This window comes from Ambystoma mexicanum, chromosome 5p (assembly GCF_040938575.1).
Source record: "Ambystoma mexicanum isolate Mex_15411 chromosome 5p, UKY_AmexF1_1, whole genome shotgun sequence".
In the NCBI taxonomy this organism is placed as follows: Eukaryota; Metazoa; Chordata; class Amphibia; order Caudata; family Ambystomatidae; genus Ambystoma; species Ambystoma mexicanum.
The window spans coordinates 1,320,269,961-1,320,414,139 of record NC_090930.1 but is presented as its reverse complement, the minus strand read 5'-3'; the positions used below and the strand labels follow the sequence as shown (position 1 = coordinate 1,320,414,139).

The window sequence follows — 144,179 nt, the reverse complement described above, 5'->3', positions numbered from 1 at the left end:
GATAAGGCAGGACGTTCCCAAATACATGTTACTTCACAACACTAGAATTCCGGCCTGGAGCACAGTGGATTTTGCAGACTGCATTAAGCACAGATTCAATGGAAATTTCTAATGTTATGTGAGTAAATAATCAGGCGTTTTTATACCGGGATGAGGGAATGATGTATGGATGCATGGACAGATGATTTTATAGAGAGTCTGCCATGTACATGGCTTTTTGGAATCTATCAACTTCCTCTGCGCTATGTGATGCAGGGCTGCCATAGTGGGACCATCGTCTATCTGCCCTTGTTGAACCCTCCCTGTCTCGACGCGCCTTCAAACACTTGTGTCTATGCACGTTACTAATCCCATCTAATGGATTCTGTTTTAACAGACGCATGCACACAAACACTCGTTTGTAATAGTGTTTTCACCTCGATTTATATAGTTATGATTCGCAAGTGATTATTGGGTGCGAATAATCCTTTTGAGTGGGCTAGCATGCATATGGCTGTGGATTTAGTGTGATCTTTGAAGTGAGTAATTCAAATGGAGTTCAGATGCCCATACTATTCTTTTTCGTTTCATTTGGGTGACAGGTATCTCCTCCCCTTTTGCCGCTGCCATCTGTATGCCACTCCTGCAGATGGCTTTTACTCCCGACACCTGCTGCTTCGTGTTAATCAGTGGAGCACCATTACGATCTTATGGGACGATCGCCAATGGCCCACATGCCCTTACGCAGTACTAGTGGCTAGGAGCAACATTTCGAGCTTTCAGCTGGACTAGTGCCTACCTAATGGGATGGCCCTGCGGTTCTAGGCGCTTCCATGTTGCCTTTTTGAACGTGAATGTAGCCCCTGTGTACCATGGAGGAACAGGGCGTCACACAAGAAGAAGCTGGTCATTTATTGCGGATGCAGCCCACAATTATGAGATATGATTTGGAGTTCATGACCTAATAGCTGTATGGCCCGGGTGATTTTGTTGTGCATTAAATTTTGATTATGATACTGACCGTGTAGCGTTATTCTTTGCAAGTAATGTAGCATATTCCTATTTGTGGAGCGATGTATTGTGAGGAGATCTGCTTTGGGTTCGGCCTTCTGAGTATAGTTGCGTGGTACTGTACTGGGCGCGTTTGCCTACGAAGGCCAGTAAGGTCAGGGATAGGGGCTGCAATTATGTCTGTTTTGATGATGTCATGCTCATGGGAGGGGGATTGGCTTTTGTGTAACAGATGCCGGTCAGCCAGGTGGATTGGTGGAATGATGTGATTTTCAGAATATGGCTGGTCACAGGTGCCTGTGTTTGCGTGCGTTTCTTGGAGGGAGACTGAGGTCATGTCCATTGGAATAGCTTCTGTATTCGTGCCATCTGTGCCCTGCTGCTCCCATTGGCCCCTCTTGAGATGTGCCTGGCTGCTCAGTCACTCTGCCAACTTGTGTGGTACATGCTTATGCTGCTGGTTGGTTTGTTTACTGGCAGGAGTACAGGGCTGGTGCAGTCTCACTCAGGATACTGCTTTGTATGTTGCCTTGCACTGGTGTCAAGCGATGGGGGGCCTGTTTTTGTTTGTCTCAGTTTTCAGTTCATGTTGCTGTACTTGGAGCTTCACATGCCTGTGCTGCATCAGTACGGCAATGGTGCCATGGCTAATATGGATGGCCACTCACAAGGCACTTGGAGCCCCTACATTCATTTGTTCGTTGGCATGCATGGGTGACTTGTACATTTCACTGGTTGCATTGTGTGACTTCATTGCACCTACGAGGAGTTGTGCAATGTGGCCAGAGAGTGGTGTACAGGCACTCAGTAGGGCCTTTTACGGTTGGTTTGCGATGCCGTACTTCTCACCATGGCGGAATGGTACTTTCCGCCATGCTTGATGGCGTTAGGTACATGTCCGCTAGGGTCAGAATTCCCGTACCGTTGCGTCATGGTGGTAATTACGGTTTCGCAGTGCGCGCGTGCGCGTACTTGGTGCAGTTAGCGTTGGCGTTCACTACGGTGTCGCTAATGGCATCGTACTTTACGGTGACGGGTCATAATCGCAACGGGCGGTATTCGATGGCGGTATTGCATTTCCGCCATCGTTTTTCGATTTCCGCCAGGGTCGTAATGAGGGCCAGTGTCTGCAATATCAATAAATAGCAGGGTTCTGCCTCAGAACATGGTACAGAGTCCTAACGCCTTTTAAAATGTGCACGGAAAAATCCCAAGAATAATGATATTATTTATATAATTTTGACCAGTCCGCACTATGAGTTATCTATCTTTTAAAAATTATGCCCTGGTCAAAAAGGGGTGTGGCTTCCCACATCACATGGTGGAATAACTGGTTTGTCCACTTCCCCCAAGCTCAGCTGGCTCTCACAGGCACTGCCCCTCCCAGTTTCTCCCAAGAGGAAGCCATTTTACGACCCCCCCAATATAACATTTGCCTGAGCCCAGGACAGGGCTTTGTTCAACTTCCTGCAGTCTGCAGGTACCCCTCCCTTAATTCAATCAGAGAGGTGTGATCTCCTTTTGGTGGGGGCAGCAGGATGCAGCCAGGCCTGGGAAGAGTTGTTGAGCCAGTTCAACTCCTGTCAGGGTTAGTTGTCAGGCAGAATTCAATTTCTTTAAGTCAAGCTTCAGCTAAATGTCCTGTTTGTTCCCAGTTTAAATCAAACTTACAATTTTTACACATGCAGCTAGAATGCTGATTCTAAGTTCAAAACCATGACATTTAACAGTTGCAAACTATGTGACACTCAAAAGTAGGTCACTCATTTAATTTAAACATTTCGATTTTAGTGGTTTTAAATCCAATTTCAATTAAACTGCTGACATCCACAGCTCGGCCAGTTTTGTTATAAACATTGTTTTGGGCTCTTCATCTTCCCAGATTTTGTATGCACACAACACTTCATTCTGCCAGATGTCTGCTGGTGTTCAGTAAGATTTTTGAATATCTTGTGATGTTTAAAATAGGCATTTTGAGCTTGCATTCAGGGAAACAAAGGTGATTTTAAAGCGCTTTTAAGCTAACAGGCCTGTTATTTTTCCTTTGACACCACCTTTCACCCCTGGCGCTTCCGGTCCATCATGCTGGCACTGGTGGGTGGCAGGTTACACAACCATTTTGGTGTGCGCACAACCGCACGGTTTTCCTGGTTCTGGGATGGAATGATGGGCGGCGACAGCTCATCCCCACATCCACCCAGTCTATTGATTTAGTTTTGTTCTGGGATAGAATGATGGGCGGCGACAGCTCATCCCCACATCTACCCCGTCTAATAATTCAACATGGGTCAAAACCCTTGACAGCTCACACCATTAGCAACGGTGCCGGTGCTTCCGTGTCCCCACTCCCATAGAGTCCGATGGGAACTTACAATTTGCTGGCACCTGACTTCCTGGGCCACCAGACCTGTAATGAGCCGGTGGCACCGAGAAGTCAGGCATCATTAAATTATTACAGGTCCGGCGGCAACCCGCCAGTAGCATCGGCAGAGGTACCGCCAGACCCGTAATGAGGCCCCATGTCTTCCTTACAGGTGGTTGCTTAGAAAATCAGAGTTTGGGGTATGAGTGTACATGCTCCACTCTTACTGCCCCCTCCCCCAATAGGGATTGGGTGCAAAGTTAACTTCCTAAACACAACAATTACCCGGCTGTGATTGGTGGAATTTTAGACTAGGATTCTCATCTGGGTAACCCTTAGTATGTTGTAACTGGGAGCATACCTATAATTTGGTCCTACACCTTTCTACTCGAAAGTGTGCTTTTAAACTATGCTTTTTACTTACATTTTAACTGTAGCTAAAACCTGTACAGGAGAACTTTGAGACTTTGTAACCCCCCAACCCATTCACTTATTTACTTGCATCTTGAACTCTTGAGACTCAGGAACACTTACCAGATATAGAAAACTGCTTAATGTTGGTGCCTGCCTTATAACAATAAGGCAGCTTGTACGATACATGTTTTCTATATCATTCTGTCTCACTTTACTTGTTACCGTTTTTGTATTCCTTCATTTGAATTGCATTTGTGTTGCAGTGTACAGTGATGTATAATAATCTCACTTTAAGATTACAAACTATATGTGTTAGTGGAGAAAAACAATTAAAAAATACAGTTACAAAAACAAAAACGTAAAGTCAACATTCGAAATAACAGTATTAAGGTTACAACAAAAGGGTTACAACAAAATGTACTCTTTGTGCCAAATTTAAAGTATATTAAGCATAAGGAAAACATCATGGAAACCCTTAAATGGCCCTTATTTTGTTTTTTATGCTGTGATACATGTTTTTTGTTTTTGTTTACAAATGTTGCTTTAGTGAAAGAGATGCATTATTCTTTAAGCTGTACATATATTATGAAAACAGTTATTCATTATTTTGTATTTGTATGTATTTCTATGTGTATTGTATTAGTGTTTGTTATTTTGAAAACATTATTGTTACTTTTTTGTTTTGTTTTATGTAATCTTATGCACACACTATGTATGTCTGTTAATAGGCATTCATTTACTTTTTGTGATTGCAAGTATGTAATGCATTGTGTGCACTATGTTTTAGTTGATATTTATTAATTGTAGTGTTTATTTTAAAATTGTGTTCAATATTGTTTCAATTGTGTGTGAACATTATTATTAAATGTATGCTCATACATTTTTTATTGTAACTTAAATGTACACGTGTTTATTTTTTGATTGTATTGTAATTGAAGAGGCAATTGTTTAATTTTGTCCTTTACACTTCGCATGTGTTTTCTTGTAATTAAATTGATATGAGTGAGTTAGGATTACCATGATTTAAGCTTAACGTTTAAAAAAAAAATGTCCACTAATTGTGATTGTTTCTTAAGGTTAAAACCTGAAATTAATTGCAATAATATTATTTTTGTGTTAAAGTTATATTTTTTCTGTATGTATACTTGTTTTATTAATATTAAATTGCAAGTTACACAAACAAGTGTATGCAATTAGAAATGTAGCAACATTTGTGAGTGATGTACTTTGTATGTGTATATCTGTTAATGTGTAAATGTGTGTTAACTGTTTTATATGTGTGTGCGAAGTGTGTGCAATATGGGTGTGAATGTGTGTGGTGTTTTACTCTGAATGGGTTTGCGTGTGTTGTTGTGTAAATGATTGTATTAATGTGTCATGCATGTACATTCTCAGTATTTACTTTTGGGTGTACTTTAAATGTGCATCTAGATATGAGCTATGACTATTGCTCTGTGTGCATGTGTATCTATGTATGTATGTGATTGTAGCAGGAGTGACTGTCCTTCTGTGTGTTCATGTGTATGTGTCTGGATCTATGCTGTGTGAATGTGTGTGCAGTGTTTTGTAAATAATTGCATTTGTGTGTATGAATATTTAATCTGTGTACATTGGTGGTGTGCAGTGGGCTTGTAACGGTATACCGGTATTAATACCGTGATCACTGTAATTTTTATTTTATTACCGTTACTTTGTTCAGAACGGTTTACCGAATTACCTTCCTTTTAACACATGTGCGGCATGCGCACAGTGTGCTGTGAAGTTTCTGTGCAAAAAGAGTGGCGTGCAGCACTGTGGGCACAGGCAGGCACTGGATTCTGTGCTCATCTCCCGAGGTTGAGCCTGGGAATGGAGGCAGCGTCTACCGGGGCTGTGATGCCCTTCCCCCACCCTCAACGCACGTTGGAAACAGAGAGACACAGACAGTTGCACGTATAGCAGGCACCAGCGCTCCGTGTAGTAATGCCCACTCTAACGTCTCATTTATATTAATGAGAACTGCCCAGCACAGTGCCCAACAGTGTGGAGGAGCCTGAGCCATCATGGCCCACTAAAGTCTCAGAGAAGATTAAAATCACTCGAAGTGACATCTGACGGCAGGTGCGCCACACCAGCATTGAAGCAGGAGCCCTGCTGAAACCTTATCCACAGCTAGCTGCTCTTAGTTCAGGTGCGTTTCTTTGTATTTTGTAGTCGCTGATTGTTATGTGAAAAGTGTATGTTCAGCAGTGGCATAACACCATTGAGCTGATCAGGGCTTTAGCCCTGCCCCCACCCCCATGAAATTGTGGGGGATGTTGACTAGACCTGGCTGACCTACAGCCATGGCTGGACAGACATGACACATACATGAAACGGCGCCTGGGCTTCCCCGTAAACAGAGGCGCTGCAATTACTAACATAACACAATTTACTGCTGGCACCTTCATTCGTATGTACTATGCAGTGTAAATCACAGGGTTGAACTTTATTTTACCATGCCTCTAAACAGTGGCGCTCTCTTATTGAGGATATGTGCAAGATGGCTAAGCTTCTTAGTGAGCCAGTGTGACTGTCTGTATGTGTGTGAGCCTAGTGAGGTTCTTCATGCTTCATAGCTAGAATTCATTTCAAGATGCAAAAGACGTCCACTTTCTAGGACTAGCCCTCCGACCTGTCTTAAGAGATGACCGCTCAGAGTAGTCCGCAGTGCTTTTTGTGTTAGGTTTTAAAAGAGGAGTATATTTCATTGATACACAGTGACTCATTTTGCATTGCTCTGTAAACATAATCTAGACTATGTTTATATTCTATGGAGCGGTTTTTGTGAAACATATTTGCTTCACAACAAACATACCAATCACTCAATCTGGGGTAAAGAGTAGTCAGTAAATCTACACGCAGATGTGATGTAGAATAATTTCTATAAATTGTTTTTCAGAAGGTCCAAACAAAATGAAGCAGAGGAAGTGGGGGTATAGCCAAATGAGGTCTTTATGGGGCTGTGTCGCATTTTTGCTTCGGTTTTGCAATAATTCCTTGGTACCCCCAGATGCTAAATGTATTGTATGATGTGGGGATGGGTTCGTAAACAAAGCACATTTCTGGCACTCTTTTTGGTATGTATTTCTGCTGACTCATGAAAGATAAGACAGCATATTCATCTTTTGATGTTGGCTGTCTGGAGAGCAATGTGTAGCATTTCTTTTCTTTTCATGTTTGGGGGCAGGCAGGGTCACGCTGTGTGCTGCAAGATGGCTTCCCACAGTGGCCATGGTGGACTCTTTACCAATGCGCAACCAGGTATGGGGGAAAAGGTTGCAGTCAAAAAGTGACAACACTGCTGCCATCTTCCTGCCTTTGGGTGGCCAGTATCCCTGTCCATGAAATCAATTCGACAATTAAAAAGAGGAGAAATGTCAGGCTGCAGATTAAGGCGAGTGGTGCCTGCAGGCAATGGGTAGTGAAGAAATAAATTGTAAAAGCAATGGTAAAAGAAATGCTGGCAGCTATTGGAAAATGTTTGTTTTGGTAAAGCGCAACCGATGTTTGCTTTTACTATGGGAAGATTTTGAATTTGGTAAAAGAAAAACTTGCAGAAACACCTAGTACATATTAGATGTAGAACCACCACAAAAGAACCTATCGCTACAGTGACCCATTATAGTGGGCTATTTCCCATTAAGGCATTGTAGTGTTTCCAGTTACACCACTAAAACCACTACATTTAATGACGGTAACACACCGAACAATGAAAAAAGACACATTGTCGTTTGAGGATTGTTATACTTGCTCTAATGTCCATGTCAAATGATCTACAGAGGCAAATTACGAAACTAGTTATGCATATATTTTTAGGCAATTGAAATCGTGATGGGGGATTAGCACTTGCATGCCAGGGGAGTGATTGGAAGGGTAGACGAGCACAGGAGACTGTTCATTCTCACAGCAATCCTTAAGTGGATGCTTTCAGAGGTAAAGGACAGAGTTTAACGGCTTTTAACATTGAAGCTTCTCCAGAATATTCTCATTGGAATATGTAAAGAAGTTGGATGCCCCCACACAAGTACGTTTGCCCATCGCCCAGATTCTCTGAAATTAGTGCCTCCACCAACATTTGAAGGGTTAGCTCCTCCAACCCCCCAAAACTTTAGCCTAGGCGCATATGCACCCCTCAAACGGGCTGATGTGCTCACTTCCTATAGGCAGACAGGTGAGGTGGGAAGACTGCTGAAACTGGCGGCATTTGGGTTTTACTGTATTTGTGCAGATGCAGAAAAAATGTACTTGCACTAACACATTAAAACTTTAAAGCTGCTACTTTCAAAGACTCCCATCGCCCATCTGCCTCAGCATAATCAAATGCTCACATCAGCCCCTCCCCACAGATGAGAGCCAACATATGACATTGTGTGTACTTTCACATCCGAGGTTAGGGGCTTATGTGCAGTTGTGCACACTTGGTTTTTCTTCAGCAAATGTGTACTGTAACTAGAATAGCGTTTTGGTACAGTCAGTCTAGTCACTTAATACTGTGGCATAAGAGTGACCTACCTTATTTCTTTGTTTTACTTTTTTTTAAAGTAAGCATGACATCTGTTATTACATGGCTTCACTGGCATTTTGGTGCAGCCAGTCTAGTCATGTACTACTGTGGCATGGCCTTCTAGGTACAAGTGTTATTGCGTACAATCTGCTTTTGTTTCTCAAGAATATTTTTCAAAACTGATGTCTATGGCATATAACAATTATCAAAGCAACTAAATGTGTAGATCCCCCTCTGTTGAGTTAAACTAAAATAAAATGTAAGAAAAACTAAAGCAGTGGTGGCGATTCTTGTTTGTGTTTTGTGTCTTGGTGAAAATGTGTGACTTTTCCTGACAAAATATTATTTAAGGATCCACCAGGGGGCGCCGAGATGTTCTGAAGCATCTCCGCTCGTCTCCCCAACTGGGTGCTAATCGAGGGACCTGAGCCCCCCCCGACACCCCCGGAGCGAGACATACACCCCCCCCCCCCAGTACGAAGGTGCAGGGCACCCCTGGCTCAAGCCCGAGCCTCAGGGGTGCAAAGGAGCCGGAGTTACAGCCCCGCGAGTCCGGAGGGCGCGAAGTACCTCCCCCCTGCGGCTCGAGAGGCTCCGCGGCACGCAGCGCCGAGCCCGGGCCCAGGGAAGGCCCACAGAGACCCAGGCGACCGAGGCCACAGACTTTCGCCTCGGCGGCGGAGCAACAGCCCGAGAGGGGATCCCGGAAGCCCGAGAATAGGACGCGGCGGCAGGCCGCGAAGCACTCCCAACGGGGAGGCGTGATCGTGCACCCCAGAAGCGCGCGGAGCCCCCCGATCGGCGCAGGAGAGACCCCCCGAGGTAAGGAGGCCCAACCCGGAACTGGGCACCCGCCGGGGGTAACAAGGCCCGTCGGGGGGGGAAGGAGAAGAACCCTGTGTAGCCCACACAAGCACCCGGAGACGGCTTGGGGCGCCGGGCCCACCTGGGGGCATCTACCCCCCGCAAGTGCAACATAAAGTCGCCCCGGGGGGTCCGGGGCTCCCCTCCCCGCCCCCTCCTAGCTCCACCACCCCAGGCCACGGCCCCAACAGCAGTGAACTACAAGGCGAAAACACGAGAGGGGGAGGCCCCCATCCACTACGGTCTCCCGGAGGTGGAGCAGGCGGGCCCGAAGTAGGCCTATGACCTGGAGGGAATTGCTACAGAGATTCCGGCGTCCGCATCTAGAACCCCCCACAGCCCCTGGAATGGCGGCCCAAACGCAGCAAGAAGCAACAGATGCAAACGTTGTCTCCAGGGGAATGGCGGCCCTTCTCGAGGAAATTAGAGGATTCCGCGCAGACATTACCCATAGGCTGGACTCCCTAGACAAAAAGGTGGACAATCTAGACGACAGGGTGCAGGCATTGGAAAATAACACTACCTCGAATGGCATCTTCGAGACGCAATTTGACATGCGCCTATCGGAACTGGAGAGAAGAGAGGAGAAATGTTCTCTAAAAATGGACGACTTGGAAAATAGGGAACGGCGCTGCAACTTACGCTTCTTGGGGTTCCCGGAGCACGATGGCGAAACCCAGGCAGACATCGTCAAGGCCGTAAACGCGGTGGTGCGAGTGCTCTTTGATGGGGTCAACACCAACGAGCCCACTGTTGACAGAGCTCACAGAGCGGGGGCAGCCTCCAGAGGCCCCAGGTCCGTCTTAGTCCGCTTCCACTATTTCTCAGAGAAAAGCAGGATCCTCGAGCTCGCTCGCAAGAAAGGCCCGGTGGACTGGGAGGGGGCCCAGATCTCCGTTTATCAAGACTTATCGGCTTTCACTCTGGCGAGACGCCGCCTTTGTTCCCCTCTGACAAAAATGCTCCAGGCCAAGGGGGTCCGATACAGGTGGGGGTATCCTTTTTCTCTTTCGTTTGAATTCGAGGGTTATAAATATGCCCTGGTCACCGAGGACGACATCCATAGGGTGACGGGGGAGCTCCTAGAGGGCTCGGGATTGGAACCAGGCGACCACGATCGGGAGCGAACCCCAAAGGGCCCAAAAGGGAACAATGCTCCGAAGGAAAGGCGCAGAGTACGAGGCCAAAGGAAATTCAGGAGAGTGGCCCCAACGTCTCCGGACATCCAGAATGGCTGAAACGAACCATCGGAGGCCGACGGTCGACTCTTGCAAAAAAACGTTTCAAGGGGGGTGGTTGATATGATTTTTCGATGTGTATGGACCCCGATGAAGGGGGGGGGGCTCATAAGGGTGCTTATGAAGAGGTAATGAGCCCGGAGGAGGGAGACATGGTTGGCCGTTTGTGTGACTTTGGGACGATGCCTCAACACAACCAGGCGATCTGGGGGGAGGTGGGTGGGGGGAGAGAGGGGGGGAAGTTGGGTTGTTGGGGGAATAGTTATATTACGCCAAGGCTCGGAGACTTGACCACACAATTTGTTATCTACGGCACTTGCATCCTCGAAATTGGAGCTACGAGCATCAAACTGCGCCCCAATGGATGACTCGCTCCAATCCTTGTCAGTGGGGACTTTAAATGTGCGTGGGCTCAACTCACCCACCAAGAGGTCGCTCTTTTTGCGTGAGTTTAAGAGGATGAATCTACAATTCCTCTTTGTGCAGGAGACCCACTGGGTCCGGGGGAAGGAGCCCAAACTCAGGGCCAAAAGCATAGAACGGGTGCTCTTTGCCTCTGCCCAGACTAAGAAGAGGGGTGTGGCTTTACTGGTTTCTCCCGGGGCTCATTTTGGGTTCAAAGCGTCTAAAGCTGACCCTGAAGGCCGGTACCTCATGGTAAAGGGGGATGTACGGGGACGTCTGTTTACCTTGGTCTGCATATATGCCCCAAACGAGTCACAGGACACTTTCTGGGAAAACATGAAGGCGACAATAGTCGCATTTACGGAAGGCTCTCTCCTGGTGGGTGGGGACTTTAATATGGTGCTGTGCCCCGAAAGGGATAGGAAATCCGTGAACCCTTGCCCTAACCTCCGTCTTTACAAAAAAATGGCATCAACCTTTCAGAAAGTGAATGAGGAATTGGGGTTGTGCGACTCGAGTACACCCAAGGAAGGCCTAAACCCCGGCTTTACTTTTTACTCAAAACCCCACGATGTTTTCTCACGAATAGACTACATTTTAGTGGACTCGCCCATGCAGAGGGAGGTCGCCGGCGCAGGGGTGGAAACCGTCCCCTGGACGGACCACGACATGGTTAAGATTAGGATTGGCCTCCCCCCTGCCCCGGCGGTCTGTTCCCGTTGGAGTTGTAACGACCTCCTTCTGCATGACAAGGAGACTCGCCAAACCCTCCTGAAGGCCATAGAAGACTACTTCTCCCTCAATGACAACGGAGAGGTGGGCACCATGGGAGTGTGGGAGGCGTTTAAAGCAACTATCAGAGGTACCCTGATTGGCATTGGGGCGGGAAAGAAAAGGGAGAGGGAACGGGAAGAGAAAGATCTGAAATCCAAGATAGAGGCCATACAACCGGGTGGAAAACTGAAAACACAGATGTTCCCGGGGCAGTGGGAGGAGCTGCAGAGGCTGCGCGCTAGGCTAGCCGACCTGCAAATAGGGCAGATGGAAAGGAAACTTTCATTTTTGAAACAAAAATACATGGAAAAAGGGGAAAAAGCCGATAAGATTCTGGCCTGGAGACTCCGCGAACTTAGGAATAGCAGGAGAGTGAACTCAGTCCGCACCGCGGACGGCACCTCGACTGCAAGGGACTCCAAGATAGCGGAGCAATTTAGGCTTTATTATGAAAAACTATACAGTTCAGAATACAAGGGAAAGGGGGTGGACATTGACAGGTTTCTGGATTCCCTCCCTGTCCCGGGCCTGCTACCCGACACAGCCGACACCCTGGAGGCCCCCATCTCCCCTGAAGAAGTAATCGATACAATCACCTCTCTAAAGAGCGGCACTGCCCCGGGGGACGACGGCTTCTCAGTCAAATTTTATAAGACCTATAGATCCACGCTAGCCCCCTTTCTGGCCAAGATGTTCAACATCGCACTTAGTCACGGGTCCCTCCCGCCCACGATGATGTCGGCCCTCATAGTGGTCTTACCTAAAGAAGGCAAGGACCCCGCTCTATGCCAATCATATCGCCCCATTTCGCTCCTAAACACCGATGTTAAAATTCTGGCCAAGCTACTGGCGAATAGATTGGCCAAACTCCTCCCTACCCTGGTACATGGAGATCAAGTGGGCTTCATCCCGGGGCGCCAAGGGTCAGACAACATAAGAAAAACCCTCAACCTTATGCATCAGGCGTCCGAGCAGGGAGTGGAGGGATACCTCCTCTCACTCGACTCAGAAAAGGCCTTCGACCGCGTCGAATGGCCTTACATGATCAAGGTTCTCCGTAAGATGGGATTGGGAGTTAATTTTTGCGGGTGGGTCGCAGCACTGTACAACTCGCCCTCGGCGAGAGTACTGGTTAATGGGGGTACATCTGAGCCCTTTTCCCTCTCCAGGGGCACCCGGCAAGGATGTCCCTTATCTCCCCTCCTATATGCCCTAGCCATGGAGCCCCTCGCCATAGCAGTCAGGAACGACCCGGTTATCATGGGAATACGGTGTGAGGAGTGTGAATTTAAGCTCTCCCTATTCGCAGACGACATACTAGGTTACCTGACCAACATCCAACAGTCCCTCCCGAGACTGTTCGATCTCATACACTCTTTTGGCTCCTTTTCGGGGCTTAGAATAAATACATCCAAATCAAGCATCATGCCCATGGGCCCGGGGGAACAAGACATCGGGAACAATTCCGACATTCTGGGGGTTAGAATCGAGCGAGAATCCACAAGATATTTGGGCACTACCATACCCAGAGACCTGACAAAACTATACCAGTGTAATTTCCCTGGAATTCTCGCCCAGGTCAGCAGCGATCTTAAAAGATGGGCTCCCCTCACTCTCTCCTGGCTCGGACGCATGGTAACGGTTAAAATGAATATTCTACCTCGCCTCCTTTACCTCTTTTCTGCTCTCCCCACTGTGGTTCCCGAGACTTTCTTCGAGGTGCTTCAGTCCCGTATTTCCCACTTCATCTGGAATGGCAAAAGACCCAGGATCAAAACATCCACCCTTACTCTCCCGAAATCCCATGGAGGCTTTGGACTCCCGATTTCAGGCTTTACTATAAAGCAGCCCAGCTCAGGGTATTACTGGAGCACATGCGGGACGACATGCGTACGTATTGGGCGTATATCGAAGATACCCACGCTCACCCAAAAAAAGTCAGAGACTACCTCTGGGCCTCCCCCAGGTCCCTCCCCCCACAGCTCAGGACACATCCCACCTTAGCTGCTCTCTGGGCGCTGTGGAGACACAATAGGGCCAACAAAACGCTTACCACATGGCCTTCTCCGCTGTCATCGCTCTGGGGCCCGCCCATCAACTTAGACATGAGGGGCTTCCCGGTTACCCAGGCCTGGTCTGACATGGGCCTGGAAAGAGTCTCCCAGCTTTTACAAGAAGAGGGCTTCATTGAACACGCCGACTTGGCAAAGGCTCTGGTGGATAGGCCCCCCACGGTCTTCGAATTCCTGCGATTGAAGGGGATACTGACTCAACCAAGGTGGTCCGAGCAGCTCAGCCGCCCCCTCACCCCATTCGAACTCATTTTGGCCAAAAGTACATCACGAAAAGGCTCTCTGTCCAGGTTCTATAAAGTACTGGTTACATCGGACCTGGAGGGCAGACAACCCTTCAAACACATATGGGAAGAGAGGACGGGAATGTCACTGGATGATCACACTTGGAGGGCAGTCTTTAAGTGCATCTTCTCGGGCTCCTTATACACAGCAGCTATGGAACATAACTTTAAAATCCTTCACTCATGGCATCGCCCCCCGGCCCTGTTGTCCAAAATGTTCCGGGACGTCTCCCCTTTCTGCCCTAGAGCGTGTCACCAACGGGGGACTTGGTTTCACATGTGGTGGGACTGCCCGCTCATACAAGTTTATTGGGCGGAACTACTTAGCTGGATCAAAGACATAGAGGGTTACGCTCCAGCGCTGCACCCGTTGGAAATTCTATTGGGCTCCCCCTTGCCCGAGTCCGAGGTGAATGCCTTCCCCAAGGTCATTGGCGCAATGTTGCGGGCAGGGAGGGTGGCGCTCGCGCAAAAATGGAAGAGTGCCCTGACTCCCTCTAAAGAGGAATGGCTCTGCAAACTTAGGGTGATTTTCAACTACGATAAACTCACCGCAATAGCAAACGATGCTATGTCAGACTTTACCCAAGAATGGACAGCAGTGCTGCTGCACGACGATTGTATCTCAATGCGATTATAATGGGGCAACGGTACAAAGGTTTGCAAGACATGGGCCCACTCATTCCTCAGAGGTTTGGTCCTACCTCGGCCCAACCGCTTAGGGGTCTATCCCCACTGTTTCAAGGATCATTCATTACTAATGTAAGCTAAGCAAGTGTACTCCGTTAAGCTCATAGTATTAGCACTTTCTCCGAACTTGGCAGGTTAATTGTTGGGGGGGAGGGGCCGGGAGGGGGGAAGAGGGGATGGGAGTTTGGGCAGCGGGAGGGGGGGGGAAAACCAATCGGAAAATGTTACTGACAATATGCTCTTCTTCTTGTTTAACTTCTTTATTGCTAATTGGACAGGCCACACGGCCCTCCCTGTTATGTATGTTGTCAATAAACAAATATTTTAAAAAAAATATATATTATTTAAAATAAGGGTTAAACACGCGTATGCGCTATACTGCGATAACCACGGTATACCGTCATGTCACATGAAGGTTATCATACCGTCAAAAAATCAATACCGTGATATCCCTAGTGTGCAGATTCACCTGTACTTTAAATGTACCTGTAGGTATGAGGCGTGACCATTGTGTGCATGAGTGCATGTGGTCTAAGAGTGTGCAGTGCGTAACGTATGAGTGCATGAGATGTGGTTTAAGAGTGCATTACATAAGAATGCATGGTGCAAGAGTGTGTGGCATAAGAGTGCATGGTAGAAGAGCATATGGTTTAAGACTGCTTGTGCATGGTGTAAGAGTGCGTGGATAACAGTGCATGGTGTAAGGTATGTGCTTATTGGGTATGTAAGTGTCTAGTAGATGAGGGTATGGCATGTGAGCATAATGGTTCACGAGTGTATGGCATATCAGTGTTTGGTGTATGAGTTTCTGGAATCTGAGTGTGTGTGACTGTGTATGTGTACGTAGGCATGACAGTGCTGCTGTGTGCATGCACATGCAGCAATTATGGGTGATTGTGCATCCAGTTTTCAATATGTTGGCTGTTTCAGTCTGTAGGTGTTTTTGTACAGTGTTGTGTAAATATTTGTAGTTTGTGTGTTAATGTGTAATTCGTGTGCATGGGGAGTGTACTTTTGTGTGTATTTTCAATGTGTGTGTATGTATGAGGAATGACCATTCTTGTCTGTGTGTGTCTGCATGTAGCTAGGTGGGACCATTGATTTCTGTGAATGTATGTCTCGTGTGTATATATGTGTTCAGCTGTGATATTTGAATGTGTGTGTGTGGGTGTTAGATGTTTTCATGTATGGCTTTTGACTGGCATATGAGTGTTTACTATGTGACTGTGAGGAATTGCCATCTGGCAAGGATGAAAAGCCCTGTTTTTTAAAAATGTTTATTAGTACATAAAATGATGCAGGTGATTCCTTCTCCAAAGGAGTAATCTGCTTACCAGATCGCAACTCCATGCCAAAAGCATAGTGCACTTGTTTCCTGCTGCATCAGTTGCCTGACCAGCAGCACCTGCTCTGCTCATTGCGCAGAGCAGGTTCCATGGTTACACGATGCCCACTCAACCGCCGCTGCAACAGCAAAGTCACTGCAGCACAGGGTCGACATTTAAGATATGTACTCTGTACCCAAACTACAATGTTCATGAGTACCCCATTCTGGTGGCAGGGTAATCTCTAAGAATAAGATATGCCTGAGTTTAGATACATTTATCACCACATCCCAAATGACATTGCACATGTGTCAGCTCTTGTGAGTCAGCTGTACTGTGGAAGGGGATGTGTGTTTGGGTCAGATGTGCCGATACTGCCACACGGCAGGACAGAAACCCAGAGGACCTAGCCTCTCTTTGTGAGGGCCGTTAACCCCCCATAGAACCAGCCGCACAACAGGCAGCTGTCCTGGGCCCAGGTATCAAAGGAGCACACCCATTCACGAGGAGTAGCCTCACAGCAGTGTGCTGTACATCCAAAGGTCTTTGTTGTCACTCGGAGGGGAGGAAGTGGGAGTAGGATAGCCAGGAGTGCTTTAGACATTGGAAGAAGCCTTCCACCATCTTGTTTCTCACTGTCTCTCTTTCCCGTCCACTTACTCTGGAGCAAAGCACTTAGGGTGCAAGATCAACAAGGTCAATTCCACTCCAGCCAGGAGCAGGGATTGGTCCCCTATAGCAGGCTAGTTTTAGACCAATCACCCAAGGACATGTGCCTTTAAAATAAGGAGTCGCGATTCCAAGATGGCCACCAGGGGAGAGCAATGTGATTCGATGCTCTCCTGAACCTTGGGGCCTTCAAACACACGTCTGCATGCTTAGCGGAACACAGAATGCAAGTGTGAAGGGGGCGATCCACTGCAAAACTTTTCACAGATATAACAGGCTACCCCAGAGGGAGAGAAGTCGGCGCGCTGCCCAGGGCGCTGCCTTGCACAACATTGGAGAGAAAGCACTCCACCATAAGGATTCCCGCGGTGGTGGACGAACCGGGCGCTTTCAAGCAGGGAGGATACCGAGCCTAGCAGAGGACCACCTGGGAGCTTTGAAGCAGGGAGAAGACCGTGCCTAGCAGCGGACCACCCATGACATAGACTGCGCACCCAAGCGCTCAGAGTGGAGAGGAGCCATAGCAGTTTTCGGAGACGGTCCAGTGCACTTAGAACCTCCAGCGGCGCGGGATAATCAAAGACCGGTAAGGAGACTCCAGTGGAGGAGCCACAGAGGTTTCGCCTGTTACCCTCCACCTATCCAACATAAAAACGGTAAGACGCTCTGGGGGAGGAGGAGCTTCCACCCAATCAGATCCCTCGGAGGGGATCAAAGTCTGTACAAAGAGCGAGAGACACAGGGAGTTCCCCCGAGGCCGTTGAGTGAGGGGTACATGATATCCCACAGTGATCCAGGGACTTAACCCCGGGTCTCAGATTGAGGGCAGGTGAGCCCCGAGCACGAAGGAGAGAGGTGCAGTGGACATCAAGGTGGTACCTGTGGGGGACGGAGATGACGCCCAGGCCCACAGTAGGGTAAAAACAACAATAAGCTCAGAGGGAGCTTGGGGAGCCTGAACTCGGCCCAGAGGGGTAAAAAGAAGAGAACCGAAAGTACGCCCCAGGTCCACTCTGGGGTATTTAATCCCTCTCTAGGGATCATCTTGAGGGGAAAGGCAACGCGAGCCCCCATGCCCTGGGTGCTAGAAACAGCACACTTCAAGAGAGTGGTGTACACCACCAGAGGAGTGCAAAGAGACGTTTATATATCCAAATAACAATCAAGGACAGGACGAGCACTCTTCCCAATCAGAGCAAAGGGTCCCTGGTTTATTGAAAACATCTGGGAATCACAGGGGTCCTCCACTCCCGAATTGATGATCTACCATCTAACCTATAGGAGGACTCAAAACCAGTTAATCTATTTCTCCATTCGCATAGAAAACGAGGAGGACAGTGAACGGCCAAAACTATACTCCCCACACATTGAGAGGGACTCAGTATAGACCTGTCATCAGCTAGGCCATAGGCCAATACAGAGAGATGATGCCCCCAGTGAGAAGTCAAACAACAATGTCCAAAACTAGGGGCAAAGACCTGCCAGCAACCTCGAAGAGTCCCAAGAAACCTTCTGAGGGCCACCTCCAGAGAATGTGGAGCAAAGAAGTGCTCTCCCCCCAGGGTGCCAAAGAGGGACGTGACCACACGGACCCGGGTGAGCCCCAAACGGAGGAGGGCCAGGACCAAAATGTGACGCAGTCACTCCTCAAACAATATTTCATGTACTTTGGTGATAAAATATTGGAAACTGTTCAGAAACAAATTACCATCATGAGAGAGGACTTGGCAGCAGCCCTAGAGGAGATAAAACCAGATGTTAACAAAATGGAGAAAAGGCTGGATACAAATGAGAAAGCAATACAGGAACTTACAGAGGACTTACGAAAAACAGTGACCTGGGTGGAACAACTGGTGACTGCAATTTTTAAAGTTGCAGACAGATGATTTGGAGAACAGGTTGAGAAGAACTAATATACAGATCAAAAACATGCCCGAGGAGGTTCCAGATAAAGATCTCGAAGCTGTGGTGAGAGGTATCTTTGAAGATCTTCTGGAGTATAAGGGAAAGTTAGAGGTGAAAATTGACAGGATTCATAGAGTCGGCCCCTGTATATTGGAACCAGGGGCTCGACCTAGAGATGTTCTTGCGACACTCCAAGACTACAAGATCAAGGAAAGTTACTGCTTCAATCGAGGAAGGCCAAACATAACATACAATGGAGCCGATCTGATGCTTTTTCAAGACTTGTCTCAGATTACCCTGGCCAAAAGGAAGATGGCCCAGTCATTCAGGCACTTAGAGACAAAGGGCCTCATTACACGGACGGCGGTAACCATGGCGCTATTAGCGCCATGGTTGCCGCTGGTATTTAACCGAGTCCGCCATGGTGAATGGCGGAATTACCGCCCTATTCCAAGGTGTGTGGGGGCGGTAATTCCCCATTCACCATGGCCCTTCCCCATTCCCATTTTTGCCCCCATAGGGCTCAATGGGAATGGGGAAGGCGGTAATAACGGTACCGCAAATTGCGGTACCGTAATTACCTCCTAGGTCCCTTTGCAGGTCCCATCCTTAACGGCTGGTACAACCAGCCGTTAAGGTAGGGTCCCACAAAGGGACCTCGTAGTAAGGCGGTAAGGGTTTACCGGCACTGGTACCCTTACCGGTACCCGTAAACCCTTACCGCCGTCCGTGTAATGAGGCCCAAAGACATTAGATACAAGTGGATGTTCCCATTTGGCTTAGTATTTGAGTGGAAGGGAAAGCAATTTCAGATAACCTCCTATGACGAAGGACTGAGGATTTTGGGGATTGAGGAAGACGACCAGGACACAAGGCCCTCCCAAAAGAAGGGGCAAAAAGGGCTCAAGAGCTGGGAATGGTTCACTGTGGTAAAACCGAAGTGAAACAGGAATGGGGGTATCTACCCCAACTGAAAGGCCCTCCATCTGGAAAGGAATGAGCGAGCTGGCTATCTCCAGAAGGGTATTCAACATTGTGCTATGATCAGTGAGTTTCAAAGGGCAAAGCAAAAAAGCTAACCTGGGGAAGTTAGACATTGGGAAGACCACAAGGGGCTCTAAGAGAAGGGAGGGTGGGGTTGGAATCTGGAATGGGTTGGGGAGAGCCCACAGATGCTCAGGCTGAGGGGTAGAAGGGGCTCAATTCCCGAGGAGGAAATTCGGGGGGCTGGATGCCAATTGAGCCCGCTCAGCCAGGGGGAAGGGAGGATGGAGGGGCGAGGCAGGGGAGGGAAGGGAAGGGAAGGAGGAGAGGGGGTGTTGGAGGCCGACCATGCTAGGGTGTCAAGGCGCAGAAATGCCACACACTTCTTTGGAAATGGATAGTCTCAAAAACATAGATATCATTTCCCAAAATATTAAGGGGCTAAACTCCCCATTGAAGAGGAAAAAAAAAATTTGAAAGGTAGTTAAGGAGGGAGGGGCCTGATATATTAACATTGCAGGAAACCCAAATGCAGACCGAAGACAGGGAGCGAATGAGACTACAAGGCTTGCCCCAAATATATCAGTCCACGGAAAACAACAAGAAGGCGGGAGTGTTGATAGCAATACGAAAAACTTAGATCTTACAGTGACAGAGATTGATAGAGATGCCCTGGGGAGATACCTAGCACTAAACTTAAAAGGAAGAGGGGAGGGGTATACTATAGCGACTCTGTATGCCCCCAACACGGGACAGGATACTTTCATTCAACGTACCTTCAACAGGATAGAGACATTTGCAAAGGGCCCTATAATTTTAACCGGAGACTTCAATTTGGCCTGGGGTCCAGAAAAGGATAGATCAATGAAAACCAGGGGGGGCACAAGGGAAACCATCGAAAGAATTAATAGAGAAGGTGGATTGCCTAGCCCTAGTTGACATATGGAGGGAAAAGGAGGGGGGATAGGGAAGGCTTCAGATTCTTCTCCCACGTCCATAGATCTTCATTGCACATAGACTATGGGGGTCATTCCGAGTTTGGAGGCAGCCATGGTGCTATTAGCACCATGGCTGCCTCCAAACTCGGGTCCGGGTAGTCGGAATGGGGACTTACCAGGACATTCCGACCTATGCGGAGCAGGTAAGTCCCCATTTTGCAAACCATTCCCCATTCCCATTTGAGCCCCCATAGGTCTCAATGGGAATGGGGAAGGAGCTAATAACGGGCCCGCAAATTGCGGGCCCGTTATTAGCTCCATGGTCCCTTAGCGGGACCCGCTAAGGGAACTCGGAATGCAGCGCTAGGGGGTTTACGGCACCGGCGTCCTTACCGGTGCCGTTAACCCCCTACCGTCATACTCGGAATGACCCCCTATGTCTGAAGCTTTTGGGATGGGTGAGAGCAATAGAGGCGGGGCATATAATTCTCTTTGACCATGCACCACTCTCATTGAAACTATGGAGAAAACACCCAGGTCTCTGGAAATAAAGGTATCCAGGATTCCTGTTTAGGGATGAGGTTCTGAGGAATGAGTTGGGGGATGGGATCAAAGCCTTCTTTGAAGAAAATAGCACTGAGGACACAACAGAGCAAACAAGATGGGATGCCCTTAAGGCCACAACTAGGGTGAGAATCATCGCAATAAAAGCCAGTAGAAACAGAGAACTAAGATTGGTAGAAAAAGACCTGGAGGAAAAATCAAAGAGCGTAATGTCCAAGATGGGTACGGGAGAGAGTGGGAAAATCCGAAAAGAGTATACAGCCATAAAAGGCCAACTGGAACTTATACAGACGAAAGCAGCAGAGAAATCACTAATGTTCCTAAAACAGAAACATTACATCAAGGCCAACAAATCGGATAGAATCCTTGCCGGAATATTGAGAATGGAAGAAAAGGCTAAAATCATTACAGAAATGAAGATGGAAAGGGGGGAACCAGCTTGGATACTAAGGCCATTACCCAGTATTTCTCTAAATTCTACACAGAACTATATAGCTCAGCCCACTCTAACGAAAAATCTCAACAAGCCTACATAGACGTGTGAGAAACGCTACAAATTACTGACCGAGAGAAACAGAAGAAGAAATCACATTGGAAGAGGTGCAAAGGGCGATTATGACGCTTCTCACCAATAAATCCCCAGGTACAGATGGGTTTAGTTCAGAATTTTATAGGTCCTTGAGGCAAACATTGATTCCACATTTGGTCCCTCTCCTCAACGATATGGGGAAAAAGGGAAAAGTAACATCATCTATGGAAGAGGCCAAAGTGGTCCTAATCCCAAATGTCGATGCAAAGTTTTATACAAAGGTTGTGGTGAACCGCCTGGACCAGATCATACCAAACATCATCGGGCAGGACCAGTCGGGGTTCATAAGGACCCGGCAGATGAGTAATAATAAAAGGAAAATAGCTCACCTTATAGAAAAGGCCAACAAAAAGAAAACTCCAGCGATTTTGGTGGGTTAAGAAGTGGTAAAGACCTTTGATAGGGTGGAATGGGAGTTCTTCTTTACGGCACTGAAGTATATGGGCTTTGGGGATAAATCTATACAGATGCTCAAAGCTAACTTATGAAATCCATCCTTGAGACTGGCAATAAACGGACAATTATCTGAGCCCATCAGTGTGCAGAGGGGTACAAAGCAGGGATGCCTCCTCTCCCCACTGCTCTACGCTATTTACTTGGAACCACTTCTGGTGGGAATAAGAGCAAATGAGAAGATAGAAGGGATACTATTTGGGGGAATGGTCCACAAAGTAGTGGCTTTAGCAAATGACATACTTTTGACATTGATGAACCCACAGGGCTCTCTTAGGGCAATGGGGAGTGTGATCCTTTGATTCGGGAGGGTGGCCGGCTTGAAAATAAATCCCCAAAAGAAAGAAATTCTGAATATCACAATCCCAAGAGGGATAGAGGAAGGACTCAAGGCCACATTCTCGTATAAATGGGTGGGCAAATCCATAACTAACTTACTTAGGTATAAAGTTAAACAGAATCCTGAATGAGTTCTACGGGGCTAACTATCTCCCCTGGCTTGAAATACTGAAGAACAAAATGGTCAATTGGGGCCCACTAACAAAACTCTGGTTGGGTAGGATCAACGTCATAAAGATGGTTATTTTACCACAACTGTTATTTCGCGACCCTCCCTCTTCAGATTCCTGTCTCTTTGTTTAGGATGGTCCAAAAATACACTGGGAGGTTTATCTGGAATAATAAAAGACCAAGGATAGCTAAAAGGGTTATGATGATGCCTAGAAACAGAGGGGGTCTGGGGGAACCAGACCTTAGAGTGTACTTTATGGCAACACAGATTAGGATAGTGAGAGACTGGATGAAAGATGACCGGTGTAAACTATGGAGGGATATGGACGAAGCTGTAATGGGGTCCAAGCTGGAGGAGGTACTCTGGAAACCAAGGGGGGATAGACACAAAGGATGTACCTCAGCACTATACTGACGGTGGGAGGGGAAGCCTGGGATGTGGCAGTGAGACAGGCTCAACTCACCACGTTTCCGTCCCCATTCACAACCAATCTTTGGGAATCCATGTTTCACCCCTGGCTGCGGAGATAGGGGATTCAGGGTGTGGTTGGAAGCAGGCTGCCGAAAGATCAGGGATATGTTTCATGGCCCGGACATCAAGTCATTTCCCCAATGCAAGGCAGACTTTGGAGTGGAAGAGACACAGAGGTACAGATACTTCCAAATGCGACACTGGCTTCTACAGTCTCCCATGAGGGAGGCAGCGACTCGTCCCTTACCGCCTTTTGAGTAGTACTTAGTGTCAGAATCTGGAGACAAACATCTTGTGGGGGCACTATATAAGGGGAACAGAGATATATGACCTCTGGAAAGTTGGTACAGGCCAAGAGATCTAGGAGACGGAATGGATGCAGCTGTTGGTCAATATTCCCAAATTAGCAAGATCGGTGCAGATCCACGAAATATGGATTCAATTCATGCTTCAATGGAACCTAACCCCAGAAAAACTACACAAATGTTACCCCCCAGCGTCTAACTTGTGCTGGAGACAATGTGGAACGGTAGGGACATGGAAACATATTTGGTGGGACTGCCCTTTAAGCCAAGACTACTGGAAGGTAATATGGAAAGCCCTGGGAGGGGCACTAGCTCTGAAGGAAAGTGGTAACAGAGGACTCTCCATCCTGGGACTGGGGGGGGCATCTGGTGGGGCTGTCTTCCAGAGCAAAACATAAAATATACGTGATTCTGATGATGCCAGGGGCACTGGGGGTGCCGCAACAATGGAAAGCAAAAGACCCTCCATCTGAGCATGACTGGGTGGGGAAAGTCTGGACCTTTGCAGGACGGGAATGGGTCACGTACTCGTTGCAGGGTGACCACCAAGGATTTTTAGAGGACTGGTCTCGGACCCTGGAGCATCTCCAGAAAGCTGCTAGAGCGAGCTGGTGCCCAAGAAGGATGAGACTGTTGGGCTTGATGGAATACAAACTGGGTGATTTTGGTGAATGAGGCTAGGAGGCGAAAGGAAAGCCCATGGAACGCAAATAATGGGGTCGGGACTCTTCAGGGAGGGAAAAGTTGTATTGAAAAACATTGGAAATGCAAATAAAAAGTTATATGGAAAAAAAAAATAAGAAGTCTCGCACCCCTATAACAGAATTCCCTCTGTTCGTCAAGGATCCTTTAAGGCAGAGGAGACGTTCTGAACATTCTCACCTGGACTTTCTTTGGATCAGATGCACTGTCCAAAGCCTTCCGCTGGAGGTGAAGAAGGAGCCGTCCAAGACAGAAGAAAGATCTGTCCCCTAAGCACTCCCAGGGAAGATTGCGACTGACCAGTGCTGTGAAACAGGCCCAACCATTCTGCAACTGATCTTCTGTGCCAGAAGAGCAGACCCTGGACTGGAGCATTCTGTCCTTGAGTCCTTTGCGAAGGCCTCACAGCAACCAGAGGGTCAGACCAGCCAAAGCTCCCTATTCTATTGCACCGAACTGGTCGTCCTGTGTTCCCTGCATCCTGAACAATGGGAAAGGCGCTGGTGCTGGTGTATGCGTTCCTCCGACCAGCCGAGCTATGGAACTGCATCTAAACCAGCTCGACACTGTATCGTGTACTAGCGAAGCATGTCACTACTAGGCCTGAGGTGTCTGCTCAATGCCGGAACCTGAACTGAATCTCTGGAGGGCCACTCACCGACTTTAACCAAGGATTACAACCATGGCTCGGTCCAACTAGCCTTAGATCTGTTGCTTCATTGACTGCACATCAATGCACCTACGATCACCACTTCCATGACCATCGCATGCCGTCTCGAATCTCTGGAGCTTCACTGGCCGACCTCTCTCATGATCCTACCTGTCCGAAGGAGCCAGATCAGCTCGCATCAACGTCCGAAGTCACATCTGATGCGTTAGCCCACCAAGAACTGAATCCAGGTACTGTGACACTGAACTGCCCCCACGGTCCACTTGGACCCTAGAGCCTGGCTAGGTAATGATTGCTCCTCTTTTCGACTCAATATCCCTTTTATGTTAGTACATTACCTACAATCCCTGGAACCATGCTCAGAGTGCTACTTTCTTCAGTCTGTTGCATCTTCTCTGTTCTTTGGGGTGGGTTTCTGTATTGTAATCTCTTGTCATTCTACTTGCAGATGATGTGTTTTATTAAAGTGTTTATATTTTTATGGAAACCTTGATTGCACATTCCCTTTATTTTGGACTGTGATACTGTGTTATTTGGGTCGCTACTGGTTCACCTTCACACCCCTCTTGAGAGTGTAGTGTGAGAAACGTGAGGGTTTCCTCACATTTTCTCCCCTTAGATACTTTGCTCAGGTATTGGGCATTCTGCTCAACCTATTTACTCTACAGGATATCTGAAATCAGGTATGTTTGGCGGATGATCCCATGGAATTCAAAGGGAAACAAATGTGGTTTTCACCATTGGCAAAGGTGTTCTTGGGTGAGTGCTTCCATTGAAGCCCATCCAATGTAAGTGGTGTTTTGGAATGGTGAAAATGTGTCCCGCGGGAGTCACCCTCCAAATGCGTTTGCTCCACTGGGTGATGCTAGGTACCCAGGAGATGCTTTTAGCTCCTGTCCAGCAAATCAGCACCTCTCGACTCACAGGCTTTTGGCGGGTGTCATCCGCCTTGCAATCAGGGGACTCACCCGCCAAGCCCCCTGCATGCCCATACACTTCAATGGGCCCTCACCTGCCAAAAACGGAATTGGGTGTTTTCACCCACCGTGGAGACACTAAAGATTGAGAGCTACGGAAATCCTTTCTTTCATTCTTCTGAGAAAGTAGCCTTTTAAATCTCTAAACACTGCATGCTTAGCTCATCAGTAATAATTACCACAAGACTTACAATTTCTCATTTACACATGAGCGAGGCAGCAATAAGCAATATTAATTATTATGCAGTTTACTCATCTGGGCGGTTGCCCATAACTCTTTTGGGCTCAACTACCACAGGACCACAAATCGCAAATATAAGCCAGAGTCGCTGAAGATGTTTCAGAGCTTGTGTGATCAACATGATATGATATAAGGCATTTATAACCCGCCTATACACAAGTGTTTTAAGGCGCGACGAGGCAAGGGAGGGGGAACAGAGGGAAGACGACAACGATCTTACTAGGCCAGGTGAAATTGAGATTGCGCAAGTGTAGGGGAGGGGGAAAGGGAAAGTGCGGGGGCAAGGGGGAGGGCAGTGCAATACAAAGGATCAACAGTAAAGAATAAATATAATAAATCAAAACAATAGGTAAAGGTGCGGCCAGCTTGTGGCAAGTGCAGGGGCAAGTGCAGACATCAAGTGTCAAGAGCTTGGGTGACTGTGGGGATACAGAAACAGCCAAGTGCAGGGGTTGCCTGGGAGGCAGCGCAGGTGTGCAGCTGGCAGGGGAGGGGACCTGGGCCCAAGATCAGAGGGTAGCCAGGTGACCAGTGCAGTATCACTCAGGAGCTCAGCAGGGGAGAGGAGGAGAGAAAGCAGAAGCAAAGAGGAAGGTCTTGAGGTACTTCCGGAACCAGAGATGGTTCTCCTCAAGTTTCAGGGAGGCAGTTCCAGAGGGAGGCCCCAGCCAAAGAAAGAGATCTACCACCAACTTGTTACTTGGAGAAGTGACTGACCCTGAGGGAGTTGGAGGCGGATGAGCGAAGAGCTCGAGAAGGAAGGTATTTAGGAAGAGAGAGTTGGAGGTATTGAGGCCCCTGGCTCCAGAAGTCCTTGTGGACAATGCAAAGGGTTTTGAACTTAATCCTTGCAGCCACTGGGAGCCAGTGCAGAGATTTCAGTCCTGGAGAGGTACGATCCCTGGGCTTGAGGCAGACAAGTCTTGCAGTCCTGTTCTAGATGAGTTGCAGGGGGCGGAGGGTAGAAGCAGGCAGATTTAGAAAGAGGCTGTTGCAGTAGTGCAGCCTAGAGAGAACCAGAGCTCTGGAGACAGTGAGCTTCTGGGGGAAGGAGAGGAAAGGAAGAATACCTCTGAGGAGGTAGTGTGACCTCTTAGAGACGTCAGAGATGTGAGGAGAGAAGGACAGAGTGGAGTCGAAGATGAGCCCGAGGTGTTTAGCCTCACAGGTGGGAGAAGGAAGAGGGCCAAGAGAGGCCGGCCAGAGAGCGACAAGAAAGGAGGGAGCAGGTGTGCCGATGAGGAGAATCTCCGTCTTACTGGCCTTAAGGCAGAGATCGTTGGTGGCCCACCACTCCTGGATAGCAGACAGACAGTCAGAGATGAGAGAAGAAGAGGTGGCGGAAGGGAGCCTGAAAATCAGCTGAGTGTTGTCCGCATAGCACTGAATGTTGGGGCAGAGAGCGGCAATGCAGTGGGCAAGAAAAGCCAGGTATTGGTTGAACAGCCAGGGAGAGAGAGGCTAGATCGATGGGGAACATCACAGGTAGAGATAGAGATAGAGGAGAGGAAGGACCCAAGTTGGTCTCGATCAGAGAGGAAAGCGGTCAGCCAAGCCAGGGCCTGATCGATGATACCCAGGTTATCACAGAGACCATTGTTTATGTTTATGTATATGTTTAATCATTTATAATGCGCACCACGATACCCGAAGGCTTAGGGGCGCAGAACAACCACAAACAACAATCAATACAAACAGAGTTGTACAAATAACAAAAACAAACACCACGATATATGGAACATGCAAAGGAGCAGTAAGAACATCAGAGAATTAGATTACAACTGGAGGATCCTCTGGGAATGCATTTACACTTTCTTAAAAATGCACGTAATGCACTACACCCACAACCCACTAAGATGCAGACATTATTGGAGTGCGAGCACCACTCTTTTAGATCCAATCTACGGAGGATCTTAAGGTCAGATAATCTGACCACACCTGGCCCAGTTCTCTGTTTTAGCCAGGCAAGGACCTTGTAGCGCAAGGCTTCTCTGGGCTCCGGACCATCGATTTTGCAGATATCGGTAAATACAAAATTTCTCTTGTCCATAATAAAATCTGCATGCTCATGTCATCTATTTTAGGCATTTGACCCTTTCTTGAGCTTAGATTCTGTGAAGATCCAACCTTGGGAGTGGCATTTGTCAGTAAAAGTTGTCTAGTCCCTTTTTGACCCAATTTCTGAGCGAATGCCAGGGTGGAAAAAGATGGTTCCGGTGCCGGTCCTGTAATGTCGGTATTGGAGAGCTCAATCCTTTTGTTGGTAACCAACAATGGGCCCACTGGGCACGACAGCTGATTGAGGAGGATGGCATGGTTGACCGTGTCAAAGGCAGAAGAATGATCAGGTAAAATAAGGACACAGGGGCTATTGGAGTCAAAGTTGGAGAGCAGGTCTTCACAGATGTTCAGGAGAGCAGTTTCCGTGCTTCTGGCAGCTCTGAAGCCAGACTAATGGTCATGGAGACAACCAACAAATTCAGTGTGGAGATTAAGCTGGGAGATGGCCAGCTTTTCCAGGAGTTTGTACAGGAAAGGAGTGATGGGGATTGGGCGGTAGTTAGCAGGGCATGAGGGGTCGCCTGAGGGTTTCTTAAGAAGAGGGTGCACAAGGGAGTGCTTCAGGGGGGAAGGGAAGACTCCAGTGGTGAAGGAGTGGTTGCAGAAGTTAGCCAAAGCAGCAGCCAGGGTGTCAATGGGGTCCTTGAAGGTTTTAGAGAAAAAGGGGAGAACCTGTTTAGACAAGACTTTCATAGATCGGACTTGTCTAGAAACTTTGTCTGGGGAGAACAGGGGAAAGGCAGAGAAGGGGGAGGAGAGGTGGCCACAGAAGGGCCATAGGAGGAGGAGGAGGAGGAGAGGAAGAGAGAGAGGAAAGAGCCGTAGTGAGGGTAGGGTCTGAGGAGCAAGGCCCACCCAAAATCTGTAAATGCCCACTCAACATTGCTGAGTGGGCATTTACAACTGCCACTGTGCAGCTTGAGCAGCAAGGTTCGCTCTCTGGGAAATCTGTGCATTGCGCAGATGAGCCGGAGAACGGGCCCTGTTGCATGCATGTCAGGAACCACAAAGCTATTTCTGCTTCCTGGTTTCTATCTGTGCAGGAGTCAGGGCCTACGGAGCAGCTGAGGAGGCGGCAGCATGCCGAGTCTGGAGGGAAAAAGGTAATGGGAGAAAAGGTGTTTTTGTTTGTGTGTATTGTTTGTGTGTATGCAGATTGGATGTAGGAATGAATGTATGTGTGCATGTTTGCAAGGGTGTTTTTAAGTGCACATGTGTGTGTATGTACGTTGCTGCATTGTATGAATTAATGTAGTGTTAATGGTGTACATTGCTGCGAGAACGGGTGTGAATGAGAATGCAGTATGAATGTTCTGGGTGCTTGTGTGACTGACAGAAACTGTATGGGTATCTGACTGGTGGATGAATGTGTATAAATGTGCATGAGTTTGTTTGTATGTGTCTATGTGTATGTGTGTGCGTGCGTGTGTTTGTCTGTGTGTGTATTTGTGTGTGTGTGTTTGTGTATGCGAGGCTGCGGCCCTGGGAGGGTCATTGGACCATGAACAAACAGGGAAATGGCATGTTTAACTGACGTTTATGGGTGCAACAAAGACACATTGAGTTATTATTTTATTATTTGAAGGAGAGGTTGGTGTAGGGGGAAGGTACTACACTATGAAAATGCATTGGAAACATCTTGTGTAATTTGTTGGTGATTTGGATCGTCTAATGACTCCCCCTTGAATGGTTAGGGCTCCCTATCTATGCTTTGTCGCTCCTGTGCATTTAGAACAAATGGACATCCCTCTGCAAGCTCCCCTTAGGTTGGGCCCTACTGGACTGGCTCCAGGCCCCACTTGTTACACAATCCTGGCTACGCCTCTAAGAGAGGACAGGATGTCCTGAATTTTAGAGATGAAATGAGCAGCCAGGGCCGTGCAGAGGGCCTGAGAGGGGACAGGAGAGGTAGAGACTACAGCAGGATTGGCCAGCTCCTTGCACATTTGAAAGAGTTCGGCCGAGTTATTGGATGCCGCAGAGACACAGGCTTGGATGAGGGCTCTCTTCTTGGTGTGGACAAAGAGCCGGTATTGCCTTTGGAGCAGGCGGCAGGCCAGTTTGTCAGAGGATGTCCATGGTGTTTGGGGGCACCCCTGGGTGGTTACATTATAATGGAGACAGAGGAAATTAGCAAGATATTAAAATCTGCTGATCATCACGGGACAGGCCTCTGTGGGGAGCTGAAACTCTAAATATCCACTGAAAAGCTGTCATACTTGCCAACCCTACCGATTCAGGCGGTAGGCTATGGCTTTTTAAGCACTCCTATCGCCTACACATTTGGGTGTTGGATCCTACCACTATTTAGTGTGTCTGTCAAGTTGCTTTATGGCTCCCCAGGCACAGATGCCTCGGAGCAAGATCCGGCACAGAGCAAGTAGCTGCAGAGCTCCGAGTTGCCTAATAAGAAAGTTAAACCTGATCGGCTGGTGGGTGGGTGTGAGGGCGTCATTTATTTGATTGACAACTCTGACTGAGGTCGTCACTGGGGCATTTGTTTTACACGTTTGCGCAGACTGGGACGTACTCGAAGTTGAACTCAAGATTTAGCGCCTTTTGTCGGGTGTGCGAAGGAGGAAACAAAAAAAAAACAGGACTGTTGCCTCAAGAGAAGGTAAAGCGATGGTGTTACTGCTGATAATGAGTTGTGACGCAAACGAAGGGGCAGAGTGTGCAAACAGATTCTTGGATCTCCTGATTTCTTTGTTTTTTTGGATGCCCAAATGTGCCTGCGCCTTTTGCTCCAACAACGCTTTTGACGGCCCAGAATGCTCACTGGACGTGTATATTGTTTACATGCATTATTTATAAAGTGCATCAATAGCATTAGTACAGCTTCAAGCACAAACATCAAACAAAACAGTAATGTTAATCCATACAGTTCAAATATGCAGATGCATATAACGTGTAGACAGCTCCAGAGCAACATGAGTGGGCATAGTTGATAAATTTCACGTTCGTGCAATTGGGCAGTTCAATAACCTGAGCACTGCACAGTTTCTCATTTTATCAATATCATCCAACATCTGACTCTTAAAATACACAGTGAGTGTTTTTTCTGCATTCACCTCAAGCCTTTCCCCAGTTTGTCATTCTCTCTCCACAAGTAGTTTTCTATGTTTACTTGTAGTGGATAGATACTTGGTCCCGTGCGCTATTCACCCGGCCTGAATTATTATAATTAGCAAATGTAAAGCATCTAGCTGCGGGAGTCTCACAACCTGAGAATCCTCCACAAAAGATTAATCCTATAATGACAATGGTTTTTTGTATGTTGCAAAGCTATCACTGCGCTTGGAACTAATAGTCCACATCCATAGTATTCTGTTTGGTAACAATTAAAGTCCACATATTGGAATCAAAATGTTGTTTTCTTTATATTCTTGTCGTGCAGAACAACAACAGTATAGCCGACACGTGTTTCGACCTCTGGGGTCATTCTCAAGGCTATTTGTATCCATAAAAACCATATTAAACCATAAGCACATTGATGATCATTATCATTGCAAAAAATATCAACATGGAAGTTACAATCAAAACAAATCATAATTAGCATCAAATAGAGAGTAAGCAACATTTTCAAAACATACCACACAGGTTGTTGAAGGTTGGGAAGTGTAAGCATCCACGGCAATTACGGAGCCGGGCAAGAGAAAAAGCATTTCCAATTAACTATGCATATGGAATTGGCATATATTCTCACACAGTTCTTGCAACTCTTTATCTTATTCTATACGTTATTGGGATTAATTGTTAAATAACATGTTCCATAAATCATCATTGGGGTACATGCGTTTGGTTCTAATTCCTAAATCACCATAACCTTTTGGTGTTGGTTTGGTAAAGAAAAAGGCATGCTAGAATCCAAATTGTGCGAGGCACCCAAAATGTGCTCCCCTGTATATTGTCCACAACATTGTTGTTTTTCTTACCCTTATCCTATGTCTTAATCTTCAATATCTGTATTCAAGAATGTTTTATTATAATTATAGTGTTAAGTGTGTGCTTTGCTATATATGAGATCGTGTCAATAGTAGTGAATTTTCACCCACCTCAACTTCTGCACATTATTTCAGTCATGGCACGACATCTCTTCTATTACAGTGTTTTAAGGGTTAAATCCCAGTGTCCTAAACGTATCGAAAATATATATTCACTGCCATTGTCTATTGACAGGCTACAAAAAGTATAATATAGAGATTAATTCAACTCACCCATTAAGTAAGGGTCAATCCCTAGAGTAGCCTCACATCAGCATCGAGTAAACCGTCCACTCCATTTCCTCTCTGTTTTGATACTAGAGGCGAAACAAAATGGTAGCCGCCCGTTGCGTGATGACGTTGTGCGCAAAACAGAGCTTGACGTCATACTGCAAACAATAAACGTCATAAAAGTTCAGGAGTGCAGAAGCATTAACAAGCAGCACATAGGAAGTACGCTAACTCTGAAGGTGGTAAATAGGACATGTACAGAGTTTAGATGTGTGCAGAACAGAGAACACAAAGGAAGTCAAGGAATGCATACTATGACGGTGGGTCGGTGTGCTGGGCTGGTAGCCGTCGAGCGACGTAGTGAACCCTGCATCCCGTGATGTTACAGTTGGTGTGTATTTCCGGGGGTTGGTGACTGGTGTTAATAGTGGTTGTGCTTGGACAGGCACGGCTGAAGATGTGTGGGGCCCCATTTCAACATGATGGTTGGGGTTTGGGAGGCTTGTTTGGAGCAGAATACAGTCTGAGGCAGCCATGGGGTGCATACATTTTAATGGAGATAAAGACATACAGGGGGGGAGGGGTCTTTTGCCACAGATTATCATGAGACTGCCATCCAGCAAGGAGCTGAAACAAATACCCACTGAAAAGCTACACATCCTTCTTTATAGCTGATGCAGAGGAACTGGTGTTAAAGGCAACAAGGTGATAACACTTCCACGGCAGAAAGGGCTCCAGCAAATGCAGTTTGTAAGGTGAGCGCTGCAAAGCGCACATTTTGAACTAATACCTATGCTACTTATTTCAAACTGTTATGCTTAGAACCTTGTGGTTCAGGGCCATATGACATGTGATGTTATTTCCTGAGATGTTATCAGGTCAAGTGATGTAATTTTGCATGAAGTTATCATTATGCCAATTACCATTTTTGGAACTTAAAAAATCCTAAAGCTTTTTGGCAGGGTCGGTCTCAGGATTTGCGGGGCCCTGGGTGGCATAAGGTGTGCGGGGGGGTTATTTGCATAAATGGTGACCCGTGATATTACAGAAAACTATTTCACAGAATGAGTCTTTAATATACAATATATCATGGGCAGTTACATTAAAACCACATTGCCAATAGAAAGGCAGGAGACAACTACAATGTGATGTCCAGTATATGATTTGTCGCTGTTAACATTGGATCAGGGTTGAAAGACCGAGGTAGAAATGTTCGAGGGAGAAAAGACCGAAGATTATTTTTCTGAAATAACCTTTGGTCTTTTCTCCCGTGAACATTTCCGACTTGGCCCCCACCCCTCTATTTACCTTGCTGCCGACTCGGTGCTGCAGGGTCCTTTTTTTTATGGCGGCTGTAGAGACTCCCCCACTCACAATAAAGTGCGCAAGGGTATCCCCCGCAGCCCCCAGTACAGAATGCGTGATTTGGTTGAACTTTTCGACGGTTCAGAATTTTCGAACGGCCGGAATTCAGCCAAATCACGCATTCAGGCTTTTCAACTCAGTCATTTTGGCCGATTCCGTTAACATTTACCTATGTGGAAATATCAGTAGAGCAGCTTTATTTTGTAGTAGCAGACAAAATGAGATGGGAGCCTCATCAATGTAGCCCCTGGGCCTTCATTGGAGGCGGTGAGCAGGCCAAAACTGTTTGGTGGGTTGCAGGAATTGAAAAGGGAAGCAGGGAATCCCATAACTGAATTTTGCAATGGCAACTGAGCAGGTTAAGTGACTATTGCTGAGATGTTATGTTTATATCTTTCTGTAAATCATATGGCTATTTTCCCATTCCTGCAGCAAAATGTGCTGCCAAATGTGTTTTTGTACAATGGTATGGTACGGCTCCCTCCCATCAATAGGTGTGGGAACCTTTGGCCCCATAGCAAAAATCAAAAGCTGGCACCTATGAATATATGTACAGCAAGTGAACATATCTTAACGTGAAATATACAAGTTTGATTCAATTGACCTTTCCTGTAAGAAGAAAGTGCACCAGACAAAAGAGCATTGGCATTTAAAAAACATTAATCAACACCAGAAAAATGACATGAGAGGGGAGATTTTCCAATAACTTTGCTGGCAAAGAGTAAAAGGTGCCCAACTTTTAATCCCAACAATCTATTGTGAAATATTCCCAGGAAAACAAAATCCCAGTAAGAGGCATGTGTTTTGATGACACTTGTATGTGGTCTTGTGGGTAAGCGTCTGCACTTGGACAACCTGGTTGAAATTCTTGTAGCCGAACACTTGAGCAAGTTTGCTGGACTCAAAAATATCCAAGTGGGGTAGTGACTCCATCTGAAAAAGCTGTGCTCACCCATATGTACCCACTACTTATGCCCTAAAAAACAACACAAGGCCACAATGAGGGAAAATAACATCTCCAGGATTTCAACCTCTTACCACATCCAGGGCATATATAAAGGACTTGCTTGCCTGCTCATCGTTTCCCCTCACCCCTATGTTTGGCTTTGAACAGTACTCTGTTTTTATAAATATGACTTAAAAAGTACACAAACCATAATAAGGTATTCACACAAATATATACAATATGTTACGCTCACCTGGTCTCTGTGGAGGCGTTGGGGCACGGTTGCAGCCCTCCCTGAACTTGAATCACCCCCTTCAGGCCTCTCCCTCAGTAGAAAAGCTGTGAGCGGCGGTATGTGGTGATACTGCTCCTGCATGGAGATAAGAGTGTGTGAGTGCGCCAATCTGTGATTGTTGTACCTCTCGAACCCTTCACCCCAAAGTACGGTTTCTGTGAGCATACGCCGGCCCATAAAGTTCACCTGTGAATTATGGAAGATAAGCTCTCCGTCCTGCTACTTCTGGCAGGGGCATGTCGAATGGGATCTAGTTCCTTCACTGATCCCTGATAAGGATTAGTCTAGTACAGCTGCGACTATACTTCTCCTTGTGATTGTTAAGTCTTTCTTGTGCTCTTGTGATGCTGTTTGTTCTGTTTAATGTATTTATATGTTGCTCCTATTTATGCCCGCAATAATATCTCTGTTCTGTTTTCTTCCCTTAGATGGAAATGCAGCTTCAATGCAACTGTGAGACGCGAGACTCGGCCAGATGGAAGATGGATGTTACCGCAATGTTCGACAGCAGGTAAGTGATGGTTTGAGGAAAAACGCGAAGTATGGATAAACGCAACCTTAAACTGACTGTTTTTTCGATGTCTAACCTTGTCTTCTGTTTTTCTTTGCAGGCGCTGCTGTCGACGATGGAGCGTGTCGTGCTGCAGTGCCAAGATGAAGATTTCGCCGTTCCGGAAAGTGTAAAGATGAATACTTGGTTCGCCGAAGAGATGTACAGGTAAGAACAGCTTCCCCCAGTTGGTAAGTATGCTGGCAGGAAGCAGGATATCCAGGAAGCAGGATCTTCAAAGGTAAGTCTGACCTCAGGCGACGGTGAGCGTTACGCTGCTTGCAAGTGCAGAATAACGCAAAGCGTCTGTCTTGAGGATCGGGGCAGTTTATATAGCTGAGATTGTGGGCACGCCCATTAGGGCCGGCTTACCCACCACACCCTGCCGCTCCTAGAGAGTGAGCACGTGCGAAGGCAATCCATTAGCAGCCACACCCAAGAATACACTTGGGGCTGCTTAATAGATGGAATGTTCAAGGTTAATGCATCCTGCTTAATGGATGGAATGTTCAAGGTTAATGCATCTGAAGTGCTATTTCCACAATAAAAGCTTTTTGGTGTTAAATGGATGTTCTTGTTTACTTTTGTTCATGAGCCTGGCCCCAAAGGCGCCAGGACAGTGTCCACCCAGGTCTCCTGTGCATGCGACCCCTGCAAGCCTAGGCCTCTGACTTCATGACCATGACACATTATTATACAAACATGTTAGGATTTTTGTTCAATTGTGGCATTATTCGCCTCATCTTGAATGGGAAACTACAAATACCACAATGCAATTCAACAGAAGGCAAAACATGCCCTTTGAGTTTTGAAAATGTACTTTCAAGACTTAGACTATTGTGAGAAAAGCTTGACACAGAAACTGTTCTTCTGAACACCTGTGAAGACCTGCTCTCAAATCTTGACTCCAACTCTCCCTCTGTCCTCATTCTTCTTGACCTTTCTTCTGCTTTTGATACAGTAAACAACAACATCCTGATCACCCGTCTCCATGATACCCTTAGCATCACAGATCAGGCCGTGGCATGGCTTGCCTTCTTTCTCTCTGACCGGCCCTCCCAGGTGGAACTCAGGTCCTTTCTCTCCTCTACCACTTTCTCCACTTGTGGTGTCCCCCAGGGATCTAACCTTTGCCCCTGGTTCTTCGATATCTACATGGCCCCCTTGGCCCACAAGATCTCTACCTTTACCTATAACTTTCAGTGTTATGCAGATGACACACAGCTCTCTTTCAGGCTACCCTCGGCCTCCTCCTCGTCTTCGCTCATCCCTGACTGTCTATCTGCAATTCAGGGTTGGTGTGCTGCTAATGATCTATGCTTGAATGCCATTAAGACAGAGATCATCCTCATTGGGACCCCTGCTCCCGCTTTCCCACTTTCTCACTGGCTTGCCTCCTTTGGCCCTGTGCCCTCACCTACCAATGAGGCAAAAAATCTTGGGGTCATCTTTGACTCCACTCTCTCCTTCTCTTCCTCACATCTCAGACATCTCCAAAAAGTCAAACTACCAACTGCACCTCCTGAGAGGTATTCTACCTTTTCTCCCTTTCCCCCAGAGGGTTAATCACCTCAAGAGCCCTGGTTCTCTTTACGCTGGACTCTTGCAACAGCCTCTTTCTCAATCTTCCTACTTCTACTCTCCCTCCTCTACAACTCATCCAGAACAGAATTGCAAGACTTATCCTTGGCCTCAAGCCCTGGGACCACATCTTTTCATCGCTGAAATACCTCCACCGGCTCCCCGTGGCTGCAAGGATCAAGTTTGTTTGAGACCCTGTGCATAATCCATAAGGCTCTCTGGGGCCAGGGCTCTCTGGGGCCAGGGCTCTCTGGGGCCAGGGCCCTGCCTATCTACAACGCTCTCTTCGTTAATACTATCCTTCTAGAGTCCTCTGCTCGTCCAAGCAAAAGACTAAAATCCTCCAAAGAAGCAGCATAGCCCCTCTTTAAAATAATGTGACTTGCGATAGTCGAGGCAGGCACTGGTGCCCGAGGGTCCCTGTGCCATTGCACACACTGCACATGTCTCAGGCCGGCTCTGCTTTTTGGTCTCAGAATGTTGGCAAGTATAAGCTGTTTAGCACCTTGCTGACAAAAATCGATTATGCAAATGAAACCGGAGTGATAAGACATACATGCCAACATTTCCTTGCACCTAGGAGGGAGTTTTGAGAGAGAAAATCGGGAGATGTAGTTTTCCCCATAGGAATGTATTGGCGCTGGAATCATCCTAGGCAGAGAACGTGAAAAAAAGCAATATTTCCCACTGAAAAGTCAGGAGTCTCCACCCTTAAATCGGGAGGGTTGGCATGCATGATAAGGCAATGAAGTGATGCAAACGTTGATGGATATTGAGAGAGGTCAAGGTGCCTTAAGGCACCAGAATATCAGCCTGTAATTCGTGTGCTGCAAATCGTACATTAACTGCCCTAATATAAAAAAAGATATTGTTGTGCAGTAACACTGACAACACGGGACAGCTGGGGTGGTGGTGGGAGGCAGAGGCTCAAGATTGAAAGGCCTTAGCGCCATTCTTAGATGGTTTAGTTCAAATCTACCTGTTTAGTTCGCAGAGAACTAGCTTTGTTCCTATCAAAGCAATGCTCGAGCGTGCTAACATCATCACACGCACTATGGCTAGTCTGGTTTCTTCCCTGTCGTTAAATACTCTCAAAAACAGAAAAGGACGCATCCTAACGTGACGTAGGTAAACACAAAATGGTATAGGACGTAAATTGCGGTAATCGTAAAGTGTTAGTCAGGTGATGAAAACGCGTCGCTGGGTCCTTTCCTCTAATTACAATGAAAACTCGTCTCTTGGTCCTTTACTCTAATTACAATTTGTCACTACAGAAACAGAAGGAGATGGTTTTTTGGGATTCCTCCTCTCGTTTCTCGTCTAGTTAGAAATTATTCTTTAGTAGTGTAAACGATGTTTGTTTAGGTTGCTTTAAAGGCAGTAGAAGGTGGGATTGGTTGAGTGTGCCGCCAGCACAGAGACCGGCCGCGGACATGGCGGAAAAATTCGACAATCTGGAAGAGCAGCTTGAGAAGTTTGTGGAGAATATTCGTCAGTTAGGAATCATTGTGAGCGACTTCCAGCCCAGCAGTCAAGCCGGTCTCAACCAGAAGCTGTGAGTTGCCCGTTGGGGGTGGAGATGATGAATATTCATGCTTGTTAAATCCACAAGCGGTGGAAAGACCGCCATTGAAATGTAGGGGACGTTGGGCTAAACGTTGTAACCGTGGGTTTGTCTTTTCAGCTGCTTATTGGCCGTGTCGAAACCAAAGAGTAACACGTGCACCACCGCAAGCGCATGCACGTGCGGTGACTGGATTGCAGAAAAGTGTTACTGTGGAACAGCGGTCTTTGTTCGTGCATTTCAAGCACAGGACACAACCATTCACCATTCCAAAAAGCAAGGATGTGTTTGAGATGGCATACTGGACCATAGTATTGTATGTTCAATATACGGCATGTTCCTCTGCAATGTACAAAACTTACACGTGTGGTTTTCTTTTCAATCTGTGTATTATACTTTGTAGCTGCAAAATGGCAAACAACATGTAGGGGTCAAATCGTCTCTTTGGTCTCGAGCAATCCCTGGTAAGCAGTGAGCTACTTCTGTCAAACGCGGAGCTAGTATATAACATGCTGCACATCTAGCTTCCCTTTTTGATGATCTTAGTTTTAAAAGCAGCTGTAAAATCATTTCTAGAAGTTTTATTTTAAGCTTTGAAAATCAGCAAATCCTTAGAATATCTCAGTGGGTTAAGATGCAGCAGAGATCTAGCTGCATGTTTCACAGACATCACGGCAGCTGGCACGTTAACCAACCAAGCCAAAATTCAAAAATAAATTCATAGCATGAAAAGGTGAGAGTGATTCTGCAACCATCCTATAAAGCGCACACAAATACCAGAATGGTCTGTTGCCAGTTTTCAAGCGGATTACTCCCAACCCAACCAACGTTTTAGAGGCACAGGCGGTGCCTAAAAACATGCCAGATAATATTTTCCATCAGAATTCTATTTATTTTTTGAGATGAGATAGGGGCTGAGCCGGTACACTGACTCTCCCTGTTCCTCCTGAACCTTTATAGAAGCCTGCCTGTTATTGCATTTCCCCAATGTATCTTTGTTGTTGTACTTAGTAAGCATATCACACAGCAGTATTCTAAACGTCTTGCTCCTTTACACACTAGTGAAGTGTAATGTTCCCTATTGGAATGTAGAGCTACAAGAAGCATGCTTTAAGGTTGATGTGGGCCGGGAATCCATGACTGGGGTAACTATCACTAGAACCTGCCTTGCTTATCTTAATAGGTCTACAAAAAAGTGACTACATTCCAATAAAGCTTTAAGCATTGATAAGTGGTCCCATAATATTGACACCTCGCATTCAGACCTAGTTGTCAATAAACAGTGGTTTGCATTCTGGGACTTGTAGTTCAGCTTTTCCCAAATGTGGTAACTGCAAAGCAAATGCAGATTGACACTGGCTAAAAAGCAAACACTGTCCACTAGTCAGCTTCTTTCCCACCACTGCCTCCATGCTCTATATGGTGGTTGTGAAGCAGAGATGCATATTCTGTTGCACCATGTAGGCCAGGTGTAAGTAGTGCATCCTGTGCGGAGTGTTTTTCTGCATGCTGGTATTCGTAGTTTTGCTTCTCATGTATCTGTATTGTTGCAGAGCTGTAAGTGACAGAAAGCAAAACAGGTTGCCCTAGTCATGCATGACACTGCAACAAGGAAGTGTCAGAAGTCGTCTGTGGGTGGTTGCATTATTAAAAAAGGTTGCTTGCTTATTTCATTTTTGAAAACGGGCATCCAGCATATAGTTTGTAAATAAAGAAAAATGTTTTGCACTTTTAAACAAGCAGGCAGGCATATACATTTATTTATAAATGTACAATTTACCTATTCTTTCACAAATGGCTTGGGAGACATATTGTATGGACTTACCTTGAAAATGCATATGAGCCATCGAAGTGAACAGCCCCAACATTAGCACTTTCTATGCAGAGTTGGTACTTTGCATGTGAAAGGGTCCCTGGAGGCGTACTTGTCCCCATGACCCAGTTTTTTTTCTGCCTGCTGGGCAGCGCTTTTCTGACAACACTGCTGTAAATCACAGCTCTGTGGAGTACTACACACATTCAAAGGCCCTAGGCTGATCTTGCTGCAACTTCCAGGCTTCTGAGACTTGAAACTCAGACTGCTGCTGTTCCAGGAGACACATAAAATCCAGATTTATTGCATCTCAACCTGACAGTCGGGTTGAAATCCGGGCAGGTGGCAACCCTAGTCAAAAGTAGCTCTTGCATGGACGCACTGCAATTGGGCTCCAGCCCCATTAACCCTCCCCTCGAAATTTTGGACCATTCCTATGGGAACTGCTGACCTTCAGAGCTGTCCTGAGTAGGATGAAAAGCAGATGATCAACGGAGTCATGTTGTGTGCGCAAACACTTTCCTTTTGTTCTCAGCAGTGCTGTTTTTGGGCGTGAATTGTTATGCAAAAGGCACTGCAAGGGGCCTTTCTAATTGAAAGACTCCAATTAACTAGCGATTCTGTGGGTGCTTCCAAGACAAAGGGCCTGATATAAAAAAGCAATGTTTCAGTGGGGGAAATGCTTTTGTAAATTGGACCCAATGTGTGTAAAACAGAAAAGCTACCTTTTTAAGATTAGTTTATACCCAGTAAGGGGCACAGCATTGTCACTTGCTGCTAGCCATTGGCTAGAGATCATTGACTCTTGGCGAGTACGAAATGGCGTGCTATCTGTATGTATAGATTGAGGTGGCAAGTGCCTTTTTATGGCTAGGTAGAAGCTTGCAACTCGTATCCTTAACGTCAGGAATTGCAGTTACCTGGAGGTTTGGGGAGCATGTTCATTATGGCAGAGCACAAAAAGCATGTATGAAATGTATGTGTAAAAAATGTTGTGTATGTTTTATTCCTGTGCCATCATTTCATTTATTTGTATGGGGGACAGGGGGCATGGAACAAAATTGGCTTCTTTGCAACCTCCATCCTCTCAGTCATACAAAGGCCCAGAAATTTACACCTGCATGAGATTTTCGAGCTAGCGCATATGCTTTGGATTCTTGTGGAATCTGATTGCTTTTTACTCGAGATGAAACAGGCTGATTCCAAAGGAATCCATTGCAAACAGAAAGTGGCATTTACTCACAAAGTGAACACATGTATGCATGCAGGCGATTATGCCTGCATTTGCACCTTTTTGTTTTGCACATAATAGTGCAAATTACTACAATTGCATGCAGAGGGCCTGTTTGCAGGTAAAGACAAATGTTACAGGTCCCCTCCATGCAATTCACATTTTGAAATAAAATGACCCCTGAATTACTATTATTATTATTTTTATTTTTATAAAGCGCTGAAAGCACGTACTTGGGCAGTAAATATTACCAGATATCACTATTTTGCATTCTAGGACTTGTAGTCTTCCTTTCCGACGGATGTAGAAAATAAAGGGCCAATGAATTCTTTTAGCTTCACATACGTTTCTATAAAAGTATTTGTATATGCTTTACTATAGGATTTTTTGTGTATTTTAAAAAAAAAAAATATTTATTTTTTTCACTGACTCCAATGCAGAAAATTGAACCTTTAGAAATGATTACGTTCACACTATAAAAAAAAGTCTCCTTACAGAGGAGAAGATATAATGCGTTTAGGAACAAAATGGTGTTGTCTTGTTCTCCATTAGTGGTCCCTGAAACTTCACAACTAGCATTGTTATTGTTGCAGTGACCATCCCTCGGTTCCCATATAACTTTGACAGGCAGAAAAATAGTCTCACCTGCCCTCCACTAAACCAAAGATTATAGAATAGCCGACTGACATTATTTCCTGCCCTCTTGCTGCCAGTTTCCAAAGTTGCCTGGGCTGTTCAGCATACTACCGCACGAGAATCAGTGAAGCGCTTTGCTGTTCCTGGTTATGCTATTTTATTGAAGCTTGCATAACATATCTTCTCCCCCTTTCACGATTTCTTGGCGCTTCAGTATCTTTTAGTTCTAGGTTCGCAGATTAATGGGCAGGGCAAGGTTTCTTTGCAGCAATGTTGATTTTTGCAGACCTGATTAGATGTGGCTGTCTGTAAGTGTACATTTAAGCTATTTTGTGACTTGTCTAGAGTAGCGGGTAATTTGTGCTGCAAGTTGCTTATGTAAATTGTGGTGTTTGGGGAAATTTGGTGTAGTCGTTTGTCTTCAGTTAACATACGTTCCATTGTGTAACCTGTGTTGTATTGTTGATGGAGTTGTGTGTTGAGGTTAGGCTCTAGGATGCTTTGTCAGATGACACTATGCCATGGCAAACATTCAGGGACCACTTTAAGTAGTCAATTTACTGAGACTCCATTCTGATTGACACTTCAAAAACACTCTGTCTGATATGTGGTTATGGTACACTGCAGCTAGGTAGCTATGCACCATGAACTGACAACGGACTAATCCACCCGTGCACCACAGTAATACCATGCTGGCAGTTGCCATTAAAATGTGCACTTTGTATTTAAAACATTGGGCAATGTCACTGGCAATTCCACCATGGGTTGCTAATTTGACACTAGTTCCTAAAAGCATTCCTTTGGGAAACGGGAATAGGGCACCATACAAGTAAATTTGGCCCACCCACACAGTCCCTGACGGTTGCCCCTCCCCAACCATGTTTTGCGTTGACCTCCCTCCGAAGTTAGTTTTGTTGTGCTACTGGTTATGTATTGTGTCAAGGCTATCCAAGCTCTTTAATGCTACAACAGCAGCTAACTGACAGTAAGCAATTTCGATTCCTGAAATTATGTTGTAGGTACAAATCCAATCCATTATTAACAATTTTAAAGTGGCAAGCAACTAGTCTGGCATCAAGTCACTTGCCCCTTCACTTCTCTACATGCACACAGCGCACAACTGTTTGCTCCCCATCAGTCCATTAAATCTCGCCAATGGCTAGTGGGGAGTGCACGTTTTGGGGCCTGTAAATTGTAATTTGCTGCAACTGTTAAAAGTAATGCACTTCCGAAAAGTGATATTAAACAAAACGTAGCCGTTGGTGTTGCTGTAGGCAACACATGAAACCATTGATTTTGTACTATTATACCATTACACAGGTGCAATACCATATGTAAATAAATCTGCCTTGGTACGCCCCAAAAAGGGTCAGCCCAGAATGAATTTTTAGGCCTCATCCCTTGTGCACAAAAAATCCCTTTATGGGTGGATCTAAGCCTGATTTGCATATGGCCTTTGCTTTTCTGTCATGAAATTCTGAAAAACTATAGTTTGAAGTGTGTCGAAAACTTTCAAGTCTTTTTCCCAATACTCCCACAGTGAAACTTTCTGAATCCTCCATAAGAACAAGACTGTTGAAGGGCACCTGCACTTCAGTACTGCAAATGAAGAATAGCATGGGGTGAGAAAATAAAAGCAGAAATGCAGTTCTGCACCCCACCTGAATCCCCCTTTTTACCTAGTATATGACGCACTGATGAACGAGAGGGCAAGGAGGAGGAGGAACTTCCCCTAGCCGAAGGCAAAAAACCCAGGCGAGGACTGAACAGTCCAAAAGAAGGAGCAACTACAGAATGAGCTGTACCTGGACGGTTCGAGTAACTCCTCAAGAAGAGGTGGCGGGAGGGGGAAGATGGGGTCCCACAGAAACACAGACCTCTAGGTCGCAGAACACCACAAGGTAGCAGGAACATCCCAAATTCAATTTTAAGTTCTCAGTACAGTACAAGTGAAATCCAGTAAAAAACTAAGTAGATATCCAAGCCAAGCCACAGTCTATAAGTCACCGATTTGCCACAAGTAGAATCGCTCTGCAGGAGGGGAGGTCGGGAAACGCCAAGGTCTGTATATATCTGGTTCAGCGTAGTGTTACCAGGTCACCAAAAGCAAAGCCAAATCCAATGGATAGGTCAAAATTCAGAAGCAAAGGCAAATTTGCGCCATGGCAGGACAGAAGAACAGCTGTTGCAGGCGCTAGGGCTTACCTGGTGGCACATCCTGATTTCTGCAGCATTTCGTTCCCGTCTCCTTCTGGATTCCATGAGCGCCAACGGTAGAGGGACATGATGATGTCATTGTGGACGCCGCAATGGGGCACTTGGGCAATGAGCCACCGTTGCTTGTTCGATATTGCACTTGATGCCACAGAAGCCTCCATGTGCCACACACGCAGTGTATTGTGCTGGCCTTCGCAGCATGACACAGGGTTGTCCAGAGTATTGTCAGTGGATATGATTCATCCAAAACCTTACATACATCACCCTTAAGTTGTTTTCCAAAACTAATGCCCGAACTTCCAAACAAATTGTTGCAGGCTCCTAGTTGAGCAGATTTCTCATTTTTGCAGACTGCGAAGACAATTGCTTTTTTGCCAGAATGAGCTGAGACTTGTTGCAGTGCATGGGGATGAGAAGCCCAGCAAGAAAGCTGGTAGGAGAGATGGGCAGCAGAAACATGATGGAGGCCATGAGAGACCATTTTGAGGATTCAGACCAGTAAGCGAAACTGACTGAAATGATCAAAATAACTATCCTGTCTTATACGTTGTCCATAGCCTCTACAGTGATACATCAAGTTTAACATACGGTACTCGAGCCAAAGGGCTAATGGAGCATTTTTCTGACGATCAGCCATTTATTTACACGATATGTGGCCTATTTGGCTTGTTCTTCACCATCATTAAAGGCAGAAGTGGATTGGGCTGGTCTACTTGGGCCTTTAAGAGTCCTGTTGCACTGGCTGGACGCTGCACTGCTGATCTCTTTGAGCATTACAAGCATTTCTGCAGTGTTGGGCAGAAAGCCCATTTTGTACCGTATGTGGTAGCCCCAGTACTTTCTGCTGGCTTTTCAGGGTTTTGGACTTCTCCCAGCCATTATGGCTCTGTTTTTATGTCCTTTGTTTGAAGAGTCCCAGTGACTCCTAATGCAGGATTTCCCAGAAAATACCACATAGTGTCCAAGAGTGGGTAGCCTCGCTCTTAGTCATGTGGTTAGGCTGGTGGTGGCTTTTTTGCCTATGCACTGTGTGGAATTAATGTCATCTAGCCGGATCCTTTTTTGACCAACTCCGACATTCACCAGTGTAGAGGCTGTTTGCTCCCCTTGAAGACTTGAGGGGGTCACCTGACTATCCTTTGTGTGCAAGTGGTCATCTTGGTCCAATGTGTGCCTGTATTCTAGTATTGGGGCTGTAGTCTGCCTGAAACCAGTTCTGAGTGGCCGACTCCAGGCAGGCCTTGCAAATTATAAAAAATCCCACCATGCCTGCATGGTGATGGGGGTGCTGTTGAGCACCCAGCAAGGCTGGCGCATTGCTCGTCAGCTTTGCACAGTTTGTGGGCTTCTCCTGATATAACACTATCCCACCACCATTGGATCAGCTGTTTGCTGACCTTCTGCTGCAGTAAAGAGCTGGGTATGACCCGATCCTACAGTGGGTCTCTGCAGTGTGGGGGGGGGGAGCCGAGTTACAGCAAATATGGCCAGAGTGCTGCACGGTGCACCGGGGAACGCTGAGCAACTGAAGAGTGACAGAATCCCTGGTTGGAAGGACGGGCCGGTAACTCCTCTATATAGCACTGGGCGTGCATTGTCTGTGTGAGGGGTTACTGGCAGTGCAGACCACTGTCCCGATCCCCCACGACTACCGGGTGCTTTGCCGGTTCCTCTGACACAAGTGCAGGCAGTAGAAGGTGCCTGCGAGGCCAGTGCTGCAGTGGGTGGGACAGCTGCTTGGCCCCAGCTTGGACATACTGGTCTGTGTCGCAGAGTGGTCCTGCTGAGGGTGCGTGCCATCCTCCCTAGCAATGTCTGAAGTGTAACTGAATCTTTCCTGCACTGGTCCTCTGTTGTGCTGCACACCAGGCGGTCGTCCACGTATTGGATGACTGTGCCGTGCATTTGCAAATTGTTTAGGTCCATCTGGGTCTACCTATTGAACACACTAGGTGACTCTCAATACCCTTGTGTTAAAGTTAAACGAGTATGGTGAACCTCATCCCGTGATAAGTGAACATGGTGAGATACTATGCCTCTGGATGCAATGGGATGGAGAATAATGCATTCCTCAAATCAATGACTGTGATGCATGTCACCTCTGTAGGTATATTACTTCGTGTTGTGGCTGAGTTTGGTACGAGTGGAAACTCTACTTCCGCCATGTTGTTCAAGGTTCAGAGATCTTGAATGAATTTCCACGCCCCAACTTTTTGTTTTCTTAACAGGGTAGATGATCGTGTTAAATGGTGATTCTGATGTTTTTATTATGCTCTGGAGTGTGTGATAATCTCGTCTGTCTCGCATAATAGTGGGTACTGTTTAAGCTGGGGCAACAGAGCCACTGGTCCATAGTACCTCTGCTACCTTTTTCAAATCTTCCCTCAAGTGAGTTGATACCTTGCTCACTATCTGCATCCTGTGTGGGACCTGTCCCTCTTCCGTGTCCTCTTGAGAATAGCTATTCATCAGTCAAGTATGTTAGTCTTAATGTAGGGTCATCTTCATCTGTCCCACAAAAAATTACCATCTCCTTCCTTTTAAGTGCTGTTTCTAAGTGTATGGTGAGTGTTGTTCCTGGTGCTATTTCGTTGTGTACTGCTGGTCTGAACAACCATTCTGTGTCCAATTGAAATACCTTGTCTTTCATTCTGGGTACCGATCCTAACAATACGTACCCAGGCTTGCAGACAAGGTTTGTGCCAGGCCTTTTTACGCATGAAAATCTTGTAAATACGACAGCTTTGTTATTTTCCTGTGTACATTTGCACACCGGTTTAGAGCAGAGGGCAGTGCAAAAGTCAGGTTAGTTGACAGAAAACCGAATGCTTCTTTTGATTTGTATGTACATGGATGCAATTAAAAGCCTCTGAAACAATGTATTTCTCTGAAGCATTAAAAATAAAAAAGAAACTGCACACTGATTAAAAGGAATGTTTTCTTTCCGTTCAGTTTCTGCTATGTTGTGTGTAGATGCTCATGTAGCAAACGAAGCACTGTGCATGTAAATTTTCCTAGAATGTTAGGATTGTGTGATTAATCGGATGGAAAACTAAGTTGCAATTATTAATCTTTTGTAACAAATGATGCTCTTTTCCAGTGAAAGCCAACCAGTATTGTACAATTGTATCTGTGCCGTGTGCATAACCATGCAGAGGTAGATCATTTTTACACTTATAATTGAATTGACACTCTAACTATAAAAACAGTGTGTAAAACATTATGCACAGGCTAGTTTACATCTGTTCAACCTTGCAGTCAATTGGGTACAAATGGTCAGTGGCAGCAGAGTAATTGATCATGGGTGAGTGATAATCACATGTGTTGTAGCCTCTCTTCAAGACTACAAAAACATCCTGAACCTGACTCCCCAGGAAGTGCAAGCGCTGTTAAAAAAAACAAACAAATGAAAGTTACAATTGAAATTGAACTGCAAAACCTGTCCCTGTACTAATCCAGATAGGTATTTAACTTCATGTAGCGCTTCATACATGGTTCGTCCAACATCTAGGCATTGTGGTTAGTATACCTCAGTCGATACTATGTTTACCGAAAGCTGAAGGATGTTAGCCAATAAGATAGCTCAGCCAGTTGAGTGCTCGTTGCTGTGATCTGTGTGTGAGCTGTTGGTTGCAGGTTCGAATCCCAGCAAGGCCAACTCAGCCTTTCATCCTTTCGAGGTTGATAAAGGACTACCAACTTCGGTTTGGTGATAAATATGTTTTATGTTCTGCTATTGAACCTCAAAAACGCACAATACAATCACTTTTGCTTTACTATGTAACTGACTAGGTTTTTGTGTTCAACATTTTAAATATATACAGGAGAGATCAAATGGGCAGACCGTGGAGAAATATTGAAAGCTCTATTCTGTCACAGTGCAGAAAGCTGCTGCATGGTAATGATTTCCATACAGTTTTTACTCCCATCTTATCTGGCGCACCGCTTGTACCCCGTAAAGGAATACCTCTGGGTGGCGTGGTGACCCAGGTAAAATGCTGTGTGCGCAGAATGCTTGTACGGTGGCTGTAACCCGCTAATAAAAGATTCCGGGTGTTGAGCATCCTATGCCATTTTCTGAAAATGAGATCATATTTAACTTCCTCATTGTGTATTGTGAAACCAACAAGGGCACTACTATTTGCTGTGTGCCTATCGTGAGTGGTTAATGTTCTGCGATCAGAACCGTCATATTGGCCCCAGAAAATCCCTGTGTCCATTACTTTGTCCAACGGGAAAGCTATATCCTCCTTAATCCAGGATTTGGTGGCTCCCTTGGGCGACCAAAAATGGGACTCTTTTTGTCCAATCCTATGGGCTGGCATATTGTGCATTTGGGCCTTGCATTGAAATGGACATGGGTTACCTCCAAGAACTGTCATTCCCACATAACGTGGTACTGTATTTTGTGCTAGAAGTGTGTTCTCTCTGCATGTATATTTGTGCTTGAGCCTGTAAGGTGTTCTTTGGTACTGTCATCTGTTGCTGTGTATTTACCTGTGGTGTCAAGGTTACTGGTGGCCCTACAGGTTGCATTGTCTGTGTGAAGGCCGCGGTGATGGCATTTGTGCTTGGAGTGGCTGCACCTGTGATTGTGTATGTTGCCCCTGTGGCTGCATGGGTGGAACATATATCTTTGCCCCCCACCCCCGGCCATACTGCTTTGTGCATAGTGTCCCCTCTGCCCACATATAAACCATTGTCCTCAAACTCTGGGCCCGGCTCCACCAAATCCAAACCCCCTTCCCCCTGCGAGTATCATTTGCCCTGTTGGTAATATCCTGGAACTGAACTGAATGAAATGAGCTGTCAACGCTGCCCCTGCGGCTGAACATTTAATACGTAATTTGTCAAATTACCATACAAAACATTTTTGTGTTTTTTTTTTAAATTTTTTTTTTTTTTTTTAGGCAGGTCTCAGGAGCTGATTGGTGGGACTATGTCAGTCCCCTATAATCCAGATATATGTTAAGTGACCCTGATTGGGAAGAATGTTTCTTTAGCAAAAAATGATATTAACACCCCTTGTGACATCACAAATCTTCCCACACCACCCCTCAATTACGTGATTGTGCTGAAAGGTGAATGTCCAATATACAAAATGGCAGGAGCTGGCAAGGGTCAAGACATTCTGATCAATAATGGATCCCACAGACATCCGCGAAGACACTGTACAATTGCATCCTAGGACACAGAAACCTCTCTCCATTGATTGCCCCCCCTCTCCTGCTCCCTTCTCGCGCGTCGCTTCCAAGTGTAATCTTAAAAAGCTAAACCCCACTGTGTCGTGGCTGGAGTTTAATTAACAGCATTTAATTTCTATTTCTCTGCCAATTCCCCTCATGCACTCGGGTGCCTAGCGGATTGGCCTCAATCTCTTAGGGTTACTTCGCTGCGGCTGCATTCTCTTGGTGTACTTCAGACGTGCAACATTTCAGCACACTGCTTCTGCTCGTCACACAGGGCCTGCAGCTCTTTTCTTACTAACGGTCTGCGAGAAATGTTTTCTTAACGTGACCCTACAAACAAAATTCCTTCACTACTGTTCATATATTGCTCAGAAAGCCCCCCTAAAACATTCTACACCCCCGCTGCCCGCTTTATACAACTACCCCTTACTGCGCCCAAAGCACCCACCCCTCATTGTGTTCCACCATGGGGCTTCTCACGCTGCTCCTGTGTCACTTTATGCAAACAGCGCCGCGTTCATTGACGTCCCTATCCCCGATTTCACCACCCACGTCACTTTTCACCACGACTTGCACAACTGGTACATGCCCCCCCCCCCCCAAGGCATCGTTGAGTCTGGACCTTTACAACAAAGGAAAACTCACCTTGGCTTGCATGTCAGACGGCATGGAGAATGTCTGTGCACCACGCTCTCAACCACATCCTAGCTGGGACCACCACCACTGGAACTTCAACTGAACAAGCATAAGCCTCCACACCTTCGTACACATGTGTGTCATCCACAGAAAAGATAAGCTCTGGCGAAAATCCAGGCAACTAAACCTCATTACCTTGAGAACCCTTTGATCAGCATGCAGGCCAAACAGCCAAAGCAGAAGTACTGCACAACGGTACTCATGGAAGCATCGAACAAGATTGGAGCTTTTTTTTTTCTTTCGTTTTTTTTCTCTTTCCTCCCCAAGCCACGAAGCACTGCATCAACCGCTGCCAGAGCCTGCAATACTGTAATCCACTGACTGCAACACCAGTAACTGCTTCACTAGCATGATGGTCAGGCAACAGAATGAAAGCTCCAAATGCACCACAAACATCACACACGTACAAGCCTGCAACATACCAAGATGGACCAAATTCAGGACAGTTACTCCAGACCACCTCACCAACACTCTTGCAGCCCTCAAACCAGCCAACTACAAAGTGTGAGAAACCGGAGGGCGTCCTCACATCTACTCCCCTTGGGTCCTTGGCGTAGATGGCCAGGGAAAGGCCATTGCTTTTGGATCCTGACATTTGGATTGGAGAAGCGAGGGAGGATCACCCGGGTAGAGGGTCCTTGGGGATTGGGAATGAAATGTTCTCAGATGAGATCAGTCCTCCATTACAGAGGCAGTTACGGGATATTATTACCCTTGTCCCATTGGCCTAGAAAATGATTGAAGATATTACCAGTCCAGACGTACAGAAAGAGGGTGAAAAGGATTAAGGGCAAGATGGGTGAGACCTGTTTTCTCCCTTTTCCTATTTAATAATACATTTTGTTTTTTACATTTATAAAGTGCACAAAGCGGCCCTGGGTCATCGTGGTGCTGTGACAGCGGTGCTCACCTAGTTACAAGGACAATGGGCACGAGCACCCATTTTAAAATAAAATGTGGATCATAGTGTGAATCGGGGCACTATTGTGTGCTACTGCTTCACTGGGCTACTGCTTGAGTGGCAGAGGACATGCCTTCTGAGGCATGGAGTAAATGTTTTGCAGGTGATGGGTCAAAAGAACACCAGTTCTTTTGAGCAGGCTTAAGACAGGTCTGGGTAATAACACCTCATATGACGCAGAAAAAGTGTTCAAGCCTCCAGTAGTCTTGGTAGGCATGATAGCTGCCATCTCAGTCGTGCTGGTGTGCAGTTTGTTGACAGACTCTACTATTGTGTGGGAGGACCCATACAAATACTGCCTGTTGCCGCGGAGCGGCCGCAGAGTCAAAGGCAGTCTCTGCAGCCTATGGCAGCGACGGCCGCAGGGCAAGGTTCCGCCACGCAAGAGGACGGCAGGCTCCTGCGTAGCTCGCGAACTTGCCTTCAAGAGAAGGACAGGGGTCCCAAGGAGTCGGATGCCTCGATGGACATTATGCAGAATGACGCTCCCCGCCTTGAGACTCCTTCAGGTAAGAGTCCATTAGGCAAGAGAGGTTGTCCTGCTCTTAAAGGAATGTCGACAATCTCCCCTCCCTGACTCAGAGCTACCATTCCAACACATTCGACCCCCAGTAGATTTGAGGGCAGTTCAGCACCAACAGCCGGGAAACTATTCCGGTAAAGCAATCGCTCCAGCTTTAGGACTTTCAACAGCATTCAACCCTTTAGCTCCCCAAGTCATCATTGCTGATTCAAACCCACAAACTGCACTGGAAGGGGCTGCATTGGATCTTCATTTGTCGGCCAAATACAGCAGGAGCACAATGGGCCCCTCGGCAACAGAAAACACGGCAGTTCATCATCGCAGTCCGGACGCAGTATGAGGTTCGAACGCAGTTATAACGTCGACCCTTATTCACCCTACCCCCGACAGGAAAGACCTGGTTAGTCCGACCATCGACCAACTGGAGCAAGTGGCCGCAGGATGTGAAGTGGACTTGACCATGGTAGCCGATTGACAATCTAAATTCAGGACATAAATCCACAGGGGGGTTCCCTTCGTTCAACGGCCCTCGAGAAGACAAAAGTGGCTCGGGATTTAACAGCTCCCGTTTCTCCTAGTTTGGCTTCACAGGACAAGGAAAATATTCCGTCAGACGCCCCCAGAGACCAAGGAAGTCATAAAAAAACCACCAAAGACAAAGAGGCCAAAACCTTTCTAACCCCCAAACTCGTATGACCGCTAAAAACCAGAAGTGGACTACACTAACGGCATTAAGAGTAAAAGGCCCTCACAGGAAGGCACTAATGGCCCAAGCTCGACATCAGCCGCTCTCTTCAAATGTACAGGAGGAATAAAAAAAAAAAAGTTCCAGACCCCTGGCCAGGGCTCCAATGAACTATCAGACGCTGGAATTATGGCAGAAGTGGAAGGAGCCCTAGAATCCGACCTTGGCTTAATCCAACCGCAAGATCCTCTGGCACCAGTAGATGGGGTCCATCCCAGCCACCGAAACAGACCATGCCGAATCTGCCCCCCCACCCCCCAAAGATGGCACTTTGGTAAACCCCCTAGTAAACCAGACTGTACCCCAGTGAAGTCTCCTGAACCCGTGAGACTGAGACCTGCCCCTCGGGGCATTTCAGCTCCAGTCCTCCGTTCGGAAAGTGCGAATTCTCCATCGGCTGACTACATTTCAAACTGTTTACATAAACGTGGCCCGCTGGACCCTAGGCAGTCTAAGCCGAGATGTACCTCACATGAGACAAGTTGGCTCCCGAGCACTGGTAGTTCTTCAGTGCATATCGATTCACGAGCCAACAGAGAAGTAACATCAACCGTGGGCAGCCATCCATGCCTGGATGATAGGGTAAACTCTATTTACCAAGGCCAAATCCTTGTCGTAATCTCCTTTAAGTGGTATGAGGATCTGAGTATCATCTGCATAGTTGGTGTAGGTGATACCGAGACCATCCAGATCATCGAAAAGGGGCTTCATGAATATGTTATACATTGTGGGTGAGACACATGAGCCCTGTGGCACTCAACAAGTAATAGGAATGGGGTCGGCGGATGCTGATGGTGAAAAGACTTGCATAGTTCTATTATTCAAGAAAGATTGTATCCAGCCTATGGCCTCTTGAGAGAAGTGCGCGGCTGAGTCCAGGTGTTTACAGAGGACTTTGCGGTCCACTTGATCTTTCGACTGCGTTTGATTTGGTGGAAGTAGCAGAGCAGATGTTCCATTGTCCTTCAGTGCGTCAATTTGGGCCTTGAGGTCTATCGGTGCTGTTTCGGTCCCATGTTCGGGCCTGAAGCCTGACTGATGGACTCCTAGTAGATGGTTCTGTTCTAGATACTCCTGTATTTGGAGGTAGGCTACCCTATCTAAGATTTTAAGCAGGAATGGTACTGTTGTAATTTGCCTGTAGTTGGTAGGAATTGTAGGATTGTTTTTTGTGGGAGTAATCCTTTAGGTTGCTGGGGATAATACCAGAGGAGAAAGATGCGTTAATTAGCTTTGATATGAAAGGTGATAGGTCTCTGGCAGTGTCTTTGATAATTTGGGCAGGACATTTGTCGCCCTGGCAATTGGAGGGTTTGAGGGTGAGCATGACTTTCTCAACCTTGTGGATAGAGACTTTGGAGAAGCTAAAGCGGAGTGTTGGTTTGTGTAGGGGAGTGGGAGTGCTAGGTTGAGGAATCGGGGAGGTTGGCTTTTTTATTGACAATCTTATCCTGGAGGCATGCTACTTTGTTAGAAGGGCTTTTTGTATATTGGTACACCAATTTTTGTCCTTCACGTAGTTATCTGGCACAGGGATCGGTGTTTCGAGTTCTTTTAGTATTACGAAGAGTTACTTTATGCTTGAATTAGCTTGCAGGATTCTCTTGTTGTAAGTATCTTGTTTGGCAAGAATTAGTTCTTGTAGCGGGAAGATACATTGCTCAGGTTAGTTCTGTCTCATCCGTGGGTAGTTGCCTCCATATAATTTCGCATTTTCTTTTTTCCCTTCTCATGGTTTTGAGGTATGGGGTAAAGTATTGCTTTTTCTCATTTTTTGTGGGGCAATGGCATCTAAGGGTTCTGTCATGATTGTTGTATTCATTGACTAAGTTGCTGGGATCGGCAGATTCTGGTAGTGAATTGAGAGTTGGTAGAATTAGAGGTAAACGTTTATCTACTGTAATGTTTTTTTTTTGTTTCTAGTGAGTATAGAGGGGGCTGAGGGGTTATTAATTGTACACGTTTTAGTGGCTAATGAGAATGCTTCTATCAAAACCAGACAGTCCTTATCACAACCCTCTCTTAGCCTGAAGCCAATTTGCAGCCAGACTTTCCTCACAAGAGCACAGTCTGTAGGAGGATGAGAACGCACCTAACAGACTAGGGGCTTGAGTGAAAAGGCAGGAGCAGCAGCAACAGAGCTAGAGGAAACAATAAGAGCTCTTTTAATGCTTTGTTCAAATATATCAACCGTATCAGACACCACCCCCTTTTCCCCACTCTTACCTGCTCCGTGAAGAACAAGACCCGTAACCTACTTGACCACAATGGAGGAAATGGAATGAAGAGCCAAATAATGAAGTTCCAAGAAAAAAATCTCGTAATCCCAATGGAAAAGTCGACAAGAGTTTGTGTTGTACTGCAGAGCGTCCTGGTATTAGTGTAAGGAGTGACTGAAGAAGAAAACAGGAGAGCGTCCACAGTAGTCACTCAGGTATCCAAGGTAAACAACCTTCGTGATTCAGCAAAGCATCCCAAGGAGTAGGCAAGCGAGTCCGTGTATGAGGGTGTGGGAGAAGGGACAAAATGGACAAAGAGCGGAGGAGAAAAGAAAGGAAACTTAAAGGGGAGCAGAATGCAGGTAAGTAACGGGTCCAGGCGGAAAATGGGAGGTACTGGGCCAGGTGTCGGAAGCGATATGCTGGGTTGCAGAGTTCCGGGAATGCGACGTAACCAAAACGGTAGGCAGAAGGAATCCAGGTAACTTGAGCCGCGTCGGGGTAACAGGAATCAATCCGAAGGGGCCAAAAAAACAGAAATCGGGGACAGTTCCAAGAGGTAATTCCGAAGTAACAGGCCAAGGAGTCAAAAACAGGATTCAATAAACGAGATTGGCAGACAGCTCAGTTAAGGAGCACCCGTTCTGTGGGCGCAGCAAGAATAAGTACTATTCGCATACAGACACGAACGGCCCGTGCGTGTCACGTGACCATAGCGCCTGACTCGAGTACTACCGCGGAATGCTGGATGCTGCAGTCTGCACAGAACCGCCGTGTTTTCGGCGTTGCGCTAAACGCCAAGGAATCCTCCAAGTACTTGGAGGGGCAATCGCAAGTCTTCGTAAGATGACATAAGGCCGATTCACGACAGCTACAAGGTGGTCTGTCCATACCTGTGGGGTAATGGATGTGATGGAAGCATTGCAATTATAGTCTCCCACCCAATCAAGTGTTCCTTGTTTTGAATAGGAAGTGTCACTCTTTAAAGCTAAGTTCTGTGAGAGTGCCTACGATTATTGCTGCTTGCTGATCTTTAGGGTCTTTAAACCCCAGATTGAGGTCCCCTAACAGAAGTGCTTGTGAGGTGTTTTTTAGGTTATCAGATGAATGTGGTGGTTAAGTCCTCAAAGGTCCCGATGGGTCCTGGAGGTCTGTATATTAAGTTGATAGATGGTGTTTGGGATCGGCAATAGGTATTTTAGCAGTCAGGTATTTGCATGATTTAACATCAGATGAAGGGGCTTGTCTCATGGTTAGGTTAGATTTGACTATTAGCGAGCATCAGATCTGTCTTGTCTAAGTATCGTATAATCATCGGGGACTACGAGCATGAGGGTGGGGCCTGCTGCTGTATGTAGCCAGGATTCAGTGATGGATAAGAAATCAAATTTTTCTGACTGTATAAGGTCCGCTATCTTCATGGTATGAGCCACTAAGGATCAGCATTTATTAAGGCCCCCCAGAGGTGCAAAGCATTATTCGCTGTTAATAGTGTTAGTGGACTCTGGCTACTTGCTTCATCCTCGTGTTGCGTAGTGGATAGTTGTTCTGCTGGTAATTCTCCTTCGTAGGTAACGATGGAGTATGACGGTTGGTGTTTGTATTTGTGTTGGTTGGTTTAATTAGTGGGCATTTTTTCCTAATATTTGAATTGGTTGTTGATCTGGTGAGAGGTTTGAATAGTTTAGGTAGTCTAGAGCAGAGTCTATCATTTCTGAAGGAAGTACTACAAGGTCTGTTGGTATTTGGTAGATCCTGAGTGCCAACCTCGAAGATTGCAATTGGATTTGATTCTGGTTACTTGGAACCAGTGTTGTTGGTAGGGTATACATGAAAGCTGATCGAGTGGCTGTTAAGGTAATGCTGGTTGCGGTTAAGGTATATAGGCCTATGCTAGTCACTAAGCTTAGTGCTAGTGTGGATCGCAGCAAGGCTGTATTAATGCCAGTCACATACATAACGCACTAGATGTAAGATGGGGTGTTCGATCTGCTAAGATAGGCTAGCTCAGTTTAGCAACCAATAGGGTGAAAACACAGTTTGCTAAAATAGGCTAGTTCGATTTGCAACCAATAGGGAGAAATAGCGGGAGATAGTAGCGCACCTTTTCTTGACAGGCGTTAGCCGAGGCAAGGGTGAATGGGCAACATCTAAATCTAATTTGCTAGGCTGCCAATATCACGCTATACATGCAAATATGAGGCTGGTTACTTTATAGATGGCCTGACAGTAGGTGATACAGTTTCTAGTGACTAGTAGTGGACAGAGCTCTATATTTCCGTATGCATGAGCTAATTCGTGAGCGAATGGGTAGTACACGACAGAGCAAGCATAAGCAACTGGTAAAGCCCATGAAGAGAGTGAAGCGGCATACCATTGTTCTGTTAGCACATGCAAAATATGGATCAAGCACTATGAGCATGCAGTAACCAGAGAGTCATAAGTAGATGCACCATGTCCATGGGTCGGTAGAGTGGCCGGCGGTGAGAGGCAGGTAGCGACCCGATTGTGGGGTAATATCCAGGTTGGATATGCAGACTATTAAAGGGAAGAGGTCAGAGCTACTTGTGAATGCGCGGATAGTGCTGATTCCGAAAAGTTGATGTTGGTAGATGGTGAAGTCAGCTATAAAGGTACTCTCACGGTAGATGCTTTCGGAGGGTGGCGGAATGGCTTGCAAACAGCCCGCCACAGAAAGGCCTGCCTTTATAAAGAGGCCCTTTGTAAAATGGCCTAGACAAGTAGGGATCTGCAGCCAATCAGCGTGCTGCTGTGGTGACGAGGTTGCTTAGTAACGTGCAAACAAATGCGTGACGGCCATTTTCAAACGCTGCCGCATGCGAAATTAACACAGGAGTGAACGTTACTTTACCCTGTGCAGGTGCACAGATACACAGCTGTTTGGTTGGTTGTCGGGGCTCCTTGCCAGTGATATGAAATACCTTGGATTGATGTGGGCTGATGTGATGTGGATGGGTCCGGGATTCAAGCTGCATGTTCCACTTCTCCTGAAGCGGCATACGAATCAGACTATAAGGTGAATCAACGATAAATCGCAGAAAGAAAGCAGTTTACATCAAGCAATGGCAGAACAGTCCCCCTTCTACCTAGAGACAGTTCTGTGCGAGGATACCACCACCTGGGCAACCTGTAAATAAAGCATATTGACAAGCCCAGTCCAATTCTGCTTAATATAGTCTCGATTCCTTCTAAAAGGTTCCATGACCCCAAAGTACCTGGTTTTGTAGAGTTCTTCAGCCCTTCTTGAGTGCACTCACTTTAAGGCAGGAGCCACGGGTTGTCGAGTTGTTGAAGAAAAGGGTGAACACTGTCGTTGCGGCAGCAGCTTCGGTTCTTGCGGTGCTTGTTGACGATCAGCCGAAAAAGTCCTGCAAGCTGAGGCGTGCGGTGCACCTCGAAAAGCGTTAGTTACTGCAGAGTCGATGAAGAACATTTTCCCAGCAAGGCGTCGGGTCGTCAGCGTCTCTGTGGTCTTCAGGTGGTGGGAAACCCACCGGCAGATTCTCCCTGGCTTGACTTTCTCCGGCAGGACGAATGCGGGCGACAGTGATGAGCAAGCGAGTCCTTGGATCAAATGTCTTAGCATTGCCGCCCCGGTCGACGGTGGTGGACTTCTAGGTCCGGGCGCTTCGCTTTGTGATTCCGCGGCGGTCCCCGTCTCCGGTCGCCAGCCTTTCAAGCACTGACTTCCAGGGCGCTTCGTGCACTAGCTAACCTTCACCGATGGTCCCTCGTAGCTCGGGAAGAGGTCTCCTAGCCAGGTCCTCTCTTGGATTAGTTCCATGAAGGCATAGCAGCTTTCAGATTGGCGAAGGACAGCAGCAGCAATTCTTCCTCTTCCAGTGGGCTTCAAGGTTAAGCATCAACTTCAGCTTCTGAACGTTTTCCATCAGTGAGATCCCCCAGATATACTGTTGATCTCCCATTCACTCTGGGTCACACTCTGGCAACCAATCATTCAGAAGGGCATTCAGGCAGCCAACCAGGCTCATAGTGCATTCAGGCCATTCTTCTCCATCCAGACACTCGCAACACAGAATGTGGATTCGGACAAGCACCCAGCCATTCAGCACTCCACACTGCATTCATCCCAGTTTCAGGCAGGGCTTTTTCAGTCTTTGTGTCACATACCACAAGCCAGACACCCATAACAAGAAGTGGATATTGGTCACTCTACAATCAGCCAGGTCCCACCCCAAGGGTGTACCGACAACATACAGTCACTGGGAAGGCTCCAACCAGTCTGGCCTGAACTTCCTCACAATACCATATATGAAACTTCCACCTAACAGCCAGTCAGGGGGAAGGGACAGTTAGGGCTTCCAAGGACTGTGTGAAAAACAATAGACAGTAAGAGGCCACAGGGGCCATCTTGTCTCCTGTACGGAATCAACCGATTCCAATGGCGGGGCCTGGGTATCCCAAAATGGAGGATACTCTGAGCACCTGTCGAATTCAGCATGGAGCTGCTACCAGCCCATACCCTTCTATGTGGGCCACACACACAGGTGCCCATAAACATACACTAGGGGGTACAGGGTTGTACCCCACCCATGGGTGCCATAAGGGTATCCCAAGGGTCTATACACCAAACCAAACGGAGGAAGTGCTGCTCTGCCAGGAGTCCCACATGCACTCCTGGGCAGAAAACAATACAGAACATGCATGAAAAAGGACTACAGAACAAGGCCCTGTCCCCCCAATGCATTTCCAGCATCACAGTGAGTGATTATTTTGAGGGGAGAAGTGACTCTATGCGTTTTTGAGTTACAAACTCTTCAGGTGTAATAGACTCTGATTTTCTGTGAATAAAAATATGATTTTTGTGTTTAACAATTCTAATTCATGTCATCAACGACCTCATGGTTGTGTATTGGTGAACATCTGCTTGATTGATAAAAGGGGAGGAACCACCAACCTTAACTTGCTTGATATGTTTTTAATGTTAGAACAAACTTCTGTATTTGATCGGGCTTTAATGGTCATGACTCACCACCCATAAAGGCATAAGAGATATTGCATAGTTTTAAGCATCATCATGGTTAACGTGGGAATTAAGCAATGGCTAATAAAGATGCACTTACATGGGCCTCCCTGTGCTGCTGTGCGCTAAGGCACTCCAGTAAAGAAACTGAATTCATTGCCTGCAAATGTAAAGGGTTGCCGGTCACTTGGTCTGTACCATATACGTTTGAAATGTAATTCCCTAGTATACCATTTCCTAGTTAAATGCGCTTACCTGAGCGCTACCACTGTACTCCAATAAATTGTCAATTGTCAAGGCGAATCGTGGGTGGACGAGGCAGCATCAAGTAGCCTTCCCGGCCCGGCTAATATTGTGTTCATGTGATTCTTGGGCGTGAGAACGCGTGCCGTGGGGGTGTCACGTGACAATTAATGTGTAGTTCGGAAACTCCTATGTGACTAGCAAGCAAGTTTTCATTACGATTCGTATTGATCTTTAGAAATATAGTGAACCATGGTCTGTCACCTTTTTGTGGCTTGCATATCCATGTCCTGTAGCACAATTCAAATATATTTCGAATATGCTGAAATAAAGTGATAAAATGTGCATTTCTGCTCACATTTAATCAAACTTGCCGTCAACAGTTTTTTAAATATTTGTGCAAAACCAATTTATTCATTTTTGACATATATAACTGCGCTAAAGTAAGAGATGCATTTGGACTCAAATGCTATTTGTTAATGCCAATTGTTGTAATAAGTCAAGGCATATACTCGCAACATACATTTTAAAGCATTTCTGCAAATAACGTAGACGGAGTTCTGTATTGCGTGAAAGAGGTAATGGAGCTGATGTTGTCTAGAGACTTTCCAGTTTTGGTCACTTTGAGTCATTACCTAGTCGCTGTTTCTCAAATGAAATTACTGTTGCATGTCTCAAAGTTACACATACTCAGATATTTAACATTTATATTATCTATCATTCTAAAAAACAGTATTCTCACCTGGTTATATGATTCACGTTTAAATGGTCAACAAATGTTAGATTTATTCAATATACAGAAATAACCACCTTCAGTTATTACACAATCATTATTTATCTCAAATGTGAAATTCTTAAGGGTGTATCATGGTACCGTTTCTCGCATCTTCAACGTTTGTGAACGGTATCATTTTTCAAACCATATACACTTTACTTCCTTTCCGACGATATTCGTGTTCCTCAGTTTATCATAGATTTTAAAGAAAGCATGATAAATTGTATTCTGTGTTCATTCCCCTCGGTACTAGTGCTTCTAAGCGCTCAATCCAAGTAATTTCTTTCTGGAGTAACATTTTATATGTCACCCCCTCTGTCTTTGCTTGCGCTGCTCTAATATGATCTGCATCTGGGATATTCTATGCCGGAATTCCTTAAAATGTGGTGCTACTGGGGATCTAGCTGAGTCGTGCAAATGTTTTGACTTATTCAGTCCATCTCGTTTTGGTTTTTCTTGTTATTCCCACATAGTATATACTACATGGACATCTAATCCCATATACAACATTAGTGGAGTCGCATGTTGAAGTGTTTTTTAATAATATTGTTTTCCCTGTGTATGGATGGCTGAGAGACTGACCTTTTTAATAAGGTTGTTACAATGTTTGCAGTTCATGCATGGGAGAGTCCCCCTGTAGGGTCTAGGTTTGATCTTTGAAGCGCTAATATCTTCTCTTACTACCAAGTCCCGTAGTGATTGGCTTTTCTTGTATGCAAAAATTGGAAGTTACTTGGATTGATTGCTTAGAAGCACTAGTACCCAGGGGAATGAACACTGAATATGATTTGTCATGCTTTCTTTAAAATCTGTTAAACTGACGATCACTATCATTAAAGTGTAAGATGGTTTGAAAAATTATACTGGTCACATAAATGCTGATGATGCAAGAAATAGTACCTCTTTGATACATCTTTTAAAAATTTCACATTTCAGATATAATAATTATTCTGTAATAAGTGAAAGTGGTTGTAATTTCTGTATATTGAATAATGTAACATTTGTTGACAATTTAAATGTGAATCGCATAACCGGGTGAGAATAATTATTTTTAGAAAGATATTGAAATATGTGAATGTGTGACAGTGTAATTTCATTTGAGAAACAACAGACTAGGTAAGTGCCCGAAACTGAGGTTTCTAGATTAAATCTGCTCCATTACCGCTTTCACGTAATACGGAAAACACTCTGCGGTATTCCGGAATTGCTTTAAAATGTTTGAGTATATGACTTGACTTTGAGAATAAGCCACACAAAAACTCTGTCGATTGAGTTCGAAATTTAGATTACAATTGCCTATTTAGTCACTGAGATTGTAATATCCATTACAACAATTCGTATAGGCATTAACAAATTGCATTCGAGTCCAAATGTATATATTACTTTACCGCAGTTACATATGTCAAGAATTAGTAAGTTGGTTTTGCTCAAATATTTAAAAAACTGACAGCAAGTTTGATTTAAATGTGAGCAGAATTGCACATTCACTTTATTTCAGGATAGTCGAAATATATTCGAATTGTGCTGCAGGACATAGCCACAAAGGTGACTGAGACCGTGGTTCATTATTTCTAAAGATTGATATGAATCTGAATTGACTAGCGAGTCACATAGGAGTTTCCGAGCGACACATGACATTGTCACGTGATAGCCCACGTTCTTGCGCGCAAGAGTCACTAACACAATAATATTAGACGATCGCGAGACGGGAGGCTGCTTGTTGCTACCTCGTCCACCTGCGATTGACCTTCTTAATCCTTGTGAAATTGACAAGAGTACAGTGGAAGCTGAGCTCAGATAAGGGATTTTAACTAGGAAATGGTGTACTATGTTTGTTTTTGGCATTTATATAGCGCTATGAACCCTTGGGTATCTGAGCGATGCTTATTACCCACGGTATGGTGCTCATTTATCGACCTCGAAAGGATGAAAGGCAGAGTTGGGCCCTGCAGGGATTCAAACCTGCGTCAGCAGGCTCTGCACAGATGTCAAAGTGAGCGCTCTACTCGTTGTGCTATCTGACCGGCTAAGTGGTGATGATGGGAATTTCTAAAGAGGGGTAGAGTGGTGTTTCTTGCTACATAATTGTGTAAGGGAAATTCCAGAGGTTTGCGTTGGGTAAATCCAAGGTGTTAGTGTTGTGTGATTTTTGTAATTTTGGTTGTATGGTGTAGTGTGTTGCTAAGTTTCATCACAGGGGACAGAATTTTCATGGCTGTATCATAAAAGGGGTGCTTGCGGGTAATCTCTTGGAATGTTATTGGGGAAAATTGGGTGAATAAGAGGGAAATGAATTTAAAGAAACTGGATGAATTGGGGGCAGATGTGGCTCTGCTTCAGGAAACATTTTGTTGGAGGAGGAAGCAGTAAAAATGGAAGGGAGAGTGGGTTGAGAATGTGTTTTGTTGCTTTTACCTCCAGTTCTTGGGGTGTTTGTACTTTGATTAGGAAGAATCTGTCGGTTTCTAAAATGTGTAAGGAGGGTAGAATTTTATGTGTGAACTTGGAGATTCAAACTGTTTTACTCATTCTGTAATATCTATGCTCCCAATAGAGGGGATGGTGTTTTCTTTTTAACTCTTGCAGTTTCTTCAAAAGGTAAATGAAAAGAATGTTATGGGGGGTGAATTTAATGCTGGTCCTAATCCCCAGTTGGATAAGAGTGGGGGGGAATCTGCACAATGACAGCAAGTTAAAAAGAGAAGCCTTAGAAGATGATGGAGTGGAACCTTTCAGATGTGTGGAGGCAACAGAAACCTAGTCTCTGACAGTACTCCTTTTTCTCAGCTAGGCATACATTATTCTCTCGGATAGACCTATTCTTGACCACGGGCCTGTGCACAAAAAGTTTAATTGGAGGTGATATTAAAGGCATCACAATCTCAGATCATGCTCCCATTTCACTGGAACTGAAATTGACTTTTCCGCTAACCAAAGCCAATAGATGGAGTCTAAATATGACGTTAATGGATGTCCATGATGATAAGCTAGTGAAAGAAGCAAGATTTTTTTGTGACAGAATTGGACTGATGACTTGAAGATAGAATTTGTGTGGGGGGCTTTAAGGTTTACATGAGAGGGATGTCAATAGGTCTCTCGTAAAAAGAAAAGGGGGAGTGACGATGAGATTAAAAGTTAAATGAGGAAATGGAGGATCTTGAACACCAGAATATGCAAACTCTTTCTGGGAGCTCTTTGGAAATAATTAGAAAAAAGAAAGAAAAGCTGGAAGGTCTACTTGCCACAAGAGTTGAAAAACTGTTCAGGATGAGATGCAGTTATTGTGAGAAGGGTGAACAGTGTGATAGACTCTTGGCTCATCGCTTACTTGTGTTGGAAAGTGAAATGACGATCAGTGCTATTGAAAATTGAGTTGGTTCTGTGATAGTTGAACCTATTGCAGTCACAGTGTTCAAAGAGTATTATTCCAAAGTCTATTCTTAAGATATCCATGTAAGTCGCGAGGAAGTGAAAAACTATTTAGCTGGATGTAAACCTAAAAGACTGGAGTTCTAACATTCCAAACATATTGAGCAAGTAAAAGGTTGGTTCCTCCCCCTTTTACCAATTAAGCTTATGTTCACCACTAGAAACCATGAGGTCATTAATGACATGAATCAGAATGATTAAACATAAGAACCATGTTCTTTTTCTGTGAGGAAAAATCAGTCTACTACACCTGAAGAAGAGTTTGTTCTCCGCTCAACAAAATCACTCGCCACATCCATATTAGGGTTAACTAGCGATGAACATTGGATTGGACTCATATGAATGGAACACACTTATTTGAATATGTTTTAATTGAAAGACCTGATGAAATGTCCATTTAACAAATGATGTGATTAACATACTTTGAATGTGGTCTTCAAAAATATTGTGTTTAAAGTGAACATTAATCTGTTATCTAAATGAATGTCAAATTTGCATTGAAATATCAATGTCATCAGTTAACATGACGTAAATTGATTTTACTCGAGAAGTATTCTCTTGAAAATGGTGTTAATTTGTCCTGAATCATACTGTGAGAGATTTTATTCTCCTCTGAGTGCACTGTTATTCGCTTGATTAAAACACCATTGTTGTTCAGAAAGCCCATGTTTTAACTTTTGGCTCTGGCTGTTCTTTTTTAAGTTAAAAGCTAAATTACATCATTTGCAAAACAAGAGGTGAAGAAAAATGGATGGCGACAGAAGAGGTAGCAAGGAAGACAAGGTAGTTTCATTGCTCGAGAAAGAGAACCATCCAGAGAGCATTACTGGGACTAACTTGGGCTCAAATCCCAGTTTCCCACTTAGCTAAGTAATGTGATCCTAGGAAAATCCATTATCTGTCCCTTATTTTCATTTGCTAAAATTAAAGGTTTGATTGTAAGATTTATTCTGTAGAATTGTGAGTATGTGTAAAGGAATTCAAGAAGCTTAACTTTGCATACCCTTTGAACAACACTACGCAACTAGTGGTTTCAGTAAGGCAAATGGCCATGAGTAAGGTAGAGGTATGGTGTGGTGAGGGTACATGATGGTAGTTTGGTATTTTGAAACTTGGCTTGTTTGCCGTTTTTTTTCTTCTGTAGTGCCAAGATTTGTTTTGGGCATCGTGATGGGTTGGTTAGTGTGGAGGCGCAAGGTAGTTCGAGTCGCAAGCAATACAAAGTTCTTGGGTTGTTTGTGCTTCTCAGAAATGAATGTTGGTAGGGGGGGCGCTGTTGAGCGCGGAGAAGATGGCCGCCTGAACCAAGAGCTCCGACCCGGCTGCCATCCGCATCAAAGATATCCTGACTTGGAGCACCCCGTCGTAAGCAAGAGATAGTGGGAAGTGCAGACACAGCCCTTAATAAACTACTGAGAAAATCCTGTGTGAAAAGGTGAACCCAGTGTGAAGATACGACGTGGAGAAAACTGGGCGGGAGAGGCAGGTGGCGCGAGCCGCGTCCTAGTAGCAGGGGACGCTGAGGAGGTGCTGCTGCCACTCTATCCGCCCGACCATAGAGGACTGGCGCCTGAGCGAAACAACGTATTTCGAACAAAACTCCTCGAAAGTGAAGGTAACAAGTCGTGATTACACACGAACCGAGCGGACCCAGCATCGGTAGAGCGGAGACCATACCTGGGTGAGGAAGAGGGCACCCGAGAGAAGACCTGTGGGGCCCGCCAGCGCCGGACAAGTTACGCGGGCGGTCGAGACAAGGCCCAGAGCCACACCGAGGGAAGCTGATCCTTGTGGCGCGGCGACTGGGGGTGAAAGCAGGATAGTAACCGCTGGAGTGGAGGAAACAGTAAGTGCGTTCCCCGGCCTGTGGCCGTTCATCCGTCCCCGCTTGCTGCTGACGGCATCGGGGGCCTTGCACGCCGCGACCAGGCCGGGCTTGGGTGGCGGACTTGATCAGGCTTACGAAACCCCGTAGCGGAGGACCGTAGGGGTTTGGAATGTAAGAGACATTAATTGGGGGTTCGGCACAATAACACAGTGATGGCCAGGCGGGATACCGGCCCACTATATATATTACGGACAGGCCAACTATAATAATATTTGGGGACCCTGGCAGTGGGAGTCAATGAATGGGCAATATTCAAAATACAAGACACTGTGCCCACGAATAACGCAATACTTGGGAGAATGCAGCCCATTCGTAAATGAACGGCAGAAGCAAACAACAACTTCGGCTCTGAACCCCCCCCTGGGCAACTCCCCCCCCCCCCCTCCCCAAAAAGCTAAAAAAAGAATACAACAATAAGAAGCCCACCCCCCTAGCAAACTACTTCAGCTGCACAGGACTTGTGACATCCATATATGAAAGAAACACACCATTGAAACGTGGCGGAGACCAGACTGGAGCCACTGCAAGGTACTCTAAATTTAACATTGAAAGAATAGAAAACGAGTGAACGCCAGCATTGTTAGCTGCGAACAACGTACCATGTGATAGAGTGGTTATAACTCACTGGTGGGCAAGGGGAAGAAGTGTCCGTTGGAAAAGTTCATAGACGGGGGAACAGGACAGCGATAATACCGATTTTCCAACAAGAGTGCGCAGGATATGCATAATCCGTGCTCAGTAAAATAAACGCTGACCCACGACTCCCCTGAGGCGGGTCTCCCCCTCGCACACAGGAAGGGGACCCTAGGACAACCCTGAAGCAGCCCTTCAGGAGACGCTTTCCCGAGGACTCGTACCTGGAAAACAGACCAGCACCTACCGCACCTCAAGTACGACTGGTTGGGTGAATACCCTGAAAACCACTAAAAAGCTAGGCCTGTAAATTGGCAGAAACTGAATAAGTGGGACACAAGCACCATCAGGATGTCAAAGGGAGCAGGTGCTAGGAAGAAAGGCCCAATGGACTCCTTCACTAATATTCAAGCCATAGAACCGGGACCAGGCACACCGACCACATCCAACACCCAAAATGAGGTTGACAGGGTCGACAAACTGACCACGATAGTGCAAAATGGATTTCTGGCACGAAATGTAAAGCTAGATGATATAGTATCCACTATCGGGTCGCTAAAGAAAAGGGTGAGAATTACAGAGACGGAAGGAAGAATCGGCACCAACGAAGACACCATTGCTGCCCATAACAGAGATATTGCGCAATTGAAAAGCGATTCCATTAAGATACAAACCAAATGCGAGGACCTTGAATCACGATCCAGAAGAAACAACATAAGGATTGTCGGGGTGTCTGAAACATTTGGTAAAGAAGCAATGGAACAACAAGTTGAATCCCTCATACAGACTCTCTTCGGATCTGATGCCTTCTCCGATCACTTCCTCGTTGCAAAGAGCACATCGCACTCTGGCCCCTGTACCGAAACCCGGGGCACCGCCCCGCACGATCAGAGCACGTCTCCTAAATTACAGGGACAGAGATGCGATACTCGGAAAAGCAAGGGAATAAGGCATGCTGCAAAATGAGAACTGCATACATATATACCCAGACTTTGCAGCAGGAGTCCAAGCCAACTGAAGATCATACGAACCAGTGAAGAGGTTGAAGAGCACGACAGATCCGATATGCACTGATATTTCCAGCAAAAATGAGAATCCATCATGGGGGGAGAGCACACCTTTTTGAGACTCCGGCAGCAGCCATGGCCTACGTGGAAGCTCGCATACCCCTGCCCCCTGAAGGTCACTGACCCGACCAGAACGGCAGACACCCCCCCTGTAGCAGATTGAAACGACGCAACAATTCGAAGGAACTGCGCAAACACCCTTTCTAAAAAACGACTGAATTAAACGAAGAGGCAGAGTCGGAGGTGCTCCGAACGCGAACAAACATGCCGGGCTGTGAGCCTGGAGCCGACGGCCTTGTGGCGACAACATGGTTACCCCAGGAGATCTCCAAAAGTTTGGAAGGCATAATCATCAAGTTGGGGCTGATGATGGGGGTAGCAGTCGGGATGGGGGGGAGGGCAAGGATTGTTTGTTGAAATGTTTAGAAGTTGTAAGAGTTTTCCAAATAATGGTCTTGTAGATAATTGCACTATGCACACTAAACGGTACCACCATGGGAACACAATAATGCATAGATACAAAGATGAGTAATACCAGATGGGAGAATGGACTGAAGATTAATCTAATGTCATGGAATGCAAGCGGCCTGAACAACCCTTCGAAGTCTAGAAAAGTTGGGGCGTATATTAACAGACATTCACCTCATATAGTGATGTTCCAAGAAACACACACTCAAGGGCCCACACTCAAGGGCCCAACAATGCGAACATACTTGCTTCCTGGGGCAAACAGATACCACACAGAATACTCCACCCAAGCCAGAGGAGTCCTTACACTCTTGCACCCGTCATTGGGAATCCAGACCAAAGGCCACAGAATTGACCCATTGGGCAGATATGTAATTGTATGGGAGAGATGGCAGAAAAATTAGTTGTATTGGTGAATACATACGGCCCAAATATAGATGACCCAGACTTTTACCTCAATATATTGGAATTATTGGCGACCCTTGATACCTCTAGCATTATATGGGGGGGAGACTTCAATTTGGTCCTTGATATGGAACTGGATAGGTCCTCCACTGTAAGAAGGACACAATCCAAGGCATCCATTACACTGGGGCAGATCATGCCACAATTAAGATTGCAAGATGCATGGCGAGCACTCCACCCATGCATACACCTACTATTTGAGTGTACACGACTCAGAATTGCGGATTGATTATTGGCTCCTGTCTGCTGACATGTTGGGCGCACTTGAAAACTGAGATACTCCAAGATCCCAATGTGGCTGAATCCTTGCATATAGAAATTGAAGAGTTTTTTTAAATAATAATGCGGGAACGGTAAATAAATACTCAACACTCTGGGAGACGTTCTGGGTGAGGGGGGCACTGATTTCCCAATCTACGGGACTGTTAAGATCGGTGAGACGCGAACTGACTGAAACAAACACAAATCCGAGATTTGGAAAATGCCTATAGTGAAACTCAAAACCCAGACACCCTGGCGGAAATAAACAAGCTCCTTAAGCACTTTGAGAAACTGGGCGCAAGGGAAATACAATACATAACGGCCCCAACCCGAGCACGCAGATATGGGGAAGTAATAAGTCGGGAAGGTCCCTTGCTAATCTCATTAGAGCAGATCGCCAGAATTCCCCAATCACAAGTATCCAAAAGGAGGGGGGCGGGGTGGTGACTGGGAGGAAGGGCTGTAAACTACGAATTCTTGAGGTTATATCAGAAATTATGTTCAAATGATAAGAAGTCAACATTAGAAATACAAACTTATTTAAATGACTTAGAATTCCCAACACTCCCAGTGGAGGCTAAAATGGCCCTAGAAAACCCGATTATCGAGGGAGAAATTACAGAAGCTATAAAAGCGCTGAGTAGCGGGAAAGCCCTGGGCTCTGATGGACTGGGGGTCGAACTCTATAAGGAATTTGAAAAGGAACTGGTCCAATTATGCTGAAAGTATGGGAGGAGGCATTGGAACTAAACGAATTGCCTGATTCAATGAGAGAAGCGATAACAGTTTTACCAAAGCCCCGTCGCCCTCCACAAGATATGTCATATAGACCACTACCACTCATAAATGTAGATGCCAAGGTGTTCGCCAAGGTGTTGGTCAACAGGTTACTACCAAATATGCCGACACTAATCCATCTGGATCAGAACGGATTTATTCCTACTAGATCCACGGCACTGAACTTACGTAGATTGTTTGCAATAATGGCGCAGATAAACCCGGAAGCACAGGCAGTGGCGGTATCCCTGGACGCAGAGAAAGCGTTTGACTCTGTGTCCTTGATATATCTGCAGGAGGTGCTCAGAAAATTCGGAATAGGTCCCAGCTTTGCTAGATATGCTAACCTACTCTATACGAAGACAGGTACGAGGGTACACACTAATAACATAATTTCTGATCTATTTGAGTTGGGTTGGGGTACCAGACAAGGCTGCCCATTTTCACCAATACTATTTGCTCTAACAATTGAACCAATGGCTATAATGGTCAGGCTAAAACATGGAGATAGGAGGATACGGATGTCGGGCCCACCTCAGTCAATACCATTATATGCGGACGATACCCTGCTGTATGTCCGGGACCCGGAAATCAATTTAGCACCCCTGATGCAAGACATACATACATTTTCCGAATATTCGGGGGTATAAAATAAACAGTGAAAAGTCAGAAATTCTTCCGTTGACACCGAGCACCACATGCCCGACGACGGCGCAGAATCTCAAATGGGCAACCGGACATATACGATACTTGGGGATAATGGTGTCCCGAGATAGGCAGGCACTGTATACAGATGACTACGAACAAATCGTACAGCTACTACTGGTAAAATTCCAAACATGGGCCAAGTTACCTATTTCCCTATCGGCCGGGTCGCCATCCTTAAGATGGTGGTGCTCCCGAAACTGCGCTCCCGAAACTGCTCTATCTGTTTGTAAATATTCCCATATGGCCGGGTAGGACCTTTTTTGACAAAATGAGATCGATGATGGTGGCATTTATATGGGATGGGAAGACCCCTCGAATGAAATGGGGGGGGGGGAAATTAACTGAGCAATATAGCACTGGGGGGGGGGCTGGCAGCGCCAGATTTCGAATTATACTACTTAGTTGTTCAGGTGCAATTTGCAAAACATTGGTATGACTTGGAAGATCGCTCGCCCCATGTGTGGCTAGAGAAATTTGCTGCGTCCCCCATAGACCTCCGCTCCATCATATTTAACCTTCAGAACAAAGATACCTGTCCTTATGACCCAGTGGGCACCACGGTTGTGCATGGAAGGCGCTATACAAAAGGTTAGAGATAGACACCCCCTATGATCCAGATGTCGCACTGTGGAAATACTCCGGTATACCGCCCACATTAGATAAAAACAATACAGAGGCAGTGGGACCCAAATAAAGAAGTTCGGATGCGGGACATGTTCCCCAATGGGAAATTCGTGACTAGAGAAGAATTCGGGGGGGGGCAATTGGGCGGGGACCACTTGAAATGCTTCAGTTTCACAGGATGAAATCGGCATTTAACGCACGGTGGCCACTCTTCCCAGATGAACCACCCTCACACCCATGCATACAGGCAGCAACATCGGGTATGGGATTGGGGGTCTCTAAGTTATATTCATTGGTACAAACGCACACCCCCACAACAAATAGTTAAAACTAAATGGGAAGAGGACCTGAATATAGTCATAACAGATGGAAAATGGGCCAAATACTGCGCGCTTACACAAAAGGTATCATTGAATGCAGGCCTCCGGCTGATCCAATTCAAGGTCCTTAACAAGCTACACTATACCCCTGCTAAAATGGCTACATTTTCAACTGAGATATCGGGGGACTGCCCTAAATGTAAAACGAGCCAGGCAGGAACCGATAACATGTATTGGGAATGTCCTTTGGTAGCTGCATTTTGGAAAGGTGTCGCAGAAACGCTAGAAGAGATAACACAGATCCCAGCAACCCTATTGCCACAAAAATACCTATTCGGGGTTATTGGTAAGCAGTCTGAAAAGACAAGAAGATTGTTTAATGTCTCCTGTGCAGTAGCTAAGAGATGTAAATGGAAATGTTGGACATGCCCAATGGCACCTAGACTGGAGCACTTTCTGAGAGACCTGGCATATGTAAATGAATGCGAGGAACAATATACATTGACTGTAACATTGAGTAGTCGGCCAAAGGACATCTGGGCCCCATTCCGGATCTACCTGTGCGAAATGGCCTTGGACGAGGAAATCTCCATGTGATTGAAATATAATGTATGTAATATGCATCTATCAACCTAAGTTATATATGTACTGTGAACTGCAATGTGCAATAAGTTAAATCTGCATTGTACACCAATAAACAGTTTATATAAAAAAAAGGAAATGAATGTTGGTGGTTGAAGGGATCTGGGACTCTGTAAGGAGATACTAATTAGGGCAATGGCTAAACAGTTGGGCAGACGCTCTGGCCATATGGCCTGTGTTAATCATAAGGGGGGGGCACATACATATGTGATAGTTGATGTTGTCTTCCTCCTTTTCTTTTTCTCCCCTATAACTCGTGTAAATGACGATGCTCTTATGTGCTGGTGGAACTCTTATACAAATGTTGGTAACGTATTACTGTGAAATGGGCATGTTTTTGGCTGTTGTATTAATATGTTGCGATGGACAATGCGGTGGTGGAACGTCCATAGCTTATTTTTTTTTTTGTCGTCTTCCCATGCTAATATAACAGACATGATGTGAATGGGTGTGGCTATGTTTGTTTGGTTTTGATTTGCCATTGTATAAATAATTGCAACACATTTGTCTGGTTACCTAGCCCTATTGCTTATTGAGAAACAAGAACATTTCTGAACATATATACTGGGGCATATGCGCAAGCGGCTAAGGACAACAATGTGCTTTGTTGTTCTAATTAGTAATTGCCTCTACTTAACCTTGGAGACTCAAAGGGGTTAAATCACATAGAATCAAATCGTCAGCGTATGCCATGTATTTAATTCCCATCGATCCTAGCTGTGGGGGTGGGGGGGGGGATATTAGTGTTGATATTGATGAAAGCAATGCCAATGTTATGTTTATAGAAATTCAACAAACAGACCTTCCAGGATTTTGCGGCATGAAATGGCAAATTTTGCGGCATGAAATGGCAAATTTTGCGGCACAAACCTTTATTTATTGTGGCATTTTTGCGGGACATTTTGTATTAACTGGAGGGTGTAAGATTGCCACATTGCAGGAAATAGGTAGAGTGCAAGGCTAGAAGAGAGCCAGGGTATCATTATTATGTGTCTTTTGTATTAATTTAATAGGAAGAGTCCCAGATGTCTCTGGCTTGGCAGAACAGTGTTTGATTTGGCTACATTTCTGGTTTAATGTTCATGCCTATTTAATAGTATTAACTAAATTGATCATTATCAATTGTAATGCTGAAAATATTACCCTTCTATGTTCTCCAATCCCCCAAACACCCACAAACATCTCACCAACTCTCCATCATAACTTACATTCCTTAACCTCTCACTCTGTCATACAAATACTCACGTGCTATGTCACACTGTCAAGTCACAATCTGCACTGCCCAGCCCCTGCCACACTCCAAATCATACTCCCAACTCACACCTTACACTCTACAATTCCTCCCTCAATATACAGTCCTTCATTCTTTTGTGCTGCTTCTGCATCTTGCATCTTTTCTCCCATTCTATCACATTCTTCCCTCATCCTTTTTCCCAATCTGCAGCTCACTGCCTCTTTCTGGCCAACCGCTTCCTCTACTTTCTGTACCTCTGCTCGCTCTCAGATTTCTGGCCCACCGCATCACTGCTTCCTCTGCTCTCTTGTGCAGCACTTCCTCCTCTGACCCACTGCTCTTCCTCTGCTTTCTTGCCCATCACTTCACATCTCATCCATCACTCTCCCTCTCTCTCATAGTGTAACCATTTTTATTATTTTTTTTTAAATGTAGATTCTGTCCCAGTTCCTCAAATGAGGGGGCATTTAAAAAAAGAACGGAGGATATGCTATTTTTAGACAACCCATTTTTGGAAATGAGCAGGTCACCTTATTCTCAAAGGTGACCGGCGCATTTCCACAGGCTTGAGCTGTAGCGCAAATTGTGCGCTGGCAGCTGCCTTGAATGGTGTTCTGGGTTGTTTGACCGAAGTGTAATTATTTGCGGCGGAATTGACCGTAGTCAATTTTGCTGCAAATTGATTTGCACTTCAGCCAAACAACCCAAAATGTACCTTTCACCACCACCCGACCCCCTCCCCTACTTAACCGCTTGGTCGCTGCAGCTTCCCCTGCAACCCTGCGGTGCCAGATCCGTCCCTCTAACGCGGGTCGGATCCGTCCCTCTAACGCGGGTCGGATCCGACTCTGCAGGGTCCTTTTTTCGTTATTTTCCTTTTTTTTCTGTCCCCGCCTCCAATTTTGAGGAAAAAGGGGAAAACACTTCTGCAACCACCCTAGACCAAAAATACTAAACAAGGGGAGCGGGTGACACCCCCGCAACACATGTTCAGTATTTATAAAAATCGATCGAATAGTACTGCACGTAATTGGTCAAATTGTAACATTCGATAGATTTTTGTCATCAAAATGGGGAGTACTTTGAATAGAATCGCTCTCCCGACAGTGTTCTGCAAGCTCCCAGCGCCTTTCACAGGGACAGGCACTCTAGGTGCCTGCCGCTGTAAAATGTGACCCAAAAAATGCATTTTTATCCTGTTTGAGGAACAGAAATGCAAGCGACTCAGCAGCGGTTCATACCTTAAAAGAAATGCATGACAGGGTCAGGAAAGACCCTGTCATGCAGTGGCAGCCCCACATCCCGTGCGCGTAGGGTTGCCTACAATTTCTGCACATTTAAAAGTGCATCTTGCTTGGAAATGAGGGATGTGCTTTTAAATTGACAGAAACGCCACTTTATTTGATCAAGGAGGTGAAAAAGGCCATCTGAATGGGCGCGCATATAAAATGTGCCCATTCATGTGTCCCTTGTGGATTGGGCTGCAATTTTTGGGGCGCAAGTGATTTCATTTCTTGTGTAAATAAAAACAAAAAAAAAAGTTGAGCACCTGGCACCCTGAGGATTCTTTTTTTCAAAACAGTATTTTTTGCAGATTACTTAAAAAAAAAAAAAATTTTTTTTTTTAAAAGATGCTGTTTTTGCACAAAACGGCCATTTTTGCGGCATTTTGCGCAAAACGGCCGTTTTCGCGGCATTTTGCGGGATCGCAAAATCGCAATAAGCTGGAGGGTCTGAACAAAGGAGCCAAAGCGTAGCCTTGGCGCAAACCACTGCTTTCTGATCCACCTAGATTAATGGCCCTGCTGATCCAATCAAATCCTAACCATCGTGCTTGAGTGCAGTGCAATTAAAATATTTAATAAGGCAGATGTACAACCCCAGTGATGCAATTGTTTGACTAGAGTTTACCACGGTCCACACATCGTATGCCTGAGACAAGTCCAGGAAGGCCAAAAAAGTGGTGTCCTAGTTAGCTTGACTTGAGCTGCAAGCAAATATAAGATAAAACAATTCTGAGCCATTGCGCCATACCTATGCGTTTTTCTTTTTCTTTTCTTTTTTTTTTTTTATGCAGCCTTGAAGCAATAATAGACTCCAGCCCTTCTAGCCCCATTACTGTAATTCCTTAAGGACTATTACAGAAAGGGTCTTGCTAGCTGAGTCTAATAATGAGATCAGCCTGTAGTGCCTAGGATCCATTATATTGCCCTTTTTGAAGATCACTACAATGATGGTGCATTTCTTTGCACTAGGAAGGAACCAAAGTTTTGGAATGTTCCTTATTTTCGCTACCTGCAAAAATTGGGTTGGCTTGCGTTGTGCAGTGTATGCTGTCAATACGGTACTACCCATTCAGAGATTACGGCAGCGCAGCCCTCCTCAGTGGTGCCGCCGTTGAGCACTAAATATGCATGTTCGGAAATGTCTAATGCAAATCACTCGCGTGGATGGGGAGATTGTTGCAGAATGTCTTTCAGTTATTGCCACGATTGCAGAAACTTTTCTTCTTTGAGCTTTCTAAAATTGACCATCTACAAATGTCAACAAATAAAGATCTGTAGTTGCACGTTACATATGTTAAAATCGTGAACGATACAAAGTATTTCATTTTCTCCTCATATATATATATATGTTGGAGGTGGGACAGTTATACCCAGAAGATATGCTTTAAGAGTGAATGGATTTATGATGGCCACGGACTGCAGCACTTTCAAGGTGCTCTTCGAATAAGCAGGGGACGAAAAACAAAGCTTGGCCATCAGGCCAGCCTGTGTCTGGTTTCACAATTCCCTCACACCCCTCCCCAACCCACCTCTCTGCTGCTCAGTTTCCTGAACGCTGTGTCTCAATTTCAGAGTATAGTTGGTATATGATGTGCTTAATTTAGCTGCTAGGGCTCGAGGAGAAGGGGCGAGAGCCTAGTACCTTCCTACTTTTAAAGCCAATTAATAGTTATGCAACTAGGAGGGGCATTGATGAGAGGAATACTGGCTAGGCACACCCGGAGGAAGAGTGAGGGTGAGTGGCAGGCAGAGGGGGGGGAGTAGAGGAGAGCAAGGTGTAGAAAAGGGAGTTGATCTGACTGGGAGAAGTATACCTGCTAAGGGTCTCTAGCTCCCCTACCCCCAACCATGCGTCCCAGTTCTTGTACTCTGTCCACTTATAAGGCTGTTGCTCCACCCCTGCAGCGCACGCCCCAGGTTCCCAGGAGGAAGGGGGCAGGGATGAGCGGATGTAAGACTCATGCAGGCACAGGTCCCCCTGCACTGCTGTCCCAGGCATGGGATGGGGGTACCAAGGAGGAAGGCAGCAGGGACATGACGGGTGGGCAAACATCCAGTGACAACAGCAAAGGAAGGGCCCGCCTCATCCACCCCTGTGGTAACCACATCTGTTCTCGTGAGTCCAAGGAGGAAGGGACAGCCATCACAGGGTGTAGCATAGGCAGGCTCCCTTGGGGGAGGAGGAAACCGTTCCCGCGAGTGACAGTAGTTGCCATGATGAGCAAAGCTGTCCAAGTGACAGAAGGGGGAGGAGGTCAAAATAGTTCCCTCGGTCGAAGTGACAGGAAACGGGCAGGGATTTACAGGGTGTAGGATGCGCAGCTCCTTCAACAGCTGTCCCAGGGAGGGGATGGAGGGACCAAGGAAGAAGGGGGTAGGGGCATGACAGGTGGGCAAACATTCCAGGGTGGACACCATGGTTGCCACACAACTGTTCCAGGGTGCAGAGGGGCTGGTGACAGGAAGAAAAAGGGGCAGGTGAGCAAGCCTAGGCAGGTCCCCTTGGGAGTGTAGGAAGCAGCTCCCTGGCTAAAGATTTTACACTGGTTGTAAAACTCATAGTTGTTAGCTGTCGCCTGAGTTAGGAACAAGTTTACAAGATGAAAAATACATTGGGAGATGAATAGTAATGTAATGCATTGAAATGCAAATGCAGTCATATACAGTGATATGAAAATACATTTGAGGAAATCAGAAATCATGCAATACATTCAAATGCACCAATTGACATAGCATATATTAAATGCAACAAGTGACCTATATAAGAAACACAGGTATCCACCTGTGGCGACTTATTTCTACAGTTATCCTCGTTTTACTTTTTCTCCATGCATTGAACCAGTTTGGGGCTACTGATCAGTGGACCGTGTGGGTGCGTCCTCCTTTACGGCTGATGTGGCATGATCACTAGCGTGGGTTTGAAGGTTTTGGGAGCTTTTGGAGGGGTTGGCGTTAGAAGGATTTCAGACTTTGGAGAGAACAAAACGTCACTTATGTTTGCGGTTGGTGGACGTGCAGGGGTGCTGTCGTTAACAGAAAGGGAACTTTCTTTTAAACACACACTCGTATCACACATTCTGCAGCAGAGCTTGTGCCTCGTGCAGATTACAAGCCGTAGCCAGGCCCAGTAGGTCCGCCTCAAGCCTTCTCAACCAATAGAGATTGGCCTAGTGGCTGGCATTGGCTGGGGCATCCAGAGTTGTTTGATGGGCAATAGCCATACCCTTCCACAGCCTACTTTTCATCAGCTCACTTACACTGCCAATCCTGTGAGAGTGGGGACTGCCGTGAGCCTCGGAGTATGATGGACCAGTTAAAATCCCAGCATAGGAGTGCCACCTTTTTGTTGAAGCAAAAACTGGTGTTGGGACACGCAGACATTTTAGAAGTCGCACCCCTTGCCACACCCCTTTCACATAATCAAAAACGAGTATAATAGCTAGGGAAAAGACAAAAATCATGCTTTTTAATTTTTTTTTATTTTTTACATAGCAGACCTTTGTTCGTTTAAAAAAAAAAAATCAATCTGCATTATTAAAATAAATAATTCGGGCTGAAATGACACTTCAGACTTGTACCATATTTTGTTTAACTTGGAATGACGAAAAGTTGAGCTGGTTCTGACAAAAATGGATCCAATTAAATGCCTATGAAATTTCTGCTGTTTATGGTGTGCATCTAACACTTTTGCTAAGAATTCTGCCATTTCCTTATTTCGGGGTAATAAGTGTGGGTACACTCACACACCCTCTCTTGGGAAAATCTGAAAATATATAAACGTAATATCAGGCAAAAGGACTCTGAAGTCGGATTGGAAATGGACAAGGCAAAATACACTTTAATGGTGGTTTGCAACCATATACGCCAATGCACCCCCCCCCCCCCCCATCAGCCCACCACCCAGACTAAAACCCAACCCATCTCCAATTCGCCTTCTCCTTCTATTCCCCTCATGGCCTGGTCTCACATAATACCTTTCACTTCCATGCGACCCCTCCAGTTATGCTAAGGGAAACGGTGCTGTCCATTGTTCACATCCATTGTCCTTCTATTTTTTTATTGCCCACGTTGTCACATGATCCTGTTCTTCCAGGCCTGTCACTCTAGCCTTACGACGTCCGGGATAGTCCTCCCTAGGTGAGGGATGTGGAGGCCAATGCCCCCTGATGCACTTCCAGTTGAGAATAAGAGTAGGGCGTGTTTGGGCCGGCATGATCCAAGATGGAGGCTCGGGGAACCTTCACCTAGTGTATCTGGGAGCCTCCAAAAGCACTAGTTCAGCAGTCCTTTAGCATTGGGGAGGTCTCGGGACAAGTATTACCTACTGCCAATCGAGTGGGGAATTTCCCTATCCAGTGTCCACTATAATCAAAATAACTCCCAGGCATATTTATACAAAGGATAACAATTCTGACATTTAACTTTATACCCAGACTCCTCGGTTTTGTTATCTGTAGTGATCCCAATGGTCATATCGTCGTTAAGGCGTTTGTCATTATGGTGTTATTAACTCTTACTCCTATGTCCTGTCCCCTTTCCTCCATACTTGCAGGACTTCCTCCTGTTCCACTCCTGCCACCGGCTGTTCTTGTGGCACCACTCCCTCCGCCGCTTCCTTCTGGACTTCCTCCATCTTTTCCTCCTCTGCCCCATTGTCTCTTATACAGAAGACACCAGTGGACAGGGACAATACTTTAAAACCTGAAGGGGTAGGCGTGGGGGACCAGTCTTCTGTTCCCGCCTCGTTGGATGAGTTTCAAGCAGATCAGGACAGCGATGAGCAGCCCCGCTCAGTGAGTGCATTCCATGACTCGGAGGGGCTTGTGTAGCTCTGTTATGAGGGATTCCCCTGAGGTGCCCCAAGGGCCTAATACGCGCACCAGGGTGTTCTCTGAGGGTTCCTCCAGAGAACCTGCCAAAACCGGGCATCATTACGAGATTCACCATTTGGGTGCTAAGGTTCAGCCCAGATCATCTGTGGCTGTGGATACCGGGGTACGCCCTGAGGTCTCAGTTTCTGGAGCTTTTCATACCGAGCCATAGCTCAAGGCCCCTCTTTAGGGAGCTATTCGTCCCAGGTTAAACCCCGAGGTTCCTTTTCTTGGGGCTAACATCCAGTACCGACAGTCGAGGGATCCTTTGAGGGTCCTGTCGGTAGGGTACGTTCCTCAACCGTCCCACGCTCAGGGTCGTGATGTTACCTTTTCTGTCAAGGGGGCAAAGAAAGATGGTCAAGCACCACAGGCATTCCAGTACCAGCTCTGCCGAGGTTCCTCCACTGGAGGCTAATTCTGGGACAGTTCCTTAGGTCTGCCAGCACCGGCTTGGCCGAGGATCCTTGTTTCAAGGCTAAAGTATTACTTAAGTCCCCTGACTCCCCTGAGGAGACGGTTGCCTCAGTTTCTCCAATGAGACAGTTCTCCTCAGGTGTTGACAAAATAGCGGCCCAACATTCTTGGTCCACGGCTGCCATTTTGGATACCTCCCTTACATCATTGTTCACTACGTCTACTGCTGGGAGCTTTTCATTTGAGGCTGAGCAGCCTTTCCACGCTATGTGGAGGACAAAAGCCAGTTTATCGGTCCTGGTGAAAGCTTCAGGTAAGGCCCCTGACACACAGTGGTCAGGGTCCCAGACACGGTCCTTCTCTGAATTCAGGGGGTTTAAGGGTCACCATGCACGCTGGTTTGAAGCTCTGGTTGGTGGCCCCGCCGAAAGCAGCAGCAGCAGCAAGGTGGTCGGGTTTTCTCTTGGCCGTCAGCCTCCTATGCAGGGACCGGTAATCTCCCTACCGCCAAATTATCCAAATTATATTTTTTTGTTGGTCGCACGAGACTCCGGTGGGAGGACGAATCTCGTCTCATCTGGAGGCTTGGCGGACGATCACTGAAGACCGGTGGGTTTGTCAGTCGTGCTTTTGCTTGCCCGTTTCCCCTACCACACCCTTCAAACCTCCTTTCCAACAGATCAGGACGCCCTCCCCCAGAGCCGAGGTACAGAAACTTCTAGACCTCAGAGCGGTGGAACCTGTTTCCCCCCCCCCCTCCCCCACCCCCCACCCCCAGTCCCTTCCCCTCGGGGAGCAGGGGGGGCTTATCACACCTGCGCACTATCCTCCATCTTCCCCAGTTCAATCTATCTCTTCCCCATGAGAAATTCAAGATGATCACGCCTCTTCGGAAGGGCGATTGGCTCAGTGTGGTATACCTCCAGGATGCGTACATGCGCATTCTGATTTGGACCCCCCATGGGAAATATCTGTGCTTCTCCGTGGGAGCAAAACACTTTCAGATTCGAGTACTCATTTTGGTCTCAGCTCAGCGAGACACACTGGAGACTCCTCCCAGGGCCCCGCAGTGGGTCTCCCAAACCCGGATCTTATTCCGAGGTTTCCCGTTTGGGGCTAAGGATGAGCCCAGTTCTGCTGTGGCTTTGGATACCAGGGTTCGGCCTGAGGCTTCTTTATCTGGAGCTAACTTTACCGAGTCTTGGCTCGAGGCCCCTCTCAAGGTGGCTATATGGACGGGGGGGGGGATAAACCTGAGGTTCCCCTTCTTGGGGCTAAATTGGACACCAACAGAGTTGAGGGCCCTCATCGAGGGTCTTGGCTGCCGGGTATATCCCTCAGCCTTCCCACGTGCATAGCCGTGGTGATGCCAGTTCTGTTGAGGGGGACAAACGAAGGTGGTCATGCCCCATAGGCCTTCCAGTACTGACTCGGCTGAGGATCCTCCACTAGAAGCTAATTCTGGGGCAGTCTCTAACGTGTCGAGTAAACACCCTAGATCTGCCAGTACCGGCTCTGCCGAGGTTCCTTGTTTCAAGGCTAAGATGGTACGCAAGGCATCGGACTCCCCTGAGGAGACTATTGCCTCACTTGCTCCTGTGACGCAGTTCACCCCAGGTGTTGTCAAAATGGTGGCCCAACCTCCCTGAACCACGGTGGCCATTTTGAATACCTCCCTTACAGCAACAGTGTAGTTCTGTGTTTGCACGGACAATTCGGTGGCAATGTATTACATCAACAAGCAGGGCGGAACCAAGTCTCCTCTCCTTGTAGATCTTGCCATAAAAATGTGAACGGGCCAATCCAGCGCATTGTTTGGCTCTAGGCTGTACACATCCTGGGTCACCTCACTGTGGACGTAGATGCACTCAGTTGGCATCCGTATCGAGTGGGAGGTGAACAGCAATGTCCTCCAACATTTTCCATCAATGGGACACTCCAGGGGTGGTCCTCTTTGTGGACCTCTTTCTTTAAACAAGAAACTGCCTCTTTATGCATCCAGGGATGGGTTTAGAGCGTCCTCCCTGGGAGATGCCCTCAAGATCCCGAAGGACAACATGTAAGCTTATGCTTTCTCTTCATTGCCTCTTATCCATCAGTCGCTCTGTAAGCTCAGGAGCACATCGAACTGCACTCTCCTGTTGAAGGCTCCTTGGTGGCCAGTCAGATTCTGGTTTTCGGAGCTACAGCATCTGTCGGTACCTCCCGATCAGATTGCTGCAGATTCCTGACTTGCTTCGCCAGAGCATTCACCAGATGTGGCACCCCCTCCCCACAATCGTTCAGTTTATGGGCAAGGGGCTTGAGTTCAGATCGTTAACACAGTTCAATCTGTCCAAGGACAATGGGCACATTATCCAAGCGGCCAGGAAGCCCTCTACGAGAGCTTAGTACAGGAGCAAATGACTCAGTTTTTGCCTTTTGGTGTTTAGCTAAACAGCTCAATCCCAGGCAAACTTCAGTTGACACTGTTCTATCTTTTGTCATCTGGCCGATTCTGGCATCCATGTTCTATTATGCAGAACTTAATTATCTGCTATTGTGGCCTATCTGTCCAGACAGCTATTCCTTTTCATTGACTAATCCAGTCATGGAAGGCATTTTGCGGGTCTCTTCATCTTTTCCCATGGAGGCGTTATGCTGCAAGTCATTTGAACCCATGGCAATTATCGATCTTAAGTACTTTTCTTGGAAGGTTGCCTTCTGATCGCAATAACATTGGCAAGGCGAGTAAGTGAGCTTCAAGCTCTTTCCGTGAAGCATCCGTTCCTCACTTTTGAAGGGGGATGAGGTTGTGCTTTGCTCTCATCCTTTCTTTTTACCTAAGGTGGTTGCCGATTTTCATTTGAACTTTTCTGTCACTTTCGCAGACATGAAGGGGAAACCAGCTTCCAAAGCAACTATTCCCTGCTGGATGGCTTCATGTTTTTCAGTAGCCTAAAGCATTCAAGGCCTTCATCCACCGAAGAGTATCCATGCACATCTAGTCTATGGCAAAGTGACTCCTGTTGCCTGCCAAAGTGTGTCCCTTGAGAATCGATCACCAAGGCGGCTTTGTGGGCCTCCCCATCGGCTTTACCTGAGCTCCAAAGGTGATGCCCAATTTGGCCAGGCTGTTCTTAAGAACGTATTCCTGTAAAGGGGTTTTTCATCCACCCGTACTACCTATGGTGTGTGCTTGGTAATCTCCCACAAGTATGGAGGAAAGGGGACGGGACGTAGGGGTATAACAAAGTTACTCACCGTAGTGACTACCTTACTCCTAGTCCATAGTCCCCTTTCCTCCATACGCCGCCGTCCCCTCTAATAAGCATCCTCTATTATTGCTCAAATGGTCTCAGACCTTGCGATAGAAAAGGACTGAAAGGCGATGCCCTGAGCAGAGCTCAGGAGGGTGGGGTTACAGCCACGTGCAGTACCCTGTGTAAAAATAAAAATAGGAAAATTCAATTTTTGATGCTTTTTGACAAAAGTGCTCTAGTCCACGGAATGTCCCACAAGTATGGAGGAAAGGGGAGTATGGACTAGGAGTAAGGTAGTCACTACGGTGAGTAACTTTGTTAAAATTCATAACCCTCCGCCCCCCCCCACCTTCCCTGGGCCATCAGTGTTCAAACCCCCCCTTGCGCTTTCTGTGCAACTATCTAGCCCCCCCCCCCCTTCCCTGGGCCATCAGTGTTCAAACCCCCCCTTGCGCTTTCTGTGCAACTATATAGCTGATCTAACTATGCACCAGCCTCTATCAATGGTCTAGTCCCCCTTTTCATTCGTGCAGGTGAACATCTAGCTGTCATTTTTGGTTTTTACAATACATACAATTCTCCTCATGATTGTTAGACGTTTGCAGCATTTTTCCCAATTCCTGTTCTAACATTTCACTTCCCACTGCATTTTTCACAAAACAAAGGAGGGGCTGAGGTTAGACCCAGAACGAGGAGGCGGCGAGCTGGAGGATCTATTGTGTATCATCACCGCTTTGGATTGGCGCCAACACCACATCGCCCCTGCCAATAAAAGAGAAAATGTAATGAGGCATTCTTTGGTGATAATAGAAATTTGTTCCGACACTTCTTTGTTCACAGTGCATACAACATCTCTCTCACTTATTGTGGCCGTTCGTTGAGCTACCTCAAACGCTGATTTCTTTTTTTTTTTTTTTCTTCCTTGTTGTATGCAATGTCCAAAACCTGCAAACATTGGCAACATCTGCTACCTGTCTCAATTCTACTACCTCCGAATCTTTAAACCTTTGTGGCACCAATTTCAGCACCCTCTCAAAAATTCTACAAACACCTTCTCTCTGTTGCCAGCAGAAAACAGTGAACTGTTTAGTACTTGTTTGAATAGTCAAATGCACAGATTCTGGTGAATCTACTAGCTCTATGCATCAATCCTTTGCACAAAATAATCTTCTTCCTACCAACTATATCCAGCTCCTTTGCCTTCCCAACACACACTTTTTCCAACCAATACTATTTGACCCGCAATTAGTTTACTCCAGCATTACAATGATGTGTGCTGTAAAGGCCATAACTTCCAATACTGTACCACAAATCGGGGGTCATCCCCCGGGGCAGAGATCTGGTATCTGTAGGCCTATCAGATCATATAATAAGAGTATCCAGATAATAATTAATAATTGATAATAATTTGGCACTTATATGCTTAGTGTGTGGTGCTCATTTATCGACCTCGGAAGGATGTAAGGCTGAGTTTGGCCCCGCCGGGATTCGAACCTGCGTTAGCAGGCTCTGCATGGATGTCAATGCGAGCACTCTACTCGCTGTGCCACTTGACCGGCTTGCACCTCTTCCCACACAGTGTCCCATTCCAGGTTTCTTCCTACTTCCAGCACACCATCAATCAGTTTCTGCAGTGCTCTTTTAGTCAGCTGGCTTAGGGACCCAATCGCATGCAGCTCAATGATTTGTGCCTTGCTACACGCCAGTTCAACCACCGATGTGAGCCCTGCTGCTTTTTTGAGTCCATCTAATAGACCTAAACGTGTGCCTTTTTAATATATCGTCCATGTTGCAAGTGCTGAATTAGCCCCACTCCACATTATCGTCTGACAATTCTGTTGCTGAGCCAGTCTAATCGCATCCAACCTGCTGCAGTTGGGGGTAATGGGTAGTCATCTGGAAGGCAGACAAAGGAGCAGTAAACAAGACTCTTGCTAATGTTGCATTCACTAGCATATATCTATATCCTGCTCTATCCGGATTCAATACCATGTTACACCACAATCATTGATTATACACCAGAGTACATTTTAACAATTCTTAAAGTTGGGAGGAAAATGATTTTAACTTTGAAAGATATTTTGTAATCCATACTTGTTTGTGCTTAGGCTAGTAATTCATGCAAAAGTGTTACATTTTCGAGTTCCACCTCAGACCAGGCAGCAATATGCCCATCTGTGCAATGCTCTGCTAGCACCTCTGACCAAACCGATCCTTAGAGTTTTGTGCTGGAAAAGAGGCCAGCAGGGATGCGGGGGACTGGGCAAGGTGCTATCAGCCCATTTTTTTTCTTCCTTTTTTTTGTGTTTTTTTTGTTGGGACTATATTTACTACATGTTTATTGTTGATAGTATTTCCCGGTCTTTAGGTGTCTGGCATGCTCTGTAGGGTCTATAACACCCTGTCATGAAATAAAGATTGGGCATCCTGTTAAGATGGTGGTGGTGGTGGTGGTGGTGGGGATTGTCACTCTACACCTGTGAAAGACTTAGGTTCTGCAAATTGCCATCTACTAGATCCAATAATCCTTGCTCATGGGAAAACAGTAAGGCAGATTCTGGTCGACTGGGTGATAAAGTACAACCAGATGACTATCTTAGCCGGGAACACTGTTTGGCGTATTTATAATATGATTTTATAAACTAGCAATGTACTCTTCCATTGTGTTGCTTATCCACACTGTAGTCTTCATGCAAAGTAAACTATGAGCACAAACATTGTGAAGGCCAGTAAAGCTAGTTATGTTTAGTTTTTCCCATTTTTGGCATCAAATTTAACTCCTTTCTACTAATTTCTCCGAAATATGTAGACCTGGCACCCCTGTTCCTTTCGAAATGTAACCAAGGCTGTATGACGGGGGCGTGGCTAGCTGAGGATGCCTCTGAGCTCCAGAGCCCACATCTGTCCCATGGGCCCCTAAGCCCCGCAGAAATGATGGAATCTGCACAAGATTATTTGTGGAGGTGTCGGAACCTGTTGTATTAAGATACTGAAAGTCCGATTCTGTTCCGTGAACGTGTGGCAGAGAATGGCGTGTGAAGGTGGCCGCCAGCAGTAACCAACATGGTGAAGTCGTAGATGATCAACGGCCCGTCGGCCACAGAGCCTGCCAATCATCGAAATAAAGCTCCCACAAAAGCACGACCCAGTGTGTCGCCTGAAGCAGCGACCTCGGACCCCACCAGTTGGGCTCCTTAAGGAGAGTGGTGGCTACTGTATCTGAAATAGATGTCTCCTAGTGGCCTGGTGCATGGGCTAGGAGGTGCTAGTTGGGCAGCGGATCCTCGAAAGAGATAACCGTGCACCCGACGCCGGGGTTCCCAGGTAAGTGGAACGTGTACCCTGTAGATCGGTGCGACCAGAGCATAGAGGATTCTGCGGCGGCAGTGAGTGAAGGACCCGTGTCGGGCTTGCCTGGAGTCCAGTCCCCTTAGTGGCAAAAAGTGGCGCCATCAAGGGCCCGTAGAGACAGACTCCAGAGACTGTGTCGCATGAGGGGGAGGCACCCGGGGGGAAAAGAAGAGACACAGCGTCTGTTATAGAGCAGCCCCTGCAGCACTGATGAGGCTTTCAGGCATGCAGTCATAGAAGACCACGCCAGACGCTCCAGGAGCTTACAAAACAGTGGTAAGGAATATTGCAGGAACGAGGAGACTGCCTGAAGAGGACACTTTGGCTTACTGGGAAGGCACAAGGAGTTGAGGCTGCCCGGCTGGGATGCACAATCTCGGAAAGGGGTGATTGCCTGAAAGTTGGGATCCAGGGGGCTTCATAACAAGAGAGGACCTCAGAGGTGTAGTTAGAGCACCAATAGCTGGTAGCTTTTGGGCACTCCCGAGGAGGAGGGTTGACCTAGAAATACCACACACCTGGAGTTGTAGGAGGCTGGTGAGTTGAGCTGTCACCTTTGCAGCATGGGAATAGCGCTTTACTTGTCGGAACAACTGGCAAAGCAAAAAGGGCCCCTCTCTGGGAACATAAAAACACTGTTGCAGGGGCAAGACACCTTGAAGCGTACTTGATAAACCACTGCGGATCAAGTGCATTCCCCCCCTCCAACGCAGCTCGAGGTGGAAGACCCACTGACAAGGAGATTTGGATTTGATAACCACGTTGGCAGAGATCAAAAAAGAAATCCAGGACAGTGCGGCTGACCTGAACAAAGTTATGTCTGTCCTAGATGAATACATTTTGGTGGTGGAGAAATGGGTGGATGAAGTTATCAACCTTATGCGAGCAGGGGTACTAACGGGCAACACAAATGCACAGTCTCCAACAGATGGATTTAGTCCTAACTAAACAGGAAGATGTATGCTACGTCTGTAAACTATGACTGTATAACTATGTAAACTGTATTTTATATTCTGTCATTTATATTCCACCAAGAAATGTTCATTTATGTTGTAATCTTATGTAACTCATGCAATTTATGTAATTCATGATGCGCCCAGATACCCACGGGTCCGGTTGCGCTATACAAATACACCAAAAATAGATTGCAGCAAAACAATATCCACATGCAAGGGATTTCCAGGTCGGTTTCAGATGTGGATCTACCGGAATGTGACTGCGCTGTTTCGCCACCTGCTCGAGCCTCCATTTGATGAAGAGATCATGTTGAATAGAACACTTTGGGTTTACTCCCCCTACCAACTGAACAAGAATCTCATTCTGGATGTCCTTACAGAGTCAATCTTTTTCAGGTGAATGAAAAATTCTGAAAGTAGCAAGGAAGCAAGAACCAATATGGTTCTGGGACTCGATATCGCTGTTTCGGGACAAGGCCCAGGCACCGTTGGCCAAGCGGAAACTGCTGCGTGTGGCAACTAACTGGCTGAAGGGAAAAGATATTCATTGTCGGTGGACATTGCCATGCGGTTTGAATTGCAAGGCAAGTCGTATAACCTCTCCATGGAAGAAGAGATGGCAGCCTTAATGCAGAAGGTCCCTCGCCCATTCGATGGCTCACCAGATGGGGAACCCAGCAAGAGTACAACTCCATTGCCAGGGAGGGAGGGAGGGAGGGAGGGAGGGATGGATGGATGGATGGAGAAATGGAGGAATGGAAGTCTGGATGCTCATATCCTAAAAGGGGGGGGGTGGAGAGTTGTGGAACTCTTAATAAGGCTCTCACCTGAGGGACGGGCTCAAACAAAGATGGTGCTGTAGAAGAGCTTGTGTAGGGTTTCTTGAATGGCGATTGATCTCGAGTCAAGAAGCCCACATTATTGAAAATATGTTCACGAAAGTTTAATGGAACTTTATAGTTATTTTGAGAGCTGACGCTTCTGTGGGGATGGGTTTGATTCCACCAGGGGTATTTTGGGGTGGTGGGGAGAGTGGAGGATGGATGGGGCATTGGAAATTAGCCCTATGCATCCCGGATCGTGCTTCAGAACCCGGAAGTTGAAGATGCGGTATCCATTGTTTGAAATTGGGGTTTTATTAGAAGTTGGGGGAGGGTTCATATTGTTTGGTTTTGATTGTGGCATGGCGATAGATTCATTATCGCGAAGTGGCAATTAAGGGGTTAATTCTTCCTCTGAGGGATGAATGAAACTGTGATGGCTGAGCTAAATTTGGTTGCTCTGAATGTTCAGTCTGACACGCAGATCGTTTCGCTCATGATAGGGGTGGCTATCTTGATAGGGTGAGAGTTGGGCTTCACCAAGCGGTTCCTATTTGGATCCGGATTTGCGGCTTCTAGTACTCCAGGGGCTCCTGCAGGGACAAATGTTTTCGCTGGTAGCTGTCTACGCTCCTAACGAGAGGCAAGATCATTTCTAAGTTGGCTTGTTGGGAAAGTTTGGGAAGGTGGTGTGAAGGGCAGGTGATAGTGGGAGGTGATTTTAACTGTGTAATGTACCCGGTCTTGGATAAAGCACTCCCACCCACAGCTAATGATGGTAGATATCGGCATGCCTTAGCACAAGTCTTTAGAAAACTGGGCCACATGGAGATTTTTCCGGATTGCGCACATTTCTACGCACATTTCTACACACGCGCTCACTCAACCAACCTCACAGACATCCTAGTATCAGAGACACTCATCCCTCAGATCATGAACATAGAAATAGGAGTAAGATGCTTGACTGCCTATGCACCTGTGATTCTTCAGTTTTAAGTGGATAGACCCTTAGTTGGAAAGCAATGGAGGCTGATGTTGCCAGACATGTTACTAAGAACATATGTTGAAACAGTGATTCGCAATTATTTTAAAGAAAATGACACGTTTGGCGTCGACTGGAGAGCGGTTTGGGACAAGTGTAAGGCTGTAATTACAGGGGATTTTATAAAGACAGCCTTTTTAAGGGGTAAGGAACGTCAACCTATCGGCATGGAGCAGGAGGTGAGAGGCTGAAGGGTTACACAAGAGTCGAGGCTCCCCAAAAACACTACGGCCCTGATGAAGGTTAGATCAAAATTAGAAGCCCATTTAGCAGATAGATCACCACAATTGCTATTACAGACCAAACAATCCTATTACCTGAGGGGGTGGTAAGGCCAATCGTTTCTTAGTGGCAAAACTGAGGAAGCTGAGGGCCTGAAACTTTATAATTCGCTTGAAAGGCAGAGTGGGTGATTTGAGAAGCACAGACTGTTAAGATGGCAGTAATGGTGGCCTTTCACACCCAACTTCTAAAGGGGGAGGATCGGGACACTATTGTCCAACAGGCTTTCTTGGGGATATTAGAATTACCTCTGATATCGGAGCAGGATAGGCAGCTTCTAGAAGTGCCAATTACAACAGAGAAAGTGGGTGCAGCCATAGGATGTCTACCGGGTAATAAGACGCCAGGCCCAGATGGTTTTGGGAATGCTTATAAAATTCGGAGGTTTGCTTGTTCAACCTTTAACAAAATTATTTCATAAGATCGGGGAAAGTGGGGTGATTTCAGGGCATATGGGGGTCTCTATATTCCAACTAGGGAAAGACATGACTGATTGTGCCAGTTATGTCTTTGTTGAATGGTGATGTCAAATTCTATGCAAAGGTCCTGGCCAAACGGTTAATGGGGTGCTGCTAAGATTATACATCCAGACCAAGCAGGCTTTATTCAAGGAAGACCTACCCAAGATAATATTAGAAGAGCAGTGGCTGTTGCTCTTTTGGAGAAGAGATCTGGGCAGAAATGTTCTATAGCTGCTCTCGACGCCACCAGAGCATTTGATATTTTTTATAAATAGTCCTAGGCGCCCCTCTGCGAGAACAAACACTGCTAAATATCCTATGGACTATTTTTTTCATTTGATAGTTTAGATTTCTATTATTTTTATGCAAACCCTTGGACGGTTGGGATGTGGACCGGAATTCGTACGCATGTTAATGGCCAATTTCCAGATCCCATCCACAAAATTGGTGATCAACTGAAGGCTTTCAAGTTCAATTAAAGTGAGAATGGGCACACGGCAGGGATTCCCACTCTCGCCACTTATTTTTGCAATAGCCATGGAGCCACTAGCTGAAGAAATTGGGATTTATGGGGTGACCAGCAATGCAGAGCTACATAAGATTGCGCTATACGTCGATGATGTGATGCTGTTCCTCTGACACATCATGTTCCCTGCAAAGAGTGATGTTGCTGCTACAAGAGTTTGCAGAGGCCTCTGGATTTGCGATTATTACTTGAAATCAAAGGCACTCAATACAACAGAGGATCTGGGGCATGTGGGTGGATGGTGTAGGAGATTCCCCCTGGTTTGGGAAACGACAAAAATTGAGAGAAATTGAATACCTTGGAGTCATACTGACTGGGGACTATGGGGGACCTATATGAGGCAAACAAATACCCTCTTTATGGAAGAAACTCCTTGACGATTTTAGGGAATAGAACCTACAAAAACATTCTTGGTTCTCATGGATAGCAGCGGTTAAAATTACCCTATTACTCCCATGCATGGTTAGCTCTCTCACAATTAAGATTTTGACTCAAATGTTTACACATCTGCAGAAGGAGGTTCTTTCCTTTATTTGGAGTGGAAAAAAAGCCTAGGGTTGGGCTCTCTTTTGGTCACAATTGTTAGGGGGTGAGGGGACTGAGGGGTTCCCTAAATAGCACAGTATCCAACGGCAGCCCAGGCAGCCCCAATGCTGAATTGGACCTTATCTGACGGAGTAAAAGGCTGGCACAAACTTGAACAGATGTCCACAACTATTCCCTTGGGTTCACTGTTGATCTTGGGTAACACAGTATGTGGGGCAGGAAGCCCCCTTTATTGGAAACTACAAAATGCTCCCTAGGATACTGAGGTCAAGCATTACGCTGGAATGGTCAGAGGCTGGGATTGGGAACATATACCCGGATTGGTTATAATACTGATTTTGGCACAGTTTGGAGCAATAGCTTTTTGGAAAATTGGTGTGGACGAGAGAAGTCTATCAAGGGGGTACTCCTTTACAGTTTAAAGACTGCAAGCAAGATTCCAAGTGGGAGAGCAAGAAAGGTTTTGTTATATACAGATCGGACATTGTATCTGGAACAAGGTCGTCACAAAAGGTTGTCTCAAGGCTCCTCTGCCTTTTGGATAAGGCTTTACAGGAGGATAAACTCCCATACATGGATAGGAATCTGGAATCCCAACCACTGAGCAAGAGTGGGGCCAGATTCGATGGAGAGCCCACAAAGCACCAAAATGTAAAGCCATTAAAGAGTCTGCCTCCAAAATGTTTCAGATGGGATCTGACACCAAAACAAATACATAAAATTAACAATAGGCACCCATCCTTCTACTGCAGAAAGTGTGGAGAGGTTGGTGAACTGTGACACATGGGGGGGGGGGGGTCCTGCAGAAAGCATAGATTTTCCTTTTGGAAGGAGATTTTAAGTCACATTATATACATAGTGGGAGTACTACTTCCCTATACCCCAACAGTAGTGATTTTGGGGGCGATGGCCAAAGGACTGTATGATGCCAGTGGGGCGTGGGCCTCACTTATCACACGTTTTACTAAGTGCAGCAAGAATGGCACTAGCTCAAGGATGAAAAAAGGAGTGGCAGATAGTGGCCTTATAGTTGGTCATGATTTTGTGGGGGTTGTAGCGATGGAAAAAGTATGTGCTTTGACCAATGGAACATATCAGAACTTCCTTAGGGTGTTGCTCCTGTTTTATCAGCATGTCGCCCTGCTTATTGAACAATTTCTCGACACTTTGAGAACAAATGATAACATCAGCCAACAGAGGGGAGACCCAGACGATTAACATATTGCAACACATGGAATAGTGTTATGCCACCAATTTTATTTACTGTTGATAGGAAGTGGGTGGGTTTGAAATTATGTTCCGATAAAAGATGTTCATGGTCTCTGAAACCTGAATGGTTATGTTAAGCAAAAAGGGGATCTGATTGCAATAATTAACAAGAGATGCGTTGGAAAGCCTTCCCTTTAATCTGTTATTTTTGCAGTTTTGTATTTGAATATGATGAACAAATAAATAAAGCTTATAAAAAAACAAAGGCTATATGACCCGAAACACTTATTGGCTGAGAAAGGAAACTAAGCACAGTGAATCCAACTACGATACTGACTCTGTATGGTTGTTGTAAAGGAGAGGTGTATTCCTCCGTCAAGTCTGGTTCAGTGGACCACTATTAATTGGTTTTCCCATTTGCATTATTGTACCTGTAATTTTTCCCTGCTCATTTTGGCTGTAGTAAAGGTGCTAGAATGCAAAGAAAATCTGGAGTGGGGTGCTACTTGCATGTGACCGCTTGAGCTGTCTGTTACTCGGTGAGTCCTAGGCAGAGTAGTCTTGTAAATGCTGACGTAATGATTGGTGAAAAGGAAGAACACACTCCTGATAAAGGTCTTGGTGATGAGTGGGTCCACACAATTGAATTGCTGCCTTCTGTTCATTTTCAAGGCTTGGAATGATTTACCGATAGTGGAGAGCCAGTGTTTAATGACCTCAAAACAACTGTCATATGAGCAAGATTGGAATACTTAAGGTAACTAACATTGAATAATTTTTTTCAATGCCTATTCTTTCTAGACATCTGCTAGGTGACACTTGATAACTGTGAATATCATGCACAGGTTGAAAACTGACGTGGTTGGTATACAGTATGAAAGTTCAACATGATCAATTGTTGCTTTATAATCAATCCTGCGGCAAACACCCTGTTCTCTTGCTGTTTCCAATAGAGAAACTTCTTCTGCTGTAGAAAGGTTTTGGCATGATCTTGAAATGCAAAGAGATCAAAACATATATGTTAAGTTGCCCTGTAAAAAAAACTTTGGAACATATTAGACTTAAAATGAAAGATCTTGTATGTTCATGAAGGAAAAGGCATGTGTTGGATGTGTGAAAGAAGAGGTGGATGGCCGGTGTACTATGACATTTCTGGCTTGAGGGAGTAGTTAGCAGCTACCAGGCCAGTTAAACTCCCCATCTCTAAAACGACAAAAGATCGAAATGACACCGGACAGACCTGGACTAACAAAATAATGTAATGTTTAAACTGCAGTTCATTGATCAACTCTATAGGAAACTGGTGACGGGATGATGATGAACAATGATGATTAACAATGGACATTCTAATTCCCAAAGGCAATATATTCATTGAAAAAAGTAAACCTTTCTATGCCAAATGCTGCACTCCAAAGTAAACATTACAATATGAAACGGAAGATGAAGAGGTTTTTTTTGTATTTTATGTCCTATAAAGCATCAAGTTATAGTGCATTAGCTTATAGTATAAATAGCAACACAGTAAAACAATTTTGATAATGGGGAACGGAAAGTTCTGGGTGTATGTAGGTGAGGGAGGAATCCATTCAGGGTTCATATAGGTCAATATTCAAAGAATTGAAGTGCGAGCGAATGTGCTACAATGAGCACTGTCCCTAGTTCATGGTCAGGGAAAATACTGGGCAAGACTGGCGGGACATGGAAAGAGATGAGGAATTGGGGATGAGGGGGCAGTGTTTAGAGGAAGTACCAAGTGTGTATGCCAGTTTTAAGGAGTTTTCAGAATGTCTAGTAATTATTTCATCCCTCGAGAGGGATGTTTTTTTTTCCAGAGCTTGAAACCACGCACCTTGCACATTAGTACCATGGCCATCATATTTAATTATCTTGTATGGTGGTGGGGCCAGGATAGCTAGCACTCTCCGGCATATAGCAGTGACCTATTTCTTGAACAATCCAATGAGGAATTTTGAATTGAACTTTAAGTCAATGCTGAGTTATTTCAACTCTGTTTGCTGTTAAGCTCCTGCAACTAGTTTCCAGTTTGAGGGCTGGGGGTGAGGCCACTTTTTTCATGGTTAGTTTATTCATGGCTAGCTGAAGCTTTGAATGGACTATGTTGGCTGAGCCTAGGAACAAGGCATTGCAATAGTCAGATAGGATAAGTGATCAGACTATTAGTTTTGTGAGACATGCCCTGTAAAGGGAGGATGTTTTTCAGAAGGTGTAATTTGTAGTGACCCTTTTCAGTAACAATGTTAAATTGTGGTGTGAAGGACAAGTTGGCGTAAAAGGGCACTCTCAATGTGTTTAATGTTTTGAAATGTTTTTTTTTTTTTTTTTGTTGCTTTGGCTATGTCGAGGAGGTGTAGGGTGGGTTTGCAATCCTGAAGAAAAGAATACCTGTTTGGATACATTCAGGCAGAGGTGGTTATTGATCATAAACATTTGATAGAGAATCAGTGTTTCCCATATGTTTAAGGGTCTGCGGTTTTATCAAGATAGAAATTGGGTGTCTTTGGAGTGCAGCAGATCTGGTTTCAAGGAGATCAGCAATTGTTTTATGTATGTCTTGCAGAGCCAGTGTGATAAGGGGGGGTTCCTTGAGGGATACCACATGGTAGTGGGTAGGAGATGGAAAGGAAATTGCCCATTCTGAGCAGATGTAGCAGAGTGGAATGATTCAATCCAGAACATTGCATCTCAAGTTATCCCCGTAGAGTTCTGGAGAGGATTAAAAATGATTGAATGATCTGCAACAAATGCAGAAGATATGTCCAGGACAGTGGCAGATTGCTGGTTTGCTTAGAGGGACTTTAAAAAGTAGTTGCAGATTATCATCAGAGTAGGCTGAGTGGTGTCCAGAAGGGTTTACATGGGATTTCTTCAAGAAAGGTAGATTTTAAAAAAGGTAGCTAATGATTCAAGATAATCGCTGTGGAGAGACAATAGGTCTATTAATTTGGGAATTGACAATTCCTGGTTGGTTTTGGCTGTGCAGCGATGCAATTAAGGTTGAATGCATTCCATTTTGTTCGAGTTCACTTACAGTAATGTGAGAGACGAGGAGCAGACCTTTCGTCAAGGAAATGAGTTTCAGAGGAATGCTGGTAGACCTCCCAGTTTTTTTGCTTCATGGAATTCTGACTATTGAGCAAGAAGTATGTTTAAAAAAAAAAGTTTTTATATTTGTATAAATATAATATTTTTAATCAAGATCAATGATGAGACTGTGGGTCTCTGTCAATTTGCCTTGGGGTGGCAAGTTCATTGTTTATCTTAGAGACCTCCTTGCATGGAGACTTGAGGTAATTAAAATAGTAAGATTTTTATTTTACAATATTATATATTTTCTCTACCAAAGAGATATATACCTTATTGAAATGGGAGTGTTGCTTTCACAGCCAGGGAGCCAGATTGAACCATGTATGCTAATGTGTTCTGCTCTCTTTATGTTGAGCAATGTCAGGGAATGTATCTATTAGATTTAATAGCCGCTTGGATGTCCAGGTTTCTGGTTCTTTTAAGTTATAAGGTGTTGAGAAGCGATCCAGGTTTTGTAGGCTATGACCAATTAATTTGGTGAGTGTTGGTAGTATATCTTTTAAGGGTGTAACAATGATTACATCAAAGTGCGATGGAACCTCATGTTAGGAGTAGTGGCTTGAGGTCAGTATGTTGGTGGTCCGACCAAGAGAATGGAAAATGTAGGATGAGGAAGAGTGGGGTGCACAGAACAGAGGCAATGCCTCTTAGTGTGTGGAGTTGTTAATCCAGGATTTGAAACCTACCAACATCTGTGTAAGGAAGTCTCAAGTGGGTTTATTAAATGGAGAATCTAGCTGGGGTAAGCTCTTTGATTATGATTAACTCTTTCCTCTCAGTAGTTTGGCTGGATCTCATGATTTCCCTCAATCCGATGGTTACCACAGGGACAATATACCACCAAGATGGTGATGGTGACTTTATGGTGCATGAGCTATTTTGCATATGAAGCTCTTGAGGTACGTGTGTGAATTTGTAGGAAGATCTGGACCAGGGCGCAAAATCTGTACTTGCCACTATCCATTGGCTAGTCATATTTGACTCTTGGCAAGTAAGGTGTTTGTATTTTGTAGTGGCAAGTGACTTTTATGACTGGCTAGTAGAACGCAACTGGAATTTTTGCCCTGAATATGGACCGCTACGGACAACTTGCTAACATTTGCGCCTTGTGAAAAATTCTAAAAGCTACATCTGTGACTTTTTTAAAATTCTGCTAGAATAATAAGTTATAAATACAAATTACAGTAGGTTGTGTTTAATATACGCTCTAAAGTAGATCAATATGTTGCAAGGGAATGAGTTCTTTCGAGCTGGACTCCTACTTTAAACGTTATGCACACCACATTTTAGCCGCAACAAACGAGTACAACGTAGCCACCATATATGAACATCGGTACTAGTGAATCCTTCTAGAAATGTTGTGAAAGTTGCTGTCCGAGTTGTGCATTGTTAGAAGAATTTAATATTATTTTGAATTGTACAATAAATACACTCCCCATCATTGCTGGGCAAAGCACATGGCTGACTGCCGGAATCTAGGTGCCCTTTACAGCGCTTTGTTTTCTTGGTCTATTCTAGCAAACTGGTAGGCAGCTACATACCGCGTTGTCTCTAATACCCCAGAGTTGTAGCAGAAAAAGACCTGTAATCGTTGGAAAGATCCGACTGCAAGGAGTGTAATTCTTGAAATGGACAGAGTAACTTTTTTTTTTTTTCCCCTCTTTCTGATCGTAGGAATTTCATGGTTTCTGGTCTGCAAGATATTGACAAATGTCGACAGCAACTAAATGATATCAGTGTACCACTAGAGGTTTTTGAGTAAGTTTCTTTGTTGCTTGTCTTTGTTATAAATAGGCAAGAGACTTTTTTGCAATGTTGGAGTTTCTAGTAATTTGTAGAGATCTTGCATTTAAGGGAATATGTATGCTGCTTTTTCTGTATGCTTTAAGATTTCAAAGTAGCTTTGGTAAGTGTGGTGAACGTTTCGATGAAATAGGTTTTCGTCAGCATTATTTGAAGAGAAAATGTGTATTGTAAAATGAGTCTGACCCCGTTTCTTCAAGCATCTATTTACTATCCCCATACTATTCCCCCAACAACAGCACATTTCACTTAGGCCACCTGAATATAACTGAAACGATTTGCTTTCACAGATACATTGATCAAGGCCGTAATCCACAGCTTTACACCAAAGAGTGTTTGGAAAGGGCCTTGGCTAAAAATGAACAAGTCAAGGGCAAAATAGATACCATAAAGGTAAGGCTTGCATCAATTTCTGTAAATGTGTTACTTTTTTATTTGGATGAACAGACCAGTTTGGTCATCTTTTTGAAAGGGGGTGGGTTTATTTAAATAGCTTGGTTTAGCAAAGACAATTGCATTTGATTGGGTTGATCTGCGACTTTTTGTGTTGGGGGGTCACAGTCTCACATAGATTAAATTCCACCATAAGCTTGCTCAAAAGATCTTAATATTTTGGAGTGAACTTTAAAAGTTTTGAAGTGAATTTCTAATAGAGCATGCATTTTCTTGGAGCTATATTGTGTATGTGTTCTCACATAAAATATGCCCTAGAAAATGAACATTTTGAGGTTTTGCATCTTTATAGGAGTCTACCTTTTGACGCATGCATGTACATTGCCATTTGTCATGTAAGCAAAATTGTCTCTTCAGAACACTGCCACTTTGCATGTAATGTGTGACCCATCTTTCGCAAGTGTACTACTTTTTTCTCAGCTCTTCATTGTGCTTATTGATTCTACCAGCCCTCTTCCTAAAGCAAACCGTAAAACGGCGACCTAGATGAGATGTGGTATTTCAACGGAGGCCTTGCAGCTCCCATTTTATTGTTCTCAACAGCATTGCATCGTCCACCATTGTTCAGTATAAGTTTACAAAATAATGCATTCCCTGTGCTTTGTAACAAAAAAAGGTGCTGGTAAATTTTCTGAACCTATCCCAACCTAAACATAGGTTTGACTCATAGGATTAGAGCAAAAGGAAACCAGTTTCTGCTGTATTGTATGTCACAGCCATACATTTTAATAAATTGCGTTTGTGAGCATTTTGGCTGACGCTAGCTTCACACAAATGCTTTCTCAATGTCCTATATTAAATTACAACAAAGAAAGCGTCAATTAAAAATGATGTACAACTAAAGTGAAAAGGCAGAAAAGTGTTAGTAGTAATTGCAATGTGCTCAATTGAATGCAAAAAATTAGAATAGGTTTAAAGTAAATCGCCTATCGAAAGCACCATATGGCCTGACAAGGAGACTAATTGAAACAGTCAAACCACGAACACAGAAGTATTCATGAGGCAAATTCTTATGGAAATCTTTGAACAGACTACAAAGAGGATTTTGTGAACGAAGCCTGTGTCTCAGCTGATATTCTCAAGTGAATACAGAGTACAGCGTCCTTAAATAAATAACTATAAATTAAAGAAACTATCTTTGCACGTGGACGATAAGATAATTCACTTGGCTTTATATTTCAAAGCCTTTATCCACAGCCTAGAATAGTTCAGCAAGAAACAAAGCTTGTAATTTACAGAGAAAGATCCCTAGAAGAATTAAAAATAAAGTGTATATGCTTGAGGATCCCCAAAGTATAATGCATATAACGAGCACACTGAAGGTGATAGCCAACCTAGGCTGGTAATAGCAGATGAAATCCTATTAAAGGAAAACATGTTGCTTTAAAGAAATGTATACTTAATAACTGTTGTACTTTGCTAAGAAACACTAGGCTTTGACCTGTATCTTTTATAAAAATTAGCATTTTGATAACTATTTTGAGTAGAGGAAAATGTTGCCATATTGGCACTAAGAACAGAACCACTTTATTAGAACATAATGCAATCCATGTGATAGGGTTTGAAGTTACAAATTTGTCAGATTTCTTGCTTATTTTCTTTTTATTATCCTAGTGCCTTGAAAATGACACTCTTGGGCGGGTTGTTTTTGTAATGTAGGATCATTTGTGATATGAAAAATATTTTGTGACTGGATTAATACTGTTTCTGTGGTTTAATAATACTGTGTTGCTCATACACATTTTTTCGCAGTGAGATGAGATTAAAATACTGAAGCACATATCCAGAGGAAATCTATTTTTTAGGATCTTAAGAGATCAATCATTGCTTAGACTATTTATCGGACTCCTGATGCACCAGCTGAAGTCTTGTTCCTGTGTAGTATACAGAGCTGGAAGACTACCAAAACCCTATTTTTAGCAAAGGATTCACACCACAGCTGTTCGTCCTTATATCGGTATTTAATAATGCGGCCTATGGACCACACTAAGATGAAAGTGCACCTCCATTATCATGACCAGTACATTTTGCGAAATACTTTCAGAAATTCAACTTCTAATGGGGGTTCATAAATCTCTGTTCTTGAGTTTAGCAAGTGACTGGCTCATCTGGATGAGTAAGACATTGTGTGGCAACCTTCCTGATATGTGGGGCAGGGATACGGGTGTTAAGCAGAGGGTCACTCGCGCTCTGCACCCATGATAGCGAAGGCTTAAAATGCCACTGCACCCAAATGTACGACTGATTGTCGTGAGGGGTGAGTTGAGTTTTGCAGTAATAAAGACAGAAATTGAGTCTGGGCAGCACATATCAATGTATTTGACATTTTCGTGGTATCGGGTAATATTGGCTTCCATAAATAATGTCGCCATACATATAGTCGCTTGGAAACGGCACCGCGAGTTTATTTATGGGGACAATATATGGGGTAAATGGGATCGGGTGTAGCGGGGGTGTCCTTTAAAGAAATATGGGAGTTGCAGGGGTGTCCCCTGGAGGTTGCATATGGTAATATCACAGCAGAAAAAACAGCGCCATTCTTGTATGGCGACATTTTTGCAGGGATATCACATGGAACCATTTTTGTCTTACTGCGCTGGACTTGCATTTCGAAGCACTTATCACTGTGGTCGTCATGTTTCTTCCATCCATTTTGTGATTAGAGCTAAGGCCGAATGACCTGGGGACGTATGCAGAAGCAACAAAATCAAGATATATTGATGCAAATGCAGAAGGCACTCCCTCCAGCACTACCCATCAACAGACTATCTGCGAACATCTACAGAAACACAAACACAAGTTTAATTTTTATTGTTTTATAAAATAACGAAAGCACACAACACATGAATGTTTCTTAAGTGTTCTTATTGTAGCAATTCAACCAGGATATCAAAAATCCGCCCAGTCATCACAAACTTCATACATTACAGAATAGCTTTTCCATTTCTTTGCTTAAAAAAACCACGTTAATCAGTAAAAATAATGAACACTTACTGTTGGAGCCTTTATGCAAAACTCTTCTAAGCGAAAGTCTTCTAATATTCTGGAATGGTCAATCTGCCATGTTTTAACGGCAAACAGTCTGGTGGTGTTTGTAGGTGACATCCAAAGTCTGTAGTCCCACAAAACTGAGTTAAGGGAATCGCATTACATTATATGCGTCTGCAACACTGAAGTGATATCGGAATATTTTCTTTGTGCCTTTAGGGTAAGTGCTGAATAAGCGTTTCTCAGCTGTTAATATGTGGTGCACCTTAGAACTGGAAAAATGTTGGGGGGCACTGATATTCCTAGATCTTGCCAAATGATTATGCCAGTTTACGCATTTGGAAGTGAGATTACTCTTTAATAAGTCATTAGAGTATTCTTTCGGTCTGCAGGGGGACACCTAATGCGTTGATCAATGTGGAAGTAGATCTTTGCCCCATATGCCATATGATTTCTATGAAACCAGTTTTATTCTGGCTGAGGTTATGGTACACCCCAGGTTTGATTGAATTTCGTAATGTGCTGGTTAACTTGCTGAGCCTGGAAAGAGGTAGGAGCCTACCACGGGCTGTACATGTCAAGAACACCTAGGTAGAACTGGGTGAGAGCAGGCTATGGCAGAATCTGGAAGGCAGTACCAAGGCCACGTCTCATTGAGTCAAGAGACTGCTCTTGGCAAATGCTATGAAGGATATGAATGATGCCTGTTTTAGGGTTATGAACGTTCTCTCATCGTTTGCCCTCTCTGTTCCTTAATTTCAAGTTTGGTACACAGAGGGTGGCAAGTTTTACAAAATCTTGGGGTGTTTTAGGTTTGAGTATTTGCTGAGGAGGAGACCAACATACTTTTTTTTTTCCCACCTCTCGTTTTCGGGCATTTAGGGGACTGTACCTGAAACCGTTGTCCAGATCAGGTGGTACTAGTAATGTTGTCGAGGCATTAGCACTGTGTAAATGAACGGATAGTGGCACCGTCTGTCGGATAGCCACATTTATTTACCAAGTTTGGCGCTTAAAACCACGGGAATAGGGAGTGACCGATTCAGTTATCCTTCACTTGTTAGGCTTAATGGGGAGACATACGAGTGCAATTAATCTGAGATGGGGAGCTGTGAGTATTCCCCCCACCCCCCGAATTTTATGATCATTTTATGCTTTTAGATTATTCGAATCAAGTATTAATGAATTGTATGCTTCTGTTTTCCAAACCTCATTCATTGGATTATAATGCAAATTACTGTCGTTTTTCTTTATTGCTGTCATGTCGTATTTGTGCCTATGACTTTTATGGCCAAGTGCTGAATAAAAATACATTATTTAATGATTGAAAGTCCTCGAGCAGGCTAATGGGACCTTGACACAGGCCGGCTGGAGATGGGTGCCTGAGGGCGGATTAACCTCAAATTAGCATTCAGTGCACATTCCTCGTGTTTGTGGTCTCTGCCCCTACCTCCTAGCAGGTCTGATCACTCCCAGTTTTTAATGTGTAAATTCGTCATGCAAACAAACACCTCTGTTATTTAAATAGCATAATGCCAGGGATTGCAATTAAGATTGGATGAGCAGGAGTTAAAAGCGGGTTCTGGGTATCCTACATTAACCATTAACCAGTAAGCAGAAGCTACTGCTCGGTAACAAGTAGCTAGTACATAGCGTTCTGCTAATTTAACTTCCACTTTTAACATGTCAATTGTCTATGACCCTTGTGCTTGAGATGTCATATAGATGTGTCTTAATGCTTATTTACAGACTGTCCAAAACACACAGAGAAGTCACATATGTATGTTCGACATCAGTTGGCCTGAGGAGCCAAAGGTAGCTCCGTGTGTCAAGCTAAGCCCTCAATTTCAAATCCTGTGATGCAATTGGATAGGACCGAAGTTCCTGTATGCAATATAGAACATCATGACCGAATCCTGCACTTCCTTTTTTTAAAACTGCAACTTTATAATGTGCATAATTTAATTAAACCAGTTCTAATTTCGAATCTTAAAAGGCCCTTTGTCAAAGTTAAATGTTGTTCATTAAGTGTAATTTATGTACTTGCTTGATATTGGCCGCTTCATTGCTGAACAGTTGTTTAGTTCCCCACTCCGTCAGGAATGTAACTAAATGAATTCTTCTCTACTTTCTGTATGACTAGGTTTCTGCAACCTTTAACTCTGGATGTGTTTAACAAGGCATACATTAGTTTTCAAAAATTGATTAGTTTGCTAATTAAACTTCTCTTGATTAGCAAACAAACCCAATTAATCAGCAATGATGTACTCATATATTTAATGTCACCAGAAGTTATTTGTAGCCAAGACATAAAATGAGCAACAATACAGCAGGTTTGTGTACTGTTGAAGTAAGCACATTAGTGAGTTGAGCCTTCCCCTGAACATTCTTTGAAATTTCACTAGACCTGCAGGTCAGGTATCCTAGTTTTACCTACTAGACCTAATTTATTTTATTTTTATTTATTTATTTATAATGTGCCGCAGGCATCGGGCACATCACCTAAGAGAAATGCACTGGACTAATGGCAATGGATGACAACAGATTTAAATGTGTTGTTGAATGTAACCACAAACCCACTTTGTTTGGCACACTACTGTCACCCAAAGGCCAGCCATGCACAGTGAAACCGGTATTTGATATTTACTGCAAAGTAAATGTTAAAAAATGTTTCAAACATCCCCTGAAAATGGTGCACACCCTGCTTAAAATCTACTTGACTATGTGAGTGGGCAAAAAGATTTTGCAATCCCTGGATGTGTCTGTAAAATGTGAAGGGTAACCTGCACGAATGGACACGAATGGATGAATAAATATGATAAAACAGTTTTGAAAACTGTTTGGCTAGCTCTCTTCCACAGGTAATACTATATAATGCAATCATCATAGAGAAAAGCAAGCTCTGGAGGCTGTATGGTAGTGCAGTAGATCTGTAGATATTCAGACTGGATGGAACTATGGATCACTACCTTGCATAAACATCTTGTTAGCTTTGTGTATTCATTACGTAAGAGGAACGAAAGTAAGAGACTAAGACTAAGCAAAGGGGATGGGCATTGCAGACAGAACTGAGCAAACTAGATCCAATATTGTAGATTGCGGCCATCTCACTTTCAGGGTAACTGGTATAAAGCAAGCAATAGGGCGATAAGATAGAATGTCCAGAAGTATGGGATCATGCCATGGGTTGAGCACCAGTTGCAAGATGTATGAAACCAGCAGGTTACAGAACTAGGTTTGCCATCAAAAGCTTTTGGCCATATGATGATGCACATTTTCAAAAGTGTTCACTCTCCAATATGATGCATCTTCCCCAGCAAAATGAAATATAGTTGACACTATGAGATTTAGGTATACTATCCTACACTTTAATGTAAACCATGCAGACAAAGCAGTGTTTTACAGGAGCAATATTTTAATTATGCATTATGTAACAACTTACATTTTTAGGAATGGAATTGCATGACTGTCTTTAAAAAAACAAAAGTGCACACATACTGGTCTTTGCCAGACAGGATATACTTGGCTTAAAAAAGCATCTGCTGATATCTTCTGTTTTGCAATTATTTGAATAAACACAATTAAACTTGCCTTGAAGTCCCACATAGGTCTTTGGCACGTATGAGTGGAGAAGAGGATTACTGCTGCACTCTCCCAATTAGCCCCTTTAAACTTGCAGTGAACATAGCAAAATGGTGGGAAGAGCCCCGAAGCGAGGAGAGGAATGCAGGGTGAGCTGTGCTTTCATTGAACAGGGTAACTTAAATAGCTAGCTTTGCTACACAAGTGCCAATTTAATTAGCAAACCTAACGAATTGCATAGCAAATTGTTATGCAATACTGTTTGTTATGCCTTGGTTTAATATTACAACTCTGATCTGTCCAGACCTCCTATAAATAATGCACAATTACACAATCTACAGGTTTAACGCCAATTCAGTCCCCTGACTTTCTTCATCCTTGGAATGAATAAGAATAATTAAACAAAATGCATTTGCATGGCTCCACAGGGTAGATGAACTTGAAGGAGTCTGATCTAAGAAGGGAGTGCCAATTAATGCATGTTAATTTTTACTGATTTACTTATGCACACACCAATATATCATCAGGGTGCATGTAAAGGTGCAATCCCCACTGCAATTCATGAGAATGCAGCTTCAGGAATAACTTCAAGGGTTTGGCTTGGGTGTGACATCCCTTCAATGTTCACTCGGTTGTCACATTTAGAGGATTTTGCTGCACTAACTACCCAACCAACAGGTCTTCGCCACCCTGGTCTACTACTGGAGTATATCGCAGTTGAGCACCAGGAATGCTGGCCTAAAGTGTCAGTTCCTACACCGGACCAAAGTGTTTTTATCCTGGCCAAATCATTTTTTTATTACAATGTTGTTTTGCTACCTTGTCTGACAAAATTACAAAAATGGTAGTACTTTGATTCTTGAATAGCTTCGCTACAGACTGGCACTCTCATGAGTGTTAACAGGCTGCAGTGCTGCAATACATACATTAATATTGGACATTACATAGTGCATTCCATATGGTGTAGTCTGTAAGAGCTACATACATTTGGAGCTATTGTTCTCGCGTTTGAGAATAAAATGTGACCTATAATATTGACATGGTGTTTGGATGATGGCTGGGGCCGTGATCTGAGATGGCACACTAACATGTTTAAGTATGGGACAAAATGCAAATGGCGGGTGATACAGGATGATCCGATGACACTGCTGGCGCATTTATATCTAGCTATTTTGTTTTCATAATCAAGTGATTGATAAAAATTCACCAGCCTCACTACCCTTTTTAGTTACGTGCATTGGATAGCTTGCAGGGGGAAACGACTGCCCTTCTAGTGAGCTTGCAGGTTCTCCTCCAGATGATAATTCTGCCTCTTCTTTCTGTAACCTGATTCACAGTCCATTCATGGAATTGATGGAAAGAAACTTATCACATCATTTGGACTTGAGGGAGGTTATTTTTGTATAGTCTTACAGAGCGAGGCAAATGTAGCAGAAGAGGGACTGGTCATTGCGTCAGCAACAATCTGGGTGTAAATTAATTTGGCTATAGCTGTTGGCGCCCTGCGTACTAACCCATTGTGCTCCTCTCGTCCAATGTTCTGTAAGCATCAACTAAGTGTCTATGAACCCTGAGATGCCATTCTTGTAGTGTGCACAGCTTCTCATTTGCATGCAAGTTACAAGACATTGAACTGTGCTATAGCTCTTTTGGTTACTTATAGGCTCACTCAGGGTGGATGTCATTCGACCCTGTAGTTTTCTAGTCACGGAGATAACCTACTTTGAAAAACTTAAACTGCTACTAGTTGTGTTTTTGGAAGACCACAGCGCAATTCATAATGATATTTGAAGACCAACAAAAATAGGCCAGTATTACCAGGCCCTAAGGGTACCCAAAGTGAAGTCTTTTTGTGTTTTGTGGATGAGTCTTGGTGCATGTTCTAACATCTTATCAGTTCATGGCGGGTCTAGACACGCTTTAATTCTCTCTAGTACAGACTATCCTGTCTCGGCAAGATAGCTCAGTGGCAACATTCTTACCTTGGAAGCAAGATGACACGGAGCAACACAGGTTCGATCCCCAGGTCCGCGGTTAGAAACCTCTGGGTATTAAGCACGTTATAAATAACCTATCATATCTAGTATCCCACATATCTCAAAGTACTTTTTTTCATAAGAAGTTAGCCATAGTTCCAGCATTGTCTCCAAAATGCGGAATCTGGGTTCTGGAAAAAGAAAAAAATCGAGAAAGAGAGGATGGCCCAACTAATAAAACTTTATCCCAGAATGGCAACTAAAAGCATAAGGGCCGAAATAAAAGGTCTTATTGGGATTAGTTTTGATACCAACTATAAAGCAAGAGTTGTATTTATTTGTTTATATTGCGCTTTACACCAAAGCGATGCACAATAGAACAACTTAATACATGAAACATAATGTAACGATAGAAGCAAATTACAATATGAATCGATCAACAAAACAGTAAAGAGCAATTAACTGGATGGAATAGGGAGAGTAGTGGAGTAGGACTGTGTGGGAGGGAGAGGGGTAAGGAGGAGGGAGGGGAGGAAGATATTCAAGGGGAAAGATAAGGAGGGAGGGGAAGCAGGGAGGGTAAAGGGTTTCAAGGAGGAGAATGGAGAATGGAGGAGAGATTTAAGGGAGGTGCGGAATGAGGACAAGGTAGGGGTAGAGCGGATTGCGTGAGTTCCAGTGCAGGGGAGCTAGGAGTTGGAAGGAGCGGAAACTGGAGGGGGCACAAGGGGATGGGGGTACAGTGAGAAGGAAATGGTCAGCTGAACGAAGGGAACGGGAAGGAGAGTAGAAAGAGAGGAGGGAGGAGAGATTTGAAGACAAGGCAGAGAAAGTTAAATTTTAAGTTGGGAGTGAAATGGAAGCCAGCCGAGGGAAGTAGAGATGGAGTCACGGGGGTTAAGGAGATAGAGGGTACGGACAGCAGAATGGTGGATAGATTTGAGGGGGGCGAGATGAGAAGTGGGTAGTCCAAAGAATAAGGAAGAGCAGTAGAAGAGGCGAGAGAAGATGAGGGAGGAGATTAAAAGTTTGGTAGCAGGGAAGGTGAGAGAGGGACAGACTTTGCGAATATTAAAGAGGTGGTAGCGACAGGCACGAGAAGTGAGAGAGATATGGTTACGAGCATGGAGAGAGATGGGGAGATTAATGGGAGGGAAGAGGATGAAAGGAGGAGGAGAGGGAGGGGGGAAGAGAGTTGGAGGGAAAAAATAAGACTTCAGTCTTGTCAGTGTTAAGGGAGAGAAAGCAGGAAGACATCCAGTTCTTTATGGCAGTAAGGCAGGAAGAAGGTTTTAGGTGGAGGTCAGTTGAAATGGAAGAGAAAGAGAGGAAGAGTTGAGTGTCGTCGGCATAGAAATGGTGGGAGATGCCAAACGAGGAGATAACAGGGGCAAGGAGGGAGGTGTAAAGAGAGAAGAGGAAGGGTCCAAGCACTGAACCTTGGAGGAACGCCGTATTCTAGAGGTTGCGTTGGAGAGGACCGGCCGCCCCGGGAAACAGTAAAAGAACGGGAAGAGAGGTAAGAGGATAGCCAGTTAAGGAGCCTTTAAACCCAAAGGAAGAAAGAGTTTGGAGAAGAAGGGGATGATCGACAGTGTCGAAGGCAGCAGAGAGGTCAAGGAGAATATGAATGGAGGATTGCTTAGAGTGTCGAGCAGAGAGGAGGGAATTAAGGATGTAGGTGAGGGCAGTTTCAGGAGAGTGATTGGGAGGGGGTAGGAGAGAGAGATTGGAGACAAAGGATGAGAGCTGAGGGTAGGCGAGGCACTCGAGAAGCTTACAGAGGAATGGAAGAAGGGAGATAGGGCGGAAGTTAGAGGTGAGAAGGGGATCAACAGAGGTTTTTTCAAAATGAGGATGATTGTGGTGTGCTTAAAAGCAGAGGGGAAAGTTGGCTGAGGAAAGGCAGATGTTGAAGAAGGAAGTAAGCTAGGGAATAAGAGGGTAGATCTTGGGGATGGGAGAGGGTCAGTTGCGGCGGACGTGGGGTGGGCTTTGGAGAGGAGGGTGGAGACTTCAGAGGGGGGGATAGGTGAGAAGGAGGACATGCAGGACGAGGGAGGTGGGGAAGGGGAAGAGGGGAAATCAGAGGAGCAGTTTATTTTTTTGCCAAAGGGTCAGGATCTTGGAGGAGAAGCTTGTGAAGTCTGAGGGAGAAAGTGTAGAAGCGGAGGAGGGATCGGGGTAGAGGGGAGAGAAGTCGAGAAAGAGTTTGGAAGATACGGCGAGGGTGGGAGGCCTGGGACTGGAGAAGGTTAGAGAAATAGGAGCGTTTAGCCGAGGCAAGACAAGAGTCAGAGAGCGTGGTAAGAGAAATGAGGTTTGGTTGGAAAGCGAAGGAGATTTGAGCCAAAGTCGCTCCAGACGTCGGAGAAGGCGCCACATAGAGAGGAGTTGAGGAGTGAGCCAGGGTTGAGAGGGTTTCCGGGTTGGACGGAAGAAAGACGGGGGGTAGAGTTGATCAAGGGAAGAGGAAATAGAAGAGGAAAGAGTGGATAGAGCATCGTTGGCTGACAATGAAGAGGGGTCTTGGAGAGAGAGGAGAGATGACGAGCAAGTGTCAATAAAGAGGGAAGGATTCCTGCCACTATCATTCCCACTCAGATCTAGATCTATTCCTCTTTCAAATGCATTGCTCTCTCTCTCTCTCTCTCTCTCTCTCTCTCTCTCTCTCTCTCTCTCTCTCTCTCTCTCTCTCTCTCTCTCTCTCTCTCTCTCTCTCTCTCTCTCTCTCTCTCTCTCTCTCTCTCTCCACTCTTACTGTTGCTACTCTCTGCCGTCCCCCCTGGTCCACCTCTTTTCTCTCTGAGTGGCCTGACCTCTACCACTCAACTCCTCCTTGGTGACCTCAACATCCACCTTGATTCTCCCTGTCCCTCATCTTTGCTCTTTCTCAACCTCTGCGATTCCCTGTCCCTCTCTATCCTCCCCTCCGGCCCGACGCACTCTGCAGGACACACACATAATGTCTTGATCTCCTCTGGCCTCCCCCTCTGTATCCCTCTGACCACTCCTCTCTCCTGGAGTGACCACTGCCTTCTCTCCTCTCATCTCTCACTCCCCCCCAAGCTAAGCCTACCCCAACACTGCCACCTACCTTCTCAGACATCCGGCCCATGAAGCGTGTCAGTTGAGGCTTTCGCTGCCACCTTCTCTCCGCCCTCTCATCCTCCTGCTGTCTCGCATCCGGACACATCCCTGTCCCTTCTTTACTCTTCTATTTCTGATACTCTTGATGCTCTTGCCCCTGTCATGAGGGTCCGCTTGAAGTCCAAAGCCAAGTGCAATTCCTGGTATGACTCTGACCTAGCCACACTTAAACCTAGGAGTAGGGCGGCTGAGAGGAAATGGAGGGCTTCTTGCTCACCCTCTGATAAACTGGCCTGTCGCCTGCTCCAAAGGCAATACCGACTCTGTCCGCACCAAGAAGAGAGTCCACATTCAAGCCTGTGTCTCTGCGGCATCTAACAACTCGGCCGAACTCTTTAAAATCTGCAAGGAGCTTGCCAACTCTGCTGCAGTCGCTACCCCTCCTCTTGCCTCCCAAGCTCTCTGCAATGCCCTGGCCTCTCACGTTATCTCAAAAACCCAGGACATCCTGTCCACCCTCTCCTCCCCGCCACCTCCTATTCCCTCTCAGTCTGAGCTTGCTGACCCTCTTTCTACCACTCCACCACCCTCCTTCTCGTCCTTTCCTCTTTTCTCCCCTGATGTAGTCACTGGACAAGTCCGATCTATGAAGGCCTCATCAAAACGGGTTCATCCCTGTTCCTCTAAAACCATCAAGGATCACATTGACACCCTTGCTCCAGCGCTTGCTGATTTTTCCAACCACTCCTTTGCCTCAGGATCCTTCCCCTCTGCTCTGAAGCACTCCCTTGTGCATCCTCTTCTCAAGAAACCTATAGCTGATCCCTCTTGTCCGGCAAACTATTGCCATATTTCCATTACTCCCTTTCTGGACAAACTCCTGGAAAAGCTGGCCATCTCTCAGCTTAACCTTCATTCTGATTCTGTTGGCTGTCTGCATGACCATCAGTCTGGCTTCAGAGCTGCCAGAAGTACGGAAACTGCTCTCTTGAACATCCGTGAAGATCTGCTCTCCAACTTTGACTCCAATATTCCCTCTGTCCTCATCCTACTCGATCTCTCTTCTGCCTTCGACACGGTCAACCATACAATCCTGTTCCACCGTGTCCGTGATAACCTGGGTATCACTGATCAGCACTGGCCTGGCTGACCTCTTTCCTCTCTGATCGACCCTCCCAAGTCCAACTTGGGTCCTTCCTATCATCTATCTTCTTCTCTACCTGTGGTGTTCCCCAGGGGTCTAACCTTTCGCCCGCGCTTTTCAACCAATACCTGGCAACTCTCGCCCACTGCATTGCCATTTTCTGCTCAAACTTCCAGTGCTATGCTGATGATACTCAACTCATTTTCAGGCTTCCCTCGGCCACCTCCTCTCCCTCTCTCATCTCTGATTGCCTAACTGCCATTCAAGATTGGTGTGCCGCCAATGATCTCTGTCTGAATGCCAGCAAGACGGAGATCCTCCTTATCGGCACACCTTCACCATCCTTTCCGCTTACTCTCTGGCCGGCCTCCCTTGTCCCGCCTCCTACCTCCACCTGAGAGGCTAAGAACCTCGGTCATTTTTTGACTCCACTTTCCTTCTCTGCCCACATCTCTAAGGTCTCTAAAAAGTCAAATTACCTACTGCACCTCCTCAGAGGTACTCTGCCTTTCCTCTCCTTCCCCCCCAGAAGCTCACTGTCTCCCAAGCTCTGGTTCTCTCTGGGCTGGACTATTGTAACAGCCTCTTTCTAAATCTACCTGCCTCTACCCTCCGCCCTCTGCAACTAATCCAGAACAGGACTGCGAGACGTGTCCTTGGCCTCAAGCCATGGGATCGTATCTCTCCAGCTCTGAAATCTCTCCACTGGCTCCCAGTGGACACTAGGATTAAATTCAAAACCCTCTGCATTGTCCACAAGGCTTTCTGGGGCCTGGGTCCAAAATACCTTCAGCTATCCCTGCGCAAATACCTTCCCTCTCGAGCTCTTCCCTCATCTACTTCTAACTCCCTCAGGGTCAGTCGTTTTTCAAAGAAACGAGCTGCGGGTAGATCTGTCTTCGGCTGGGACCTCCCTCTGGAACAGCCTCCCTGTCACTCTAAAGCTTGAGGAGAACCATCTCCTTTTCCGGAAGCTCCTCAAGACCTTCCTCTTTGCTTCCACTTTCGCTCTCCCTCTCCCCTGCTGAACTGCTCTCTTGGTACCGTGCACCTGGCCACCCTCTGTCCCCTGGGCCCAGGTACCTGTTCACCCTGCCACCCTCCTGCACTGCCTCCTGGCCACCCCTTGCACTGGTGGACTGTATCTGTACCCATACAGTTCCCTACACCCCCATTTTCTTCTTTTTTCTGCACTTATCAGACTTGCCCAGTCTGCTGACTTAAACACAGCACTTTCCGACTGCAATACCACTGTTTATTGCCTCTATCTATTTTTATTATTTATGCTTCTTCTCTGCTCCGCACTTTCCACTCTCCCCTTTCCATGCACTTTTCCCCTTTCCCATGCACTTGCTTGTTCTCAATGTCACTGGGCCTAGTAAGATCGTTTTGTTCTCCCCTGTTTCCCTCCCCTCCCTTGCCTTGTCACGCTCTAAAACACCTTGTGTACGAGCGCGATAAAAATAAATTATCATATCATATATCAAAGTTGCGAAAGTCCCCCCGAGAGAAGATAGGAGGAGAGGGCTTAGTAGATGAGGACTGTGGAGAGGGAGTAAGGGAGAAGGAGAGTAAGGCATGATCTGAGAGATAGACAGGTAGAGTAAGAGACTGGAGAAGAGGGGTAGGAGTTGTTGAAGATGAGGTCTAGAGTGGAGCCAGAGGAATGAGTGGGGGAAGAAGAAAGGGGGGAAAGGAGGTAGGAGTTAAGAATGAAGAGGGGTGATGAATAAGGAAAAGAGAGGTGAAGATTAAAGTCACCAAGAACAGTTGGAGGAGAGGGGGAGGGGGGAGATGAGGGAGAGAAGGTGATCGAGATCTTCATAGAAGGAAGAAAGAGGGCCAGGGGGACGATAGATGATTAGAAAGGAAATGGGGTGAGGAGAAAGATTTGTAAAGAAATTCAAAGGAAGGGAAAGAAAAAAAAGGTGGTGAAGAGGAAAGGTATTTGGGATGGTAGAGGAGGCCAATACCTCTGCCACGGCCAGTAGTGCCAGAGATATGGAGGGGGGGGGGGGGGGGGGGGAGGGGGGGAGGGAGGAGGAGGAGGAGGAGGAGGAGGAGGCGGCGGCGGAGGCTGAGGCTGAGGCTGGGACAGAAGTGTTATGGGGGGATCCAGGTTTCAGTTAGAAATAGGAAATGAAGGTTGAGGCGAAAGAATGTCTAGAACTGCTGCAGTCTTGTTGCAGATGGATCTGGCATTCCAGAGCACCATGTTCATGATGCTGGAATGATGAGCCGTGGGGGGGTAAAGAAGATTGGGACGTGAGAGAGGGTAGGTGTGTAACAGGAGGAGTGGGGAAGGGGATTAAAGAGGGGACTGGGCATAAGGAGGGAAAAGGAGAGTATGAGGGAGAGGGGAAGGGAAGAGAGGGTGGTGAGTAAGAGATTTGGCAGATTGCATAACAGAGGAATCTGTGATACGAGGAGCTATGATAGTTCGTTGCTGTTGAGTTATGAAGGCGAGAACAGGGACCAATGTAGCAGCTCTTAGTCAAGACAGAGCTGGTGTAGGAGAGGGAGGAGGATCAGATTGGAACTCAGATTGTTACTCAGTAAGGTACTCGGTTTGGTAGGTAACAAGCAGATAGTCGGGCAGCGCAAGGTTAAGAGCAGCTAGCGAGAAGTGGATTGGGACAGGTTGGGAAGGAGGTTGGAAGATGTTCAGCTGCAGACTGTTTGGGAGGTGGCAGAGAGACAGGGCGTACTAGAACTGAGGCAGGGTAAGGGGAGCGGTAGGGACCAGGCTAGGAAGGAGGTGGGAAAGGCCCAGTTGCAGCGCCTAACGAGTGGGTAGGAGGCAGGCAGGAAGTTGGTGGTATTGGTTGTGCTCCAGCTGGGAAGGAGGTGGGAAGAGACTCGGCTATGGGGACTGTGAGGTAAGTGGTAGGGAAGGAAAGGGTAGGGTAAGAGCTGTAGCAGTTTGTGTGTTACCTCGGAAAAGGTAATCTCCCTCAAATGTTTTGTTAACGAGGGGTCAGAGTCTCGAAACGGGAGAACACCATTCAATACACTATACAAAATTGAAACTCCTGACTACCCCCTCATTGTCAAACCAGGTTGGGCTGGTGATATGTAATGCCATCTATAATTAATACCTTCCCATTTGCTAAAACGATCACACATGTCTAAACAACATTGTTTTGGAACTACCAAATTCATTGAACTACCACATGCTATTTATACAAAACAACCACGTCGCTTATACATACTTGAACACACACTAAAAATCACTATTCATAAATGAGTCCATTATAAATTTATTGTTAAGACAAATTTAGAAAAAATTCAAATCATAGAGCATACAAATGTAAATTACAATTCATCACTGCATGATCAACTTAATCCATTTCTAAAAAACAGTATCATCTGTATGGGGTTAATTAGATAAATCAACTGACTTAATTTACTTAAGCAGTATAACGATACACAACTTCAATTTCTAAAGAGTCGGTTGTCAATTGTCAGTTTGCGTGTGACAAGTTAAATCGGTAAGGGGTGGAGGTTAGGTAGGAGAGGCTGCGTGGTGGGGTGAAGGGGGTTCAGTAGGAGGGACTGTGTGGTAGGCGGCAGGTGAGCGTTTGGGAGGAGGAGGTCCAGTGGCAGTCACGTCCCAGGACAGGAAGGTGGAGAGGGTAGACGGGCGATCCAAATGGTCAGGAGAGTAGAGTGGGTAGCTGGGAGAGGGGACAGCGCAGGGGGAAGCTGGGGACCTCCGATGTGTGGTCCACACTGGGGCTGACGTGGATAGTGGTTCAGCTGTAGGTAGTAGAGGAGGCGTGATGGTCGAGGTGGAGAATGAAGCGGCTCCTGCAGTTGTCAGATGGGAGAAGTTCGTCCACAATAAGCCTCCATGCATTCACATGCCTTTGTGCACTTTTGTTTTAATTCCCATCTTTGATCATGTGATTGGTGCCAGTTCCAGATACAAGGATAAGATCGCAGGGGTCTTCTCTGAATAGTGTTCTGTGTTCTGAGGATGGAAGTGGAGTGACGGGGGGGGGCACACCTCTTTTTGATCCTTTGCCCTAGACCAGACCTTACTATCCCTTTTTGTCATTTAGGCAACTGCTTACTGCACACTTTGACTACATAGATATTGTTCTAGGGTGATTGCACATCTATGGGAAAGTATTTGCAAACTAAACATTTGGTGAATGCTCATTGTTAATCCAGGTCACCTATGATGAAGAGGTTTTTATTTTATTTTTTATAAACTGATTTTTTCCAATGCAGATAAAGTTTGTTAAAGTATTTGTCAAAATGGGGAAACATCCAAAATAAAGGACTCTTGTTCAGCTCTTCCAAGTTGCCAATTATTCCCTGCAGGCCAATATCTGTGCAATGTTGCACAACATCGACAATTAAAATTTGAATATATTTCCATTTTCTCATGTTTAAATGCTACAGCATTGATGCTTGGAGCAAACACAGCAGAAGCAGCCATTTATTTTTGCAGCATTGATCTTTATCTGGAGTTAGAAAGACTGTGCCACAATTTGTTGGGTTCCATCATTGCTTGAATTTATTACACCACACAGCGAACATTGGGCCTATGGGCTACATTCTATAAACATGCATGAAGCATAGCATAATTGATATCTGATTCTGACGTTGGTTTCACATGTCATGTTGTTGCACTGAGAAATGTTTTGTTCGAGCTGAAGGGTTTTATCTGTGGATTCATTGGGCTCTGCCCTTCATTTTTTAACTAAGAGCTTTCTGGTTCTCCAACGGCATCTGTCGGCCAGCGCCTCCTAGACTATTATTTTTAATTGTTTTTTTTTATAGATTAGAATTGTCTGAAATCATGTGTACTGTCACATGTTTTGTGTATTGGTATTTTATATATTGCATTTTACAATTTGCATCCTAGTGCTTGCTTTTGATATTATCATTTACATTTATATTACGATAATCCCTAAATTATGACTAAAAGGAAGGCTCCTGCCAGTTTCTCGCCTCACAGCGAAGCTAAAAGGAAAGCATGTGACAGTTTGAAACATGTGTGTGATATCCGTATCCTTTATTAATTAAACACTGGCTACACACCTTCGATGAGCTTGGTGCAAAAAAGAAACCAGTGAAGATTGCTTTAATAGTATTGCATCTAATGAGGGGACACAGGCAAACAATGTAAATGCTGGTGTTATAGCAAATGTAATAACATCAAGTAAAGGTTGTACCAAGAAAGAAATCGGAGTTAAAAAACAATGATTCAGTGGAGGAATTTGAAACTCCTAGATTAGATTCACAGAAGGATGTTAAGAACTGTCACATACCAAAAACCTTACATCAAGTTAGTGATAATCGTAATACATCTAACTTTGAGGTATTTATGCCTACGGCGAGTGAAACTATTACACCCACCCCCCATGATTACAATACCAACATCGAATAAGTTTGCCCCCCTTAAATCACTGCTAGAACTGTTTGATGAAACTGTGCCAATCTTAACCCCCCCAACACACTTATCTGATAGTGCAAGTTCAATCTATTGTTGCATATGTCAATGAAGCCCTGATAAATACCACACTAATAGTTCAGCTGAGAACCTCTCTGTAGAGTTAATCATCCTCAAGAATATGATTGCTTCCCTTACTTACTCAGTGCATACCTAAGGAAGGATCTTGAGGAAGTTTCCAAACTAAAAAGTGATTTAATTGGCGATACTTATGAACTAGTCACTGGGAATAGTGCCACCAAGCCATGTAACTCACTCTCTGTAGTAGATAGGCCTGAGCCAACAACGAATTTACTGCAGACTATTCACGGTCAATTACACAACCTACTTCCTCCATTACTAGACGTTTTTTGGGGGGGGGGCCTTTGCGTTTACTGTACGAGAATAGATGGGCTCCATGACAGTATAATGGCAAGACAAGGGCAGATGAACCTGAGGCTGGCAATCGCCATTTCGTGCACGCTAGAGTCTCACACTCCAACTGCAGCTATGATCCTCCAGAATGACCATAAGAGGTAGGCTAGAGGGTAGTATGGTGAGCAAAGCCCATTTATAGCCTCAGCTTTGAGATCTAGGGCCAATGATGGGAACCGAGTTAATATCGTGCACCAAAGATAGATAATTACACCTTCTGTTGCACCGACCCATACATGCATTCAGTGACTCAGCAGGACCAGAGGTTGCCTTTTGGTTATTGGAGATGTTTGCATGTGCTTTCCTATGCTGAGAGCAGACTATTGGGTCTGCATCTGCATTGATTTTAAGGATCCTAATATTGCTCAAGGTATTTCAACTATTGATCTTAGAACATTTCCGCTTCCAATTTGAATCTCGCTCTGAGCTTATTCTCCTAGCATAGAGATGTCCCAGTAACCCAGCTCGTTCAAATGGTCCTCACTCTGGGGCTCCCGGGAGGGTCACTGAATAGTAAGGGATGGAGGTGTTGGACTAACTGATCACAACGTGGGGAGGATGCATTACCTACAACGAAAGTTGTATCTGTCAATCATGGTACAGCCCCATCTGTTGATTTACTGTTGTGGAACATTGCTGGTTTATCGAAAATCCTGTGTGATGATGATTGGTGCCAGTTCATTAGGAATGACCAGGTGACTTGCTTCCAAGACACTTTGGCTGTCACTGATCTTCATCTGCTGGGATATTCAACCTTTTATATTCCAGCTAAAGAGGACACCAGTGGCCGCGCAAGTGGCAGGCGTGTAACCTAGATTGATTGTTCATTAAACTGGGTTATTAAGCTAGTTGACACAGGATCATTGGATGTTCAAGAACTCCAGATACGTATAGAAACTGACTTGGTGATTGTACTATTTAAGCAATATAACCAGAGCAGGGCGGGGGCGTAAGTTGCATGAGGGCTTTAACGTTAACCCCCAGGGCCTTACCTGACCGGTAATGCCCCCCTGAAAGGGTTAGTTTGCCATTACTACCCCTTTGTGTTGTAATAATGTTCATCTTAAGTTGAGAAAGGGTCTGTTTGCTGTTTCTCAGCTTCAGATAAAACTACAAATCAAGATGGCCATCATGGATAGGGGAGAAAGGAACTACATGTAGTCCCTTCTCCCTTTTCATGGTGGCCATTGTTGTGATGGGGATGCACTGGGAACACGAGTGTTCCTGGCGTGCCGGCGAGGGACAATGCAGTTCAAGTTAAGTGGTCGCGGTCATGGGGGTGTTGGATATGTGGAAAAGAGGGTGGGTTGGGGCGGGGAATGGGATGTGGGGGAGTTCACTTACCTAATACTCCTACCTCCCATCCCCTTTCCTCCCTACTTGTGGGACATTCCATCCTTCGGGACTGGACCAGAGCACTTAAAGCATTAAACATTTTTGTCTTTTATTTTATGCGGGGTACTGCACATGGCCATAAACCCGCCCTCCTGAGCTCTGCCCCGTGCATCGCCCTTCAGTCCTTTTCTGCACGCGGTCAGGGCTGGACGCACTAGCACCACTGGGAATTTGTATTCCCTCAGTCCTTTCTACCTGCTCCGGTTCCTCGGCCATCTAGTCCTCCGTCTATGCCGGAGTATCTGGGATTCGTGTACTGTTCTTCATGCGAACGTCGCTTCGCTAGGGCGGATACCCACTCTTTGCTTGGAGTGTCAAGGCCCGGAACATTGTTGGGATTCGTGCTGCTACTGCGACTCCTTATCTGTCCTGGCACGCCAGCGTCGTCCACTTCGGTGGGAGGAAGTGTTTCAGGTCGTTTCTCCACCTCATTGTTAGGAAAGATTCCGTAATTGTGGGTAATTTTTCCTTGCATGTGGCAACCCCTAAACTTTTTGCTGCTGTTTTCACCATGATCTAGACTTTGCCAGAGAAGTGCAGCCTTCTGGTGCACTCCTCTGGGCTTTCGCTCCATTCTTACGGGGAAACTGACATGCCCTTAAGACAGTCAGTACCGGCAAACGCTGTTTTCCGTAGTTTCTTTTATCATGTTGCGGCTTTCGTGCAACATGACACAAGAGGGCACTGTAAGCTAAGTTACTGCTCTCTTGGGTATCTAGCCTTCTTCAGGCCCTAGATACTCTTTTTGGATTGTAACTGATCGGTGCAAGTGAATCACGGACGGGAATGGTGGCAGCGATCGTTTCTTGCGTTTTGAGCTCCTTTTGGCGTTTTTAAGCGCGTTTCTCGCGCTTAGCCCAAAATGGTGGCCTGGCTCCCAAAATGGCCAGACCACGAGGCTCCTTTGTCCTGTCCGCTGACCGTCTTGCTCCCTTCACCTTCCCCAGGTCGAGCCGACCCGGGGCCTTCCTTATTTGGGCATGTACTTTCCCGCGAAACACTGATGCTTTCGCGGGCTTCTACAGGCCTTGTGTGTGCCTCCAGGATGTGGGCTGGGATGTCTGGTCCCAATACACATCCTGGGTGCCAGAGAGTCTAGGGTGGTGTGAATGCCTGGGACCACCGTGGTCCGTGATAGGTCCATGTATGGTGTGAGTGTTGATGAGCGGATCTGCCATAGGGTCCCCTCCGTTTTGGCGCAAAGGGAACCGTGGATAAGAGGGGGCTGGAAACGCCACTACCATGTCGATCTCCTGAGTTCTCACGAACTAAGGAATACAGGAGCCAAGTATCCTGCAACCACGAGGCTGAACCGAGGAATCGCTGGTGACCCGCTGAAGGACTGCTCCTCTGCACTGCTTTCGCCTTGTGAAACCCCTTTTACCTCTGATTGAACCAGAAGGCCTGTACTGGTACTTCGACCGTTGGAATAGCGGGTACAGCTATTCTCGGCATCTTCACCATCTCCTGCTCGTAAGCCCTCGGAAGTGTCTCTGGGCCATCCAGCAGACTGACCAGCCTACACAGGAGTCTTGCTCTGTAACCGCCGCCAGGTTGTGTTGTATTTCTAGTCCTTGTCACTCTCACATGATTCGTACACTTGGCGTTCCCAGGTCTGAAGTGAGTAGTGTACATTTGGCTGAGATACACACGGCCGCTCCGTTGCCCTGCTTTGGTAACAAACTGTGCGGGTTCACTTCGTTTGGGACATCTTTAACTCTGCTGCTGCAGAATCTACACGACGACAAGACGTCCCCTGCTCTCCTGAACCTGCCAGCACTGAAACTGACGCGGTGAAGCCTGGGTCTGCTTGCATCGGGGACCGGTGAGTAGCATAGCTAGGAACTGGTCGCCCTCCTGCAGGAGCCCATAGCTTTTCCCCGCTGTGTCAAAACAGCACGCCTTTCCGTACTCGCGCTCTGCTTCTGCCCGCAGTGGAGGCGGCGCTTGAGTCGCGGAACTCTTTCTTCATTTGTGCACTAAACTGAACTGCCTGATTCCCTCGAAGAGACTCCCCTTTTTGCCCGTGGGCACCAGCGTGTGCAGGTACTTTTGAGCACAAGGCTCCACTCTTCGTAGGGCTCGGACTTCCTTTTAGTTAGGTGCCTCTGAAGGCGGACTGGGTCTAAGCATTATTTCGCACTGCCTGTTTTCCTTCCCTTCTAGGTGGACTACACATTTCGTGCATCTAACGCTTTAGACTCGTTTGTATTTGTATATATATATTGTATTGGTTTGGTATGTGTTGGTTTACTAGAGTTGTATTGTGATTTCTCGCTACGGTCATTATTGCAAAGGCCTTGGAATAAATGTGTATATATTTTTAATATAACACCTGTTTGGAGTAGTTTGTAAGTGTCCTTGCTTTGTGTGCTCATTGCGGGCTTTCAGTCACCCTCACCCCTCTTGAGACCTAGTCTTGACCGCCGCGATCGCTACCCTGATTGGTCTGGCTTGTCCAGAGGTTACCCTGTTCCAAGTAATTAGGTTGGCCTTCTGAACTTCTGCGCCGCCAGGACAGAGTTCAGAAATCCGTTTTAACACTCATTTCCAGCTTTTCATCAATGAAAAGAAGAAACACCCAGTAAGTTCTTTACTTTTTAGGGTGCCCCAGTCAGGGGTCTTCTAGGTTCGGGAGGGGCTCGTGTAGCTCTTGTCACCAGGGGTTCCCCTGAGGTGCCCTAATGGGCGCACCGGAGTGTTCTGCGAGGGTACCGACAGCGGACCTGCGAGTACCGGACACCGTGCCTAGGTTCACCATTTGGGTGCTAAGGTTCAGCCCAGTTCGTCTGTGGCTCTGGATACTGGGGTACGCCCTGAGGTCTCAGTTTCTGGAGCTTTTTATACCGAGTCACGGCTCGAGGCCCCTCTTGATGGAGCTATACGTCCCGGGTTAAAACCTGAGTTTTCTCTTCTTGGGGCTAAAGTCAGCACTGAAAGATCTGAGAGACCCTCTTTGAAGGTCTTGTCAGTGAGGTACATCCCTCAGCTGTCACACGCTCAGGGTCATGATGGTACCGGTTCTGTCGAGTGGGCAAAGAGGGAGGTCACGGACCATTACACCACCACCACTACCAGCTCTGCCGAAGGTCCTCTACTAGTGGCATATTTTAGGGCCGGTTCTAAGATGTCCAGTAAACATCCGAGACGACCCAGTAACGGCTCTGCCGAGGATCCTTATGTCAAGACTAAGGTGTTACTTAAGTCCCCTGAGGAGACAATTGCCTCATCTCCACATGTGACGCAGTTCTTCTCAAGTGTTGCCAAAATGGCGGTCCAAACTCCATGGTCCACGGCGGCCATTTTCGATACGTCTCTTACACCGACGTTCACACCATCTGGCGCTGGGAGCATTCCTTTTGGTGCTGAGCAGCCTTTTCCATGCTATGTGGACAACAGAAAACAGTTCCGCCCTTCATTTGATTGGCGTGTCCGGACACCGCTGCCTAATACAGTCTTGCTGCCTCCTGCTTCTGCTCCACTGATTTACTTGGATCTGGCAATGGTGGCCCTTCCTGGCAACCATCCTTCTTGGGTTTATGGGGGTGTGCCCCTCACGAGCGGCCTCTTCCTATACCAGCGCCAAAGCCTTCGGCTGAGGATGAGTTTTGGGAAGTTTCAGATGCTCATGCACTCTGACCCTATGAAGGCATATTTCAAGAGTCTTTTCAGGCAAAGTATCCTGAGCCTCCTGTCCCACCTTCTACCCCGGCTGTTCCATTGCAGGTCCGGTGGTGCCACTCCCTCAAATGCTTCCTTCTGGACCTCCTCATCTCTTCCTCCTGCCCCTGTTGTCTCCTATAGAGAAGACACCGGTGGAACGAGACAACACTTTAAAACCTGAGGCGGTATGCGTGCTGGTCCAGCCTTCTGTTCCTGCCTCGTTGGATGAGCCTCAAGCGAATCAGGACCGCGATGAGTAGCCCCGCTCGGTGAGAGCATTCCAATGGCCAGGTCCTGGATATGATAGCCCTCCTTGAGGCCTGCACTCCTCAGGAGGGGGTGCTTTCGGATGCCTTTACCCTGTGGCCTCAAGAGCGCACAGGTCTGTTCCTCCAGAAGGACGTCTTGCCTGAGGCCCGCAGAGTCTGGGATAAACCCCACACTGGGCTACACATCAACAAAAGAATTGGCGCTCGATACAAGCCTCACACCTCTGAGGAGATGACTTTGTCGACTTGTCCGCTCCCGTCCTCAATGGTGGTGGCATCTTCCTGTCCAAGCTGGCCTCTGCATCTTCAATGGCAGCGGCCCAAAACTTATCCAAGGAGGATAAACTTCTGGACTCCTTGGGCAAAAAGGTCTTTGCCAATTCAGCACTCCAAGTTCATCAAGCAAACACAGAGCTCATCCTGGCAGCAGCCAATCCGAGGCTGTTGAAAGAGTTGGCCTACTTCCAGGAGTGCATTCCTGCGGATACGCTAGATTACTTTAAAGCCAGTTTAGCAAATGCCAGAGTGTTGGCACAGGATCTCCTGGAAGCTGCGACACACCACGTAGATAGCGCCGCTCGAAGTCTTATGGTAGGGGTTGGCACCTCCCGCCAGGCATGGCTACATGCAACAAAGTTTTCAAAGGAAGTGCAAGACAAAGTGCTGGACCTTCCTTTTTGATGGCAAGGATTTCTTTCATTCTTGTACCGACAAGGAGCTCACAAAGACCAAAGCGAGTACCCAAACCGCCAAATCTTTATCGTTCTTGGCGAAAGCTCCAGCTAAGGCCCCTTATACACAGAGGTCAGGGTCCCAGACTCAATCCTTCTCTGGGTTCAGGGGGTTTCAGGATCATCGTGCGTGCTGAACTGAAGCACCCATTGGCAGGACCCGCTGAAAGCAACAACGGCAAGGTGGTAGTTTTTTCTCTCAGCCTTCAGCCTCTTCTCCAGGGACAGGTAGTCTCCCTGCCGACAAATCGGCAAAATTATATTTTTGTCGGTCGCACGAGACTCCGGTGGGAGGACGAATCTCGTCTCATCTGGAGGCGTGGCAGACCATCACCGAAGACAGGTGGGTTTTGGCCATCGCCCGGGCAGGCTTTTGCTTGCCCCTCCCCTGTACTCCACTCTTCAACCCTCCCTTCCAATAGATCAGGACGCCCTCCCTCAGAGCCGAGGTACAGAAACTGCTAGACCTCAGGGCGGTGGAACCTGTTCCCCTTGGGGAGCAAGGGGAGGGCTTCTACTCTTGTCTGTTCAGTACCCTAACCCAACCAGGCTGGCCTGCGCACTATCCTCAATCTTTCCCAGTTCAATCTTTCTCTTCCCCAAGCGAAATTCAAGATGATCACGCCTTGCCAAATAAAGTCCTCTCTTCGGAAGGGCGTCTGGCTCAGTGTAGTGGACCTTCAGGATGCTTAAATGCACATACTGATATGGAGGCCGCATCCAAATTATCTGCAGTTCTCTCTGGGAGCGGAACACTTCCAGTTCCGTGTGCTCCTGTTTGGTCTCAGCTCGGCACTCTGTCTTTACGAAGATGTTGGTCATCGCTGCTTTCCTCAGACTGCAGGGCGTTCATGTATACCCATATTTGGATGATTGGCTCCTGCGCAGTTCTAGCCCACAGACGGCATTGATCAATCTCCAGTCTCTCCTCCACCTTTAGGCTTTCGGTGAACTGGTGGAAATCTTCCATAACGGTCTCGCAAGACCTGATTTTTCTGGGTTTCCGTTGGAATACAGTCAATACCAGGGTGTTCCTAACGACGGACAGGATTGTGGACCTATCCACCACATGTCGGCTCTTCCTCCGGTCTTCGCTCATGACGGCTTGGTGGTTTCAGAGACTCCTGGGCCTCATGGCTTCTTGCGTGCTAGCCCTTCCTCTTGCACGTCTGATGATGAGGCGCACTCAGATGGCACTTCGGAGCGCTTGGTCTCAGGCTTCGAACTCGGATTCCAAGATGATCCCAGTTCTATCCTGCATGACGACAGATCTACTATGGTGGTCCTCGACGACAACCTTTCCGTAGGGGCCTCCTTTCAAGAGCTCAGCCTACAAGTAACGGTTACCACAGACTCCTTTCTTTTGGGGTGGGGTGCGACGCTGGATCATCTCCAGGTATTCGACCTGTGGACACTTCAGGACAGGCAGTTTCATATCTATTATCTGGAACTCCTGGCTGTTTTTCTGGCACTCAAAGCTTTTCAACCGTCCATCACGAACAAGGTGGTCCGTATTCGCACTGACAATTCTGTGGCAAAGTTTTATATCAACAAGCAGGGTGGCACCAAGTCGCCTCACCTTGTAGACCTAGCCATAGGTATTTGGGAATGTGCCATCCAGCACGTCATTTGGCTGCTGGCTGTACACATTCCGGGTCTTATCAATGTAACTGCAGACTCACTCAGCCTCCAGTGAGCAGCCAGTTACGAGTGGGAACTGAACACGGATGTTCTTTCCACCATTTTTCGCCAGTGGTGCACTCCAGAAGTGAACCTTTTTGAGACTTTTACAAACAGGAAACTTCCTCTATATGCATCCAGGAACGATCTCGAGGTCTCCTCCCTAAGGGACACTCTCGAGATCCCATGGCACAACATGAAGGCCTATGCTTTCCTGCCACTGCCTCTGGTTCATCGGTCACTCTGCAAGCTCAGGAATACATCGAACTGCACTCTCCTGTTCATAGCTACTTGGTGGCCAGCCAGATTCTGGTTCTCAGGAACTTCAGCATCTGTTGATGCTTCTGATCAGTTTGCCGTTGATTCCTGACTTGCTTCACTAGATGTGGCACTCCTCCCCACAATCGTTCCTGAATTCAGATAGTGGACGCGGTTTAACTTGTCCGAAGACGATATGCGCATTATCCAAATGGCTGAAAACCTTCTACGTGGTCTCAATATAGGAGCAAGTGGCTCAGTTTTTGCCCCTGGTGTTTAGCTAAACAGCTTGACCCCAGGCACGCTACGATTGACACTGTTCTTTCGTTCAGATCTCACCTCGCACCTTCGGGCATTCATGTCTTGTCTTGCAGGACTTGCTTGTCTTCTATTGCAGCTTATTTGTCAACTGACAGCTGTTCCATTTCTTTGACTAATCCAGTCATTTAAAAGGCATTTTGTGGGTCTATTCATTTCACACCGGTACGCAATCCTCATCCCAAATGAGATTTGAATGTGGTTCTCACCGCCTTATGCCATAAAACATTTGAACCCATGGCCACTACGGACCTCAAATACCTTTCTTGGAAGGTCGCCTTTTTGATCGCAGTGACATCTGTGAGGCGAGTAAGCGAGCTCCAGGCTCTGTCTGTAGAACATCCGTTCCTCACCTCCCATAAGGATAAGGTTGTGCTCTGCACGCATCCTTCTTTCCTGCCTAAAGTGGTTACCGATTTTCATCTCAATCAATCTCATTACCTGTCTTTTTTCCGAATTCCGGCCTCAGTTGCCGAGTCTTGCACAACTTGGATATCGGGCGAGCCCTGAAGTGTTACCTCGACAGAACGAGTGAACTCAGGGACTCCGCACAACTGTCACATTCGGAGACCTGAAAGGGAAACCTGCTTCAAAGGCAACTATCTCCCGATGTCATGATTCCTGCCCCTCATGTCCCCAGCCCTCCAAGATGTCAGGCTGGAGCCAGGCCACGATCACCTACATGGCCCTCAAGGGCCTCTCCATCCCTCCAAAGACCCACTTGGAGTCAGACTTGCGCTTGTGGCACCAGACTCACTCACTCCCATAGGATAACATTGGGGAATGGACTTGTAGTGCATTGATGGGGACAAGATGGATGCCCCCACATATTTCGGTTCCCAGAACTGCATGTGCAGTCTAGTCATTTGTGTGTGGTTCAGCCCAGAGACACCTGGGATACCCAGAGACTATTTAAGCCACGGCCAGGCTGAGAAACGTGCTTTGCGTTTTCTGCACCTGCAGCGTGACACTTACCATGTTCGGATCGGTCTCCAGTAGGCCTGCATCTTTCTTCTGCGCCCTGCAAGAACAAGAGCAATGTTAGGAACCGCCTTACCTAGCGGCTCTTCTGCCCATCATTCACCGCTCCTTCTGTTCTGCGGGTATCTTCAGCGGTGTCATTCCCATCCCGGCACGCCGCTTCCTAAGGAAAAGGGAAAAGAACAGAAAAAAAGGCATTAGTAAGCATTCTGCAAATCTTCGCTTATTTTTAAAGACTGTATGAGCTTAAAACGCTTACCTGAATCCCAGCCGCTATGGGGGGGGGAGGGGGAACTCTGTCTCCGGAACTCACCCATCTGCAAGAGGGAAAAGACACCCCAGGTTAGCGTGGAAACATCTAGAGGGGCTGCATACCGCGCTTACTCCCCGCATTTGTTCTTCATAACCGGCATCCACGCTGAAAATGTCGCGGCACCTAAAAGACACAGAAAAAGAACTCTGTTCATTACAAATACGAAAGGGGTGCATCGCGCTCACTCACCTTCAGCGGTACTCATCTCAGCAGCACGCCGCCATATACCCATTATACTTACCTGTCGGACTCTTGCCAGTGAAGTAATTAGGCAGCAACAAGCCTGCAGCAATCAACGCGCCCCTGCGCTGAAAGCAGGACGGAGAGCACACTATCCAAGAAAACAAGGTGAGCTGTGGATCAAAGGGAAGGGTTGGACCCCGGGGAAGAAGGGGTTCAAGCACACAGAGACAATAGGAAGTTAAACTCTACCAATCCTGTGTTTCAGGCCCAGTCCCCAGTTGAGTAGCCTCCAGGGAAGGGTTTGAGGTCATAAGAGGTCAGAATAGGCTGAGTGACGTCCCTGTGGATACCAGGTAAGCATTACACCTGCTAGATTGCCTTCTGCATTTCTGAAGCCTATACTGTTCAGGGCCTTCTACCTCCGAAATGCATCCATGCCCATCTTGTACGTGGCAAAGCGGCTGCTGTTGCCTTCCAAAAGTATGTTGCTTGGGGAAACCATTGCCAAGGCGGCTACGTGGGTTTTTTGTAAGCATTGCTGCTTGGACCTGAGCTCCAGGGCTGATGCCCAGTTTGGTCAGGCTGTCTTAAGGAATTTTATTTCAGTAAGTTTTTTCTTTTTTCTTTTCAATCCCCCTGAACTAACTGTGGTGCGTGCTTGGGAATCTCCCACAAGTATGGAGGAAAGGGGACAGGACGTTGAAGTATAAAAATGTTACTCACCGTAGTGACTACCTTACTCCTAGTCCCCTTTCTTCCATATGCTCGCCTGCCGTCCCCTCTAAAAGGTATCCTCTATTGCTTAAATGGTCTCAGACCTGGCGATGGAAAAGGACTGAAGGGCGATGCGCAGGGCGGAGTGCAGGAGGGCAGGGTTACGGCCACGTGCTGTTCCCCTGCATAAAAATGAAAGGACAAAAATTCAACACTTTTCATGCTTTTTACGAGTGATCCGGTCCCTTCCCAAAGGACGGAATGTCGCACAAGTATGGAGGAAAGGGAACTATGGACTTGGGAGTAAGGTAGTCACTGCGGTGAGTGACTTTATTATTCCTGGCAAGGGGAGAACTCCTGCACTGTGGAGGCTCGGAACAGCGTCTTCACTGTGTGTAAAGACCCCATTCTTCGCCTCCTCATTGGCTAGGCGGCCGCCTGACCCCCCTCGCCATGCGCTAATTAAGATTTATAACCACCCTTGTTCATTTGACTCAATAGCTTTGGTTGAAAGGAAAGGTTCTGCACCAGTTCAACCATATTCTCATTAGCAGTGATTTTCATGTGCAGTTTAATCTTTGAATTTGTTCCAGGGTTTATTGGACAATGACGTCTTAGCCTGGGATGTCCCAGAATAAGATTCTAGGAGAAGTAAAGGCAATATATTTGGCATGGCGGCACCTCAAACCCTTTATAGCTTGGAGCTTAGAGCTTCTAATGGAAGAGCCCTGAAGAATCGGCCAGCTCGACCTATTTTTGTGGCTGGGGACAAAACCGCACATACTGACTATTGGTTGATTATTATAAAGGATTGGCAGATGGTGAATTCACACTGTTATAGAACAAGTGAGTGTTCCAACCCCTCTCCTTAGTGCTTAACACAGATGGCTGGGTATCGTCGCCACCTAATATGGGCAAGAATGTGTGCCTGGAAATATCTGGCCATGCTAAATCCAGGATCCGGTGGGCAGATGGCTTGAAGCTACTACTGTTTTGCTGAAAATGTATGGGATCATTTTGCTGTCACTAGAAAAACTTAGATATTAATTTAGATCCAGCTGTATGAAGATATGGGAAGTTCCCTGGACCTGAACATATACTTTTGATCTTTTCATGGCACATTGAGGTCTGGGCACTGGTCCTTCTCTGGCTCTTTAAGGCTGTGGTTGCTGAGTCCAAGGGTCTGTCATCATGGACCAGAGCAGAAATTGTACCACTTTAGAAAAAGGGAAGCAGCTTCGACCCTTTAAATTATGGCCATGTATATCTCTGCTTGTCGCAGTTTTGAAAACGTATGCGAGGGCCGTGCTGTCCCGCTTTACTGATTGGCTATTGGAGATGCAGCCCCTGAGCTACCAACAGGCAGGGTTCCAATCTGGCATGCGCACAGTTGACCATGCGTTCATCTTTCTTGTGTTGGTTGAGAAGTATACGCTATTAAGAAAGGCCTTTTGTGTGGTTTTTATAGACCTAAAGAAAGAGCCTTCAATGGAGAACTGAGTTAAACTTTGGGAAGCACTTAGCGATGCAGGTGTCCCATCCAGCATTCTCAAGGCAATTCAAATCCTATAGTCTAACAATGACACTGTTAAATGGAGTCTTTCGAATGGATTGTGTCCGCCCATGTATTCCTCACCTTTGATATTCGACATCCAGATTCAGCTGCTTTGAAGAAAAAGAATTTGGCAGAGGGTGCTGTGCATCGATGTAGTCGACTGTCCCTCGAGGGCCTCCGTCTCAAGGGTAATCGAAGGTGCATATATAGCATGCGCAGTGCCCGTTGGCTTCAGTTCGGTTTTCCAAGTAAGCTTACGCTCCGAAAACTACGGCACTACGGCGCACTTCTTTTGTTCATTTGCGAAAATGCCTTCATCCACGACACCTACTACCCCGAAGACCGGGTTCGGCTGCGGCTCAAAGATGTAGCTAACCGACCCACATCGGGTATGGTTGTGGTGTCTCGGCGTGGAGCACAAGACCTCGGGTCAGCTCGAAATGCTAAGCGATGACTGGAAAAGCTCTGAAGGAGCGAAAGGGGAAATTGGCAATGGGTAGCAACCCCAAAAAATCCCCATAAACTAGCCTGTCGAAAAAACCTTCTTTGGACGATGCGAGAGGCGACTCTCCTCGAAGGAAGAAGGTGAAAAAGTCCAGGTCAAGCAGTGGCTCCCACCACTACTCATCGAGGTCGAAAAAGGCACCACAGGTCGCCCTCTTCGACTTCGTTGTCAAAGTTCTCTCGTGAGAGAACTTTAACCTGTCCCACAAGGGCCTCCACTCCTGCCGAATGGTAAGCATTTAGGTTAGAAATGCTAAAAATATTTGGGAAACGAAAGCCCTCGACAAGCCATGCTCCTACTGCGCCTTCTAAAGCCAGTAATAAAAGGGCTCGAGCCAAATCGCATGTGCCCTCGAGCCTGAGACGAAGGCCAGATCCTCATTGAGAGCTGTTGAGGCCTTCACGCGATGAGAAATCATCGAAGGATCCTTCGAGCCGTAAGTCTGGAGCATAAGTCGAGATCGTTGTCACCAGCTGCACCTTTGCCGGCTGCTCTGACGCCAGCTGCACCATTGACATCAATGGCACCTTTGCCGAAAACGGCTTCAGTAAAAATATCAATGACTCCTCGATGAACATTTCTGAAGCCTTTGATGCCCATTACAGATAAGACTTTACTCCTTTACCAAGAAAGGATCACTAACCTCAATTTATGAGGAAAATGAGCCATCGGATAACAATGCGCCATTTGGGCTACAATATGGTACACCTAATGTGCCTGAGTTTTATATCCGAGGAGTCAAGGCTAAAGGATCTTTATGCAAACTTGAAAAAGCCAGTGGAGTGGACTTTTCACCAGCGGAGAATTTGCTAAACCTGAAGCTGGGGAGCATGCAGGTGCATCATATAGGCAGTTAATGTCTAAGGTTGTAGATTACTTGGGATGGAGTAGACCTACCCTCCCTTTTGAGCAGGATGATCTAACCGACATCCTCGATAAGGGTCCGCAAATGGATCCCATTTTACCATTACACATTGCTCGTCAAAAAGTGCTGATGGCCAATTGGGAAACGACAGTCAAGTCCGGCAGTAAACTAAAACCTAACTAGAAAATATCGCCCATCTAGTAGTCACCCACAATTACTTGTCAAAACACCCCACCCCCAGAAGGTCTGTTGTGCAGGCAGCTACAGCAACTTCAAAACGGGCAGCTTACCCAAACATTCCTCCAGATAGGGATGACAATAGAGTAGATGCATGGGCAAAGAAAGTATTTTCTGCAGGTAACATGGCTCTTAAATCGGCCAACTCCACGTGTGCTTTGGCAAAGTTCTCATGCACTATATGGGACTGTTTCCATGGTGGCTCAGCACATTCCTGGGGGGAGGAAAGAGACTGATTCTTGGCTATTGGTAGAGACGGAAAAGAAGCCGTGTGCAAGTCTCTTCAGTCGGGTCTGTATTCTGCTGACCGCATCAGCAGAGCTATGGCAACAAGCACTGTAATATGTAGATTTGCGCGGTTGAGGAAGTCTGGATTTGCGCCGGATGTGAAATCCAGACTCCTTAACATGCCTTTGCAGCAAGGCTGATGAAAACCTTGGCTTTGCAGACCTCGAAGGCAGCAGCCAAGTCTTTAGGTGCCGCGATTAGGCAGCATCAGCCCTTTCACCCCAGTGGACAGCCTTGGAGGGGTAGATCTTTTTGCTACTACTCCTCTTAAGTTGGAAGAGCAAGAGGAATGGCTGGTCAAAGAGGCCAAAAAAAGGTTCCCTCATGGTGGACGAAGGAGAGGTGCAAAGCCTGTTCAGGCAGGGGCATCCTTAACACCAGCCACTGCTTCAGCTGCCTCAAAACCTCTCTGAGGTCTTGAGTCACGTAACGCCAGTGGGAGGCGCTGTAGAACCAGTGTATGCAGCGAAGAGTAGCAAAGGATGATACTCTCCATATTTCCTAATCCCCATGCAGGGAAGAGGACCGACCCATCTTGGACTTGAGATACTTGAACATGTTCCTAAGGAAGAACAAGTTCATGAGGGTCCCACTTTCTCAGACCTTTCAGGCCCTCCAACTTCAGGATTGGATGGTGTACTAAGACCTTTAGGGTGCTTATTTTCATGTGCCAATCCATCTCAAGCACAGGCGATACCAGAGGTTCGCATTTGGTGATTCTCATTATCAGTTTGGAGTTCTGCCTTTTGGCTGACCTCCGCGCGAGAGTTTTCACCAAGCTGATTGCGGTGGTGGTAGCGAGTCTCAGGAGAAGGGGAGGCAGGAGGGGTTCATGTCTACTCCTACCGGGACGATTGGCTGATCGGGGTGCTTTCTCCCGAACACTTACAGGATCATCTCGACGTCACCTGCCACTCTTCACAGAATGGGCTTCTCCCTCAATTACAAGAAGTCCTATATGACACCATCCCAAAACCTCCAATTCATTGGGCATGTACCAGATACATCCTTGGGGAAAGAGCTCGCCACCTGAGGTGAGGGCTCAAGACATTGAGCAGGTGGGTTCCAGGTTACAGAGTGCCAAGTGTCTCCCGGACTGCAAGTATTTCTTCTTTTTTTTTCGGGGGGGGAGGTTGCTCGCCTCGTGTTGTCCTGTATTTTTCTGGTGCCAGAGGCTTGTTTGAGAATGAGATCCCTTCAATGGGCTCTCGGGACACAATGGTCTCAATTCTTGGGCAATATGTCAGACCTACTTCAGCTTCCCAGCAGGGTCACACAGGATCTCCTGTGGTGGACCTGCGAGGACAACATTCTGAAGGGAGAACCTTTTTGGCAACCATGGCCGGAGATAAGTGATAGATGCCTCTCACAGGGTGGGGAGTCCACCACTCCAATGATCTAACAATCAGCGGTGTTGGTCGCCATCGGAGTTCAAACTACACATCAGTTTTTTGGAGCTGAGGGCAATCGGACTTGTGCTCAAGACCTTTATGCCCTCTGTATGGGGAAAGAATGTCCTGCTCATGACGGACAACACAGTGGCTATTGTTAGGGAGAATTCTCTCTCTAGGCTGAATTTCCCAACCTAGTGAGTCCCCCAGCAGCTTTGCTGGATTTCTGGAGTTTGTTTTTTTCTCCTGCCAAGAGCGAGACTCTTTTTCTCCCACTCTTGGACATGATTTATGGTGTTCCTTTGACTGTGTTTCATGGGCTATGGGGTCCTTTACCCCATAGGGCCTCATGTGTTTTTACTATGTGTGTTACACAGCACCCTCCGTGCAGTGACACAGGGGTGTCCTAGTGATACCCCACCATAGACTCATACCCTGGGACTGACTACTGTCTCCCCGGGCATGTAAAGTCACCATTGGCTTTACTAGTCCCAAATTATTAACAGAAACCGGTACAAACCATCATATTGTGGACATACTGGTCGGGGCAATTCGATTGCCCTGGGGTCTGTTAGTCGAGGGGGCACGTCTTCGTCCCCCCTGATCGAGTTTTGGCTGGTGGCAGTGGATACTACTTTTTATATTCGACCGCGAATATATCCCTCTGGGATTTTCCCATTGTTCGAGGCTACCAATTTTAATTATTTAATTCTCATAGCCTCGAACATACCACCGGTTTATTTATTTAATATTAATTCGCCGGTTGGTATTTTTTGCCAGGACTCGATTCTAAAATGGCGTTTGTGTTCTCTTCTGTGATTCCAACCCAAGTCGAGCCCTTTGTTCCACTTTTTGGCAGGCTTCTCCACAGAAGCCTCCAAAAGTGGTGCCACTCTGTCTGGGTACCACCGGAGGTGTGGGAGGGGGTTTAGGCACCCTGGACTGAGTTACCTTGGTAACTCAATTCGCACTCTTGTGTGATTGGCCCAAGTGGTGAGCCGGCCGGCTCACCACTTAGCATGTTTGATTGACAGCTAGGCTGAGTGAATGGGGGTGTGCTGCATAAAAGCAGGACTTTGGGGACTGGAACTTCAGAAGTCGCCACAGGACCTGAGAATCGACGAGGGAGAAGCTGAGCCGACCTACCACGACAACACCACCGGTGGAGCCCTGCGGAACCGACTCACCACTTCCCAACGACAGAAGATCTCCCGGCTGGAGAGGCTTCTTCCCCTGACTGGTGGGCACAACCAGTTTACCTTTTCCTCGCATCCCAGGACGTCTTGTGGTCGAATTGCCCGTGCCAAGCACCCCGGCAACCGGATAGCCACTTACCACTGGACCGCGAATAAAAGGACTGCTCCTTTTACCTGAGAACTCCGCTGCTGGTTTCTTCCCTGGCAGTGCAACAGACTCCTGTCTTCCTCCCCGACGAGATCCTCTCTTCCCCCGGACGAAGCACCGACTTGCATCCGCTGCCAGGAACAACTGCCCCCGCTGGAGTATTCTCACCACTTTAAGGTACCGTGTCCCGCCAGGCCTCCCTTTCTAAAGATTACTACAAGGTAATAATAATCCCTTAACCTTCTGGACTGGGCTGGCTGCCTTGACCATCTAACTGGTCCCTTTCTTTGGCCCAACTCTTACTGAACCTTTTCAAGACTTTTGTGCACTTCAACCGTGTGACCTTGGACACATTTCGTTCTGATCCTCTTAAAGTGGATCCGGCCTTCTGAACTCTAACTTCACGGTTTTACTTTGCCTTCCTCCCTTGTTGTGTTCTTGTAAGTGTTGGGCTCTGTTTCAAATTATTACTCTGCTTTTCTCTCCCTTTTAAAACAAATTATTAGAGTGCCATCTGCGCTAAGCGCTCACCACTGTCTGAAAATAAGTGGGGCTTTTTCTTTAGACTTGTCTAATATTCTTTTAAGGGAGTGTATATCTTTTAGTGACAGTGTTTTTGAACTGCTTAACATTAGTGCCTGTGTGTTTTACTAGATGTGGTTTTAAACAAATAATTATATCTCTTTTACACCAAGCTCTGGTCAGTGTTTACTTGTTCTATTGTGTTCTTTTGACCTATTGTGAATACTCTGTATACTGCCTAACTCTTCTTGAGGGAAGTCTGACTGCTCAGCCACAGCTACCAAGTGAATCTGTGTGGTACAGGCTGCTACCAAGTGGGTTTACTGCCAAACACCTGTAGTCTTAAATCTTTTGCAGTGGTCCCAGAGGGAACTGCACAGGTTTCTGCCTAACAGCCATGTACTGCCTTAACAAGAGAGGTGGTGTAGGGTCACTACCACTGTGCAGAGAGACAATGCAGCTCTGGTTCTGGGCAGTACAAGAAGGAATCTTGTCGATCAGCAGTTCGCCTAGCCGGGGAGAAGAACATGGCGGCGGACGCTCTGAGCAGGCAGAGCAGTCTCTCGCGAGTGGGAACTAGCTCGAGAAGTCCTTAAAGAGATCTTCACCCTTTGCGGAACCCCTCAAGTAGATCTGTTTGCGACCAGTGTCACCCGGAAGTGCGAACTGTACTGCTCCAGGGAATTTCCCCCAAGAGGAGCTCTAGGAGATGCGTTCGTGGTGGACTGGGAGTTTCCACTCTGTATGCGTTTCCCCCTCCAGTCCCCGTCGTTCCTCACGTGATCAGGTGGTTGAGAGTTTCAGAAATCCATGGTCCTAATTGCCCCGAATCGGGCCAGGAGGACATGGTACCCGAACCTTCTGGACATGTCCATCTGCCCTCTAATATATCTTCCACAAAGAGAGGACCTTCTCTTGCAAGAGTAGGGTTGGGTGGCCATCCAGAGGTTAAGACGCTCCGCCTTCACGCATGGTTTCTGAGAGGCTGAGGTATAAGGAGACGTAATGGAGAGTTTGCTTTCGGTCAGAAAGCCAGCAACTACTCATTGAACTGCTGCTGTTGGAACAAATTCTTCAGCTGGTGCAAGGACAATCTAGATCCTTTACTATGCAAAACGCTGCATGTGTTATCCTTTCCACTATACCTAGCCAATCTGAGGCTCCAGGCTGGAACAATTAAGGGGTATTTGGCAGCACTATCCATCTTTAAGTGCTCGTCTGAGGAATCTTCATATTTTAAGATCCCACTGGTAAAACAATTTCTGAAGGGACTCACGTGTTCCCTCCATCTCCTTTCCAGGTTCCAATTTGGGACATTAATCTGGTCTTGTGTGGACCATTTGAACCTCTACACTCATGCCCGTTAAGATTACTAACGTTTAAAACCATTTTGTTGGTAGCACTGACTTCAGCCTGTAGACTGGGTGAATTATTGCAGGCACTATCCTCTTAACCACTCCTTTACGCTATTCCACAAGGATAAAGTTGTCCTGGGGGTTAAGCCTTAATTTCTACCTAAAATCGTTTATTTTCATGTAGAAAAAAAAATGGTATTGCCTACTTTCTAGCCTCAGATTGGATCCATGTAGAGCTCTAAGGTTCTACATCTCTAGATTATCCAAACTTTGTATAGATCAGCTTTTTATAGGCTATACAGGTCACCAACTGGGTCAGGTTGTGACAAAGCAGACCTTACCAAGATGGATCATTCTAGCAATTTCAAATGTTAGACTGGCGGGCAAAGATTCTCCAGAAGGCTTGTGGGACCATTCCACCAGGGGCATGGCTACCTCTACGGCTCTGCAAAGAGGTGTCCTGATCGAAAACATTTGTGAGGCAACTTCGTGGTCTGCTATAAACCCGGTCACAAAGCATTACTGCATTGATTCTTCCCTCCGTCAGGGTGGAAGCTTTGGGAAAGCTGACCTCCATTCAGTTCATGGAAACAATGAGAGAATGTTTACTCCCTCCACCAAAACAAACACTGCTTTGGTAGTCTCTCAAAGATGAGGAATACATAGGCGGACACAATACATTTGAAGAACAAGTTACTTACCCCTAGTAGCGGTCTTTCGACTGGATGTTGCTCCCATGTATTAATTGCCCTCCAAGCCTAGAATTTCCCATGCTATTAAGGCTTTTGCTACTTCAAAAGTTAGAAAATGTAGTGCGGTGAAACCTGTTTATGCAGGTAGTTCCACTGAAAAAACTGAACTGAAGCCAACGGGCGCTGCGCGTGATAGATATATAGATAGATAGATAGAGATATATAGATAGATATATCTATATATCTATCTATCTCTTCGATGACATCACCCTCGAGGGACATTGAGTTAATTACATTGACACACAGCGCCCTCTGCCAAAAAGAATTTCTGACACAGCTGAAGCTGAAGCTGTATATCGAGTATCAAAGATTAGGAATACGTTAGAGGAACATCCAGTCGAAAGAATGTTACCAGGGGTAAGCAACTTATGGTAATTTCACTGCATACTTTTACATTGAAACGGGTGTAAGACAGGGCGGTGTGATAGCACTGACTCTGTTCTGTATTTATATCCATAGAATAATTGTTTGTATTACAGCCCCGCAGGGTGATTAATTTGTTGTCTCTATCACATGAAATGAGAAATGTGATTTAAAGGACTCCTATTAAATTATCAAATGGGATGGGGAAATGAAAAATTATCTGTAAACCTAGATTTTGTTGATAGTAGAGATCTGAATTACAAATCAATAAATGCCTAATACGCAACGCTTCTAATGGCGATGCAGCTGTGTTTCTTCAGTTGTTCCTGAAGATGCTGTGAAAGATTTAGAGATCAACCTGTATCACAGAAAATGAACATAATGTAAAATAAAAACAGTGAATTTGGTGGGTGAAATGTCTTTCACACGATCCAAAGTCATGCTTTTATCAATTAAAAGCTCCCAATTGTAAGACTATTAGTTGGTGGGTAACAACACTCTGGCAGTGACCCTCTTTTCTAAAAGATATCAAATTACAGCAGTGGTCTTCTAAGGATTTGTGAATGTTTTTAAAATAATGGGTTCAAATATTGCTTTTTAGAGCATACTTACTAAATTGGGTAAAAAGCCAAACAGTTTGCAGTTGGCGCTGGGGTGCCCAAGGGGCAGGCATGGTATATTTTTTTTTTTTTTGGACATATGATAAAAAGAGATCATACCTGTCCCCTGGGCTCCACAGCGCCTCAGGGGCAGGTGGGTAGAGGGGAGGGGGGCGGTTGTGCATGTTGTACAAGCCTCCTTCCTTCCCTACCCCCACTCGCGTAAATCAGCTCAATGGGTCAACCCACACACAGCAAGCACTCGATCGTCCACACAAGCACCCGCCACCATACACTCGCTCATAACACAAGCATACACTCCTCCATACACATTTAAATAAAAAATAAATTCACATAAACTTACTTTCTGCCCCTGTCCTAAAGTTTCCTCCCCAGCATCATGAACAGGAATCTGGAAGCAAGAGGTTCCTGGTTCCTGCACATGCGTGCTGAAATGCCCTGCTCCAGCCTGCTCTTTCTTTATGTATGAGGAGGTGCAGGAGCTCCTCCTCGCACATAGACATGCAGTTCCCCAGCCAGCATTTCCAATGAGCTATGCAAGGCTTGCATGGTTCGTTGAGCACGTGCAGCTGGGGAACTGAACTCTCAAAAGGGAAACAATGTTTACCTTTGACAGTTCAGCCAGCCCATGAGCACTCCCTCAGCTGGAAAAAGCAGCTGAGGGAGCAGGGTTTCACTGGGCTGACTCCTCCATAATGGGTGAGGGGGACCCCACACCCCCCATATCCCCACTGGGTTTATGCTGCCTCACCCATTATAGACGAGCCACCCCTGCCCAGAGCTCTTCCGTGCCCCACTGTCTTTTTTTTGGTGTTTTTTTATTTATTCAGCCTGCGTTCTGGCACCCCCCTCAGCCCCCAGGAATGTGGCCGCGCCCCACAATTTGAAGACTTCCTGAATTACAGGCATGTGCGAAAAGGTGGTGATGGCATGAGATAAAACCAGACAACATATTGCACAAATGAAGGACAATACAATGGTACATAGTGGCTTGGATTTTCTTTATTCAGAAACTAGTCTGTTGAATACAGCAGATAAAAAATAATAGTGTTAGAATGCCTGTCATGCAAAGGGATGGATCTTTCCAGGAAAGCAGTGGTTGCTCTTTCCTCTCTGTGGACCATATATGAAATGGGGCAAGTCATTCTCCGAGAGGATGCCAGTAAATTCGGTCACAGAGTAGTTGTCTAACAGCTGAATCATCACTTGGTCAATTACCAATGACATCCCTGCTGTCAAACAAGTCATTTATGAACCTCAATGCACAAAGCAACCCGCTTTGCAACATCCATACTCCAAAGGAAGCGTTTGGCGTTGCTGCGAGAGTGTGTGATATCCCTGTCGCGTCTGAGGTTAGAAAGGTGCCAAGAGAAAGCTACTATTTTGATCAGGCTAGGCTTTAAAATAGGCGTCATTTGGACAAAGGTTGATATTTGATATGTCCCATAATAATTCTTATCGATTTTATGAATTTTTCGAGGACCGCACCAAATTGTGACCTTGAATGATGTTTTTAGTTCAGTCACTTGGAAGGATCATACACGGAAATGAACTGATCAGTCTTACAAATTGCAAAATAAAATGGAGACAAGAGTCAGTGTCTGTGATGACCTAGTCTAATTCCTTTGAAGCTTGTATACCTTTGAGTATTCAATTGGCTGTCAAGTGGCTGTTGAGTTTATCTCAATCATTAACTTTCCCAGAATTGATTAGGCTTCTGCCATTGTATATTGCTTCAGTTTACCTCCATGGTGACATGAGGTGACTTCTAACCGGAGGCTAGTAACTTGACAGATGTATGTCGCTTTTTACACCATCCGGTTGTGACTAGCAAGAAACTCAATTTATTTGCCCGGTATTGTAGCTCGACTCCCTTTTGACAAAAGTGTGTAAATGTGGTTAGTTGCCACATCAAGACATGCTTCAAGAACAGTCGACCAGGTTTTGCCCTCATGCCTATTTAGTTCATCAAGTGCTACTGTCTATAATCTCAAAGGGAAGAATTTCAAATCGTGAGCTTTTACCCGCCATTAAGTCACTCACCACTTCAATTATATTTATACAAAGGACCTAATTTCTTACTCGCTAAGAGTCCATTATCACAAGGCAGTGGTGAGTTCAAATTTGCAACCCTGTTATATATCCGAAATGTGTGTGGAGCCATGGCGGTGGGTTTGTTGCTTTATAGCAATGTAGATAATGAAACCTCTTCACAGATTGAGACGTAATTGTAAAGCTGGATAGTTGTGTGGAAGTGCATATGACTATGCACAGAAGAACATATGAATTATACAAGAAGTCATAATGTACTTATTTGCTTACATCTCATGATTACGGTAAGATTATGTATGAACTGCCCTTTTGCTGTAACCCATGGGTTACACTAGTACCATTTGTAACTTTTTTATTCACTTCTTAATACCCATAGCTATATCGGACAAGCCCTTGTGCCACTAAAGTAGATGATTGTTCATGGCCTATCACGCTTGAAAAATAAAACTTCTTTGTGTAAACAGAGGTTACAGTGACATTGTCGTATAATTTGTCATACATACGTGAGAAATTGAGATTGTGATGATATTGGCATCTCCAATGAGTTTGTAAAATCATGTATTCGAACGTAGAATGGGTACGTTGACCTTGTGCAACAATTCTAAATTTCATTCACATATGTAATGTTCTTGAAACAGAACCATGTTTATGAAAGATGCTTACTATTTCCAATTAAGCTCCGCACTGATGCTCTGTAAAATACCTCAACAGAGACCTCGTAGATGACTGGGGTGGACTGTGAACCGGATGTGGCCTAGAAAATGCTTTTCAAAGTGGGATCAGATTACACTGAGCATGAACAACTCTAATGTGGCCAATGCTCGAATAAGTAGTAGTCTAAAAAGGGTTGATAAAATGATCTAGCAGAGAGAAGAATTCGGAACGAGACACGTGAAGCCTTAAGTGAACACGTAAAGAGGCTTTGCTCCCTTTATTTCATGCTAAAATGTGTGCCGCATTTGCGTGACAACAGATGATTGCGTCTTGAGTACATTTTGCTACTATGGCTGCATATGTTACGGACAGGGACATGTGTTCATTCCACCAGGGCTTTCGACTTTAACTAGATAGGGGCCTGTGATAACTTTCCCAAAAGAAGGCTGGGAGTGCTTCGAAATGTAAGTTGAGCGGAACAAGACAACAAAAGTACAATTTTCTTCATCTGGAACAGTCAATGATGCACTTTAAAGAATGACATCTACCTCAAACCCAGTTACTGTACACACTTTTGCACAATAATCCTTAAGGTGCTTTGTCAAGTTATGGTAGAGACCGGTTTATGAATTCAGATTTTTTTTTAATAGTGGATTAATGGAATATTAATCAGTTAAAAATGCCATTTGCATAATATTATTTGTTGATGCCTCTAATTGTTGAATATACAAATATGATGATGCTCATTGATTCTCACTCCAAAACCAGCAAAACATCTCTGTCCATAGAATGGTAGAAGCCGGTTGTCTTAAATTCTAGGCCTACTGTCTACAGGAACTGTCTGACGAAATGGATGCAACCACCCTCATCATTTTATGGTCTTGCACATTGATGTCAAGTTTTCTTAGGCCCTTGGTAACAAAGGGTAAAGGGCAATGGGCAATAAGCAAGTAAGAGGACATGGTATTAGCCAATGTTTGTGAATGTTTATGGATCTCATATTTCTTTCATTATTTGTTCTAGAAATTTAAGAGTCTGTTGATTCAAGAACTCGGCAAAGTGTTTCCGGAAGACATGGCAAAGTACAAAGCTATCAGAGGGGAAGATCATCCATCTTCATAACCAGCAACTTCAAAAATACTCTTATGCTTTCATTTGTATTCACGGACTGCTGAGGAATATATTTATATAGCACTATGTGGCGAGCTGGATGGGGCAGGGGAAAGACCCTATGTAAATTTGTGCCCACAGAGGAATTGACTTTCTACCAGTTCCAGCGTTGTAGCCTACTGTTCGATTGGCAAGAAGGATCTCCGTCGTTTTACAGCTGAAGGCATGTGAATGACATTTACCTTTCTCGAATATTGGACTACAGCTTAATTTACGGTCCAAATGGGCAATTGCCTACTTGCAAATAGCTCCTCTTAATGGAAAAAGGGTAAACTGCTTTTCTAAGCTTCTGGCTCTTCCCAGTATGGTGACCTGATTGTTCATTTTGCACAGGCTCTTCAAGATGACCTTTTGGAGAAAAAAAAAACAAGCAGAAGTTGTTTATTTAAATGTGTATGTACCTATCTTTGTTTTTTTTTTTAAAATATAAATTTGATTCCTTTTTGCAGTCGAGAAATGATTAAAAATTGAAATATTGCCAACCTCTCCTCTACATGTCCTTGTCATCAGCATGTAGTTTTTGTGTACTGTGGTTGCCTCTTTGAAGCCATATAGTGAAAGAAACACACGTTTTCCGCCCAGTGGGTCCACACCATTGTTGAATTTAATCCTGGTCATCTATTTCTGTAAACTGTCAAAATGGTGCACCTTTGTAGCATGCGTTTCACATGCATTATTTGGACGTTTTACTATTGGTCCCTCTGTGAACTGGAAAATCATGTTCTACTCTTTAAGCTCATAAGTATTTGACACTTAACCTTGAAGTTGCATGCCTTTTAGTTAAGCTATTGAACTACTGCATAATAGTTTTAATAGTTTTTTTTTTTATATGAGACAAACTGTGCAACCCTATCGTTTATCCATATCCTTGGTTCAAGGTTTCTGTATTCTGCTTGAATGGTTCTGTAACACTTCCCAGCCCTGGAACATATTTCCCTGTGCATTGTGAGGCCTGTTTTGTACCATGTAGTCCGGTCTTCCTTACTTTGCCCTACCAGCCCTTTTTTTCAAAGTGTGAACAGACAAAGCGTCCAGCAACACGGCCCTGTTAATGTGTTTATTTTCTGACTCATTTTGTTTTATTTCTTGCTCTTTTTTTTCCCCTGCAGTTCTCCATTTTTGAACTGGGCCTTTCCATCCACTTGTACAGGTTAATCCAGTTTTCCCACATGCGCCAGATGAGCAGGTTCCAGCAGCTTGCCCACACTCCTTGTGATTGAATTGTTTAGGTCCCTAGCATAGTTGGGGCTTGTTTGTCCTGTGACTTAATTTCCTTAAGTTAATTGGGCACTAGAAGTATTTTCTTTTCTCCCAACCATCCCAACAGCCCTTGAATAAGTTGTTAAAACTCAAGAAATGGCAACAGATCAGCTTCCCGGCCTCAGCACTTCTTCCCAGGGGTTGCTCAGATTTGGAGCTATCGTGGGTGACATGTTTGTCTGTGGGCAACCCTGAGGTTCCTTTTTAAGGGGTAACTCCATATGCAATCCTGAGGATCCCTATCAAAGTGCTTAATGTGAAGGTCCCATCTTGGGGCTGAAATCGGATACAAGTCTGAGATTCCTGTAACGGGGCCAGGTCAGGTGCTAAAGCACATTCTCTGCCATCTTGCTAAGTAGACCTGTGCAGCTGTTACTTGGTAACATTGAGGTTCTCACTGTGGCTTTGGCAGTTATGCCGGCCTCCCTTTTATGCCTTTCTGCTCTGTTGACCAAGTCCACTCACAGAGGATATGTCCTTTAAAGGCCCTTGAAGCTACCATTTATAATGCCTTGTCTGATGTCCCGAAACTCCCAGGGCCCTCTGGGATTAGATAAAGCTTACACATCGCCCCCTCCAGTCTACTAGGACCCAGGTCTTTCGGGAGCTAGAAGGCTGCTTTTGAAACCTTAGCAGTCCATGTAGAACTGATGTTTATATGTTAAAATGTGTCTCTTGCAGCCTCCATTATTGAAAGGCCACTTCAAAAACGTTATTGGTTATTTCTTCAGACCCCTTCTACAGCGCTCCTGGCTGGCCTTGGGCAGGGGAGGTGACCCGGTTGATGCTAAAGAGGGAATGCCTTCGTTCACCTGTGCCATTCATGACATTATTTTGGGCTTCCTTGAGTTGTGGAATCTGTCCCCTGATGATCCGCAGGCCAAACCATCTGCTTTCAGGGGCAATGAGTTCAGACCTTCCATTCAGAAGAGCCACAGCCCTGCTTGCAGAAGCTATTTCGCATCCGAGCTGATAACAGGAGTGCATGTTCGGAATAGGCCTATGCCCTCACAGAAGAATTATGAGTCACATCCAGCCAGCCACTCTGCTAGGTGTAGTCCTGTAGGATGGCAGCTGAAACAACGGAGTAGATTGGCTACCTCAATACTAAGCACGACAAATTGCTGTGAACAATTGAAGCAAGAACCCCTCCTCTACACCTATGCCAAGCAAATGAGGACATGCTTCATGTGGCTGCAATCCAAAAGCTGTGGAAGTAGCTATCGAAAGTCAAACCATTTCCTCCAAACGACAAGAGAGACTAATATAATGAGAGTTGGGCCAATGCCAGAAAAGTGGGTGAGGACATGCTATACCGTGGCCAACCACTTTGATACTGCATCTAAAGGCATGCTTATTAGTGTAGGTGTTTGTTGCCAAACATATGAAGTAGACTAAATTGAATCTGGACTACTCAGAGACAATCATGTACCTTCATGTCGAGGGCTTCAATCTTGTCTATTCTGTAGCTGATGAAGAGTTGCGCTAGAAGAAAAGCACAAACACTGACTTGGCTATGCTGTGAAATGGTTAGATGCCCTTTCAGTTGTCCCAAAATAAGGTCTGGTCTAGATTCCCTGGAGGCTTCAAAGGGTGTCTGATACTTCTTGCCAGACAGACTGGAAGGTCTCCCTCAACACAAAAACGGCAGATAATGGATATATTATGGTTTTGCAATTTTGTGGTGGTTTTTCTCTTTAAGGTACTAGTATCTGATATGTTTTATCATATATTTGCATTTTTATTGTATGTTTTGTTTAAAGTTTTGTTCAAACATGTACAAAAATAAAACATCAGAGGATCACCACAAGTGGGTTTTCCAAGTGCCCTCCACTCTTGCGAACTAGTCTAAACAAAAACAATGATGGCGTGTGCTCCCAGTTAACGCCAGTTGGGTGATTCCCTTTATCTAGAATCATGGAGAGTAATCAACGGGGGAGCCCCTGGATCCTTTCAATGGCAAGGTGGGGCTTTTGTTTGTGTTCTTTTTTTACACCACCCCATTCGCTGGCTTAGGCCTCTAGCCTTGGCGCAGGAGTTTCTGAAGATGTTGGACCTAAATGTGGTGAAACTGGTCCCCTGTGCACAGACCGGGCTCCGTTTCATTTCCAGGCTCTTCCTGGTACCCCCGACAAAAGCAGGCAGACCAGCTCACCTATTTAATTCTGGCACAACGTCTGTTTATAGGCTGCAGTGCCTTTGACCTTGTAGTCTGAAAGAATGTGCTCAGATTTCCTTATCTGGCAGGTGAATGGGAGACGACAAGACGGCAAAGCATCAGCACAGGGCAGAGTGGAAGGTCTGAACATTTTACCTTGTCAGAGGTGCCTACAGCTACCTCTAGTCCCGAGTTGTTTTTCTTCAAGACGAAAGCTCAAACAAAACCAACACTTAACTTGCCAGAACCCTACATGGACATTGCAGAAAGGGTCATCACAGGGAGGG

General features: G+C 45.8%; 1 protein-coding gene across 1 annotated transcript; it reads left to right on the top strand.

Annotated features, from left to right (window-relative positions):
* The first annotated feature begins 38,159 nt into the window (after nt 1-38,159).
* MED10 (mediator complex subunit 10) lies at nt 38,160-140,956 on the top strand. Its single transcript, XM_069613717.1, has 4 exons — nt 38,160-38,489; nt 97,057-97,140; nt 97,476-97,578; nt 140,328-140,956. The coding sequence occupies exons 1-4, from the start codon at nt 38,368-38,370 to the stop codon at nt 140,424-140,426; spliced, it is 408 nt and encodes a 135-aa protein (XP_069469818.1). The 5' UTR covers nt 38,160-38,367; the 3' UTR covers nt 140,427-140,956.
* The last annotated feature ends 3,223 nt before the right edge of the window (nt 140,957-144,179 follow it).

What these genes read in the sequence shown, in the direction of transcription:
- MED10 (XM_069613717.1), top strand. Translation starts at nt 38,368, where the DNA reads ATGGCGGAAAAATTCGACAATCTGGAAGAGCAGCTTGAGAAGTTTGTG. An exon ending in GCCGGTCTCAACCAGAAGCT is followed by an intron (nt 38,490 to 97,056) that starts GTGAGTTGCCCG and finishes TTCTGATCGTAG; the next exon opens with GAATTTCATGGTTTCTGGTC. An exon ending in GCAAAATAGATACCATAAAG is followed by an intron (nt 97,579 to 140,327) that starts GTAAGGCTTGCA and finishes TATTTGTTCTAG; the next exon opens with AAATTTAAGAGTCTGTTGAT.